Source organism: Schistocerca americana, chromosome X (genome assembly GCF_021461395.2).
Source record: "Schistocerca americana isolate TAMUIC-IGC-003095 chromosome X, iqSchAmer2.1, whole genome shotgun sequence".
Classification (NCBI taxonomy): domain Eukaryota; kingdom Metazoa; phylum Arthropoda; class Insecta; order Orthoptera; family Acrididae; genus Schistocerca; species Schistocerca americana.
Window position 1 is genome coordinate 678,023,968 of NC_060130.1, and position 144,179 is coordinate 678,168,146.

The window sequence follows — 144,179 nt, forward strand, 5'->3', positions numbered from 1 at the left end:
AAATATCAATGGATAAAACTCGGAGCACTGGCAATCCCTAATGGTAACCTCTTCTATCGGTATAGATTAAACGGAGTATTGTAACCATGAATCTGTGTGTTATGCCATCCAAAATTATTTGTAAACGGGCCTCCTTCATATTAAGTGTTGTAAAGTATATACTACCTGCTAATTCAGACATCAGTTCTTCTTGATTCAAACTGAATACGATCAGTGGTGGATTGCACATGACGGTCGCTCTAAAGTCTCCACAGATCCGTAATGTGCCATTAGGTTTCTCTACTATCACAGTTGGCATTTGCTGCTGGCTATTAAATATAGATTCTATAATAGCTTTCTTTACGAGAGAGTCAAGTTTTACCACAGTTTTTAATAGATTTGGGAAATTCTAGAGTTTCATACACCTGTAAGTATGGTTTGTATGCTGTGAAAAATTTATCGAAGAATCTCTCTTACTTACGAAGAAAAGTGTACCTATCGCAACAAATGCAGCCAATAGTAAGTGAAAAAATGCTGAAGCTTCACATGCAAAAAAAAATTATTTTGATATGTTTTTGAACTTCCACTGCTATGAGTTTGAATTCTGGATCCTTCCTGGTCATGCTGACAAAGTTTTATGAATTTATTTGTGAAAGTATAGACAGTGGAAATTAAAATGGCCCGTGGTGCCTCTCCTGCTCCAAGTCGACCCGTTTGACAACCTACCCCCCCTTCCCCCCCCGTTAATGAAAATGGACTGTTGCGTACTTCGCAAAACTTTGACACAGCATTCGGATTCAACGTGGTGTGTGCCTTGTAGACGTTAATACTACTTAGTGCTTCAGAAACGTATTATTATACTTTTGCAACAGTATTTACGATTTTCCTATGGGACGTCAGTGTAAATCTGAAGTCAAGACCCAGAAATTCGTTGCTGTCTGAGAACTGAGACATATATGCCTGTGCTGTTTGGTAAACTGCTTGTATGCAACGTCTGTATTTAATTTGACTGTTACCGGTTAGTCAATATAGCTGAACAGCGAACTACGAAATTAATTTAATTTTTGAAATGTTAATTTCTAGTACCCCAGTAGATTAATTACAGAAATAGATGAGCCTGTGTAGATTTGAAATTTTAGTCATTCACTGAAAACATCGCATTCATATTAGATTTTGATCGTGAAATCTTATTGATTTGTACACATTCGTTGTGAATATCATTTGAAATTTTATTCTGAATCACTTGTGTCTGCAATAGTGACTTATTTTGTTCCCTGATTTGTTTTGTGTTACATAGTTCCGATCTAAGAGTGTACTGACTTTTTACGGTAACTAAATTGTGCCTTTCGAAATAAACATTTTCTCTTGTCGTAGATTCGACAGAATGCACGAGACTTTAATTTAGCGTTGGAGAACCTCTTTACGGAATGTTCATTCTATCTTCATCTTTGAATGCCCTGTGCCTTCCTGGTTCGTTTGCGCCGAGTGTTAGAACGTGCCCGTTGCTGATGTGTTGAAAAAGACGTCAGCATAGTCACAGTGTATCGCATCTGCTGATACTTGCGTCCCTTCTTATTCCCAAACCAATGGCAGACAGGCGGATTAGTTAACCTTAACAGATGTTACTTTAATTTACTATCTGGCAAGAGCATGATCAGCCAATCTCGAGACGAACAGGATAAAACATTTTATAGTTGACGTTTACGCACAGAAATTTATAATCTCTAACTAAGCCTAGTCATTTTGCTATCCATTCTTTATAACTCTGATTAGATTTCTTAATTAATGGAAAAATTTATTTCTTGCGGCTACAACGTTTATCTCAGCCTTAAAATATTATTCAAATCTATGTTTAATTCCTGAATAGGACAGATTCACTGGGTTGACGTCTGGACATGAGCTTTTCTCTAAATTGAACACGTCAGCTCCAGTATTAGCAATAAGAAAATATTTGTACTCAGCATCACATAACACGAAGTGTGTGATGCAATACTGTTCCAGTCGGGGTATACGGGGTGGTCAGAAACAGTCTGAATAGCTTGTTATGGTGTTGCAAGATAGGTTGTGCTGATAAATAACTGTTAAGAAGAAAAATCTGATACATTGCGCCGTTTCCGAGTTAATTATCATTGAAATTAGCCAACTAGGCCGTTCATCACCCAAATTTAAGCGCCCCGCCACAAACGTAATCGCTAAATGTGTTCTTCGTTTGGTTCCCTATGACCGAAATAGAAAGCGATACATAACGTCGACATGGGACGGTAGTAAGGATCGAATCGAGCCAAAGGCTGAGCAGTCTCGTGCGGTAGCATCTAAACTATGAGAACAACTGGCACTAATTGTACATGGCGGGCCGATTGAATTTGCGAGCGCAACGGCCTGATTGCTACACCAGACCGTATAATTCGCCTTGGCTTCAAGTTTCCGGTCAAAGGCCGGATACAGTGGCACAAACTTCTGTGACTTTGCCATGTTTCTTCTCATGTTCTTTTCCCTAGAGTGGTCTCGTCACAGGGCAATATACCTAAAACAGAATAACTAGAGAAATACATCAGGAACAAGAATAAGCATTTATTAAAAGAATGTACGAAAAAAGTATGCTCAGCTTCGGCCTTGATGATAAGGCGTGGCACCGATGTAAAAGTTTTGAACTAATCTAACATAATGCAGTAGATGCTGAGTAACTAATCCAACGAAAGTTCAGTTTAGACTGCAGTTGAGTGAGTTCATAAATTCTCTCAGTAAACACTTTGACTACGCTGATGAGCCAAAACATTATGACCACCTCCTTAATAGCTTGTTTGATCATCTTTGGAACGAAATACATCAATGATTCGGCGTTTTAGGGATCCGATGGCTTGTTGGCAGATTTGTGGAGGTATGCGTTACTGGATGTCGAAGCACAGGCCATGTGATTCGTATAACTAATGGGCCACCGATTTGCGTACACGGTGATGACACCCGATAGCGACCCAGATGGGTTCCATAGGATTAATATCAGATGAATTTGGTCGCCGAGACATGAGTTCACTATAATGCTCCTCGAGCCACTGTAGCGCGGTTCTGGCTCAGAAACTCAGACAATAATACTGCTGAGAAATGACATCGCCGTCAGGGAGGACATCAATGATGAAGGAGTCCAGGTGGTCCGCAACTGTCAGCGTGTCTTCCGTTACTACCACAGTCACACGCAAGTCCAGGAGAGTGTCTGCTATTGCATAATACTGCTCCCACCAGCCTGCGTCCGTTGCGTGCTGCACGTTTCGAAACGACGTTCGTCTCGATGACGGCGTTTGTGGAGACGAGTGACAATACGTGTGAGTCATCCGAGAAGCTGACACCTTTCCATTGATGGACCGTCGAATCCCAATCGTCCTCTGCCTACTGAAATTATGATGACGATATCGTTGGGTTAACATGTGACCACGTAGGGGTGGTCTGCTGCGGAGCTCCATGGTTCAAATGGCTCTGAGCACTATGGGACTTAACATCTAAGGTCATCAGTCCCCTAGAACTTAGAACCACTTAAACCTAACTAACCTAAGGACATCACACACATCCATGCCCGAGGCAGGATTCGAACCTGCGACCGTAGCGGTCGCGCGGTTCCACACTGAAGCGCCTAGAACCGCTCGGCTACCCCGGCCGTCGCGGACCTCCATGTTGAACATTGTACGATGAACTGTGTGCTCCTAAACGCTTGTGCGTGTACCAGCATTCGTCAGAGATCACCACAGATCACCGTCTGTGCTACTTTATAGAGCAGACAAGCCTACGAACTCCACGTTCTGTGAAGAGTCGTGGACGTCCTACCATTTAGTGCCTAGTGGAAGTTTCACTGTCTCAATGGATTTCCCCATTTGCAGCTATAGCTTCGCTAGGTTGAGACCCTGTCCGTTTATGCTCCGCTTACATACTTTTGTTACCGCGTCACGTGCCCGCAACGCCAACTGGCGACATAAAATTTCACGGTAAGCGGTGGTAAGGCTTTCCCTTATCAGTGTAATCTCCGGCACTCGGCATTCACTGTTAGACGACTGGAACCAGTCGGCAACTGAGGACTACGGATGAGAACTGTTCGATCAGTGTAGGCAGCTGAAGGCGGTCGCGTAAATCGTACGCTCAGAATATGAATTTTCAGCTGCGATCTATTTGGTTGGTGCATCAAATAGTTAGATGTTTCATCTGTCTCTGTGATGGCATATGTAACTATTGGCAGCTGTTTGGACTATTTTAATGTCGTCTAACGGAAGCATAAAGTAGTTCCTGGTATTTGTGCCATGTAGGAAGCAAGTTGCCGTTGTATGTGTGGCGCTATAATGAGACTATCTGGTTTGTGGTGCCCTCTGAAGCCTCTCGCTGTGCACCCCACGTTGCGGAGACAGTAGTGCTGATAGATGTGCTTGAATGACGAGAAGATAGAAGGGAAGGTTACTGAGAAGAAAAGGATGCATGAGAAAACTGGTTAGCCTGTATGCTTTGGAGAAGGAGACTTAGTTCTAAAAAAAGTCGAGGAGACATGAAAATGAATAAATGGAGAAATAAAATATTTTGAAGAAATTTTCATTGGCCTTTCCAAGTGATTCATAATTAACACGAAAAAGGGGATAGGCCTTAAAATAACGACTTTGGGGGCGGAATACTTTCAGAACTCAAGGCTTGGCCAATGACGAAAGCACATGATCACTCTGTGACGTCACCAGTAACATGCATTGTGGGATGGATTAGCCCATAACAGCAGGTCTTGCGATACGGACCACAACCACCTGCACGGCATAAACAGGATTCTCCAGACAAGTGTGATTCTACTTATCACTTCCGAAACTTATCACATCACTAACGGCTGTCCGCAGAAGCTTCAATGGTATTTCTGTATCTGCTGAATTCATCATCGATGGAACGTTAAATCCGTACATTCCTAAATTAATATCTACATTCCGTGGCTTCGAAGAATGAGTATAACTGAAAAGAAAAGTTAAAGAAAGGGCTTAGGGATCCGAGGAGCACACAGGGTATCGCTTTCACACCCTCTGACTGCAGTTGTATATGTTAAGTTGTTCTGTGGCTTAGATCCAATAGAAGTATTTTTTACTAATGGAAACCTGAGGTACACGGTCATGAATAACCAACCGTTTCATCACGAGCAAGTGCTGCCAACTGTTGGGCATCACCATGAATACATAAGCAAGTCAGTATAGCAGTGTGCAGTAGCTCGTGAACACCAGAATATACAAATGTGGTTGGTATACTATACTCCACTGTGTAACTGAATCCTGTTACTGTTGCTTTGCATGGTAATTATTGAATGATCATTTTACTATTTATTACAATAACGAATATTTAGTAATTACTTATTTTAGTACATAAAATGAAGCAAAGTCGAAAAAAATATGTTTTGGAGACGGGTACATATTTTTGTATAAATCTTGCATCTAAAATCATTAACAAATCACCTAAGAACTTTAGCACATGAATAATTTTTTTCTTCTTCCAGAAAAAAGGTCAGATATGAAAGGACTATAGTTTGTAATCATGGATTTCTTGAGTCTACAATGGCAAGTTTTATACTCAACAAGCTATGAAAATAGCTACTTGTAGCAGTTTAAATATGTCACTGGTGTGTAGCACGAAATTTTGGTGCTCAATGGAACATTCAAGGACCTCAATTTTGGCATTTTTGTTCCTGCAACGAATATCTTTTGTGACTAAACCTTATTTCGATAGGGCTAGAGAAAAATACACCAAAAATACAGCAAAGTACAATCCCCGTGAGTTTATAAGGAAAACATGGTTAAATATCAGAAAAGAGTGAGAAGTATATGCATGGGTCTTATGGTCCATGATATGTGTGCTTGTGACGTCACACGACCCGGTTATTTTACTGTCCCAATCACAGTTCAGTATTTTATGGGCCATTAGAAACGATATACGACTGCCGTTCGATTTTTGCTCGAACTTAAGTGCAACGCACTATGGGCCATCAAATTAAGTGTCGCGATGTAATTTCTCCATGCCGGCCGATGTGGCCGAGCGGTTCTAGGCGCTTCAGTGTGGAGCCCAGCGACCGCTGCGGTCGCAGGTTCGAATCCTGCCTCGGGCATGGATGTGTGTGACGTCCTTAGGTTAGTTAGGTTTAAGTAGTTCTAAGTTCTAATGGACTGTTGACCTCAGATGTTAAGTCCCATAGTGCTCAGAGCCATTTTTGAATTTCTCCATCTAAATTGTCTGTACTGTTATTATTTAACAATACAAAGCACATGCGGCTCACTCTAATGAACTACTGGTGTACCTTAGACGTTAAGGTGCACTTTGTGAGGACAGTGGTTCGATGTACGAACATGTACCCTTACTGTACCCTAAACAGGCAAGCCAGGGAGCTTCTAAGCCAACACACGAATATTTAGATCTCTCAGTCGCAGCCCAGTATTTTACCGGTCAAATAAAAGCGAAGCAGCCAATCACTATGCATCACATATCCGGCCATCATTTTCTCTGTACCCACTTGACACCAAAACATGTCTATATGTAGATCTTTACACCCACTTTGATGTATGACAAAATGGGTCCTCAAATTAAATTTCACAATGTTATTTACAAGTGTAATACAATTACTCAAAATCTCCAAGACATTATGAGGAAAAACTTGCATTCACCACGTGAAAGGCTTATTGTACTATTAAGAGTCTCAGGAGTAGTAATGTGTTCTACAAAGAGGAAAATTCACTTTCTGAATGCAAATGGAAATTGAATCTTTGACTCAAAAGTAAAACAGAATTTTAAATAAACTGAAATGTGTGTTATTCATCAAAATACATTACAGTTTTTCATGCATCAGCGCAAAACTCCTTTGCCTCATTTTATTGACGCTACTGGTATAACTTACAGGTTAAGGTACACTAAACTCCTAAAACAGGACAGTGCATCCTCAAATATCATTTACACATAATCTTCAAGACTGGAGAGATTTTTAATGCAGTGTACCACTCAAGCCACATATTTCGTATCACACATGTATGGCTATGAAAACAGTAATGTTTCGCCAAAACAAGCACTATTTTAGAGGGCTAGAATTTAATGCATCATCTTCTGCACTAGAAAAACATATATGACGTGCTGACTGGCTAATACTGCTTTTTACTATTTCTTGTATCAGAACTACCATAGGTTATATTACTGTTGGTACAGTGATAGGAAGTCCTCAATTTTTACCGATCGGAACTATGGTCCTTACCATAATTAATCTGTAAGATGTGGGATTACATTGTCGAACTCAGTTTGAGAGCTCATTGTGCCTTGCACCAAAATGGATACGCAGATCAACTGCGAATTGGCCGTTTTTTTCAGTGGGCAGTAAAAGACTGGGATGTGACTGTGTTATTGGGGCGTTTAAGAGGGATGAAAAGCCACATGGCTATAACCAAACACTGAAAGGTGCCAAAAAAGATGAAATAAGGTACCGTCAACATTCGGGAACCGTTCACAAGAAATGGAAGAATAAAAGCCACTCTAACGAAGTTCGCAACTGGCATCTCCAGTGGAAAACTGATGGTCCCCATTGTTGTATACATACATAAAGTTAACAGCGATAAGTCAGGTTAATGATAAGAATCACTATAGGAATCGTCCGCCCCTGGTATCGTCTCGGTCCGGCACACAGTATTACGACGAACTCTAAACTTCACTCTATTCGATTGGCCGAGTCACCGCTGTGTACATTATGTAATATACAAGATACTGAAGAGCATAGATTGTTGTGTGATAAGGTAAAAGACATGTGGCTCTACATTAGACAAAAAATAGCGAGCGTCAGCAGAACCACGCCCAACGCCGATACACCTGCTGAATTTTTAAACCCTGACAGTATACCTTACCCTAAAGCACAACGAAACGCAATCAACTGGTTGAAAGGCCAAATGGTGCGTTACATCCTAAGAAAAGAAACAAGTAATGGGGAGAACTTCTGGATATACCTTACAACTGAGCACCACAAGTTGATGGGTACTAAAAAATACAAAGAAAATTACGCAAATTTTTTAACTAAAACAATACTGTAAACAAGAGAGTGAGTAATTTACATTATATACCCAAACATTTCGTATATCAGACGAATGTTTCAAATGGCTCTGAGCACTATGCGACTTAACTTCTGAGGTCATCAGTCGCCTAGAACTTAGAACTAATTAAACCTAACGAACCTTAGGACATCACACACATCCATGCTCGAGGCGAACGTAGCGGTCGCTCGGTTCCAGACTGCAGCGCCTAGAACCGCACGGCCACATCAGACGAATGATTTTTGGTTAAAGTTCGTACTTCACGTAGCAGGAGGAGGTTCTCCAACAGCAAATAATCAGAGAAGATCATCAGTATAGACCAGTTAAGCCTAAATGTATATATTACTTTGTTTTTTGAGGGAGGCATACAACACAGTGATGAAACTGGTAAATACCCTTTATTCAATTTCTTTCTTTCCTTTTCTTTTCACAAGAAGACATATTTATGTTAATTATGTGTAAAATCAAGCAGCGGAGGCTTTGTATTGTATGTAAACCGGGGACCTAGAAACGACGGAGAGACTCCGTCCCCGCCGCAGCCGCAGTAGTCCACAACCCCACGACGACTACCGCAGTCCACTTCACACCTCCGATGCCCCACACCGAACCCGGAGTTATTGTGCGGTTCGGACCTCTGGGGACCCCCCAGAGAACGTCTCACACCAGACGAGTGTAACCCCCATATTTGCGTCGTACAGTAATGGTGGTGTACGCGTACGTGGAAAACTTGTTTGCGCAGCAATCGCCGACATAGTGTAACTGAGACAGAATAAGGGGAATCAGCCCGCATCCACCGAGGCAGATGGAAAACCGCCTAAAAACCATCCACAGACTGGCCGGTTCACCGGACCTCGACACAAATCCGCCGGGCGGATTCGTGCCGGGACCAGGTGCTCCTACCCGCCAGGAAAGCCGTGCGTTAGACCGCACGGCCAACCAGGCGGGCCAGCAGAGGCTTCCTTTACTTCATTACCTTTCTGAAGAAGAAACTATTACATATCAGCAATCATGAGTTTGCTTCTTTCCGTTTTTCCACGCACGGATGAAGAAATTTATAGATTGCCTTGTCAATGGCAGTAGTGAATTAACAGTCTGATCTAAGAGAAAAAGGCCCAGAATTTGCGGATGTAAGCAGCGTGAGAATGGGCACGAACGATTCTTATTTGCTCCTAATGTGATAACTACAAACGCATTTTTAAATACACAGATCAAAAAAAGTTTTACATCACCCCGGTTCCCAGAACTCCTGAAGATAGACGTTGACTGTGAATAATGTATCACAGACACAGTCCCTCTGACGGTTCAGAGCTGTCACTAAACCCACCCATAAATGTAAAAACCATCCACGAGGAGACGGAGTGGGCCGACAGCCGATCAGTTCCAGTCATCCCACCACGAAGGAGGTACACGGCTCGTGTTGTCTGTAGTTCAACCACGCCTAGACGGTCAATACCGCGGTTCGATCGCGTCCACATTGTTACTTTGCGCCAGGAAGGGCTCTCAAAAAGGGAAGTGTCCGGCGTGTAGGAGTGAACCAAAGCGATGTTGTTCGAACGTGGAGGAGATATAGAGAGATAGGATCTGTCGATGACATGCCTCGCTCAGGCCATCCAAGGGCTACTACTGCAGTGGATGACCGCTACCTACGGATTGTGGCTCAGAGGAACCCTGACAGCAACGCCACCATGATGAATAAGGCTTTTCGTGCAGGCACTGGACGTCGTGTTACGACTCACACTGTGCGCAACAGGCTGCATAAAGCGCAACTTCACTCCCTACGTCCATGGCGAGGTCCATCTTTGCAACCACGACACCACGTAGTGCGGTAGAGATGAGCCCAACAACATGCAGAATCGACCACTCGGGATTGGCATCACGTTCTCTTCACCGATGAGTGTCGCATATGCCGTCAAACAGACAATCGTCGTAGACGTGTTTGATGGCAATCCGGTAAGGCTGGGCGTCTTAGATACACTGTCCAGCGAGTGCAGCAAGGTGGAGGTTCCCTGCTGTTTCGGGGCGGCATTATGTGGGGGCAGAAGTACGCCGCTGGTGGTCATGGAAGGCGCCGCAACGGCTGTACGATTCGTGAATGCCATCCTCCGACCGATAGTGCAACCATATACTCGGCAGCATAATGGCGAGGCATTCGTCTTCATGGACGACAATTCGCCTTCCCCCCCACCCCCACCCCCTGCCCCCATCGTGCACATCTTGTGAATGACTTCCTTCAGGATGACATCGTTCTACTAGAATAGCCAGCATGTTCTCCAGACATGAACTCTGTCGAACATGTCGGAGATAGTTTGAAAAGGCCTGTTTATGGGCAACGTGACCCACCAACGACTCACGCCGAATCGCCGTTGAGGTGTGGGACAATCTGGACCAACAGTGCCTTGATGAACTTGTGAATAGTATACCACGACGAATACAGACATGCGTCAATGCAAGAGGACGTGCTACTGGGTATTAGAGGTACCGGTGTGTACATCAATCTGGACCACCACCTCTGAACGTCTCGCAGTATTGTGGTACATCATGCAATGTCTGGTTTTTCTGAGCAATAAAAAGGGCCGAAATGATGTTTATGTTGATCTCTATTCCAATTTCCTGTACAGGTTCCGGAACTCTCTGAACCGAGGTGATGCAAAACCTTTTTTGATGTGTGTATAATGAAAGTGTGTAATCAAAGGTTAATTTTTTAACCTAGCCATAATCAAGTATTTGCTCAGTTGCGCTGTTTTTAGTCAAATACTGTTAACGAATGAATCTTGTTAAGATAAACTTGCTGTGTAAATTTCACGTTACTCATTACAGAATAAATTAAAGTGCGAGGGTTCTTTTTAATAATTTTAAACACATAAATCATGCTGAAAGTACAACAGAATGACCGAATAGTTAAAATGTTACTCTTTCACCTCAGAAATACTTTGGCATTTGGATTCAGTGGCAGTAATAGATTAAGGGAATTTTTTTTGGTAATGCGTAAAGTCATTGTATAGGTAACTATACTGTCTTCTCTTTATTTTCAGTGTATGTTAATATCGCTGCGTCACGAATAATTATAAGCATGGATTTGAGGAATTCTTGCAGTTTTGCACAGATATGGCCAGAAAGTAGAAGTTAACGGACGGATTGACACATCGGGTAGCGGGCGCTGGCAATGCTGATGTGAGACAAACGGTTGTGTGGGGCAAGTTTACGACACCACTCGCAGCCAAGGAAGCACGGCTTCGCGGCCACTACAAACAAATGCGGGGGCAGGTGTGGAGAAATCAGGCGCAACACAGGCACTGACGTGTTATGAAAAATCCGTACGTTGCAGTTACAACAGCACCTAGAAACTTGTATGTGGGGGCTTAAGTGGACTAGAAAAAAGCTGACGTTACAGTTATTGAGGAACACTCCTCCCCTTCAGAGGGATTACGTCAGAGGTGTACGAAAAGAAATATAAATCAGGGATCATACAGACTCAATGCAAGAAGTCATGTCGTCCACGTCTGAAACTGGAGAGAAAGACGATTGTATAAGTTGCAGGCCAACCACGACGACGTGATGAATTTCGGCTGCGAGCCAGACCGCTGAAGTAACCGCCAAGCTCTGTCGCAAGGACAAGCCGCAGCCGTGACAAGGTGGGTCCAAAATATTGGATGGGACGGCGGGGGGGGGGGGGGGGGGGGCGGGGGGGCAGCCTCTCCGTTCTCTGGGTGACGTCGTCCAAGGGACTGCAAGCTGGTCTCTGCAAGGGAGGAGCTGGGGCGCGATCTCGCGACCAGCCGGGTCCGAGGCTGTCCTCAATCACCGACCGAGCCGCCGCTGGTGGGCAGCCGGAGCTGCTGAAATTCTACTACAACGGCGGCTCTGGCTGTTTCCCTTCGGCGCTCTACGTGGTGACCACAAGTAGCACTTGAAGGAACGACCAGCCGACTCGGAATTTCCGACTCGGCCGACACACGCTGCGGGTAATGCCGTCAGAGCGACGACAGGAGACGTTACGTCTGCAATGACGGAGCTGTCGGGTGCCAAAGCAGTAGATACCAGCACTGGCGTTTGCGCTGACACACGTACACAGGCTGCGCCGCCATCGTCTGGATGAGCAGGAGCACTTTGTATTCTTCGGCGGAATAAAAGTCAATGCCAAACTTGTCTCTATATCTTTGCACGCCCCGGCTTGATTTACCCCTTTCTCCCAAACCAAATCTCGTAGCCAACCTGGTGCATTACGCCCCGTAAGGCCTGGAGGTCGTAACAAAATGGTGTTTTCAGTAATCCATTCCTCTCTACTGTTATCACCTAGTTTCTTTGAAATAGTAAGAAATACAGTTCTATGTTTTTTTCATTGATTTTCATCTTTGGTAGCACCCTTAGAAGGTATTCCAATAAAATTTAATCAAAAGAGTTGCCGCCGTTTTTCAGGTAGACACCAACCTCATCTGTTCAAATGACAATTGTCATAATATAATCTTTTATATTCTTCCTCCTCCAATCCAGAAAAGATACAAAATAACATCTAAGTGTCAGATACCACTATATACTACTGCACATATAGATTATTACACCTGGGCAGATGAGGTTGATTTTGATCCGATGACAGCATATGCCACCTGGGGGATAGTAGATGTACTGATGATGGCTTCAGTGTCGTCCGCCAATAAAGAGCGTAGTGGCATAGCTACCAGTGCGCTATCTACGTCTATCCTTTAATATTGAATGCTCGAAGCCAGAGCGCTCAATAAGGTGCAAACGTTTGAATCAAGCAGGCAACCATGCCATGATGATGCACTCATTCTTCCTACAGCTGACTGAACGAGTTCGAAAGAGGTCAAATTGAATCCTTCCGAGTCACGCCGGCCGTAGTGGCCGAGCGGTTCTTGGCGCTACAGTCTGGAACCGCGCGACCGCAACAGTCGCAGGTTCGATTCCTGCCTCGGGCATGGATGTGTGTGATTTCCTTATGTTAGTTAGGTTTAAGTAGTTCTAAGTTCTAGGGGACATCAGAAGTTAAGTCCCATATTGCACAGAGCCATTTGAACCATTTGAACCGAGTCACGGGATGGCGCTTTCGGAGAACTGCCACACAAGGTGGACAAGTTGTGTCAGTTTTACAATGACCCCGGTATAGTGGTTACGTGAACGTTCTCACACATGTATATTGAGTTCTAAACGTCCACACAGTACAGACGCCCGACAGGATCGTCGTATTGTAAAAGCGGCAGTACCGTTATCACAGCTCAGATAAAAGGGTTTATGAGTTCAGAAGAGTCAACATGAAGTGCTACGAACCGGTTATTAGCAGTGGGACTACAGAGACACACACCACTAGCCTGTCTTCCACTCACGCTACAGCATCGACAGGCACGGCTCTAATGGTGTCGTCAGAGGATCGCTTGGAAGGTGGAATGGTCCGCTGCGGTCTTCAGCGATGGAAGCAGATTCTACATGTACGCAAAACACGGTACTCTGCGCGTAGACCTTATGGTCTGGGTTCCGATAACCTACAACCCTCGTTCCCCTATGGTGCTTCTGGAGGGGGCGCCAAACAGCGCTCGGTACGTGCAGAATGTTGATAGACTGTTTCTTTTGCCACTCTTGCAAGATGGAGGTCATGTGTTGTTTCGACAGGATAATGCTCGCCCATACACTGTCCATGAAACTCAACAAGCTCTGCAGGACGTGCAGCAACTTCCCTGGCCAGCACGATCTTTGGACTTGTCTCCAACCGAACATATGTGGGATATGATGGAACGAGAAATGAATCGTGCGACCCGTCAACCAACAACTTTTACAAAACTGCTTGAACAGGCCAATCAGGCGTGGTATAACGTATCGCAGGACAGTATTGGCCATATGTACGATCGTTTGGATGCCAGAGTCAGAGCCTACATTGATGCCTGTGGAGGCTTCACTATGTACTAATTGGGTGTTTCAGTACGGGTCGATACCTGCTACATCAGAACCGCTTTTGCTATTGATGTACAAATGTAATTATTTCAGGTACTCCATTAGCACTGTTTGCATCAATAAATCTTGAATGAATATTTTTCCGACAGTTTATAATAGTCTTAGCTATGATGAGACTAAAATATGAGCAAGAGCAAAATCTTTCTGGTTTTTGAAGTGGCCCTACATTTCTCTGCTTTATTTTTAAATTTTGTGACATACAAGCATTTATTGGTAGATTTATATTGCAGGGTAATAAGCCTGAAAGTCATATACTCGATATATATTTTATAAGTAAGTGTACAATGTGCGTGCCGTTAAAAGTAAAAAAATGAGTGCCGATACGATCAAGGGTGTTTTATGGTGTGGTAGTCCTCTATCCTCCATCCATGAAGTTGCCGTTTTTACCTGAAGAGCGTGCTTCTGAAGATACAAGGGCTGGGAAATTTCGCCCTCCAAAAATTTCTAGAACATTCCAGAAGATTCGAGAGTATTCGAGAGCATACCATAACATTCCAGAATGTTCCGGAATGTTCCACAATGATCCAGGATATTATGGAATGTTCGGGAATAGTCTGGAATATTCGGGAAGATTCCAGAATGTTCGGGAACATCCCGGAACATTCCAAATCATTGTGGAAAATTTTAGAACACTCTCGAATGTTCTGCAACGTTGTGGACCATTCGAAACCTTATTTGTATGTTCTGGAATTCGTCGTTGGTGGGGCTACACATTGGTAGTGGTATGTAAAGCAAAGCTAGTCGTGGGTTCAAACGTGAGTTTCTGATCAGTGACGAAGACAGGAACCGGGAAAGTAATGCAATGAGTGAATAAAAACAAACAGTGAAGTGTGAATAGTCAAAGTGGTACAGTGACTGAATATAAATCGAAAAAATGAGTATAAAGTGTACTTAGTGTATTTGTTAATAAAAAGCTGATTTGATTTATATTTTAGACAATGTCCAAACGTAAAAGAGCAGGAAATCTTGCCAGTTCTGAAACAAAGAGGCGAAAAAAAAAATAACAGCGAGAAATGAAACAGACGAAGAGCGAGAAGCACATTTAAACTCGCAACGAACGAGAAGGAGCACCGGGAGAAGTAGAGAAACCGAAGAAAAACAAAACGTACCGATTGAAGAATCAAGAATTGCGACACAATCTTATTGTAAAAGACTGCGAACTCGAGCTAGCCATGAAAATATCACCCTAGGAAAAGTGCGGACGAGGAAAAGTAAACAGTACAAACTAACAAATGAAGCATTCCACTACGACCCGACGAAAGAATATAACAAACACAAACACGTCGTAATGGGAAAAATGGGTAACATCTGCCAATGTTGCAACGCGGAAAAATTCAGTAGAGAAATTCCTGGATTCTGTTGCATGAATGGAAAAATTCGATTAACACCACTGGAAGCACCTCCGTAGGAATTTTTGCATTTCATGACCGGGGAAACTCCAGAATCAAAACACTTTCTTTAAAAGCGTAAAACGCCTGTTTCCAAAGGACTTCTTTCAGTGTCACTTCGATCAACACTAACGGAGATATGATCGATTATGTTTTTCCGCGCAATGGAAAATCTATCATAACATGGGACCATTACTACCACTGTCCAACGAAGACCATAAATTTCTGCAAGTTCTGAAGAAACAGAAATTGGTCAACGATGCACAAATATCAGTGGATTGAGACAGGACGTACTCCGAGATGGTCGGAGGATCTTACACAAGTACAATCAACTGGGTCACAGATTCAGAACAGCACTAGACCGAATAATTTCTGATAACTATAAAGTTACAATTCGACCCGACGAAAGACCACATGGAGAAAACGAACGTCGATTTAATGCACCTCAGATAGACGAACTGTGGACGATGAAAATACAGGACGTGACATAACTGCACAACGAATACAAGGATGATTACAAGGCATTGCAGAGACACACCGTTCATATGGTGTCCTGTAATATCCAGTAATATTTCTTTATGGAGAGGACGGATATTATTTTAATATGAACCAAATCCAATCCTAAACAGGCGCAGAAAGAAACAAAAATGTCACTTCCAAAGAATCATATGCTTACCACTTGATGATCAGAGACAATGAAACATACAACCACACTCTCAAACCCTGCGCGTTTTTTCCAAAAATTCCTTATCGATATGTATGCAAAAATGTAAGTGGAACGGATGCCTTACATAAGACTGATGGTTCAAATGGCTCTGAGCACTATGGGACTCAACTGCTGAGGTCATTAGTCCCCTAGAACTTAGAACTAGTTAAACCTAATTAACCTAAGGCCATCACAAACATCCATGCCCGAGACAGGATTCGAACCTGCGACCGTAGCGGTCTTGCGGTTCCAGACTTCAGCGCCTTTAACCGCACGGCCACTTAGGCCGGCTTTCATAAGACTGAATCAGAATAAACTACCCACCGAAGAACACATTCACCTTCGAGATGCAACCATGAATGGTGGGAACGACATTGGAACGATGGTAATCTTACCCTAGTCAAACATAGGAAGTCCGAGACACATGCACGGATATACTCAAGATGCCGAGGCCTACATAAGAAAATATGTAGAACCTGGCCTCTTAATAAGATTCACATGCAACTCGTCGTGGCTATAAATCAAAGAACAACCAAGATACGGACCAGTTCCCATGCATCGACACGACATAATAGTCTGAGTTGGCCAACAAAAACAAATGAGATTTATTGCAGTCATCACAAAATACACCTTTGGAACCGTTAAATGCTGGATGTACACAGTCGAATGGCAGATACGAGGACTACCTCACTTACACAATGTCATATGGCTTCGCAACAGAATCCATTCCACGGATATCGACAAAAACATCCAAGGTGAATTTCCCAACCCACAAGGAGATCAGGAACTATAAGACACAGTAGTGAAAAACATGATTCACGGACCATGCGAGCCATTAAACCCAAATTCACCATGTGTGAGGCATGGAAAATCTACAAAAAAGTACCCAAAACCATACTTGGACGACACACAAACCGAAGTTGAAGGCTATCCCAAATACAGAAGAGGATCATGCAGAAACGGTTGCTCACAGCAAAATTACGAATACGAGGCAGCAACGAACTGGAAATAGATTATCAATGGGTAGTAGCACATAACACCCTACTTTCAAAAATGTTCCACGCACGTATAAACGTAGAAAACTGCAGTTCAGTGAAATCCATCAAATATGTCCGTAAGTATGTAAACAAAGGCAGCGACATGATTGTATTTCAAATAGGCAAAGCAACGAACAACAAAACAGAAACGACGAAATACTCATGTACCAAAAGGGAAGATACATTAACAGTAACGGAGCAGCGTAGAGGATTTTCTGTTTTCCCATACACGAACGCGAACCAGCTGTGCAACATCTAGCACTACATTTGGAGAATGGACAGATCGTTTACTTCACGAAACGCACAGTCAGAAAAACTGCAAGCGAACAACCTCAGAACACAACGTTAACAGCTTTTTACCAACTGTGCCAAACGGATCCATTAGCGAAAACATAACAATACATCGACGTGGAACACAACAAGAAACAACCTTTCCACGACGAAAGCAAGAAATTACAGTGAAAAATCATCCAGAAATCATGAAAATATGCGCACTAAGCCGAGTATACACCGCACATCCGAACAACACCGAATGTTTCAATCTTTGGATGATGCTACATGAAATACAGGGAACAAGAAGTTTCACAACTCTCAAGACAGTTGACGGTTACCTATTCCAGTCATACAGAGAAGCATTATATCGCTTAGTACTACTGGAAAACAACAACCACTGGGAATTAACACTACAAAAAGCCTCACTCACAGCCTCATCTGATCAAATGAGACTTACTCGCTACAATTCTAACACGTTGCGCATCGAATAAAAAACAGCTATGGGACTCTTTCAAAGAGAGTGTGAGTGATGACATACCGCATAAAATCCGACAAGCTCATCCTGAACTGACCACCGAATTTAACGACGTCTTCAATGAAACACTCATCCGCCTATAAGATAAATGTTTAGCAATAAACAACCAGAGAACTTGGGATCCAAGCACGACGAAAAGATGCTATCAGTGTGCTAAACTTCGAAATTACAAAGGAAAAACACTACAAGAAACCAATCAAATGCAAATTTACAACATTATCATGGACTGGATCGACACAATACTGGCGGAATTATTTACTTGGACGCACCAAGCAGCACTGGGAAAAAGTTCATAATAAATCTGTTGCTGGCGGAAAAACATGCTAAACAACACGTCGCACTTGCACTGACATCATGGTTCAAATGGCTCTGAGCACTATGAGACTTAACTGCTGAGGACATCAGTCCCCTAGAACTTAGAACTACGTAAACCTAACTAACCTAAGGACATCACACACATCCATGCCCGAGGCAGGATTCGAACCTGCGTCCGTAGCGGTCGCGCGGTTCCAGACTGTAGCGCCTAGAACCGCTCGGCCACTATGGCCGGCACTGACCTCATCCGGCATTGGAGCTACGGAAGGAGGACAAACTGCGCATTGTACCCTACAACTACCGTCGAAAATAGCCGAAGAACAATTCCCAGTGTGTAAAATCTCAAGAGCATCTGAACGGGATGAACTTCTAAAGCAAGCTAAAATTGTCTTCTGGGACGAGTGAACGTTGGCACATAAGAAATGACTCCAAGCTGTGGACAGCTGAAGTGATGCGAGGAGCTCTTCTTATACTCTCAGCAGATTTTCGACAAGCATTTCCAATTATCCCCAGGTCAACACCAGCGGACGAGATCAATGCATACATAAAAAATCACATCTTTGGCCACACATACAAGTACTGCGACCAACAAAAAATATGAGGGCTGAACTATCGAAAGACGAAACAGCATCTTATTTTGCTCAACAACTTTTAGAAATACGTGAAGGCATGTATCCTACTGACCAGAGGACCCGCATCATTAAACTCATCAGTGATTTCTGTAGCAGAGTCACTACTGAAAACGACATCATCGACTAAATTTTTCAAACATTGTTTACAACTACGCCAATTGAGACTGGCTATCTGAAAGGAAACTTTGTCAACTAAAAATATGTCGAAGAAATCAACTTTAATATTCAAAAGAAGATTCTCAGTGAAGAAGGAATATATAAATCGGTCGACACGTTGGTAAACTTTGAAGGAATTGTGAACTTCCCTGCAGAATTTCTAAACGCTTTGCAAGCACCATGTATTCCATTACTCTGCCTTCGACTTAACACTGGATCTCCGATCGTACTACACAGAAATTTCAACTCACCAAAACTATGAAATGGAACAAACATGATCATCAAACGGCTATCGAATAACTGGAAAAGTACAAAGGACACACATAATCTATCCCAACAATACCTCTGATCTCTACTGAACTGCCATTCCAATTTAAAAGACTGCAGCTTTCAGTCAAATTAGACTACAGTTTTAAAATTAACAAAGCGCAAGACGCCGCGCGTGGTAGACGCATAGCCACGGTTCGCGCTGCTCTCCCCGTTGGAGTTTCGAGTTCTCCTTCGGGAATAGGTGTGTGTATTGTCCTTAGTGTAAGTTAATTTAAGTTAGATTAAGTAGTGTGTAAGCATAGTGACCGATGACCTCAGCAGTTTGGTCCCATAGGTACTTGGAACTTACCACAAATGAAATGAAATGCAAAGCGCAAGGACAAACTTTAAAATATTGCGGTATCAGCCTCGAAGACTCCTGATTGTCGAGTAGGAAATTCGAAAAATTTGTGCATATCCACCCCGGATAACAAAATGAAAAGTGTTGTTTATAAACAAGTATTTTAAATAGCTGGAATATGCTTTCAATTAAGAAAATTTACCTCTTATACTTTAACAAGCATTGTAAGTAGTTACAGTATGTTTAAATATGTTTTTATGTCTTATCCTTCAAATTTTATAATTTTATTCCAACTACCACATAGCCTCGTTTCAGTTTCCTGAACGAAGCCGGGTACCCCAGCAATTATTCACTAAGAGAAGCACTCTTAATTGTAAACTCTCTACTGGAAATGATGTAAATATGTCATGTCTAGTGCAAGAAGACGACGAAAAATTTTATTTGAAGTAGATATCACAAAGATCATCCTGTATAATGACGATAACAATACTAAGCGTGTTAGACAGCATGGATTTGGCTGTATAGAGACAGAGCTACCAATCTCTTTCTCTATGAAGTGTTCCTAGTCAGCTTTCTTGTGTTCAGCGTTTTGAGAAGAAAGAACAAGTCAACTGCCGATTGTTTGAAATAAGTAGAGGGTAATTCAGAATTCGAAAAATTTTAATACTGTAAATAAAATAAATTCATTAAAATGGATCTGTAATGAAAATTTATATACGATCTATAAAATTTTAGTTGGTTAACTTCTTTTATAATTCTTACTAAGTGTTATAAGAACATCAGAGGAAGTGTATGCTGAATATAATTCCATCTCACTCCTTATTCTACACCCATTGAACTACTAACATTTTCAGCCATACGAAGTGCCATTGGAAACTTCATGATACACAACTCACTCAAGTTTATTTAAAAATGAGTCAAATAAAGTGAGATCCGTCATTCTTCTCAACTATGGAAGAAAAGTATACAGTATTTACATTACAATATATGAGGAACATCACACACTTATGAAAATAGATGTCTAGAAAATGGTTCAAATGGCTCTGAGCACTATGAGACTTAACTTCTGAGGTCATCAGTCCCCTAGAACTTAGAACTACTTAAACCTAACTAACCTAAGGACATCTCACACATCCATGCCCAACGCAGGATTTGAACCTGCAGCCGTAGCGGTCACGCGGTTCCAGACTGTAGCGCCTAGAACCACTCGGCCACACCGGCCAGCCAGATGTCTAGATATAGTTATTAGATAAATACACCTTCATCTCTGAATCTAGTGCATAAACTCCTGTAAAGCACCAGGGGAAGGCATGCGTGACGATCTCGTCGAAGGAGATCTACTATTTGATGGTAAAGAATCCGTAAAAGTTAATAACATTCTCTTGTGAAGAGGAGCCTTCTTTTTGTCATCGAGTTAACCGGCAGTTTTTGTGTGACCTCCCAGTCTTAGCAGAACGTGAACGAATGCGGTTTTGCACTGCCTGATGGAAAGACCTTGTAGAAGTTCATTGCGAGAACTCATAAGAGGAAGGTTCATCTGTCCTTTCGAGTAAAAGCTCTAAATCATGAATCATACGACAAAGAATCCTTAACCGTTCAATTTTTGTACTTTTGTTGATCTTTAGAAGGATCCGTCGGTTTGCTTTGGGTGAATAAGTCAAGACTGCTCCCACAAAAATCCTTTCCAGCTTACTATGGGCACGTTATGGGCCTGTATTTATCAAACTCCATCGACATCTCTCTTTGTAGTGTAAAAGCCACAATATTGTGTCTGGTGAAGAATACATTGCGTTCCAGAACCGCTTTCTTTCGTGAATGGTGTACGATGTAAGATAGTTCTTCTATCCTTTCATATGTACGTTCTTCTTTTCTGTTTCCGCCGTAGTTCTCAGCTGATGTGTACGAACAAGGTGATGGTATATCGCTTGATATCTCATTCAACGAGATGTTTTGAAGTCTTTCCATCATGCACGATGGTTGTTGTGAAACGTTCCCAACTAAATTATATTTACGATTATTATGATTTCTACCTAATTCTACAAACTTATAACGATCTCCGGAATTCTTCTTTAAGCCTTTTCCATATTGTTAGAAAATACCGCGAGGTATGGATACCAAACACATGGTTGCTACTCAACAGTTGGTGTGGCGAGCCTTTTGCCGAGTAAGTACTGTTGGGAATAAGCAACACCTAAATATTATTCCAACGAATCGCAGTCGAGCTTTTCCATTCTCCACAAACGTATTCACACGAGTGTTGTTGGATATATATCTACATGTGGTCCCAACGGTTTATCACCAGTGCTGTATTTAACTATTATCTGCTTTTCCTACGTATATTACATGCAATTTCTTTAAGTTAATGGCCTGTTGCTAATGTATCATCTTGCGATGCTACATCTGTGTCGTTCATGAAAATTTTCAGGAATCTACCCAGTTACAAAGTAGCATATTGATGCGTGTCGTGATTCCTTATCAGTGCTGTTATGTATTCTAGACGTGGTGTCTACTCATAACAATGACAAACTGTTTATGCTAGAATACTGCAGTGCTCTTAGATATCAAGTAACATATTCGTCATTCCCATCTTTAATTCATTAAGAGATACCTGTTAAGCAGGAAAAGCGTCTCACTGTCGTAGGTTCTTATGTTTGACAAACGTAGGTGAGTAGTTGTAAGTACGTGACTGTACTTCAGTAACATTCAAAAATGACTTTATGTATATCCCTTTATGAATCCTAGTCTCTAATAACTTTGTCGTCGACTTCATGCTAAACCGGAATGCTCCTGCCTTCGTGTAAAACATATGACTGACTAGGTTCCAAGGGACTATCGCTGATACAAAGGTACAGTTAGTATCAGTCGGAAAGTGTATGCCAACAACTACCAATTTAGTCAAATGCGGTAATGGGGTGGTGCGTCCCTGAGCCATGATATCCTACAGCCTCCGTCGGAGATTCTGAAAGCCAGATGTCACAGTAGAATTAATTAACCCCGTTTATGCGCCCCGTTGAAGATAAAAATGAAACAAAGCAATGTGACGCCTGTGAAGTTGCCGATGGTTGATGATTTATGAGTGAAAACAGGCGGTTGGTCGCAACGCCTGGCTGGCTCATTATCTCGCGGCCCGGCCACTAATTATCCACAAAGTTGAACGCCGCGTAACGAGCTCTCCTTGGCGCGTTACGTGTTGCCGCGCCCGCACAAAGTAACTCCTAATAACACTAACGAGAAAACACACGACAAATTAAGCCCGAGCCGGTTGTCGCCCCGTGACAATAGATCGCTCCACTTATAAATGTAGTTTGCATTCTTCTTAGGCTCTGTCGAGAATCCCTATTCAGTAGTTACACAGCTGAAGTCTTTTGCTTTTAATTTTCTCATTCTGAGAAACGAAAGACTGCAGGTCGAGGAATGTAATTAATTATACTTCCTCAGAATTACGAAGAATGCGAATTTAATTTTAGAGTGAGAAAATTATAGCGGCTGTTGGTCGCACTTGTACGTGGAGTGTTACGTGACAGAAAGCAATTCCTGCGTCATCACAGTGAGGAAGAAAGGAGGTTGTATCTGTTCTGTATGACAAGTAACAGATGGGCAAAACGTACGAACTTTTGATACCAGGCCGCTTCCTACTTAAGCAGTCTGTTATTACTACGTGTAGGAATTTCCGAGTAAATATACTTCCTACTGAGATGTATAAAAGGTCAAAAAATTATTCTTTCCAACCCATAAACTCAGTCGCAGGTTCGAAACCTGCCTCGGGCATGGATGTGTGTCATGTTCAAATGGTTCAAATGGCTCTGAGCACTATGGGACTTAACTTTTGAGGTCATCAGTCCCCTAGAACTTAGAACTACTTAAACCTAACTAACCTAAGGACATCACACACACATCCATGCCCGAGCCAGGATTCGAACCTGCGACCGTAGCGGTCGCGCGGTTCCAGACTGTAGCGCCTAGAACCGCTCGGCCGCCCCGGCCGGCTGTGTGTGATGTCCTTAGGTTAGTTACGTTTAAGTAGTTGTAAGTTCTAGGGGACTGATGACCTCAGAAGTTAAGTCCCATAGTGCTCAGAGCCATTTGAACCATAAACTCAGTAAATACGACAGCGACTGTACTATGGGCCTTTATTGTCCGACGACCTTCCTTACTGTGAGCTGTCCACACTTCCTCTGAGTCACTACATAAGATAGTTTTCTTACGTTCACTAACTGAATCCTTCCTATTGCTGCTCATTTCGACGGAGAGCGTCCTTAGTCTCTGCCAGCGTAACTGGAAACACAACCACGGAAGCTTAAATGTAAATAATATATTTCATAAAACGTGTTACAATCATACGTCGTTTTATATTGCTATACTCATAATAGCAATCAGCTAGTCTCATACATTAGAGCAGCAAAGTATACACATGTACGTGAAAAATATTAGTCTTTACGTAAACTATCTGTAACTCAAACTTTGTCGTAAATTTTGGTAGCCCTTATCGGTGAAGGTCTTAAAGAAATATCTCTCGTTTATATCTCCTATTGTAAATATTAAAATGGGATGTTATTTCCGTGTCATACCAAGTCCTCGCGTTAAGTATTCCAATGTATTAAAGTACTCCTGGAATTCTGAGCGGATACGTAAGTAGTAGATTCTACCTCAGTTGGTAGGAACACGGCTTTTGGCGGTTGTTACTCTGTACTGAAGGAGTGAAGGAATTACATATGTGAATGATCTGTTACACTGCACATTTCGGTCGCTGACCGCTGATGGAAAACTCTCGAAATAGGGTTCAAATGGCTCTGAGCACTATGGGACTCAACATCTGTGGTCATAAGTCCCCTAGAACTTAGAACTACTTAAACCTAACGACATCACACACATCCATGCCCGAGGCAGGATTCGAACCTGCGACCGTAGCGGTCACGCAGTTCCAGACTGAAGCGCCTTTAACCGCACGGCCACACCGGCCGGCTCGAAATAGGGCCGGCGCCTGTAATCGTACATCTTTCTCAACGCAGGCGGGGGGTGGGGGGTGGGGGGGGGGGCAAGGCGGTACGTTCGGAAGAGTAATGTGCGAACACTTGACATCAAGTGGAAAACGAAGTTCGCACCGGTTGTTTGCGTGGCTATCTGAGGCATAGTTAGATAGCCTAGTGGCTAAAGGGACGACAAGTAGGAAATCCGGATTCGAGTCCCGGTCTAGCATAAATAGTCAGTCATCACTAAATATTCACTTCCATTACACTCACACACGAGTCAGACAAGTCTCTAACCATTCACACAGCCGTTCTTGCGCATGCTCTATGTCGCCAGGTAGACCGACATGATATATTCCCACACACGTGAGCACTACGTATAAATATAGTGCTTCAGAGTGTCTTGCATGCAACTGCTTTTGTGGGCAACCTGCAGTTTTTCCATTATCGTGTCAATGAATGGTAACTTGCAGTTTGCTTTACCTTTACTGACACCTCCTGATTACTCCACTTCATGTCTCTGAGTACTGTTGTTGCAAAATATTATACACTCGAGAACAGTGAAAATTGTGCAGCAAAAGGGGAGCATTGGATCGAAATGGAATTTACACTACTGTCCATTAAAATTGCTACACCAAGAAGAAACGCAGATGATAAACGGATATTCATCGGGCAAATATATTATACTAGAACTGACATGTGATTACATTTTCACGCAATTTGGGTGCATAGATCCTGAGAAATCAGTACCCAGAACAACCACCTGTGGTCGTAATAACGGCCTTGATACGCCTGGGCATTGAGTCAAACAGAGCTTGGATGGCGTGCACAGGTACAGCTGCCCATGCAACTTCAACACGATACCACAGTTCATCAACAGTAGTGACTGGCGTATTGTGACGAGCCAGTTGCTCGGCCACCATTGACCAGACGTTTTCAATTGGTGAGAGATCTGGAGAATGTGCTGGCCAGGGCAGCAGTCGAACATTTTCTGTATCCAGAAAGACCCGTACAGGACCTGCAACATGCGGTCGTGCATTATCCTGCTGAAATGTAGGGTTTCGCAGGGATCGTATGAAGGGTAGAGCCACGGGTCGTAACTCATCTGAAATGTAACGTCCACAGTTCAAAGTGCCGTCAATGCGAACAAGAGGTGACCAAGACTTATAACCAATGGCACCCCATACCATCACGCCTGGTGATACGCCAGTATGGCGATGACGAATACACGCTTCCAATTTACGTTCACCGCGAGTTGCCAAACACGGATGCGACCATCATGATGCTGTAAACAGAACCTGGGTTCATCCGAAAAAATGACGTTTTGCCATTCGTGCACCCAGGTTCGTCGTTAAGTACACCATCGCAGGCGATCCTGTCTGTGATGCAGCGTCAAGGGTAACCGCAGGCATGGTTTCCGAGCTGATAGTCCATGCTACTGCAAATGTCGTCGAATTGTTCGTGCAAATGGTTGTTGGCTTGCAAACGTCCCCATCTGTTGTCGTAGGGATCGAGACATGGCTGCATGATCCGTTACAGCCATGCGGATAAGATGCCTGTCATCTCGACTGCTAGTGATACGAGGCCGTTGGGATCCAACACAGCGGTCCGTATTACCTTCCTGAACCCACCGACTCCATATTCTGCTAACAGCCATTGGATCTCGACCAAGGCGAGCAGCAATGTCGCGATACGATAAACCGCAAACGGCAATCCGGCATCGAGTTGATTATAGACGTCTGACGTTGTCCTGAGGCAGACTGGCCCAGAAATCTGGAACAGCCAACTCCAAATCATGTACAGAATGACGCGGCGGCGTCTGGCTTTTAATCTGGTCCAACACAAGCTCTGTAGCAGTAAGTTCGGAGAGCAGGTCGGCCATGGCAGAGTCGGAACATGATTTAGGAAGTCTTGTGCAGTTCGAGCTGTATTCGGAAGAGTATTATCTTCTCGGAAAAGTGTCCCTGGTGGACCATGTAGGAAAGGTGCTACGTGGGTTTGAAGGATGTCATCAGCATGACGCTGGCCCGTTAAGGTTCCACGTACCACAATTACAAGGGATCAGGTATCGTAGCTATGGCTTCCCAGACCAGAACGCCGGCTGTATGGGTGGTGAGGCGTGCGACATCGTGGGTGGAGTCGTAACGTTCACCAGGTTACCTCCGCACCCGTATGCGGTTATCATCCATCCCCAAAACGAATAGTTATTTATCACTAAATACTACGTTTTACCAGTCGCTGGCTGTCCATAAAGAAGAGAAAAAAAGATAGAAGCAGCAGAGTGAGCAGTAGAAGAAAGAGGTTCGTGTACCTTGTACACCATGTTATCTAAGGCTAAGGAGATAGTCAATGTATTTGATATTTTATTATGATTCTCACGATTTTTTTTGTATAGATTATTAAGGTAGTGTTAGGCTGGTATTACACTATCAAATTTCTTTGTCAAATATCTTTGTCCAATATCTTTGATGGTGTAATAGGGAACTTTGTCAAATGTCGTCCAATATTTGATCAAATCTAGGGCCTCGCTCTAGATTTGATCAAAGAAGTCGCTTGTCTTCTGTTCACTGCAATGTGACATGTTACCACATGGAGCGCTAGCATCGCTGCATTCAGTCGTCTGTAGTGTTTTTATAAACATTGCCGGTAAATACAATTGGTGTGTGCCGACAACTACAAAATTAATAGAGATATGTGAAGCTGATGAGGCGCTTTACAACGTGAGGCACGCTGTATACAAAAATAGATTACGAAGATTGGAGACCTGACCTAACCTAACCTAACCTAACCCTCTCCTGTAATGTGTTAACAGTGAGCCTGTCTTCTGCAGATGTAGCAGTTCTTAAGTGAATATTGTTCTTTGTGATATGAGGATACACTTCATTGAGCACATACAGAAATGTATGCTCATTCATTCTTAAGTAATTGATGTACGACTTGACGTGCGCCACTATAAGCTCACCGAAAAAGTTTTGTTGAATGCTTTTATCGTGTCGTTGTAAAACCCACGGCCTCACCCAGGTATGTTCCCTTTTTTCTCCCGCTTCTCTTCCGCATGTGCACACAGTGCAATTGTGGTACATCCAACTGCTGGGGTTAGTAACAAGTTGTTGTTGTTGTCAGCTATCTTGAACTTTGACGAAAAATATGATGAGAGTGTAATACCGCTTCTAGCGCTATGTCAAAGATCTTTGTCAAATATATTTGACAGAATATTTGATCACATCTTTGATCAAATCTTTGACAAAGAAATTTGATAGTGTAATACCGGCCTTAGGCATGATCACACGTAAATACTGTGAGACAAGAAGAAACAGAAAAAAAGACACAGCACGAAGGAGTTGTGCAAATTGGTCAAAACAGACATCTGTACAGGCATCGAAGTAAAATACAAAACTGTAAATTTTGGCGGCTGATGGATGAATGTGTGACGCTCCAGCGCAATTTCACCGTTCAGCTGGCAAGGATAGTAAACAGGGGACAAGCCTCCACCAGAGCATGAAATGATTGCATAATTTTATTGCGTGTATTCAGTTGGACAGTAACTATGCCTCGCAGACAGGCGCGCAAACAATATATACAATTTCAGGGTATCAGAGAGGATGTGTAGTTGGGTTCAAACAAGTTGGTCGCGGTAAGCGGCGAATCACTCGACTTTGGACAGGAGCGATTCCACTATTCGGCGATTTGGCAGGAATGGGTGAACCATGACCGAACACAGCGTCAAGAAGAAAACTGTCAGCCTAGAAATAAGATAGAACTTGAGGAGCGAGCAATCAACATCGAGGCACTCAGACCTCAGGAGTCATCATTATCATTGATCAGAAGTGCAACTGGTGCTTCAGTGACCACAAAGACCGTTAACAGATGGCTCACAGGAAGGGGGCTGAGCTCAAGGCGTCCCTTTTTCCGACTAAAACTGACTTCTGTACACCAACAAACCCGTTTGAATTCGGCCTGGAATCTCATTCAGTGGAGTAGAATTGTCTTCGGTGATCCCGTTTCGAACTGGGCCACAATGACCAGCGAAGACGCACCTGGAGACGTCCCAGACAGCGGGCGACAGCCACGAGTGATGGTGTGGGGTGACATTTCATTTAATAGAGGGGCATCTTTGTTTGTCAACCGCAGCACACTTACTGCACGGTGGTACGTCGACAATATTCTACGCCCCGTTTTGTTGCCATTCATGGTAAGCCATCCTGGGCTTTCATTTCAGCAAGATAGTGCCAGCCCGCACACGCAAATAGTTTCTGCTGTTTGTCTCCGTGCTTGCCAAATCCAATCTTGACCGCCAAGGTCGTTGGATCTCTTCGCAGTTGAAAACATTAAGAACATTACGGACAGGGTCCTCCAACCAGCTGGGTATTTTGACGATATAACGCGCCAGTTGGACAGAATTTGGCACGATATCCCTCAGAAGGACATCCAACAACCCCGTCAATCAGTGTCAAGCTGAATGACTGCTTGCATAAGGACCAAAAGTGGTCCAACGCGGTATAGGCTTGCTCAGTTAATGAAGCACTTTCTCTTGAATATATCATCCATTTTTACTGAGATTCCAATAATTTGTTTGTTTGTTCATATACGCCACATATACCGATTTCCATCCCGCTCGGATGATTCCTTCGTGGTGTGTGGTTTTATTGTCTTAGAACGTGTGGTAGGGTAAGCATTGACTTTTATTATTGCGTGAGAGGTGGCGACCGGAGGCAAAGGCTCCTAGTGGGGGTAGATAATAATGGTTCCTGTCCTCAGGTTGCTGTTCACTGAAGACGAGGAAGGACGTATACACAAGACAACAAGAGTTGGCAGAAGGGAACAGAGCGATTGTAGACTGTATTCCACATGAGTTGCGAGTTTTCAGCAGACGTATGTTTTCACAACTAACTAGGGAAGTAATAGATTATGACAGTGCATCAGCTAGCACTCTAAACCGGGACTTAGAGAGGCAGTTCAAGCACAAGTGAAAGTACAGAATGCGAGAATAACGCCAACAAGACATTTGCAATCACTAGGAGACAGTATTCGGGACTCAAGAATAGAGTTAACAAGCTAGCATGTAGCCATTTATCAGGCACTGCGTAGGTAATTGAGCCCAGTCCTATTGTCATCTGAACAGTATCTGAAGGGACTGACGAAGTGCAGCAGAGCCTAACAGTTAAAACCTACCTCTCTATTATCATGAGGCACCTGTGGAAGTGATAACAGTCAAAGAAAGTACCAGTGACAGTCAAACACGCACTGTTTAGGTGTTACACAACGTACGAGCATATTCTGCAAACGGGCTGGCCTGCCCTTTCTCTCTATTTAACTCTTTCGGTCACGAATTATTTTTTCCCTGAAAAAAAATCATGGTTTTGCTATCCAGTTCTTCGAATTAAATTATGATTTTTCAGATGTATATAGTATTCCGAGGTGCCCCTCAATGGGGATCCAACGCGTCTTCAAATTTGTCCATTGTGTTCAAGTGGGTGCAGTATAAGTCGAAAAGTCAAAGTATTTTATTTGATTTTATTTCACCAAATTACATAAATTACACAAAGATTACTTATTAATTACATACATAAACTATGGTTTTACACTTGTGAACAATGATAATCAAAGAAACATTTTTTTCTGTCCATTGTTGTTGTGGTCTTCAGTCCTGAGACTGGTTTGATGCAGCTCTCCATGCTACTTTATCTTGTGCAAGCTTCTTCATCTCCCAGTAACTACTGCAACCTACATACTTCTGAATCTGCTTAGTGTATTCATCTCTTGGTCTCCCTCTACGATTTTTACCCTCCAAGCTGCCCTCCTATACTAAATTGGTGATCCCTTGCTGCCTCAGAACATGTCCTACCAACCGATGCCTTCTTCTGGTCAAGTTGTGCCACAAACTTCTCTTCTCCCCAATCCTATTGAATACCTCCTCATTAGTTGTGTGATCTAGCCATCTAATCTTCAGCATTCTTCTGTAGCACCACATACCGAAAGCTTCTATTCTCTTCTTGTCCAAACTATTTATCGTCCATGTTTCACTTCCATACATGGCTACACTCCATACAAATACTTTCAGAAACGACTTCCTACACTTAAATCTATACTTTATGCTAACAAATTTCTCTTCTTCAGAGACGCTTTCCTTGCCATTGCCAGCCTACATTTTATATCCTCTCTACTTCGACCATCATCAGTTACTTTGCTTCCCAAAAAGCAAAACTCCTTTACTACTTTAAGTGTCTCATTTCCTAATCTAATTCCCTCAGCATCACCCGACTTAATTCGACTACATTCCATTATCCTCGTTTTGCTTTTGTTGTTGTATCCTCCTTTCAAGACACTATCCATTCCGTTCAACTGCTTTTCCAAGTCCTTTGCTGTATCTGACAGAATTACAGTGTCGTCGGCGAACCTCAAACTTTTTATTTCTTCTCCATGGATTTTAATATCTACTCCGAATTTTTCTTTTGTTTCCTTTACTGCTTGCTCAATATACAGATGGAATAACATCGGGGAGAGGCTACAACCCTGTCTCACTCCCTTCACAGCCACTGCTTCCCGTTCGTGTCCCTCAACTCTTATAACTGCCATCTGGTTTCCGTACAGATTGTAAATAGTCTTTCGATCCCTGTATTTTACCCCTGCCACATTCAGAATTTAAAAGAAAGTATTCGAGTCAACATTGTTAACAGCTTTCTCTAAGTCTACAAATGCTAGAAACGTAGGTTTGCCTTTCCTTAATCTAGCTTCCAAGATAAGTCGTAGGGTCAGTATTGCCTCACGTGTTCCAATATTTCTACGGAATCCAAACTGATCTTCCCCAGGTCGGATTCTACCAGTTTTTCCATTCGTCTGTAAAGAATTCGTGTTAGTATTTTGCAGCTGTGACTTATTAAACTGATAGTTCGGTAATTTTCGCATCTGTCAACACCGGCTTTCTTTGGGATTGGAATTATTATGTTCTTCCTGAAGTCTGAGGGTATTTCGCCTGTCTCATATATCTTGCTCACCAGATAGTAGAGTTTTGTCAGGACTGACTCTCCCAAGGCTGTCAGTAGTTCTAATGGAATGTTGTCTATTCCTGGCGCCTTGTTTAGACTCAGGTCTTTCAGTGCTGTGTCAGACTCTTCACGCAGTATCACAACTCCCATTTCATCTTCATCTACATCCTCTTCCATTTCCATAATATTGACCTCAAGAACATCGCCCTTCTATAGACCCTCTATATACTCCTTCCACCTTTCTGCTTTCCCTTCTTTGCTTAGAACTGGGTTTCCATCTGAGCTCTTGATATTTATACAAAAGTGGTTCTCTTTTCTCCGAAGGTCTCTTTAATTTTCTTGTAGGCAGTATCTATCTTGCCCCTGAAGAGATAAGCCTCTACATCATTACATTTGTCCTCTAGCCATCCCTGCTTACCCATTTTGCACTTCCTGTCGAACTCATTTTTGAGACATTTGTATTCCTATTTGCCTGCTTCATTTACTGCGTTTTTATATTTTCTCCTTTCATCAATTACGTTCAATATTTCTTCTGTTACCCAAGAGTTTCTAATAGCCCTCGTCTTTTTACCTACTTTATCCTCTGCTGCCTTCACTATTTCATCCATCAAAGCTACCCATTCTTCTTCTACTGTAGTTCTTTCCCCCATTCGTGTCAGTTGTTCCCTCATGCTCTCCCTGAAACTCTGTACAACCTCTGGTATAGTCAGTTTATTCACGTCCCACCTCCTTAAATTCCCAACTTTTTTCAGTTTCTTCAGTTTTAATGTACAGTTCATAACCAATAGATTGTGGCCAGAGTCCACATCTGCCCCTGGAAATGTCTTACAATTTAAAACCTCGTTCCCAAGTCTCTGTCTTACCAATATATAATCTATCTGAAACCTAGTATATCCAGGGTTCTTCCATGTATACAACCTTCTTTTATTATTCTTGAATCAGGTATTAGCTATGTGCTCTGTGCAAAATCCTACCAGGCGGCTTCCTCTTTCATTTCTTCCCCCCCCCAATCCATATTCATCTACTACGTTTGCTTCTCTCCCTTTATCTACTACCGAAATCCAGTTACCCATGACTATTAAATTTTCGTCTCCCTTCACTATCTGAATAATTTCTTGTATTTCATCATACATTTCTTCAACTTCTTCGTCACCTGCAGAGCTAATTGGCATATAAAATTGTACTACTGCAGTAAGAGGGGGCTTCGTGTCTATCTTGCCCACAATAATGCGTTCACTGGGCTGTTAGTAGTAGCTTACCCGCACTCCTGTTTTTTATTCATTATTAAACCTACTCATGCATTACCCCTATTTGATTTTGTATTTATAACCCTGTATTCGCCTGACCAAAAGTCTTGTTCCTCCTGCGATTGAACTTCACTAATTCCCTCTATATCTAACTTTAACCTATCCATTCCCCTTTTTAAATTTTCTAACCTACCTGCCCGATTAAGGGATCTGACATTACACGCTCCGATCCGTAGAACGCCAGTTTTCTTTCTCCTGATAACGACGTCCTCCTGAGTAGTCCCCGCCCGGAGATCCGAATGGGGGACTATTTTACCTCCGGAATATTTTACCCAAGAGGACGCCATCATCATTTGACCATACAGTAAAGCTTCATGCTCTCGGGAAAAATTACGGCTGTAGTTTCGCCTTGCTTTCAACCGTTCGCAGTACCAGCACAGCAAGGCCGTTTTGGTTAGTGTTACAAGGCCAGATTAGTCAATCATCCAGACTATTGCCCCTGCAACTACTGAAAAGGCTGCTGCCCCTCTTCAGAAACTACACGTTTGTCTGGCCTCTCAAGAGATACCCCTCCGTTGTGGTTGCACCTACAGTACGACTATCTGTATCGTTGAGGCACGCAAGCCTCACCACCAACGGCAAGGTCCATGGTTCATGGGGGGGGGGGGGGGGGGGGGGGGAGTTTCTATCCATACACAAGTGAATGTGGGGAGTTTCTATCCATACACAAGTGAATGTTACATTTTACGCAATAAAATTTGGTTTTGCCTTTGCAGCCCAGTTTATTGCACCTGTCAAATGATTTTTGTCACTGACCACTGGAAGATGCCCAACGTTGTCCAAACGAACATCAGCTTCTGTACGAACTTCCGCACTGGCTCGTTTTGAAGTACTTGTTAATGGCATTGAACTCTTACTAGTGGGACACCCCCTTTTCCTGTCAGCTGACTTATCTATTTTTCTCATTACTTTGACCACACTTGCCCTAAAGTGAAGCAAATCAAGGGTCTTATTTTTAGGAACACCTAATTCTGATGTGTTTTTTTGTACTCAATCCGTGCATTCACACATGCAATATCAACTGCATGAGCAAACATGCGAAGCATCCACTTTCACGATCCGATGAATGTGCGATAAATTGTGCTCAGAAAATCCATATTATAGACCCCTCCCATATGTTGAATGTAAACTTGAATAACTTCAGGCTGGTCGATTGTAACATATTTATTTTCAGTTTTGTACCATCTTTTCCCACGAAATTCGACGCCATAACCACTGACTTATTGTCATATCATTTTGTTAGCATAACTTCTCCTTCTTCACTTATCAGTTCCTCAACAGAGCCACTACCACATTTCTTCATGTCTTTGTCACTCGAAAATGGTAGGTTATTGAAGCGATTTTGGTGCACCGTACATAATGCGTACATATTCTTACGTCTCAATTATTGCAGGAGACTGTAACTTGGGAAATATCATCGAAAATGAGAAGCACATTTGTTACATTGAATCCTTCTGCTAATTTCACCATTACTGATGCACCGAGACCAAAAGTTTTTGACATTGCTAGATCAAGTTTTGTCGTCGGGCCTTGATATATTACAAAATCAAACATCTGACCGCTTGTTCCACAGAGTGCAAATATTTTTATTCCCATGGTTTCCGTTTGCCTTCACATACTGTTTTACATTGAATTATCCCTTGAAAGGCACCATTTGCTCATCAACACTAAGATATTCTTCTGTTGGCAAACTCAGGAACCGTTCTCTTATGGAACTGTATATTGGTCTGACTTTCCAAAATCGATCATTTTATCAGGATCATTTGTTATGTCAACACCATGGAAGTTCTGTTTAAATTTTAAGTCCGCTCTTTTGGAAATACGTAGCTGCGGCTCACTGTAATTTCTAATCCCGGGATATTTCAAATATCTCATCAGTATGTGAATTCCTATAAGTGAAAGTATTGCTTCCTCTGTCGTAGGAGAAAAAGTACCTACACTTCTGTAAACTGCATAAATATTTGTGCATTCCACACATTTCTGCACAATAACATCGGTGAAATAGTTTTTAAAAAATTGGTAAGGACTATCAAGGTTATCCTCTGGCTCAGAGTAACATTTGTAGCATTCGATAAAAGGAGATACATAAGATAGTCCTCTTTTCCTCCACCGTATATCTTTTTTAGGTGTTAATTGTCCAAAATTACGACGCCACTCTAGATAAACAACGTCCATCTCATCAGTTTCAGGCACAATATTTATTTCAGCATGGTCTTGTTCCTTACGTCATTGTTTTGGGCTCCGATGATAAGGGGATCTCCAGAACGTAGTCTGTGGCTCGTGGTCTAGTGGCTAGCGTTGCTACCTCTGGATCACGGGGTCCCGGGTTCGATACCCGGCCGGGTTGGGGATTGTCTCTGCCTGGGGACTGGGTGTTTGTGTTCCCCTCATCATTCCATCATCATTCATGCAAGTAGCTAGATTGGACTGTGTACAGATTGGGAATGTGTACGGGCGCTGATGACCGCACAGTTGAGCGCCCCACAAATCAAACATCATCATCATCATCATCCAGAACCTATAATAAAAAAAACTATTACAAAACAAAAACTCATAAAAAACGTACATCTGAGTACCCCAGATGTAAAAGCCGCCAAATTCATTTTATGTTGGTTTTGAGGTGGGCGCATAGCCGTATAGATTTTTTTCAGCGCCTACATGATGGAATATGTTTCAGGTTGCAAAACCGGCTATAAACCGTCAAAAAGGGCTGTCGAAAATCATGTTTGGTTTGAAAAGCAGCTAACTTCATGTTTTCTTCGGATGCAAAGCCCGCTAAATGCTCAATAGGCGTAGCTGTCGCCCTGCAATGTCCGGATCCAAAGTACGTGAACAGAGATCAGACTTACCAATCTTGACATCCAAAGCTACCTTCCAGTCTGTTACGATTGGAATGGATATTTTTCTTATTCAGCTTTAGGATGTCGGCGCTGTAACATATTCGTACGAGACAATAACATTCTCGCTGCCCGTGCATTGTCATTTGGATGGGGGAGTGTTTCGTGATTATCTCAGTGTCGCTCATCATCCAGTTAGCGGGCTTTGTGCCTAGGCTACTCAGCTTACAATATATCGAATGATATAATACGTCTAACATTACCTCCATCATTGTTCTCATGTTCAAAATTATCGCCAGGATCATCGGATAGATCGTCAATTCCATATTAATTAAGGAGCTCTATGACTTCTTCTTGCTGCGCGGAGTGGCGGAGTGGTTTGAGGCTCCATGCCACGGACTGCGCGGCCCTTCCCGCCGGATGTTAGAGTCCTCCCTCGAGCATGGGTGTGTGTGTGTTGTTCTCAACATAAGTTAGTTTAAGTAGTGTGTAAGTCTAAGAACCGATGACCTAAGCAGTTTGGTTCAAAATGGTTCTGAGCACTATGGGACGTAACTTCTGAGGTCATCAGTCCCCAAAACGTAGAACTACTTAAACCTGACTAACCTAAGGACAGCACACACATCCATGCCTGAGGCAGGATTCTAACCTGCGACCGTAGCGGTCGCGCGGTTCCAGACCGTAGCGCCTAGAACCGCTCGTCCACAGTGGCCGGCAAGCAGTTTGGTCCCTTAGTAATTGACACACCTTTGAACATTTAACTTCTTCTTCTGTAAGTGGCCTTCGTCTGTCTTGGACTCGAAGCATTGTGAAATCACCGTAAGATGACTAAAAAAATAACAAACTAATGTCCGAAAATTATCATTCACAATGTCCTTATTGGGAGACAGGTATAAACTTATAAGTATATTACTTACCTTTCATTCTGAAAGACATCTTTAGTTTTCACCTTCAAGAATGCACCTTTCTACGCACAAATAAGTTTTTTCACCTAAACTCAAAAGATGTTAACCGGATGATGGGAGGTACAAAGATTGCTAGGAAGCGTCTGTGTAACTGTGCACATTGAGTTTTGTTTTGTGGTACCACAGATTGACAGGAGATGCCGACACTGTCCTCAAATAAACTATCTGCTTGTGACAATATGAGGACAACAATCACAAATGGTATAATTTAACGACTTTTAATATACTATGCATTTATTTAGTATGTTCTTATTTGAGGACGTCATGACCAATAGGGTTAAATCACATCGAGGAGGCATAGGGTATCTTGTGGAGATGTATTGCTGCACGTCCACTTGCACCAGCGACCATTCAGCACTTGCCAACAGCGCTGATGGAGGGATGGAACGCCGCACCATTAGAACGGCTTACCAACATGAGAGCACATTGTAGAACATGCTTTGCTGTCTGTGGCAATCGGAAGCTACGAGGATATCTGCTGGAACGAAACTGTCTGGGTCTCCTAGAAGATACGGGTTAATTAAACGTAACGCACCCTATTAAGAATTATGTCCCTCTTTTGCAATGTCCAGGAGATCATCGTAAGTCGCGATGACTTCAGTATATTTATTGTCATTGCATACAAGTGTTATTTCTGTGTCATTTCTTTCAGATACCTAATCAATTGCACTGTACTCTACTGTACTATACTGCCGCAGTACTTCCTATGTATGATCAAAATGTTACTTGGGGCTGACACATCATGCGAAAGTTACTTTCATCCTGAAGTTTTGCACACCATTATAATAATATTCCTATAGCAACTAACAACTGAATTCAAGAACGTCAACTAACCTCAGGAACCTCTTAAGATCGTAGGTTTGCTGTTCATTAACAAGTAAAATGCGTACAGAGTCAGTAACATTTTAAGATGAGTTTATTTTTAATTGACGTTGGTGAAATCTGCCGTGAACCAATTAAATCTGGCTGCTTACCTCCGGGGCAGAGACCTAAGTACCGCGGCCACTGCGGGTTACAGGATGTGGCGGGAGGAAAACTTTTCTTGCTTGTTTTACAGTACTTGCAACTCACGGCCATGTGCGACTCGTACCTATCAACTGCTTTGGTATAAATTTCAGATGGGAGTAATCTAGATTCGTGACTGCACGTTACAGAAACAATCGTCTACAACAGCGGTATTCATTTGCAGCAAGGGAGTTGAGATGAAATTAAAGCTATTGTAATACAACGCAGTGAGTGGAAGAAAAATGACAATCGAAACATTTGTTGTCGTGTCTCGTATATCATAACGTATTTAAGTATAGTCTGATATTAATTGACTAATCATCTCTTAGACAGACAACACAGTAACATTTAGTCAGAAAATTGTAGTGTGAAAACTTTGAGAGGCACTGAGAGTGAAGTAATCTGAAACCGAGAACAGGCGACGCGAAGTGTTAAGACTCATGCCGATTGTAATTCGTCAGTACCTGGGGGTCGTAGACCAACTTATCGCGCCCTGGCTATAGCTAGTCTGTTGCGAATGAGAGGCCATAACATACCAGATTTATGTAGGTTACCAACTGAAGGTTGGAAATGGAAAATGTTCTGCGTAACCCTTTTTCAGAAAACACGTTTGCATCTCTCAGTGCGCTAATGTTCTCAGTACTTTTACTGCATGTCTCTAGACATGTTCTAAGTGTAAAAGCATGGAGAAAATGTTTCAGATACTCATAATATGGCGCATGGGTTTTCTGCCGAGTGGTACTTCCCAGTGGAGTTCCAAGTCACGGTCTTCCCCATTCACCATGATATAGCCTGAAGAGAGAACACACAAAGTTTTTCGTGAGCGTGCACGGCTGCTTAAGCTGTGGCAGAGATTTTCCAGTGACAGAGAATCGAACAAAAGTAAGCAAGATCTGCAAGGTTTATAGAAACTTGTTGAGTCAACCAAAGCTCTATTTTAACTCTAATGGACAAAAATGATTTCTTTGATCTTAAAGACGCTGCAGAGACATTGTTGTCAATGCACATCGCCAAATGTAGTATGACCAAAGCGTCTCATTCTCGCCCACCTCAGATAGATATAAAAACATTTTTAATCTGACACAGAAGAATGGAAGAAAATCAATGTGTTTCAAAGATGAAAGACCATGGGTGATGTTTACCGTCCCGCACTTCATCTGGAGGATCAGCCATGTTTATCAGCAGCAAAACAGAAAGAACTGTTGATTACGTTGCCATTTCATTCCCAAAAACACAGGGAGTTCTACAGGAAACTTTGCAATCCCGATAATGTAGTTGTCTAAGAAACAGAAGTCAGCACAGAGTTATTTTCTTTGAATTTAATTGTATTTTTCTCCTTTAATACATATAAAAGAAAAATTGGTTTTTGTTCACTACAGTTCTGTTATTTCAAATATTACTGCTATATTTGGTGTACTTGTATTATCAGAAATAAACCACAGTGCCCCATTATTAATGACACTTCTTTACTGGTACTTGGAACCAGTGAGCATTGTGGTACGGCACTACAACGTTCATAATTTTGTCATTTGTATAATTACTTTTACAATGACGAAGTGAGCAGCATAATTCTCAACTTTTTAGATAAAAATAAGTTGTGCACAAAGAAATGTAGATTGTTTTTCATTCTTCTGACAAATGTGAGATTTGACGCTTAGTAACTTTTCTATTTCCAGTCTTCAGTTAATAATACACACATCAAAAAAAGTACTGAATCACCCCAGTTCCCAGAAACCCTGAAGATGGACGTTTATTGCGGATATAGTATCACAGACACAGTCCCTTTGACTGTTCAGAGATTTCACTAAACCCGCCCAAAGATGTAAACAACCATGCATGGTTCAAATGGTTCCAATGGCTCTAAGCACTATGGGACTTAACTTCTGAGGTCATCAGTCCCCTAGAACTTTGAACTACTTAAACCTAACTAACCTAAGGACACATCCATGCCCGAGGCAGGATTCGAACCTGACACCGCAGCGTCGCGCTGTTCCGGGCTGTAGCGCCTGGAACCGCTAGGCCACTCCGGCCGGCAATCATGCATGAGCAGCGCCTATTAGACGGAGGGGGGTCCGACAGCCGATCAGTTCCAGTCATTCCACCAGAAAGGAGGTACACTGTGGCATCGATAGCTACGATGCCACAACGTAAGTGCGCTCTGCTAGGTTGGCACTACGACACCGACACTGACTACAGCGCCCTCTAACCGGCGCTGTGCAGCTCTACGAGTGCCGCTCCGGTTTCAGCCCACTTGATTCCGAGTAGACGACCAAGCAACATTGTTTCTATTTCATAGTGAGCGAGCCACTACAGATTTTGTCTTTGTAACTTGATGTACGGCTTTGCACCTACGTGCTCATCTTTACGCAAAGTTAAGTAAAAGAGTTATAGCCCGTATGCAATACCAAAGCATTTCACCTTTTCCTGCTCCTACTCACTTCCTACATTCGGCCTATCCTTCAGTTTACAGGAGCAGACCACGTGCCGCCTATCCAGGCGGGATACAAAAAGTGGCGACGAGCAGAGAGTCTTCTATCATTTCTCTCTCTCTCTCTCTCTCTCTCTCTCTCTCTCTCTCTCTCTTTTTCTTTTTTATTTTTTTTTATCTTTTTGCTGGCCTCAGCGTAAGACTCTTTCCCCCATTCGCTATAGGACTTCCTTTTTGTGTACAGGAACAGAATTTGCTGTCTGATCTTGTGCGTTTTCAAGCTCTTCAAATAACGCAGCTGCTTGCTGCCATAAATGGACTGGTCACACTACAAACTGCAGCTACTACGGCGCCTCCGATGCCACCGCCTGTGCCGACGCCGACGCCCCCAGCGCCGCCCCTTCGTGCCTTCAATCCTGACGTTGAACGCTGGCCTGAATACATCGCCCAGCTCGAGGCACACTTCACAGCATACAACACACCAGGTACAGAGCGGCTTGCCTTTTTTATTGCCAACGCGGGTGTTGTGTTATACTGTGTGCTCGTAATATGGTGGGCATCGACACATATGAACTTTTTGGCTTCGCAATTCAGGACAGTGTACTACATCCACGCTAGTGACCATGCAGACAGTGTTGCCGCACTTTGCGGTGATTTTGCTGAATTCTTTTCTGATGGTCTTGGTTGTGCCACGGACCTTGCAGCGCATGTTGTAGTTAAAGACAATGCCATGCCTGTCTTCCGTCGCGCACTCCCGGTACCGCACGCACTGCGCGACTCCGTTGCTGCTGAACTTACGCATTTGCAAGACAGTGGTGTCATTCAACCTGTTTCATGGGCTTCACCTATAGCATATGTGAAGAAACCAAATGGTCGTCTCCGTATTTGTGCTGACTTTAAGTCTACAGTAAATCGCCAGACAGTGGCAGCTACGTTTCCCTTATCGCGTCCTGAGGACATTTTAGATAAGCTTGGTGCGGGAAAATTCTTTTCCACGATTGACATGCGGGACGCATACTTTCAAATTCCGCTCGACGAACAGTCGCAGCGCTATTTTATGATCAACACGCACGTTGGATTTTTCAATTTTCGCCACTCTCCGTTCGGTTGTGCTTCGGCTCCTGCTATTTTTCAGTCTTATTTGCAGCAGTTGTGGGCCACTCTCCCTGTTTGTTCAAATTATCTGGACGATATAGTTGTATCAGGTCACACCCCTGACGAACATTTGCAGAATTTGCGTGCCTTATTTACTGTACTTTTGCAGGCAGGACTAAAGTGTAACTGAGACAAGTGCTAATTTTTTCAAACTGAGAATCAGTATTTAGGACATATGATTAACAGACATGGTATCCACCCCTTGCCGTCACATCTCAGTGTGATTAGAGACTTGCCAGCACCCAGGAACTTGAAAGAACTTCAGTCTGTGTTGGGCAAAATTACATATTATGTTCAGTTTATCCCACGTGCAGCGCAGATTGCAACGCCTCTGCATCGCCTTCGGCGTAAGAACGTTGTTCCTTTTGTCTGGTCTTCGGAATGTGACGCTGCTTTCCACAAGCTCAAATCTGCTTTGTTGAGTGATCGCTGACTGATTCATTTTGATCCTTCCAAACCAGTTGTTTTGGCTGTCGATGCGTCTTCTCACGGCATCGGAGCTGTTCTCTCGCACCGTGTTCTGTCGATCGCCCGATCGCTTTTGCGTCTAAGTTGCTCAATTCTGCCAAGCAAAACTATTCTCAAATCGAGAAAGAAGATTTAGCTATTATACAGGGTGGTCCATTGATCGTGACCGGGCCAAATATCTTACGAGATAAGCGTCAAACGAAAAAACTACAAAGAACGAAATTTGTCTGGTTTGAAGGGGGAAACCAGATGGCTCTATAGTTGGCCCGCTAGATGGTGCTGCCACAGGTCAAACGGATAACAACTGCGTTTTTTAAAATAGGAACCCCCATTTTTATTGCATATTCGTGTAGTACGTGAAGACATAGGCATGTTTAAGTTGGACCACTTTTTTCGCTTTGTGAAAGATGACGCTGTAATAGTCACAAACATATGGCTCACAATTTTAGACGAACAGTTGGTAACAGGTAGGTTTTTTAACCCCTTATTTTGGCAAATGGTGAAAATAAAAACAAAAATTTTTTCAGTGCTTATATTTATTTATTATGCTTAAAGAAATACAATTCAGTCAATTTTAGAAATTTTTGACAAAAATTATGAAAATTATGAAATGTTGCTTACAAGCAACATTGCCAGCAGAAGACCACATTTATACATATTATAGAAAAAAAGTGTTTGCCAATAATCTCGAGCAAAAGGTTTCCTGTACGTGAATAATTTAATCTGTAAACACATTTATGCATTCCTGCTGTGTAATAGAACTGTCTCATTTTCCCTTGTATTTCTTCTTGCAATGGAATTTTTGGAAACTCCAGACACACCAGCACGAACAAAAATCTTAAAACCCAATTTGTGTGGTTTATTTTGAATATATTGGCGCAAATTGCCTGCTCTTGTACCTTTATATGGAACCATCATCTCATCTATAGAAAATTCCGACTCTTGTTTCTGCTCATGGCAGTTCTTTACAATTGACTCAAGAACAGGTCTTATTTTGAAAAGTCTGTCAGAAGAGTTCACAGCATTCTCACTGTTCGTAAAATGCAGGTATCGGCGGAGTTTCTGAAAGCGCTTCAAACTGAAAATGCTGGTGATTTTTTCACAATTCATTGACTGAGACCAATAGTCAGTGTACGAAGGCATAGAAACAAGACCAATCTATTTCAGAACACCGAAAAATTGTTCCATTTCATTTATATTGGCGTTTACTGACGTGGTTGTTCGTTGCACAGAGTATAAGTTCGTTTCCTGCACAATTTTGTCAATTAGTTCTGAGTCAAAGAATCTTCTGAAATAACCCAGTGGTGTATTGCCTTCATCAGAAAACTCAGGAGAGAGACTTTCTGCCCTAGCAGTTATATCTTCCTATACCCACATGTAAGTGACTGCTTTTGTAATATTCTTTTTCACTTCACTGACACTTGCACTAGAAGGATTCACTGCAGAAGGTCCTTGCACATGTTCGGCTTCTGAGATTTCACTTCCTGAATCAGAATCAGTTTCTGGTATAACTAGATTATGGAAATGAGATTGACGCTCTGGAATATGGTCTGTATCATCATCACTACAGTCTGCCAAAACTTCGAGTTCAGAGTCTTCAGATTCGCTTAGATCAGACAAAGCCGGGTTTTGTGGTGGAACTACTATTCCTCTCGCTTTTTTAATTCCATAAAATATTCTGGAATCCATAGCTAAAATGCCCCCGAAAATAAAAATGTCTACTCTGTCACGCCGTAAGAATATGCAATATACTAATGCACTTGTCCCAACTATGGGCAATGTTGCTAACAGGCAACATAAAAGTTTTATACTATTTTCGTAATTCAAAACAATATTAGATTGAAATATTTCTGCTGTAAACTCACCTCTCGGTATTCCCTGAAGACAATCTGCTAAGATTACTGACAATTTATTGAAATCCACTCTTTCAGAACCAAAATAAGACACCCCTGTTGCACACACGAGGAGATCTCTGTAACACCACTGCACAAACTGCCATCTCGTGTGGAAAACCTTGAACTGTTACAACAACTGGCATTCGCAGTGTGTAAAGGAACGCTGCCTGGACGTAACAATGCCAGTAAAAGGCACTGGGAAGTGTTTGTTGTCCCATAAGGCCAACGTAAATTTGATGTTGCTTGAGAGCAACACTGCCAAATAAAGGGTTAAATTAAAATACAGAACGTGGGTACGTTTGAACATTTTATTTCGGTTGTTCCAATCTAATACATGTACCTTGGTGAACTTATCGTTTCTGAGAACGCATGCTGTTACAGCGTGATTACCTGTAAATACCACATTAATGCAATAAATGCTCAAAATGATGTCCGTCAACCACAATGCATTTGGCAATACGTGTAACAGCAAGTAGTTCGCCTCCCGTAATGTTCGCATATGCACTCACAATGCGGTGACGCATGTTGTCAGACGTTGTCGGGGGATCACGATAGCAAATATTCTTCAACTTTCCCCACAGAAAGAAATCCGGGGATGTCAGATCCGGTGAGTGTGCAGGCCATGATATGGTGCTTCGACGACCAATCCACCAGTCATTAAATATGCTATTCAATACCGCTTCAACCGCACGCGAGCTGTGCGCCGGACATCCATCATGTTGGAAGTACATCGCCATTCTGTCATGCAGTGAAACATCTTGTAGTAACATCGGTTCAACATTACGTAGGAAATCAGCATACATTGCACCATTTAGATTACCATCGATAAAATGGGGGCCAATTATCCTTCCTCCCATAATGCCGCACCATACATTAACCGCCAAGGTCGCTGATGTTCTACTTGTCACAACCATCGTGGATTTTCCGTTGCCCAATAGTGCATATTATGCCGGTTTACGTTACCGCTGTTGGTGAATGACGCCTCGTCGCTAAATAGAACGCGTGCATAAAATTTGTCATCGTCCCGTAATTTCCTTGTGCCCAGTGGCGGAACTGTACACGACGTTCAGAGTCGTCGCCGTGCAATTCCTGGTGCATACAAATATGGTATGGGTGGAATCGATGTTGATGTAGCACCGACGTTTTTGAGATTCCCGATTCTTGCACAATTTGTATGCTACTGATGTGCGGATTAGCCGCGACAGCAGCTAAAACACCTACTTGGGCATCATCATTTGTTGCAGGTCGTGGTTGACGTTTCACCAACACGATATCGACCTTTCCCGCAGTTGGTAAACGATGCATTTTAACACGGGTAATATATCACGAAGCAAATACCGTCCGCACTGGCGGAATGTTACGTGATACCACGTACTTACACGTTTGTGACTATTGCAGCGCCATCTATCACAAAGCGAAAAAAGTGGTCCAAGTAAAACATTCATATTTCTTTACGTACTACACGAATATGTAATACAAATGGGGGTTCCTATTTTAAAAAACGCAGTTGGTATCCGTTTGACGTATGGCAGCGCCATCTAGCGGGCCAACCATAGCTCCATCTGGTTTCCCCCTTCAAACTAGACGAGTTTCGTTCTTTGTAGTTTTTTCGTTTGATGATTATTTCGTGAGATATTTGGCCTGGTCACTATCAATGGACCACCTGTATATGGAGTGACAAAGTTTCATGCTTTTTTGTACGGTCAGAAGTTCTATTGGGTTACCGGCCATAAGCCTTTGACGTCGTTATTCCACCCGTCTAAGCCAGTTCTGGCCCGTACTGCAGAGAAGTTGCAACGTTGGTCTTTGTTTTTGTCTAACTACAATTACGAAATCTTGTTTTGCCCTGCGGCCCAGCATGGCAATGCTGTTGCTTTGTCTCGTCTGCCTATCGGTCCTGACAAAGTGTTTGATTCTTCCGAACTGTCCTGCATATTTATTGATTCACAAGATAAGGAATCAGCTGAAGGTTTTCCGGTGGATTTTCGTCGCATTGCTTCCACGACCGCCGCCGATGCTTCTTTGTAGATTCTTTTGCAGTATATTCGTACTCAATGACCTTCATCTGCTACGCAGATTCGTGATCCACTTGTTCGACGTTACTTCAAGCAATGTCACAACTTGTCTGTACACCACGGTGTTACCTTGTTACGAACTGACAATGATCAGTCTCGTATGGTTGTACCTCATTCGTTGTAGTCGGAAATCCTCCGATTGCTGCACACTGGTCATTGGGGGTACAGTGCAGACGAAGCAATTAGCGCATCGTCACTGCACTTGGGGCGGCATTGATAAACAAATTGAGAATTTGCTTGCTAACTGTCGCTCTTTGCGATGAGCATCAATCTGATTGCTGCCAGCACTTCTTTGCGTGGCAGCGCGATAATATTGATTTTGCCGGTCTGTTCCTGGACACCCGCTGGTTGCTAGTTATTGATGCGTACAGCAACATTTTGTTGTGCCTATGTCTTCTACTACATCTGCCAGTACTATTTGGGCTTTGACGTCTGTTTTTTGCATTGGGGGACTTCCTGAAGCTATTGTCTCTGACAATGGCCCTCAATTCGTGTCCTCAGAGTTCGAAGCGTTCTGTGCAGCTAATGGTATTCGCCATCTGACCTAAGCCCCGTTCCATCCCCAGTGGAACGGTGCAGCTGAACGCTTTGTGTGTACATTTAAATCGAAGATGAGCAAGTTGCGCGCCATGTACTCTCGTGAGCAGGCACTACGGACTTTCCTTGCTTCATATCGCTCCCAGCCGCGCGGCACCCGTTCACCAGCGGAATTGCTACATGGCCGCTCCCATTGGTCACTCCCGCAGCTATTGCACCCGTCGCCGCACTCTCCTGCTGCTTCGCCTCATTTTAGCTTGGCGCTGCATGATTTGGTGTTCTATAGCGTTTTGTCTGGCAGGCAGCGCTGGGAGCAGGGGCGCATTCTTCGCCAGCTTGGCCACGCCTTATTTATAATTTCTGGTCCCTCCGGCACTGTCAAGCGATACTGGGACCAGATGTGTTTGTGCCGTACTCGGTTTTCTGCCGCTGGTTGTTTTCCGGCAGAATAGGCTGCTTTGCGGCTTCCGCCACCTCAGCCCACGACCCCACCGTAGGCGTCTCCGCCGCAGGCGCTGCTGCCGACGCCGCTGCGGCCGTTCCGGTCACCTGCACCAGACGGACGCCTCTCGCCGCCGCCACGGCTCCACCTCCGGCCGCTGCACCGTCGCCGCCACCGCCGTGTTGCTACGCGATGCCGGAACCGACCGACGCTGAGGCTGCTGTCACGCTGCGGCCGCCGTCGCCGCCCTTGGAGGTCGTTGCTCCGCCTCCTCATCCGAGCATACCCAGTGGCGGTGTGCGGCAGGTTTTCCATGGGCCGTTTTCCTCGCCCCCTGGCAAGCAATTTGGGGTCGCAGGTGGACAGCGCGCCCCAACAGTTCTGCTGTCTGCCCCCTCAGTTGCACCGACCCTAGGTTTCTCCACCCGCCGTCGGAAGCCCTACTCAACGACGGTGCTTCGTTTCAGGGGGGAGGGATGTGGTATCAATAGCTACGATACCACAACGTAGGTGCGCTCTGGTAGTTTGGCACCTCGACACCGACACCGACGACAGCGCCCTTTGGCCAGTGCTGTGCAGCTCTACGAGCGCCTCTCCAGTTTCAGCCCATTTGATTTCGAGTAGACGACCAAGCAACACTGCTTCTATTTCATAGTGGGCGAGCCACTACAGATTTTACCTGTGTAACATGATGCACGGCATGGCACCTATGTGCTCATCTGTACGCGAAGTTAAGTAAAAGAGTTCTAGCCCGTCTGCAATACCAAAGCATTTCACCTTTTCCTGCTCCTACTCACTTCCTACATTCGGCTTACCCTTCAGTTTACAGGAGCAGACCCACTTGCCGCCAATCCAGGCAGGATACAAAATAAACGGCTCGTGTTGTCTGTAGTTTAACCATGCCTAGACGGTCAATACGGCGGTTCGATCGCGTCCACATTGTTACTTTGCGCCAGGAAGGGCTCTCCACAAGGAAAGTGTCCAGGTGTCTCGGAGTGAACGAAAGCGAGACAGGAACTGTCGATGACATGCCTCGCTCAGGCCACCCAAGGGCTGCTACTGCAGTGGATGACCGCTACCTATGGATTATGGCTCGGAGGAACCCTGACAGCAACGCCACCATGTTGAATAATGCTTTTCGTGCAGCCACAGGACGTCGTGTTATGACTCAAACTGTGCGCAACAGGCTGCATGGTGCGCAACTTCACTGCCGACGTCCATGGCGAGGTCCATCTTTGCAACCACGACACCATGCAGTGCGGTACAGATTGGCCAAAAACATGCCGAATGGACCGCCCAGGATTGGCATCACGTTCTCTTCACCGATAAGTGGCGCATATGCCTTCAATCAGACAATCGTTGCAGACGTGTTTGGAGACAACCTGGTCAGAGTGTAGGCCTTAGGCACACTGTCAAGCGAGTGCAGTAAGGCAGAGGTTCCCTGCGGTTTTTTTTTTTTTTTTGGGGGGGGGGCATAATGTGCGGCCGACGTACGCCGCTGGTGGTCATGGAAGGCGCCATAACGCCTGTACGATACGTTCATGCCATCCTCCGACCGATAGCGCAACCATATCGGCAGCATAATGTCGAGGCATTCCTCTTCATGGACGACAATTTGCGGTCGCATCGTGCACATCTTGTGAATGACTTCCTTCAGGATAACAACATCGCTCGACTAGAGTAGCCAGGATGTCATCCGGACATGAAGCCTATCGAACATGTCTGGGATAGATTGAAAAGGGCTGTTTTTGGACGACATGAACTACCAATCACTCTGAGGGATGTACGCCGATTCGCTGTTGAGGAGTGGGACAATGTGGACCAACAGTGCCTTGATGAACTTGTGTATAGTGTGCCAAGACCAATACAGGCATGCATCCATGCAAGAGTACGTACTACTGGGTATTAGAGGTACCGGTGTGAACAGCATTCTGGTACAATATGGTGGTACAATATGCAATGTGGTACAATATACAATGTGTGGTTTTCATGAGAAATAAAAAGGGTGGAAATAATGTTTATGTTGATATCTATTCCAATTTTCTATACAGGTTCCTGATCTCTAGGAACCGAAGTGATGCAAAACTTTTTGATGTGTGTAATATCGATACAGATGCGGCCCAAAACGACCGCTGTAACTGAACATCCAGATGTAGTGATCAAAAAGCCAAACGATTGTTTTCGGTGTAACGGAGTGTGGCTACGCAAGAAAAATCAATTAAATAAAAGGACCACTTCTATTAATATGCTAGCCTGTCATTACGTCATGGCACCTACTGGGGACAGATGACTACATGCTGAAACCAGAGACACTTCGGCATATGAGGTGTGTCCCATTTGCAATAACACCACCAGCTTTGACATGCATAAATACTGATCATGCAGCCAAACAGGTCATCGAATCGGTTAGTCGAGTCGGCGTTCATTACAGTTTCGGCGTCCGCCATGAGGTCATACTGCTCAATCGTTATCTTGGCAGGACTACCTATCAGATGCTTCAATCGCCATCTGATGGACTGAGAGTCGAACTGAGGGCCTCCCAGATATCGAGCCATTACGACGCTCGCCAACGTCAGTCTCCCCTAGTTAACTGCCTTGTAACCTGCAGGAGGTGTCAGCCTGCCGCATCAAGCCTGAAATAGCTCGTCCACTAGCCGTGTACGCTGACTATGCAAGATTGTGCCACACTTGGGACGCACTGAGAATAACAGCTAACGGTGACCCATTGCAGGGCTTCGACGCAGGGTCCTGTGGGTCGAGTCTCACCCTCGAGTGCACCAGATGTGGGGTTGGCTCTTTAAAGAGAGGTATTTGTCTAATAAAGGGATTGTACTACCTTCAAACGGCTTCTGGCTTACCCCGAACCACCATCCGCTTTCAGAGCACACAAGACCTTGTACATGAGAAACGTCTTTGTGGTTGGTGCTGGAGCAATAGTGAGAATGTAGTCTTGTATTCCTACGTTCCTCAGTTAATATGGTTTCTTTCAAATTTTAAGTAGGGCTTAGTGCAGTGGTTCTCAATATGAGGGTTAAATGAAATTTGCTTCAGGGTAAAAGCAAAAGGATTCAATTGTGTCTCGGTCAAGAGTATAAATAATTTTGAAAAGCTCACTACTTTGGAAAAGTGCAGTACTGATTGCATTAAAATCCCCCAATTGTTTATAAAATGCTGGGAACGTCTAAATATTGGTAACTGGATCTGCAGTGAGTTAATTTTTTGCCATATAACATACAAGTTTTCGTAGCTGCAAGCTTCCTATAGAATAAAACAGTGATTATCATTCCCTAACTTCCACTGAATGCCAAGCCGTCTGCAGTTACATAAAAATAAATGGAATTAGATACCATGTTCTAAAACAAAGGAACTCCACAACGGAAATTTAACTGTTGGACTTCAGAGCGACCAGTCTGGTAATGAACTTCACTGAATAATCCCTTGTATGTTTCTCTTACAGTGTACACGAGATTAATGACACCGGGGATTGAGTGAGGTGTTGGTAAACACATTGGGGAAACGTTTTACGAACCAAGTTGATTCCAAATTATTGTCATTACATTAATCATCATTATTCATCGGGGATTTGTTTAGTTAAATGACACACATGGAGGCTCTTGTGTTCATACACGAAGTTTAAAACATCGAAAGAATAAACAAAGGCAAAACTCACCATTTTCTAGTAGAGGTTGACTCGCCAAAACTGCTTTGGACAAAGAACAAAGTCAGCCCCTTCTGAAAATAGTCACGTAATAGCAAAGTTATCAATCCCAAGAACCCCATAATGCTTCTGACAAATCTGAAAAGTCACAAAGTCCCTAACGCAAAAATCTGAACTAACTCCCATCCAAAATCACCTTCCAAGAGCGCACAGACGCGGAACGACCTCTTCACCGGAACCCCGCCCCTCCACAGCGGCTGACGATCGCTGCCTGAAATCCAACCTCCCTCACCGCCGTGGACAGACACAAAACGAAACTTGGAGTGGGCGAACTGACTAATAGACAAGGAGAATTCGCCTCCAATCAGAAGACAGGAGAAACACCGCATCGCTCCTTTGCCCAAAAGTATCCATCGGATCAACCCTAATTTAAGAGTGACATTAAAAATTAAAATGACTTTTCCAAACTTTATCAGTGTGTGCTTCAGTATATTAATGTTAACATTGTGAAGTCTCAGAATGATGTAATGAATATGTTTTGCTAAATATATTACTTTAAGAAAAATTTTTACTAAGTAATGAAGCTAAAAGGTTCAAAATTGTTTACAATTTCCAAGTATGTGTCACAATCAAAAGTTTCAAGTCTTAACTTGATCAGAGCAATATTTTGGCCAAAACTGGCGTTTACACGAGAATTTGAAGGCGCTAAATATTAGATACAGAAACGCGAAATTTCGTATACCTTAGCTTCATATAAAATCAGTATGTGTCACTTTTTAAGCTACCTCTACTAGTTTTGGAACAAAAATCTCCCTATTCATAATAGATTAAGTATCATTCGTATCTGTTATATAAAGATTTAATTACAGTACTCGATTACATTGACTAAATAACACAGCTGTGTCAAGTTTCAAGACTTTATTAGAAATAACAATATTTACAAACAGTCTTAAAGATGCAGTTCAGAGGTAATTTTCTAATGTCCGTTCCGTTCTAAAAATCCTAGCCGGCGAAGTTTAAATGCATTCGAGCTAAAACTCTTTGAGTAACTATTGCCAACTCCATTCATATGAAAATTAAGAAGATTGTAAATTGCTAAACGGCAGAGTTATTAATTAATATGTCTAAGAAAGGGGCCATTTAGATGCTGCTACTGGTGCCCAGAGCAATTGATAGCAGATGTTCCGTGCAGCGGTCCGCTGTGACCATATGTAAATACAGCCAGAGAGGCAGTGAGGAGACACTTGGCACCGAGATATCAATCTGTCCACGTCAGTCAAACGACTGTGTTCGCTGTGCCTCTGATGACGTCACAGCGAGGCAGCTCCCAAACGCGTTTTCGGTAAATGTAGGAAATGAACTCGCGAGGACTGTACACCGTCCTGGACTGCTTAGTTTTCATAGAAATAACTGTTTGTGTGCAGCCCGTTATGTTGACAGAACTAGGTGGCAAATGGAGATATTATTTTTCCACTTTCAAGTCGAGAAATTAACTTTGTTGATTACAATTCAGGGCGATAGACCATGTTATCTGGAACTTCCTTTAGAAGTCGCATCCGAACTGCTAGTAGTGCTATTTCCGAAAAGGACATTTTTATTATCATCAAGAGTATTAATATGTTTGTGCCTGCAAATTTATAATGAATATATTAACCAGCTACAACTCAAAACTTTTATTTGTAGTTATAGTTCCTGATCCTGCTGAGTAAATAGCAAGTAGGATCAGTTTCTTTCAGTGAATACAATGAGTAATGTGGGCTTACAGACTCAAAATTGTGGTCAGTATGTCCTCCATCGCTTTCTGGCTGACCGCGAAGTAGTTGCCAGGTTCTTGTTAACGGTGAAGATAGACTTTTAGATTATTTTACCTTCCACCCTACTTATGGTTTTAATCGGCCAGGAAATTGAACTGTGAAAGTGATCGATACAAAACAGAGAACTCGGTAGGCGCTTATAGGCTACCGAAGTGAAACATGCCCAAACGAGTGCGAGAACAGTGTTAAAATTTGCTCGCGAACGTGGAAAGTAAATTCGTAATGTTAGGCACAGTAACCATGAAAGTGATGGAAGAAGGTCAGAGGACGACACTATATCACGGCTACCACCGACACTGAGATTAGAAGAAGACGGTGCATCATGATCGAGATGCGTGGACCTACAAGTTATCTACAAGCTACTGCGTGTGCTCACCGGTGCCCAGCCTCCACTGGAGCTACTGCAGTTGGCGATACTCGCCACTATCCTCACCGCCGTAGCTGCTACTGCTACCTGCATTACGTCACAACGCGTCGTATCACGTTTGCTGGTGCACCACGCTGGCGCCGCTCGTCGAGATGAAGCAGTTAAGTTAAGAATATTTAAAGTATTTGTAAATTTCTTCTTACGGGCTGTTAGAAACTGAATCTAATAACAGGGATAATGTGAAAGTTAATATGTAACCAGGCTCTGACATTTTCTATTCAGCCTCAGATGAAAAAAAAATGGCTCTGAGCACTATGGGACTTAACATCTTGGGTCATCAGTTCCCTAGAACTTAGAACTGCATAAACCTAACTAACCTAATGACATCACACACATCCATGCCCGAGTCAGGATTCGAACCTGTGACAGTAGGAGTCCCGCGGTTCCCAACTGCAGCGCCTAGAACCGCACGGCCACCGCGGCCGGCATGAAAATCTCCTTGGAATCTAAATGATTACTCAGCTTTTCGTTTGATATAACTTTCTACTATCAAAAGTACAAGGTACTTTAGAGGTTTTCTTCACTTCATATTAAATTCAGTGTTCGAAAACAGCACCATATTAAAATTTCAGCTTCCTATACTTGTGAAAATAGAGACTTCACTAAAATAGCGTGGTTTAATGAACCCTAGCGACGAGAAATGCGTGTTTTTCCTTCACAAACGAAGCTAAACTGACGTTAACTGCAATAAACTAATATACAGATTGTAAAAGAAAGCTACCAACGTGTTCGAGTACAAGTTATCCGTCACTTCATGAAAACATTGAGGAATACATCGACTGGGGTGTGTGAAACCCAATCTGACTGACGAAAGGTTAAATATGTTGCCACAAGAGTCGTAATTCAGCTTTGGACTAAGTTTCCAGATGTCATGCCATTTCACTCCTACACTTCGCTACATCTGTTATCCCTACAGCAGCAGAACTCTGTCTAGAAAACACCCTCTTGTTGCAATATGGAATTAGAGTGAGACGACATGTGTAACTTACTTTCAGAAGTCCATACGTAGTTTACATTACTGGTAAAAAGAGAGGAACGACTATTATCTAGTAAGGGAAAAGGAAAACTGTAGTTCGTATTTAAATGAGACTGCCAAAGAAACATCTATTATTCGATTCACAGAAGAAGAAAATTATAAAAACTAAAAGAAAAACCATAAAGTAAAATAGTGTACAAATAAATGAAAGCGATTGTTTTACAGAACATCCGCTTCCACCTTTAGTAACCCAAGAAGTATAAGGCGGATCCTCCCGAGTAGCTGTGCGTCTTAACGCGAGCGTTTTAGGGACGGGGAGGTATGTCAGTCCCGGATTAAATCCAGCCCGCGGATAAACGACGAGAGATTGGTACGCCGACCAACCTGGATGTGGGAATTCAGGTGTTTCTCCACATTCCAGTAGGTGAATACCAGGCTAGTTTCCAAGTTACGCTTCAAATACACGCTACGCAGACATTTAGAACACTCTCTGATGCTTGTACACAGAATTTATTCAATACGCAGATGGACTGGGAGCACTGATTCTGTCCTTGGGGAGGAAGGCTGAATAATAGACTTATTACCTTAGCTGATTCGTCTCATTAAAACTCTCACTCTCGTCCTTCATTATATCGCTAGTAAATCTTGCTATTATTACGCTGCACTTCTTTCCTTGGCCACAACTTGTTCCTAAGTTCTAGGGTTCTCTAAAAAATTGCTTTGCGTGTTGAAACGAAATTCTTATTCGTACCCCTTTGACATAATTTAAACACATAAGTTACATGTTTAGGTCTACGCTCTTCATTTGCCTATGCCGCAATAACAGGGTGTCAACATAACAGAGGTAACCGGATTTAACTGTATTTGCTTGTTGGTTCCCGTGTGTAGATATTAGCTGTGTGCGCAATTACGGATAACCGGACGCGCAATGCGGTTTAGTCTATGTGCTCAAATTTGCGTGGAGGTCTAGATGTAGCGCTGAAATTTCTATTAATAGTAAGCTTGAGACCATATGTTCTCGTAACATGTAGTTCAGCTCTTTGTGATGTTGCTGTAAATATGAGGGCATACTGAAAACTACTGCCTTCAAATTTTTCATGTGAAAACTCTTATAGCTTTTTAAATAAAACAAACGTTATTAACAGTCTACACCTTATTCTTAATTTCTATATATTTATCTCTCGATATATAGACCATGGCGACGAACACATTTCGCCTCAAAAAGACCAGTTTCTTTTCGCCGTCACTGTAGAATGTTTTACTTTGTTGACAGAGCCACAACCTCATCTCTGACTGCGACGCTACATCACTATAAAAATGGAGTCATCGAAGGTGCTCTTTAAGTTTTGGAAACAGATGAATATCGGATAGGGTCAAGTTAGGACTGTATGCAGAACGATCGTTGCTAGTAAACCCAACGTGTCAGATTATTGCAGAAGTCGCAGCATTCGTGTGCGATCTGGCATTTTCATGCTGAAGAAGAGGGTGCTCCATGTGTAGACTAACTCTTCAAATTCGAAACTCAATTCTAGCATGCAGTTTCTCATGTGCCAGCATAGTTACGTTGCACAATTCCATGTTAGTCGCTGCAATTCGAAACTCTCTAGTGGCAGAGTGCTGAAATTATGTAAACATGAACAATAAAGATGTATGATGCCTGTAATGTTCGTTTTATTTAAAAAAGCTATAAGAGTTTTCATGTAAGAAGGCCGAAGGAATTACTGTTCAGAACGCCATCGTACATCCGTAAAATTACCAGGAAAATCGAATTAAACTTTCTGTAAAGAGGTGGATTCTGTGACGATGCTACAGACTTTCTGGGTTGATGCAGAAGAGTAAATGTAACAATTTGAGGCAAGGGGCCCTGGCCCGGAAACGACCGATTCGAAAGTCGTAAGCGAGAATCGTGCCGCTATCTCTGATAGTGGACCTCTTTTATTGCAAGTTCTTTGCTCTCCATATTTTTGGGGGAGATAGTATGGACCAAAACCAGAAAAGATAGTCTAGTCAACATAGGCCTCTTTTATTGCAATTTCTTTGCTCTCCATATTTTTGGAGGAGATAGTATGGACCAAAACCAGAAAAGATAGTCCAGTCAACATAGGCTCTAAAGCGGATACCTTAAGAGGTGCGCTTATTCAGTAGAAGACATGGGTAGGAAAGTAACGAAAGTTTCAGGTGGAATGACGATCTCATCTCAAGGTCACTGATATGGACATCCGGTGTCAGGTTACGTACTTGATCGACATGAAATCAAGGTCCCCCCACTCTGTGCCCCGGGGAACCACCGGCAGATGTACGTGGTACATTTAAGGTCAGCCAGGGAACCTCTCCCCCTCCCATCCCACCCCTCTCCTCGCTCTTCTGGACTAATAAGAAGGGTGGACCAATACGAAACGAGATCTCCTCTCCCCCCTTTGTACTGTTATGAATGCAGCTGCCGGAACCCCTTCTTTCAAGTTCTAGTCATCATAGTGAGAGGATGAAGCGCCGGCATCTGGTACCTGCCGTCGCTCCTAGGCACAATAGGAATAAAACTATTGAATTTGAAAGCAAGTATATAATAATATTGTAAATATTATTGTTGTTATTAACAAATATGTACTCGATTCTTCTTATACTTCGTTTTTGGTCCAGTACAATGCGCCCCTGATCTGGAAGTAGCGGATTTGCTGGAGGAGGAGTGATTTCAGGTGTGCCGCAGGGGAATGTCGTGGGACCGTTGCTATTCACAATATACATAAATGAACTTGTGGATAACATCGAAAGTTCACTGAAGCTTTTTGCCGATGATGCTGTAGTATATCGAGAGGTTGTAACAATGGAAAATTGTACTGAAATGCAGGAGGATCTGCAACGAATTGACGCATGGTGCACGGAATGGCAATTGGATCTGAATGTGGACAAGTGTAATGTTCTGGGAATACACAGAAAGAAAGATCCTTTATCATTTAGCTACAATATAGCAGGTTATCAACTGGAAGCACTTAATTCCATAAATTATCTGGGAGTAGGCATTAGGAGTTGTTTAAAATGGAATGATCATATAATGATGATCGTCGGTAAAGCAGATGCCAGACTGAGATTCATTGGAAGAATCCTAAGGAAATGCAATCCGAAAAGAAAGGAAGTAGGTTACAGTACACTTGTTCGCCCAGTGCTTGAATATTCCTCACCAATGTGGGATCCGTACCAGATAGGGTTGATAGCAGAGATAGAGGAGATCCAACGGAGAGCAGCGCGCTTTGTTACAGGACCATTTAGTAATCGCGATAGCGTTATGGGGATTATAGATAACCTCCAGTGGAAGACTCTGCAGGAGAGACGCTCAGTAGTTCGGTACGGGCTTTTGTCGAAGTTTCGAGAACATACCTTCACCGAGGAGTCAAGCAGTATATTGCTCCCTCCTATGTATATCTCGCGAAGAGACCATGAGGATAAAATCAGAGAGATTAGAGCCCACACAGAGGCATACCGACAATCTTTCTTTCCACGAACAATACGAGACTGTAACAGAAGAGAGAACCGATAGAGGTACTTAACGTACCCTCCGCCACACACCGTCAGGTGGCTTGCGGATATGGGTGTAGATGTAGACATAGTACTGTCTGCACTGACACAGCTGCAGTAGCAGCCTGCAGATGGGCCTCCTGATTTATCGGGCCTAGTGTCACTCAGCTACACTGTACTGCCACTGCAGCCGTTGTTGTTCACCTGTACTGTGCGACTGCGACAGCCACAGCACCAGCCCACAGTGGTGGAAGCACCGCAGCTCACACAACTGCAGACAAGTCACCCATCACTAGTGCTACTGTTGGCCAGCGCATATAATGTTAGTCTATGTGGCTCTAAACAAGTAGATGTCGGCCTGGATCCAAATAATGCCTTTCGCATGGTGACTGGAGTTGACAATGTGCAACGCGTTGACTCCAAAGTTCAATAGTTGTGGTATGAGTGGAAATATATGTGCAATATGTTCGGTTATATAAAGAATAAAATGACAGACATGTATGATACATCCCGCACCCCAATAGAGGTTGAAATGATATGTTAAGTCACAATATTTGATTTGTATGGTAGGGCCAGAATATATACTTAAAACTTTCAAGTGTTGTGAAATTATTTGTTATGTACGGTGCAATAACGATCAGTACAGAAAGACTGTACCACTGGCAGCCATGTGAATATGTAGAATACTTGAGCAAAAGTAGCTTTACAATGATCCAAGTGGTGAAGTGTATCAATTCCTGGATACCACCCATACCAAAGTTGTAACTGTAAAACCTGTAAAGACTGTAGAGGATGAGTACACTGGGGAATTTCTATGTGGGTATGCCTCCTTTTAGACTGAATGCGATTCAGTCCGAGTTTAAGACCCACAACTATTTTCCAAATTTTGTGTTACCGCTACACAATGAAATTTTTATAACAAAATCAATAAAGCGGAGTTTGTTTTCTACAGAGTTGCTTATTTCACAAACGCCCACCAGATATAAGAAAGGTAAAAGACCGGACACGAAAAATTAAAGATCAATATCCCCAACTTCTGTTTGCTGCAGAAACCTTGAACACATTCTCAGGTCGGAAACAAATTTTCTTCAGACTAAGGAGCTTATGTTCACGAATGAGCATGGTTTCAGAAAGCATCGCTTGTGCAAAACTGAGATTCTCGTTTTCTTACATGATGTACTGAGAGCCGTAGTGAAGGTCAACGATCCGATTCCATACTTCAAGATTTCCGGAAAGCATTTGACACAGTGCTCCATTGCAGGCTGCTAACGAAGGTACGAGCATATGAAATAAGTTCACAGTGACTCGCAGACTTCTTAAATACTAGAACCCAGTATGTTGTCCGCGACGGCGAGTGTTCATCAGAGACAAGGATATCGTCGTAAGTGCCCCAGGAAGTTGTAGTAGGATCGATGTTGTTCTCTATATACATAAATGATCTGGCGACAGGGTGGGCAGCAATCTGCTGTTGTTCGCTGATGATGCAGCGGTGTACGGGAAGGTGTCGAAGCTGAGTGACTATAGGAAGATACAAGACGACTTAGAGAAAATTTCCAGTTCGTGTGATGAATGGCAGCTAGCCCTAAATGTGGAAAAATGTAAGTTATGTAGGAAGAACAAACCTGTAATGTCCTTCTTGACACAGTTAAGTCGTTTAAACATCTGAGCGTAACGCTGCATAGCGATATGAGGTGGAACGGGCATGTGAATACTGTGATAGGGTAGGCAAATGGTTGACTTCGGTTTACTGGGAGAACTTTAGGAAGGAGTGGTTTACCTGTAAAGGAGTCCACATATATGATGCTGGTACGACCTGTTCTTCAGTACTGCTCGAGTGTTTGGGATCCGTACCAGATCGGATTGAAGGACGAACCAATTCAGAGGCGAGCTGCTACATTTGTTACCGGTAGGTTCGAACAATACGTAAGTGTTACGGAGATGATTCGGGAACTCAAACTGGAGTCCCTGTAGGGAAGGCGACGTTCTTTTCGAGAAACACTATTGAGAAAATTTAGGGAACCGGCATTTGAAGTTGACTGCCGAACGATTCTCCTGTCATCGACATACATCGCACGTGAGGACCACAAATACAAGATACGAGAAATTAGGCCTCATATGGAGGAGTATAGACGGTCGTTTTTCCTTCGTTCTATTTGCGAGTGGAAAAGGAGAGGATATGACAAGTAGAGGTAGAGAGTACCATCCTCCACGCGCCGTACGATGTTTTGCGGAGTATGTAAATCTCCTATCCAACTACCAGAGTCAGAATGCTCAAATGCCACAGCCACAGCCCCAGTACCTCCGCCACCACTGCTACCGCTGCCACTGGCGGCACTGCTCTCATTACTGCCGCCACCAGCAGTTCCTCGCCTTGACATCATAGCTGGCACTGCCCCTGCCACCACCACCGGTGCTCAACAGATGTGTATGACTATTCAATATGGAGGGTGTACTAAGAAATGAAAATTTGCGACGTATCACTTGCCTGATGAGTGGCCATTGCTTCTCGCTCATGAAGGTCCATATCTCACTAACGGATGGAGCAAGGCTCAGGTGCCTCATTGAAATAATAATCAATGAAAATGATGTGGCCTAAACAGTAACACCTAGTGTATTTGAAATGCTACTGTGCATACATACATATTGTTATTTTAAAACAATATTGTGTAGGAAAAAAGCATTTATTGTGCCTCTGTAAACTTCCTTATTAATTGATGACAATCGTGTCGGGTCTGTAGCCGGAAAATGTCGTCATTTTGGCACAATATTTCGGCGGTCCACCTGGCAGCCATCTTCAGGTGAGTAAGCCGTGGCACTAACTCGCCGGAAGAGTTAGTGCGACGGCTTACTCACCCGAAGATGGCAGCCAGGTGGACCGCCAAAATATTGTGTCAAGACGATGGTATGTTCTGACTGGGGGCCCGACGTGAATATCATCAAAACCGTTTATTATTTTCCACTTTAGAAACAACGCAGTGTGGTGTATTGGGAGGAGGCATCATAGTGATTATAGCAGGGTCCATACATAGAAGTCCCTCATTTTTAAACACTTGAGGCGGCAAGGTGAATCTGTGTGAATTATCACATAGCAGAGACATAAGCTATTTACGAAACAGGTAATAGTGTACAACATACAAACTATTACGTTGTTCAGTAAGTTTCTTGCAAACGTCAAAATGCGCATTATAAATCTTTCGTGAAGTCAGGCAATTGTACATGTAATACGCAGCAGTAACTTGATTTTCATCATCTTGGAAGCCATAGCCCTCCAGCTGAATCGTCATAACGTATTCAGGAATATCCAGAACGTGTAGCTTAAGTCGTTTTCTTGAATACATCAAAGTTGTGTAGTCACCGTTCTCCCTAAATAGCGAGGTAATAGTTGCATCAATCGATCTGACTTGCACTACACATTCTCCACCATCACTTGAGTTAACACGCGAACACAAGCACTCCACAACTGATAATAAAATACACTCCTGGAAATTGAAATACGAACACCGTGAATTCATTGTCCCAGGAAGGGGAAACTTTATTGACACATTCCTGGGGTCAGATACATCACATTATCACACTGACAGAACCACAGGCACATAGACACAGGCAACAGAGCATGCACAATGTCGGCACTAGTACAGTGTATATCCACCTTTCGCAGCAATGCAGGCTGCTATTCTCCCATGGAGACGATCGTAGAGATGCTGGATGTAGTCCTGTGGAACTGCTTGCCATGCCATTTCCACCTGGCGCCTCAGTTGGACCAGCGTTCGTACTGGACGTGCAGACCGCGTGAGACGACGCTTCATCCAGTCCCAAACATGCTCAATGGGGGACAGATCCGGAGATCTTGCTGGCCAGGGTAGTTGACTTACACCTTCTAGAGCACGTTGGGTGGCACGGGATACATGCGGACGTGCATTGTCCTGTTGGAACAGCAAGTTCCCTTGCCGGTCTAGGAATGGTAGAACGATGGGTTCGATGACGGTTTGGATGTACCGTGCACTATTCAGTGTCCCCTCGACGATCACCAGTGGTGTACGGCCAGTGTAGGAGATCGCTCCCCACACCATGATGCCGGGTGTTGGCCCTGTGTGCCTCGGTCGTATGCAGTCCTGATTGTGGCGCTCACCTGCACGGCGCCAAACACGCATACGACCATCATTAGCACCAAGGCAGAAGCGACTCCCATCGCTGAAGACGACACGTCTCCATTCGTCCCTCCATTCACGCCTGTCGCGACACCACTGGAGGCGGGCTGCACGATGTTGGGACGTGAGCGGAAGACGGCCTAACGGTGTGCGGGACTGTAGCCCAGCTTCATGGAGACGGTTGCGAATGGTCCTCGCCGATACCCCAGGAGCAACAGTGTCCCTAATTTGCTGGGAAGTGGCGGTGCGGTCCCCTAGGGCACTGCGTAGGATCTTACGGTCTTGGCGTGCATCCGTGCGTCGCTGCGGTCCGGTCCCAGGTCGACGGGCACGTGCACCTTCCGCCGACCACTGGCGACAACATCGATGTACTGTAGAGACCTCACGCCCCACGTGTTGAGCAATTCGGCGGTACGTCCACCCGGCCTCCCGCATGCCCACTATACGCCCTCGCTCAAAGTTCGTCAACTGCACATACGGTTCACATCCACGCTGTCGCGGCATGCTACCAGTGTTAAAGACTGCGATGGAGCTCCGTATGCCACGGCAAACTGGCTGACACTGACGGCGGCGGTGCACAAATGCTGCGCAGCTAGCGCCATTCGACGGCCAACACCGCGGGTCCTGGTGTGTCCGCTGTGCCGTGCGTGTGATCATTGCTTTTACAGCCCTCTCGCAGTGTCCGGAGCAAGTATGGTGGGTGTGACACACCGGTGTCAATGTGTTCTTTTTTCCATTTCCAGGAGTGTAGTTCGTTCTGACGCTGAATATGCATTAGAAGCAATTATATCCGGTCTTTATAGCGTGACTTTTTTCAATGTTGCGTACACTCACTCAAATAATGTACAGTATGACCCAATAGTTAGTTATTTTAAAATTCAACGCTTCATCGAATAATGCAGATTGAGAGGTAAAAATTTTGTTTGAAATGGTATGTGGTTTCATTGACACAAAAGAGAAGTGCAAAAAATGACCAACAGGTGACGATTTATATTATACAAAAGCAATGCTTAGCGTAAGAACTGATTTTTAACAAATATTATGTTCTTGTAACAAATGATCATCATGTGGGAAGTCTTTCAACAACAATACTTGTAGTTGAGGGACAGTATTGCGAACAACACTGTACAGCCTATCAGAGATATGGTGAGAAATTACTTTCAGATGTTGTCTTTTAGCATCCCTATTGATTCCAGGCAATCGCAGTAGATTTGCGACTTCAGGTAACCCCACTACCAATAATCACACAGATTGAGATCAAGCATGACAGAAGTGGCGGCCCAGAACGCGATCCTCACCAAACAACGTGTGCATGAGATATTTCATACATGTAGCAGTATGGGATGGAGTGCCATCCTGCATAAAAGTCGTACCTTCCATCAGGTATTTATCAAGCAGTCTAGGGATCATGCGATTCTGTAACATATCAGCGTATCTTGCACCCGTCACGCTGACAATTGGAAAAGCAGCACCCCACATTTCTTTTAATTTTAATAATGAGCAGAATCAGTAGCACCGTTTACCGGGAATGTACCTAGGTTTCAGTCGGGATAACCCAACCTTCTTCAGAATAACAGTATCTACCGTTTGTCCATAGTGGACATCGTCAAGCTAAAACTACAAATCAATAAATTGTCGTCAGACTGTAAAACGTATCTGGCACTGCCTCGGCCCCACTTCGCGAGCGCGATGCGGCAGCCACGAGTGCTGTACTGGAACCGCGGTCGCGAAGTGGGGCTGAGGCAGTTTCAGATAAGTTTTACAGTCTGACGATAATTTATTGATTTGTAGTTTTAGCTTGACGATGTCCACTATGGACAAACGGTAGATACTGTTATTCTGAAGAAGGTGGGTTATCCCGACTGAAACCTAGGTAAATTCTAGGTAAACGGTGCGACTGAGGTTGTTCATTATTAAAATTATAAGTAATATTTATACAGTTGCTGACAGCGCCACGAAATGTTGAAGATATTTCACTCCACTTTTCCTTGAAGAAAAAGGATATAATCACAACTGACGTGGTAAATCTCCATCACACCATGACTTTCTCTCCACATAATGGCTTCCATGACAGTTCTAGGATTTCGGGAGACCACATTCTCCAGTTGTGGGTGTTGACAGATCCTGACAGTGTGTGCAGTTCAGCGACATCTGATGGCCAGTTTTCGTACTCGTTCTTGGTTTCTATAAAACCAATGTCATTTCAGGCATGAGTGCCAAGTTCTACCCCTCTACCTACATTATTCAATGAAGCAGTGTATTTTAAAATACTTACACATTTTCTGGGTCTCACTGTACATAAACAGCGATCGATGAAGAGTTCACCCAGTCACGAGAGAACCAGCAAACAGCTACTATGTCAAGGTGAATAGCCGCAGGTGAGGTGAAGAAGCAGCAGCCACGTGATGCGCTGATATTGTTGTTTAACGCTAACTGAGTTTAAATAACACAGGCTATGAATGCATTAGTGTTGGAATGATACCATTCTGGGAGTTCAATCTGGTGGTTGTTCATCGTTTTGTGATGATAATGTGTTATTATCCATAGATGAATGGTATCAGCTATGTAATGTGTCAGTGCATATTTCTACTTTGTTCCACAGTAACGTTGACTTCATGCCAGTAATGCAGGGAGACCATATGGCCACAGCATGAGACTTCCCTGGAACAAATAAAATACGCAAAACAGACAGTGCATCTTCTGTAACAATAGACGTTTAAGAATCTGATGTACACAAGTTATTCCATAACGTATGCTGTAAATTGTCGACTAAGGTGGCTACTGTATATTCAACAATTCTATGGAGTGCGCCGACGGTCCGACTGCGACCACCGACATTCCGATTGCGAGCGCCGACGCTTCGACTGCGGCCGCCGAAAAACCGTTTGCGGGCGCCGACCCAAGTCCGCGCCGTCCCCGGCGGTGGAAGAAGATGCAGAATCCCGTGAAGTGTCCCCGGTGGCCACCGTGGAAGGATCTTGTGTCCGCTTGAGGCGTGACTACTTGATAGAGCTAAGTAATGGTTTCCATGCCTTGCTGAGTTGAAAACCTCTGTCTCGGTTTATGAGATTACCCGTTACGCGAATTTCAATGGCTTCCTTGAAGATGCTGTCCCAGCAGAAACTGGTAGGGGCCAGAATCCTGGTCTTTTCGTATTTCGCGTTGTGTCCAGTTTCCAAGCAGTGTTCTACCAGTGCCGATTTGTTGGGCTGGCCTAGGCGCGTGTGGCGTTGGTGTTCTTTGCAGCGATCTTCGGCTGTTCGGATTGTTTGATCGATGTAGGATTTGCCGCAACCACATGGAATATTATATATGTCCGGTTTCTTGAGGACAAATCTGTCTTTCACTGTCCCCAGTAAGGCGCGTAGCTTGGACGGTGGTCGGAAGACCGCGTCAATTTTGTGTTGTTTTAGCAGTCTCCCAAATTTTGACGTCATACGGTGGAAAGGCAAGGCCTCGTTCCTCATCTTTAGACTGTTCTTCATCTGGGTTTCTGCTGTGTTTCCGTCGTCTGAGGGCTGTCTGGATCTGTCGATTGCTGTACCCGTTCTTGCGGAACACATTTTCTAGGTGTTTAAATTCTTTGTACAGATTGTGTTCGTCCGATATCGAGAATTCCCTGTAAACCAGTGTGTTGAGAATCCCACTGAGTTGTGCAGGATGGTGGGAACTCGAGGCATGGAAATATAAGTCCACATGTGTAGACTTGCGGTAAACGCTATGACCCAGTGTGCCATTTGATCTCCGCTCTACAAGTAGATCAAGAAAGGGTAATTTCCCTTCCTTCTCGATTTATATGGTGAACCGTATGTTGTTGTAGACGGAATTTAGATGTTCTAAAAACGTCAGTAGATAATCAGGTCCATGGGGCCAGATGACAAACGTGTCGTCCACGTATCGTAAAAACCACAGGTTTCCATTCTGTCACTTGTAGTGCCTCCTCTTCGAAGCGGAGACCTACTATATTTCATCTGCATTTCTCTTCTTCTTGAAACTGTCAGACCGAACATAGGCTAATAAATCTCAAGAAAACCTTAGCATTGTAAGTCTTCTCATTATCTTGATTAAGTACTTAGAACTGAAGGTGAAAAACTCACGAAATTTTTGAATTACAGACTTCTTAAATTCAGCATTTTTCTGTTCCAGTCAACAAAATGATTTTTTTTGAATATATATTTTGATTAAATACTGAGTAGCATTGAACAATTTGTTAAGTAGGTAGGCAGCTTAATTTAGTCTGCAGGAGGCTGAGGCCTTGTCGTGAAAGCGATAAACCATGGTTCCAGATGTTCACTTCATCTTGAACCCCCAGCGTATGGATGAAATGTAAATTACGTTTCTGAACGTAATATAATGTGTTACGTGAATATTTTACGCAAAAACACTGATAGAGAGATGTAGTTGAAATGCTGAACGGTAGATAAACGAAATCGTTTGATTTCACCCCTTAAGCAATGGCGTACGCGAAAGTCACCAAAATAATGAAAATTTTTTTGCTGGAACTTGTTTTAGTACATGCTACTGAAACTTCAGTTCCTGGATATTACGTGCCAGTTCCACTCCTAAGTGTGATAAAAATAATAATTAACAAAAATGTACAAGTGCCAAGTCAAATTGTTGCTCTGTATTTCGTCATGCTATTTATTTCTGCGATGTTTTGTTCCAGTTCTGTGCACTCACAATGTGGAGAATATTTCGGTGTTTAGCAGATCCAGAACTTCTACAAAACTGTGTGCTCGGAAGAACTCATGATCCTAATGAAAGTTACAACTCTCTGATAGAAGAAGTATCCCAAGACAACATTTGTTTCCACAACTGCTGATGATGTTCCTGCGTATGATGGTTGTTTACTTTGTAACTGTGCTAATCACGGCATATTACTGACTCTACAGAGGCTGGGTTTTGATCCAGGAGGTTTCACACTGTCGATATTAAAGGAAACTGAGACCAGGAGGCCGGCCGCGGTGGTCTAGTGGTTCTAGGCGCTCAGGCCGGAACCGCGCGACTGCTACGGTCGCAGGTTCGAATCCTGCCTCGGGCATGGATGTGTGTGATGTCCTTAGGTTAGTTAGGTTTAAGTAGTTCTAAGTTCCAGGGGACTGATGGCCACAGATGTTTAGTCCCATAGTGCTCAGAGGCATTTGAGACCAGAAGAATGATGCAGCGGACATTATTGATACTCAGTTTTGAAAATCATGTCAATCTAAGAGGACAAGCAAAGAGAAGAGAGCTTCAGGGTGCGGAGGTAAATGCAAGTGGTTTGCACTAGTTCACCCAGATAAGATAAGGCCTAATGCAAACACCATCAGCTCTTTGAATCATGTTTACCGTAACTTACATTTTGTCAAATTTATGTACCTTTTCTTCACAAACCACTGATATTATAGTGCCTAAATTTGGCTTGCAATTAGTCAATGCTACAGTGAAACTTTCTGTGGCAAGAATTTTCATTTACTACAGTAGTAAGTCATTTATGTAAGAGAAAAGCCCTAAGATTTGGTATTTTTCCACGTAAATTTGGAAAGCCGTAAAAATCTATTAAAAGACGATATCAATATTCTGTTCCACAGATATTTGTAGTAATGGTGCAACATACTTTGAACACAAATGCATTAATTTCGTTCTGGCAGATTTTTCAAAAAAGAAACATTTGTACTCACCTAGTTGAAAAACTGTCAGTTCCTTATAATTAGAAACGTATAACTTCAATAAGCGTGAAAACATGTGTGTCCATATAACGTTCCATAACAACTGTACCAAATTTAGTTACAGTACCTTGAAAACTATGGACTCCATAAACTTTTTTTTCTATGTATTGCAACTTCGCATACGTTCCCCCTTAAGTGTTTGCCATTGCTATACTATTCAAGACTCCTTGGGGCTATTGAACGCTATCATACCGCATTACGCATAATTCCTGAGAACATAAATCTGTTTACCCATGCTGCTGCTCATCAGCTCTTGCTTAACTGAAAAATCCTGGGTCACGTAAATACAACATAAGAAAATAACGAATAAATATCATAACTAACAACCCCACAGTTGGAATCGCCATGGAAGAACTTGACAGAGTCATGAATCAACGGTTTTACATGATGCGAGAATTGGACAGAATAACATTCAGGCACCAAAGGCAGTTCGTAGTATGTATTAGTTGACTTGTCGTTAAGTGACAAAGAGACAAGTAATACACGCCATAGATGTTTTCTTACTTTCGCAGCCAATGGTCGCGGTGACGAGCGTGAACAGTATCGGTTCAATAAGGTGCGCAGTCTTACTACACGAGACAGTTACACTATCACGAGAGAGAAATTTATCGACGTACCCAGATCAACTTCCAACACTTGACTTTTACCGAAATGGTCTAGTCAAGGGTTACCAGCCGCGCCTTGATACGCGAGAACAGGATGAAAATACTATCACTTACATTCTAGCATTCTAGTTTCAGCTGTGTAGTAACCTGATCACATTTCGTTACGTTCCAAACTCCTACCACTGAACCGGAAACGTACATGGGTACAGGTCTCCACTTAACTATGAACAGTTAACTCCCAGCCATAATACTGCAATGTCGTAAAAGAAGTAAGCGAAGGAAAATATATTCTCAGGTCAAATGTTCAAAGCAAGGAAGATCCAAGAGTCGCAAGAAACCAAGCTCATTAGATCTCACGGACACAGTTCCAAGAGCCTCAAATTGAAAATTATTTTCAGGGAGTGCTGCATTCGGTTAACAGCAGCAGCTTCTTCTACATACTCATTTCGCAGATTTCTACTCTGAACTACAAAATTGCTGAACAGCCTTTGCTAGCGGCAGCTACCATCATAATGTTACGCACCTCTGCACTTAATCACAATACGACTTCAGAAGCCGGATACTGCTGATGAACATAACTTATACGTCTTTAAGTCCATTCACACTCTGCATGTACAATGTCCGGTCTACACAGATCGCAAATAGCTGTTGGGCGAAACTGAAATTAGTCTGTGTCCTGCCACTCTCTGAGTGCCAACCCCCCTCCCCCTCCCCCCACCGCCGCCCACCCTCTCTCACTTTGTGTTTGTGTGTGTGTGTGTGTGTGTGTGTGTGTGTGTGTGTTTTTTTTTTTTTATGAGAGAGAGAGAGAGAAGGGAATGAGGGAGAGTGGGAGGGAGGCAGCAAGGAACAGGGAGGAGAGCGGAGGTGCAAAATAAAGACTGAAAAGCAAGAAAAGTAAATGTTATAGAGAAGTATCTCACAGTTACCCTTTATGTAGGGGAGAGAGAAAAGAGATAAGGCAAGGATGTTTTAAAAATGAAGAATGGGTATTGAATCGGGGGATTTAGTAGAAAACAGTTCATTTGGTTTTGAGAGGAGTGATAGAGGATGACAGTAAAAAATCATGAAACAGAGGGAGACATTGCAACAAAATGTATAATTTCGGCGAAAACTGCTTAATTTGTTTATTAATTTTGGGAGGGTAGAGTGACAGGAAAATGAGACGAGAGAGAGAGAGAGAGAGAGAGAGAGAGAGAAAGACAGATGGGAGCGGAAATTAGAGGTGAATAAACATGCCAAGAAATATTTTACACATTGTTGGGAGCGTGCAAGGGATAGCAATAGAGGGGAAAGGAGAGATTAATTTGAAATAACAAAAAATAGCATTAAAAATTCCGCGTTAATTTGTTACCTTCAAAGTACGTAAATGGAAGAGAAATGTAATATTAAGAAAAATTTAAAGAAACTTATTTCAACTAAACACGTAACTTAAAGGAAAACTAATTCATATTCTGTTATCCCGAGTTAGATACTTTTCTGTAACCAAATGATTATATATTGCTTTCAGTCCTCCACTATACTGTCCACAATCTCCCGTTATGTCTAACTTCAGTCAAGCGTCTTGGCATGGAATGTGTGAGGTGTTAAATGAAATGTCCAGAAGACGCAAGTTCGTCCCAGGCTTCAAGGTCACTGTCCCAAAAGGCGGAAGCTGTAGCTGGGTGATATTGTGGCCAGATATCTGACAGGGATTCTGCTGCCTCATCCCACATGCTCTCCACTGGTTTCATATCAGAAGCCTCTGGTGGCCAGACCATGACGTAAATGCACATGCTCCTGCTGAACAATGTGGGCTTATGCACAGAAGAATGATTTTCCTGTAAAATGAATTCTCCTTCACCGAATAGCATTCGCATTGAAAGCAGCATCACATGCTTCGCTGTACTGTACAGGCATACTACCTGCTGTCGAGAGTTCCCTCTACACTGCCAGAAATCCAGTACCAACAGGAAACCGATAATCGGGTACTTCTTGTTGCCGCTACGTATACTTCATGATGAATTGTCCCTCGTGGTCTGTAAACCACTCTTGGACCGTCGTTGCTTGAGGGAAAAACCTTCTGATTAGTGAAAATTACGTTTTCCCAAACCAAATTCGAGCGGAGCTCCACGAATACGAGCCGATATGAAACATTTTCCAAGTTTACTTCCTGTTGAGGAGAGGATTCTTGTGCGTGCAGTACGATTTCCAACAGCCATGAATATAGTACGTCACTCGTAGTGAGAAAGTTGGTCTCTCGTAGAAACTGCTTCGCACTTAGGAATGGAAGGGTCGGGTCTTACAAACTCCGGGTCCTCGTGGTGTGTGCACTGTATCTTCCTACCTGAGCCAAGGTCTCTATCGGTAGTACCTCATTCCACGTGATTCCTATATCATCTGTCTACCGTAGTAGGCTGCACGCCGTATCTCCCGCCAGCATCTGTAATTGAAAAAGTGTGTTCTTCGATCACATTGACGATTGTTTCTCTAATTGAATGCTCCCATTGCAACAGAGATGCTGAGACGTCATTTGGGTTTGCCGTTATCATACTGATACATTGGGGAGAAGTAAACATAGTCCAATCAAAAGGAGCTGCAGTGGTGACACCCTGAAGGAAGAACTATTCAAAAACACTGCCGCTTTAACCCAATATTACTAAACCCTTGCAAAACTTACGATTGCAGTAGGGTATAAAACAAAACATTTTGTACTTAATTTGCTATGTAAGATACCACTTCAGGTCTAATAATGATAATTAATGCGTAACCTATAAATTATGTCTTCCTTTGAATGAAATGCGAGGTAGCTAACTTTACGATGGTTTGTACCAATGTGACATTTTTCTCGTTTTCGTGTTCTAGTGTTCAATCTGCCCATAAGCGTATGTGACACCGGCTTACGGAAATCAAGTGGATCAATACAATATTATGCTTTTTCGGATGTCGTGGATTTGGATCCTATCCGGCACATGAGCGGTTCTGTTTTTCATACGTGTCCGTCTGCATGTGTCCCTGAATCAACACCTGAGAACTAGTCTTGAGAAAAATGTTTTAATTACAAATAAATAATTGGTAGCTGTACTGTAAAGTGGCTAAACTCCATTAGTTAGCGTCCTTATAAGGAATGTGTCCGAATCTAATTTCTTTAAAACGTATATTTCTGAATAAAGAGAAGTCTGTGAGGCTGATCCTCTGCTGCGGATGCAAATCGGACAGTATAATGAAGATCGTATGTTTGAATTTGGTACAAGGCACGATAATTTTCGGACAGTGTTTGAGTTGTATTTTTTCGTACTCATTGAATAATGATGGTGGCCATAAATTACAATGACCGGTAGTCTGGAGTAGTTGTCGAATGCCATTTCGAGAATATGAACCAATGTAACACACATATGTAGAAACGTCGAATTCTTAAAGAAATCGAAACAAAAATCATGTGCAATGGAAATACCTCTTGCAGACATACATACGATGTATGTCAGACTTGATTGATCTTGAATATGACGCATTTATTGAAATTAGAGCATGAGTCCAGTTACACTGCTGCTTAATCACTTTCGTGGGGTTGCAAGATACCTACAAACAAACAGATTTACCAGATATATTGATTTCATCAATCAATGACTCGCTCTCTCTGACGTTACGTCCTGATTCAGTTTTCCTGCTGTTGTTGCCAAATGGTCCAGTTTTCTGCCGTTTTGGCCAAACTTGCCTATCTTTTTTTGCTGTTGTGTGCACATGTATGTTCCTGTAATATCTGGTTGTATTGACATTTATTGCTAAACATAATGACTAAAATAAAGTAATAAAGGAAAAATATTTTGTAGGCTCTTAAACCTTTAAATGTTGTTGTTAATGTTGTTGTTGTGATGTACAGCTCAGAATGGTGCACCACGTTGGTTGATGGATTGTGCAACATAACTAGTGTTGGACACATGAATATATTATAGCATATTGCCCCAATCACTACATATTGTCTCTGAATGTCAGAAATTTTACTTGCAGTTTTGCCACTACACTTTTCATGTGAGGAACATGCACTTAGTAGCAGGAGATCGACTAATGATGCTGTCGGCATCTGTATTTGTGACAGTAATAATAAAAGTCGTTTGTGTAACACTAGTCAAATACACATTTATTGCATTTAATTTGTCAAAAGGTCAGTGAATAGTTTTGAGCTATTAAATTTTATTACTTAATTAAGAATAGTATGTCTGTTCATTGTACTGCAGGTGAATATTTCAGTTTCCTCTATGATATTCATCCTTCCCTTTTTTCAATTTTGAGGATTCCAAATGTACTATATTTCCAGAAAATAAATAATGCAACTAGTAGCAGTACCAATAAAAAAAATTTCAGTCATAGCAGGTATACTCAGCCACCATGGCCACAGTTAGTTATGACTTAAGGAACAACTTCGTCAAAACTGTAGATTGAACTTCCTTAAAACATTTCTAAGCAAGAGAGTCAATAAAATCTTTTTCTATTAAAATCTGGTATATAACTATGTGCAGCATAAAATAAGTAATGCCTGTAACTCAGCACAGTTTATTAAAGTTGGAGGTGAGACATTTTTTATAGGGTGTGAAGTGAAACAACGATATGAAAAATAAACATGTCAATAGACATTCTTACTGCTCCTGGAGTTATTGTAGTTAGTATATCCAGCTCAGATTCCACTGCTCCCTTGAATCCTCTGTAATGTAATACAAAATACGTAGGACAAATCAGAGAGATATCTTAAAGATAGCTTGATGTTTTGAGAGAGAAAATCTAACTGCCTCTGAATAATATCAACAATAACAATAGTAGCACTGGCCACAACGAACTTTATCAAAAGGTTACGAACACAACTGACATACAGTTCATACAGGACGAATTGGTATTGCTAGATGAAAAAATGCAGCACAGTTTCAACCCTAACCGGAATATCAATAGCTTAAAGAACACCATATAATAATTAAAACAATTTGAAGACTTGGAAAAACATAATACATCGATGAAACAGTCCTAGTCTAGCAAAATTATATAATAGCACAAAGCCGTCGATACGTCCATCTACAAGTAACACCAATACCATGAAGCATTAAAAATCAAAACGGATAAAATTTTCACAACAGTTATTATGTTTGAAGGTGAATACCGAAAAGAATTGTAGTTTTATTATCAACATGGACATGGAACCTTCCTTCACCCCACACCAAAATTCCTAGCTGAAACAAGAAAAATCCTCAACACAGTAACTTCCTTTTTACAAACAATGAATCGTGGAAAAGTCCTGTTCGATAACGCACAGTTATGAACTCATCAGAAGTATGAATGACCTAACTGTGAAACATCATGCCTAATTTACGTCGCTTGATGTAAACTCGAATAGTAGTACACTTGTAATTCATGTCGTTGAAATAATAAAAAGTACGGTAATCTAATGGAAAAAAGGTATTTAATAGGCCAGAAATAATATAATTTACAGACATGTTTATTTTAATTGTTTCATATCATTATTCACCTCTCAGTAAAAATATGTACGAACAGGGACTAGGACTAGTTAAAGAAAACCCACTTAATGTCCGCTAAGGTGAACCATTTATTAACCATTTAAAGAAAAAGTTCTGAAACTAAAATATGCCATCACAAATAATGTAATATTCTGCAAGAAGTGTGTCGATGACATGTCTTCTTTTCAGCTGAACAGTTAATGAAATTACAAATCTTGGTAATAAGTTCCATAGTCTTTATAAAATTTTTCAGCTCGAGGTCGAGGATGAAGAAAAATGGTTCAAATGGCTGTAAGCACTATGGGACTTAACATCAGATGTCATCAGTCCCCTAGGCTTAGAACTACTTAAACCTAACTAACCTAAGGACATCACACACATCCATGCCCGACGTAGGATTCGAACCTGGTTCCGGACTGAAGCGCCTAGAACCACTCGACCACAGCGGCCGACCGAGGATGAAGAGAGTAACACCATAGCTTCCTTTGACATGAACGGACATAGTAGCTCTTTTTCATTGTTCAAAGTACGGTGTAATTCCACTCGTACAAGTACCACTATCACAGACTCTTTTACACACCTCAGCACCCAAAAGGAAGGAACATATATGTCACTTCTATACATAGTCACAAATTTCCCTTAATCGTACATATCTCCAAAGAGAAATACAAATCATAAAAAGTATTGAAATTAACAATGGCTTTAACCATTCGCTGATTAACCACAGCAATACCAAGGAGTAGGGTACTTTATACCCGCCTTTTAAAAAAATTGTTATCTGGTCAGTTTATACTTTAAAATTTTCGAAAAAAATATTTATTTTTCTTAATGGATTGTTCTACAACAATCCGTATATGTTTTAATAATTTTTAACTTAATCCAAAAATATGTCTCAATAGCAAATCTCACTTGCCCCAGTGAATGACGTATGCAGTATTTCGAGGTTCTGGGCTTTACTTACGAATCAATATTTTTTAGAAAGTATGTCGAGAGTAATCAACAACACTGAACGAAATTTACATTTTTATTTTTTTATGGTGGTCATCAACTTGACCCTACTTGCACATCAGCTCATCTTTAAAAAGTTTGTAGTTCAACAACAATCAACGAATTTCGTTTTTTAATTTTTTGTGGTACAAAATACTCCCCTCCACCGTAATGAGCGTTAAGGAAAACTCCTTTGGTATTGTTAAGGTCAATAACAAGACAATAGATAAAAAACAAGCTTAATAAACAAAACGGAACAGTGTTCAAATCTCATAGTGCATCTGCAGTTAAATATGTAAAACTGTGACTTCGTGTGATATGTGCAAATAACATTCGCTATTCAGAAACACAGGTGACAGAATCGGCGTCAACACCTCTACCAATCAAAGCAGAAGGCTTGTCCATAGCATAGAATGCACATATTCAAATCTGGACTTATTAGGTGCCTACAAAATTACTTGTAGCCTTTGCCGCAAGTTCTGACTGGCCGACTGGTAAAATTTTCGGTACTCGATTTAAATATAATATTGATTGCTAGAGTCTGGAGAACTGTAACAAATGACCAGTATCAGTACATGTCAAACGCACAGTCCACTGTTTAAAAACCGAGGACATAATCGAAAAAACGTGAAAGGAAATGGAAATGCTAATTTTTGTATCTGGTGAAATGGACTCTGCCCGAAACCAAATAAAATAAACGAAAAAGAAATATTCATTTAGAACACAATGAACGGGATTATTATTCTTAATGGAATAACAAAATTTAAAAGCAAAAAACTCTTCGGTAAGTTTCAGCCATGTTAATACAGCATGCATACTGTGCTGGTGGTAAACAGATGTCTTCCTAGATATTACGGCCGCTAATGTCGATGGCAACAGAACCGATAGTAGATGTCCTCCCGCTAATTCCATGTGCGCCATATGGCACTGTGAATGTTTACGTACAGTTGCAAAATAAACAAACCGTATTCTGCAGTGAAATTTCCAAAAATGAGCAGCAAGCCACACAGTGCTTATTGTATTATGATGCAGAATGATTATTTAGTAGTTTCAGCAGAGAATATCTGACAAATGAAAGATTGGAACGCTGAAATAGTAAATGAAACATCCGACATGTTCATACAACATGAAATGATTACATGTTCAAATATCTTCATGCATCCGACATAGGACACAATGTGGATCTCCACAATCTAATAGGCGTACCATTCTCAGGTCTACATCGAAACTACAATATTACTGAACGTCACTTTCACGTGCATCACTTCTTCCATCCTCACCACCTTCCCACACCGAGGGAGTACATCAAGTTAACGGCGAATACTGTGGATAGCTACCATAGTCTCAGTTTTACAATATTTTACTAACGTTTTATTGTCATATGTGTACAATAAAAACGAGTGATGCTCGTATCATGTCGCAGTGTCTTAAATTAAAGCCAAACGAGTAATGTGACACTTAGCAATACGAAAGAAATAATCTGTTTCGTTTCCAAAGAAAACTAGATGTGTTTTATTTCAAATGAAGCCATTATCATGCATGAAGCGTCTACGGAAGGGCAGTTCTCGGATGAGGCAAAGACCTCTACTTTTCTCCAGGTGAAATTTAAAAGAACATAAAATCCTCAAGAATGGCGAAGTTTCACAGAAGCTCGAAATATAGCGCGATCTTCATTTGAGATGCTTTTAAGAGTTTCGACAATCAGACTCTGTCTTGAAATCTGGCAGAACACCTAAAGGGATTATGGTTATATGCAAAGTACACCACAGCAAAACGCAGTCAACACCTTCACAACGCAATAACAATGGTGGCGTTACTGATTACAGTGCCCCTAAAATTAGATTACTAAACACAGTTTCCCGAAATTCCATCACCGAAGATGACGAAGTGAATATTCCATAATTCGAATCAAGAAAAACTACCAACATGAGTAACTTGGTTGCAGATTTCTGAAGTTCTGCGAAAAATCTTAAATCACTTAATAATGTCACGGCCTCCTGCCCAGAATGTCTACCACTCAGTTTCTTTTCAGAGTATGTTCATACAACAGCTCCATACTTGGCTATCACATACAACCGCTCGCTAATCGAAGGACCGGCACCTGAAGACTGAAAAGTTGCGTACGTCACACCAGTACCCAAGAAAGGGAATAGGAGTAGTTCTCTCAACTACAGACCAATTTCAATAACGTCGGTTTTCAGTAGGAATTTCGAACGCATACCGTGTTTGAATACTAAGAGTCATCTCGAAGAAAACGGTTTACTGATAAACAGCCAACACGGATTCAGAAAATATTGTTCTTGTAAAAAACAACTAGCTGTTTATTCTCATTAAATAATGAGTGTTATCCACAGTGGATGTCAAATTGATTCTCCAGAAGGCTTTAGACACCGTTCTTCACAAACGACTATTAATCAAAATGCGTCGCCTTTGAGTATCGTCTCAGTTGTGCGGCTGGATTAGTAATTGCCTGTAAGAAAGGTCACAGTTCGTAGTAACTGATGTAGAGTCACCCAGTAAAACACAAATAATCTCTGGCGTTTCCCACTGGTTTACATAACGTAGAAGACAATCTGAGCAGCCGTCTTAGATTGTTTGCAGTTGATGCTGTCTTTTACCGTCTTGTTAAGCCTTCAGATGATCGAAACCAGTTGCAAGATGATTTGGCAAGATATCTGTATGTTGCGAAAAGTAGAAACACGCTCTAAATAATAAAAAATATGAAGTCATTACCATGAGTGCTAAGAGCAAACCGTTAAATTTTGGTTACACGATAAGTACTCGTCTAGCAATTACAGTTACGAATAACTTAAATCGGACTAATGACATTGATAATGTTGTGGGGAAAGTCAACTTAAAGGCAAAACACCTAAAAAATGTAACAGGTCTCCTGAAGAGACTGCTTACACTACGCTTATCCATACTTCTCTGGAGTACAGCAGTGCGGTGTCGGATCCGCAGCAGATACGACTGACGGAGGACATCGAAAAAGTTCAGAGAAGGATACATCGTCTTCTGTTACCGCGAAATAGAGCAGAAATCCCTAAAGATATAACATGCGTATTGGGGTAGCAATCATTAAAACAGAAGCGGTTTTTCCGTTGTAGCAGGATCTTGTAGTGAATTTCAATCACCAACTTTATGACGCCTAGATCCTGGGAAGTCAAATTATCGCTGTATCGTTTGTGAGATACAGAGACGAGCGAGTGTGCCGTACTAGGCAAGGTGCTAATGGAGGTGGTTTGCCGTTGCCTTCCTCCGACCGAAATGGGGATGAATGATGATGATGATGAAGATGACAAAACAACAGTCAGTCATCTCGGGGCAGGTGAAAATCCCTGACCCCAACGGGAATCGAACCCGCGACCCCGTGCTCGGGAAGCGATAACGCTACAGAGAGATCACGAGGTGCGAATAATTAAATCAATACCGTTTTAAGAAAAAAATAAGTGGCGCAAAATAATAAATCTAGAAAGCCAGAATTTGGCCATAATGTGTCTATGGAGATCATAAATAAGTGGTGCAAGTTTTAAATAACGGAATAAAATTTATGGTCGGAATCTAAGTTTTTAAGATAAACTGAAGGCACTAAATATTAGACTTAGAAAGGTAAAAATTTCTGTGATGCTTCAGGTCAACCTAAAAACAAGAACTAAGAGACCACGTTAAGCTACCTCTAATAGTTTGAGTAATTTAATGAAAACCAAATTTGTAACTAAAATATACCCATTTGCAGTAGATTAAGTAGCTGTAATTTTAATGATAGAAAACTTTGGTTACAGCTTATGATAAATCCTGCTAAATAATAGAGCTATAACAAACTTCAGAATTGTAGCATTAACAGCCAATACAAGTTCTATTAAAGTTATAGTTCAGAAGTAACGTCTACCGTTAGTCCCACGATAAGAATTCTATTAGGTCTACATCTTTGTTTCCGCCGTTTTGCAATAGACGGCAGTAGCGGCAAGTGGGGTTCAGGTGGTTGGTCATAGATGTCATACGATAAGCTTAGGCATCTGTAAACATAATGCCATAAAAATATTAGTCGATTTGTGATTGCATCATAAGATTATCCTCGATTAAGTACGTCAACTTAAGTGCCCATTTCTCACCATATGCGGAAAGTTTTAATTTTCTGCTTTAACATGAAGAAATCTGCGGCTGTGGCTCTTAAAATGCTGGGTAAGACCAATGGTGAGGGAACTATTAGTGTAAGAACGTGCAGAGAATGTTTTCAACGCCTTAAGGACGGTGATTCTGATGTCGAAGACCGGCATGTCGGTGGAAGACAGAACATTTTCGTAGCTACTGAAACAGACGAAGACAGTCACAGGGCATCGTTATCGAAAGTAATCTATGCGTCCGAGCCCAACACTGAAACATAAACGGCCACAATACAGCGATAGACACGAAAAGGCAATTTTGCAGCAGGTCAGTGCTCGACCCTATATCGCAAAACCCGTCAAAATATACACGGAAACGTTGAAATGAGAAGTCCTATCCCACCCGCCGTATTCTCCATACGTTGCTCTCTCTGACTACCACCTTTTTCGATCAGTGGCATACAGTCTGGCTGACCAGCACTTCCGATCAAGTGAATCAATTCATGGATCCCCACAAAAGACACCCAGTTCTTATGCCACGGGATTCGTATATCAGAAAGATGGGAGAATGCACTGGCCAGCGATGGGCAAGACTATTAATCAAAATTATTTGTAAGTTTTTCACAATAAAGCCCCGAACTTCGAGAAAAAACGGCGGAAGCAAAGTTGAAGACCTAGTAGAAGGCAAAGTTTTTATCCAAGGTATCTGAAACTTTTTCTGTGATTTCAAGCAACTTACCAGAATGCATGTAAAAATTAAGAAGATTCTAGATTAATTCATAACTTTTTTATTAAAGATTATGTGTCCGAGAAAGCGGCCGTTAAGGGGCTGCTGCCGTGTGTAGAAGGCAGATGACAGGGGATGTTCCCTTGGCCGTCCGCTGCGGAAAATATATAAATACATCCCGAGAGGCAGGAAGAAGGTTCAGTTCGCACTCAGCCACTGTAGGATCCGCGTCTGTTAGCCGTCGGGTTGTGGTCTGCCTCGGATGACGTCACAGACGGACTGTGAAAAAACGCATATTTTCTGTAATAACTGACAGCAATCTCCCTAGGACTGTACACCGTCCTGGATCGCTTAGAGTTTTCTAAAGTAGCTGTTAGTGTGCCGTCCGTCGTAATTACAAATCCGCGTGGCAAGTGGTGACTATCACTTACAATTTTGTGGCGAGCATTTATTTCGAACATTTATTTAAGTATTAGTAGTCAGGGCGAAAGACAATTTGGTAGGAAAGTACCGTAGAGGTCGCATCTTAACTGATAATAGTGCTGTTTAGGATAGAAAGATTCACTGTCTATTGAATATAGTGACTTTCAAAGTGTTGTGTGTGAGATACTTTACTAAGCATATGAATGAATTAGAACTTTGCACCTTCATTTATAATCATAGTCCTGATCCCGCTAAGTAGAAAGAGAATAGAAACATTTCTTACAGTGGGTTGAATCAGAATGTGGCCGTGGAAACTGAAAACTATGGTCAGTGTGTGGTGTCACCGCCAGACACCACACTTGCTAGGTGGTAGCCTTTAAATCGGCCGCGGTCCATTAGTATACGCCGGACCTGCGTGTCGCCACTGTGAGTAATTGCAGACCGAGCGCCACCACACGGCAGGTCTAGAGAGACGTCCTGGTACTCGCCCCAGTTGTACAGCCGACGTTCATAGCAATGGTTCACTGACAAATACTCTCTCATTTGCCGAGACGGTAGTTAGCATAGCCTTCAGCTACATTTGCTACGACCTAGCAAGGCGCCGTATTCAATTGATAATTAATATTATGAAGCATGTACCGTAACGAGAGATGTTCTACAATTGTGGATTAAAGTTAAGTATTACAGCAACTGCGTCCATTTTCTAAGTTCTCATTTACTTTTAACTGTTCCAGACCTCACGCCCATCTGCGTGAGCTTAACGCGTGCCTTTCAGCTTCCTCTCGTTGTGACTTGGCTGTCGTGCTAAGTCACAACATATTTGGCGACGACGATTTAACGGTTGTATTGCCCTAATTTACTTGTGTCATGGCTTCGCCACAATCTCCAGATGTACTGTCCGAATTTTATCGCTTGCAGAATCAGCAGACGCAGGCGTTATTGGATGCCCTTGGACAGCTCGTCCAGGGTCAACGTGCAATGCAACACGATGCGGCAGCCGCCGCTCCACCGCTACCGCAGCCACAACACGCAGTTGCACCACCTTTTCGTCAATTTGATGCGGCACTGGAAAGCTGGACGGAGTGGTCACGCCAATTTGGATTCCATCTCGCCGCCTACAGAATTCAAGGTAACGAGCTGCAGCCTTTTTTGTTGGCATGTGTAGGTGTGTCCACCTACCGTGTGATAGTGAAATTATTTCCCAGACGTGACGTAGCAACTCTGTCCTACGAAGAAATTTTGTCGGCATTAGATGCATATTTCAAGGAATCAGTCAATGTAGTTGCAAAAAGGTATACTTTCTTTCGTACAAAACATACGGCAGGTCAAACTAATCGGGAGTGGGTTGCAACTTTGCAAGGCCTTACTAGGGATTGTGCTTTTGAGTGTGAATGTGGCCTCCCTTATTCAGATACTATGGTACATGATGCAATTGCTCAGAACGTTTCTGATGTTCGTATAAGGGAACAAATTTTGAAACTAGTCAATCCCTCCCTTCAACAAGTGATGGACATATTGGATAGGCAAGACACACTTGACTTTGCTCAGGAATCGTTTGCAACTTCGCCAGCCGTGTGTCACATTAACCGGCCCGCCAGGCGAGCTGCACGGAACAGTAAACAGCCCTCGCGCTCGTCCACGCAGCTGCCGCCACGCTCTCAGCCACGTGTCCCGCGGCCGCAAGCAAATGCAGTGCTGAAATCATGCCCTCGGTGTGCAACCAGACATTCGCGTGAGAATTGCCCGTCACGCCAGGCTATTTGCTTTTTCTGTAATAAAAAAGGACATGTTCAGAGTGTTTGCCAGAAAAAGCTCCGATCGGACAGTCACAACCATTCCAGGCCCTTTGCTTCGCGCCGGAATCGAACCAAGAATACTCGGGCTCGTGAACCTTCGCCCATGGAAATTCATGTAGTTAATACCACTCCGCCCAGTGCCACTCTCTCTAACAGTGACTGTGTTCGTCCCACAAAAAGTGTGCGTCGACGACGCCGGAAATCCCGTCAATTAGCAAGTGTTTCTGTACCAGTGTCTGTTCACGTTGCACGAGACAGTCGCTCTTGTCGTCAGCAGGACAATAAACTTTTTGTAGATTTGGACATTCATGGCAACGTGATCCCATTCCAGCTCGATACCGGAGCTGCAGTTTCTCTGATCAATAAAGACACGTACAAACAACTGGGCACACCTCCGTTGCGTGCCGCAAATGTTAAGTTAAATAGTTATTCCGGTCAGAATATCCCTGTGTTAGGACAGTGCAGCTTTCTTGCAACATACAAGGGACTAACAAAACCTGTGTCATTTTACGTTCTTCGTTCTTCTTCTGCAGTGAACTTGTTTGGTTTAGATTTATTTCAGTTGTTTAACTTGTCTATAGTCAATCAGGTCCTATCAGTGAACCAGACTGTGCCTTCAGCCAGTGTTTCTCGTCTATGTGAAGAATTTGCAGACATTTTTGCACCAGGCCTTGGTTGCGCTAAGAACTATGAAGCACATTTGGAACTGAAAGTAAACGCGCAACCGAAATTTTTCAGAGCACGCAATGTTCCCCACGCATTGTGTGATGAGGTCGCAAGAACATTACACGAATTGGAATCACAAGGTGTGATTGAACGTGTGCAGGCTTCTCTCTGGGCATCACCCTTAGTAATTTTGCCAAAACCTTCCAGAAAATTGAGACTTTGTGTGGACTTCAAAGCTACAGTGAATCCACAACTAGTGATTGCAACTTTTCCTTTACCCCGCCCGGAAGATCTTTTTGACAAACTGTGCCCGGGTAAATATTTTTCGAAATTGGACCTAGCAGATGAGTACTTGCAAATACCAGTGGACGACGAATCCCAGCGCTTTTTGGTGGTTAACACGCATCTTGGTTTGTACAGATTCAAAAGACTAACATTCGGGTGTGCATCCGCCCCTGCATTGGTTCAGCAATATCTACAAACTGTTTGTGCGTCGGTCCCTGCTGCAGCAAACTATCTGGACGATATTGTGATCTCCGGAAAGACGGAAGAAGAACATTTAGCCAACCTCCAAACATTATTTCAGGTCTTGTGACAAAATGGTCTTCGCTTGCGGAAGGACAAATGTGTGTTTTTTGCTCGTGACTTACCATATCTGGGACATGTAATCAATGTCCAAGGCATACATCCCAGTCCCGAGCACCTCCATGCCGTACAGGACTTGCCTTCGCCGCAGAATTTGAAGCAGCTACAGAGTGTGTTGGGGAAAATGAATTATTACCATCGCTATGTTCCCCATGCCTCTTCCATTTCAGCTCCGCTTCATCGCTTACGCCGTAAAGGTGTTCCGTTCGTCTGGACGACGGAATGCGACCGCGCCTTTCGCCAGTTGAAATCGGCGTTGCTTTCTAATACTTGCCTTACGCCATTCGATCCCCAGAAACCCCTTTTGTTGATGGTAGATGCGTCGGATTTCGGGATCGGTGCTGTGCTTGCGCACAAAGATGGCTCGCATGATCGCCCTATTGCCTTTGCGTCCAAATTGCTCTCGTCTGCGCAAAGAAATTCTTCACAGATAGAGAAAGAAGCCTTGGCTCTCGTATTTGGTATTACTATGTTTCACGATTTCTTGTATGGTCATCACTTTACCATCATCACAGACCACAAACCTTTGACATCGCTTTTTCATCCGAACAAGCCTGTACCTCCACGTACAGCGCAGAAATTCATTCGCTGGTCTATTTTCCTCTCGCAGTACCGCTACGATATCTTGTATCGGTCCACTGCTCAGCATGGAAACGCCGATGCGTTGTCCCGGTTGCCTGTTGCTGAGGATAGAGCATTCGATTCCTCCGAACTTGCTTGCATGTTCATTGATGCGGAAACCGATGACGTGGTCGAATCGTTTCCGATTGATTTTCGTCGTGTAGCTACAGCCACAGCTGCTGACCCTGTCCTTGCTACCGTTTTGCGTTTTGTTGCTACACAATGGCCCTTGTCAAAGTCACGGATCGAGGATCCGTTGGTTCACCGATTTTTTGCTCACAAGGAGAGACTTTTTGTTCAACGTGGTGTTGTGCTGTTGCGTTCTGATAATGATCAGTCCCGGCTCGTGGTACCACATTCGTTACAGTCCGCTTTCTTACGGCTTCTCCACCAAGGACATTGGGGTATAGTGCGAACGAAACAGCTTGCTCGTCAGCACTGTACTTGGTTTGGCATCGATGCTGCGATTACGAATATGTGCTCTTCTTGCATGGCGTGTGCTGAACAACACTCCGCACCACCGCGGAAATTCTTTGCATGGCCGAAAGCCACTTCCCCTTGGCAACGCTTGCACATAGATTTTGCTGGTCCATTTTGGAATGCTCAATGGTTGGTTGTGGTCGATTCTTTCAGTAATTTTCCTTTTGTTGTCCGGATGTCTTCCACGGCGTCATCTGCCACCATCCAAGCGTTATCCGCTATCTTTTGTATTGAAGGTCTTCGACAGACTATTGTTTCCGACAATGGCCCACAATTCATGTCTGCAGAATTTCAGTCATTCTGCAAGGCCAATGGTATTCAACATCCGACATCCGCGCCGTTTTCGCCTCAGTCAAACGGTGCCGCTGAACGATTGGTCCGGACTTTCAAGTCACAGATGTTGAAGTTGAAAGAGTCGCATTCTCGGGAGGACGCGTTATTGCTCTTTTTGTCCTCGTATCGCTCTCAGCCGCGAGATGATCGCTCGCCGGCTGTGTTGCTCCACGGTTGTCCTCATCGAACCTTGATGTCTTTGCTGCATCCGCCGCATCAGGTTCCTGTGCTGCGGCAGACACCTGCTTTTGTTCCAGGCGACGTTGTATACTAGCGCAACTATCGAGGTTCACGGCGTTGGCTCGCAGGGCGCATTCTTCGCTGCCTCGGCCGCGCTATGTATTTGGTTTTGGGGGCCTCTGGTGAGGTGCGTCGGCATCTCAATCAGCTGCGCCTCTCTCGTCGCACGGGTTCTGCCGCTCCCCGTCTGCTTTCAGCGACGGTGCCGTCCGGTCAGCGCCCTGGGGACCCATCTACTGGCTCGCCTCATCCCCAGCTGTTACCGACGCTGCCTTCCATTTTGCCCCGTGGCGACGCGCCGCCGCCGCCGCCGCCGCCGCCGCCGCCGCCGCTGGTCCTCCCGCCGGCGCCGCCCGCAGTGGACGCGTCGCTGCAGGCGCCAGGCGCCTCCCTGGGTCACGCGCCGCCGATCGCTTCCCGTGACCAGCTGTCCTCCGACATGGAACTCTTGCCCGCTCGGGACCAGATGTCGTCTTCGCCCGTCGGGTGACCCGTTCTGATGGAGGTCGACCCTTCGGCCCCTCCTGTCTCTCTACGGGCGCATGCACCGCATGTTGACGTGCACCCTGGACTAGGTTTTCAGGCGTTTCCTAGCTCCCCTCGGACCGAATGGCTGGGTGCGGGTGGCACAGCCTCGCCTGTTGTTAGGCTCCCCACCTCGTCGCATACGTCAACATGGGGTCCTCCCCACGGCGGGCGGAAGCCTTATAACACAACCGTACGCCGATTTGCGGGGGAGGAATGTGGTGTCACCGCCAGACACCACACTTGCTAGGTGGTAGCCTTTAAATCGGCCGCGGTCCATTAGTATACGCCGGACCTGCGTGTCGCCACTGTGAGTAATTGCAGACCGAGCGCCACCACACGGCAGGTCTAGAGAGACGTCCTGGTACTCGCCCCAGTTGTACAGCCGACGTTCATAGCAATGGTTCACTGACAAATACTCTCTCATTTGCCGAGACGGTAGTTAGCATAGCCTTCAGCTACATTTGCTACGACCTAGCAAGGCGCCGTATTCAATTGATAATTAATATTATGAAGCATGTACCGTAACGAGAGATGTTCTACAATTGTGGATTAAAGTTAAGTATTACAGCAACTGCGTCCATTTTCTAAGTTCTCATTTACTTTTAACTGTTCCAGACCTCACGCCCATCTGCGTGAGCTTAACGCGTGCCTTTCAGCTTCCTCTCGTTGTGACTTGGCTGTCGTGCTAAGTCACAACACAGTGTGTTCTCCATCGCTTTCTGGCTGCCCACAAAAATACTTGCCAGGCTCGCGTGTGAAAGACGGCGTACAACAAAGACAATAAACATCCATCATCATAAATTTAACCCGCCGCCCCACACCTGGTGCATGAAATTGTGGAAGAGATCTCAGTTAATCTGGAAATTCAATATTTTCTGCTACTGTTCCCTCTTAGTAACAAGACTCAGCACTTTTATTCATGTTTTACGTCTTGAATTCTAGCCGATTTCAGACGAAGCATTTTGAAACTTCGGCGGCAAGGTAGGTACGATAGATCAGTCAAACTTCCCACATAGTGTATGTATTTGATGCTATTGCACCAAACACTAAAACTCTACTCGGCGAGAATTTTACCTGTTCTTTCCCAAAGTAAGTTGAACGTCCGAAATACGTGAAAAATCACGATTATTGAATGAGAAGGGAGAGACCACTTTCTGGTCGGAGTATAATATTGTTTGCTCTGATCATGAAGTGGACTACAAGCAGTAGTGCACATGCATGTTTTCAGAACCAACTATTACATATTTAGGTGAATTTGGTCCATGGCTGAAGTATTGAACTACGATTATCTGCTAAACTAAAATTTATTTCAGTACTGCAATTAGGCGAGCTATTTGTATTTGAGTAAGCATTATAAATAATTTATGTGTGGAAATACTCAATTTGAAGGTTCATCGTGCTTCAATATTTTGTTTTGTACTCGATATCTTACACATAATACAATTTCTTTGTTACGTATAAAACAGCCAACCAGTTGAAACTGAATTTTACTTTTACCCGGTTTCGAAACCGACTGTGGGTGTCTTCATCAGAAAATCCTCAAATACATGTAGTAACTGGTGAACATGGTTAAGAGCAATAATGCCCTCACAATGTAAAATACTTCATTAAGAAGTTAATATTGAAACCACATACGACTGAGGACACTGCAACTGATATAAAGGCGGTAAAAGCCAATAAAATTATAACATAATAGACAGTCACTGGAGGTGGCATGAGACATGTCACGAGAGCATTATTGGTTTTAAATTTGTTCGTCAAAAAAATGTTCAAATGTGTGTGAAATTTTATGGGACTTAACTGCTAAGGTCATCAGTCCCTAAGCTTACACACTACTTAACCTAACTTATCCTAAGGACAAACACACACACCCATGCCCGAGGGAGGACTCTTACCTCCGCCGGGACCAGCCGCACAGTTCATGACTGCAGCTGCCTAGACCGCTCGGCTAATCCCCTGCGGCTTTTGTTCGTCAGCTGCTACATATAACTACGGATTTTATATTGAAGACACCCACACTAGATGCTGAAACCTAGTAAAAGTAAGATTTTGTTGAAACCTGTTGGCTGCTTTTTGCCTACTACAATTTACTTTAGTTCAAACTTTCTATTTTCGAGAGCTGAAATTATACTTGCATGTTACGATAAAGAATCTAATTATGTATTTTGTACTCGATTAATGATAAATAATTTTATCAAAGAGTCTACTTCCATAATATCGACTCTGCCTTCCTTCCGGATATTGTGTTAGCTCAGGTTCCATGTCTAGAGAGCCTTGACATCATACAAAATATTTGATCAAGTGAACATCCGAAAATGAAGAACATATTTATAGAATAAAAAATCTCCTCACTTTCAAGTACTTTCTTAATTTATTCCACTACAGATTTCGAAGCATTAAGCTTCATCTTCAGGTGCCACCAACTGAAAACAAGAGCAGGAGCTACTAGCTTACAAGTACTGTGGGCCTGACTTATCGAAATGAACCCTACCGTTGTGAGAAGCAGTGTACTCACATAATTATGGTAACATAAAATGTGTGGTGGTCGGGGCAGCCAGTCATGTGGGAGAGGTGTGGAACTCAACCCACGTGAAATAAATAGATGGTACCGGAACAGAAACACTGGGGAAGGTTCCAGACAGAAATGAACTCAATAATAACGTAAAAAAATAAGCAAGTGAACTCGTGCATGGGACCAGGAATCACAGCTCCCGCCTGGACAGCACGACATAGAAATGACTGGTGCAGACGACTCAGAAGCCAGCTGATCATGGCGGTGGAGATTACTGATGTAGGAACCGATGAGGTGGGGAATCGAAGTAGACAGCAGCAAAAGAGCGTCAAATGGGGGCTCACTGGTCCCTCCGCTTATGTAAGTGTGGTTCTCAAGATCGGTACAAAACAGAACTGCAAATGTAAAATAAATATAATAACATACAAACATGAGGAATCGACAAAAATGCCTTAAGGCCAACCTGACAGAATACATCGAGATTAAAGAGACACATGATACAAATACAGCTAAAATGGTGGGTATAGAAGACATAAAAATATGTTTAAAGATTGATCAATAAGGTGAGGTGAGCTTGGTAGCAGAATGATGCTAACTGGTAGGATCGGTAATTATTCAAAGGTGCATCTGAAAGAGGAGAAACATCTTAGTATAAAAAGCTTAGTACCACGTCTGGTACGGTGTGGATGCAAAGTGCTGTCTTCAATGTGTACATTGTTATTCCTGATACGTTTGTAATTTTAATCCTAACTAAGATTGACCAACGGGAGGTCTTTTCATTCCACATTGACATAGAGCAACAACGCAAATTGAATAGGTTTCCCATTAGTGCCACTCACATCGCCATTGACATGCATGGCCTATTTGTTTTTCAGCATCTGCTGATCCAGAAGCCTGGGCCTGGGCTCCCCTCTCTCATCGTTTGTGTGTTGTCTCTGTAGTTCTCCTGCCGGATACGCAGGCGTTCCTTCTCCCAGCTGGTGGGCTCCATCACGACTACAGCAACTGTGCCACCGGGTCACCTTCTGAAACTCCGTCGAGGGCGCTTCAGGCTATTTCTGCCAATTTCAGGGAGGAGGGGAGGGATACGGTGTCATGGCCAGTTGGTAGGCGGCACTCCTAAAATTTGCGAGCCCAGCTGTCGCCGCCTCAGCGCTATGTGTGAGCCACGCCCCCTGCCCAGCATATCGGCGCTCTCGCCCGCGCTTTAAATCTATCAGTGCAGGGGCCCGGCCTTCAGTCGTGTTCCGACTGCGCTCTCATATTCTTCGTTCTACTCATCGTCATTTGGTTCCTGTTATTGCTCTCCGTCGACGCCCTCGACCAGTCATCCAGTATCTTATGATCCTGTCCAAATGCGGTTACTACGTAAGGGGTGGTCAGATGCTCTTTCTTTCGTCACCTTGTTACACACTGGGATGGGATGTCTGTACCCCAACTTTCTGAGTGTCGTGTTATTCATGTAAAATAGTGAAAAGTTTTTCTAAATGTTTGCAAGTCGTGTAACTGATGTCCGACTTGGGTAGAATCCTGGTATTCATCTAGTCGAATGTGGGAAACTACTCAATGCAGGCAGAGCGCCACACCGTTAATCTGGCAGGTGGATACCATCTGGGGTAAGCGCATCTCCACAACCCGGAATGGGCACCTTAACACGTAGGTGCATGAATGGATGGACTGTGATATGAGTTCCCTTAATTTGGATAGATACGGTTGAGAATTTGAAAAAGGAAGTAGATTGGTTAAAGTTAGATAATGTAGAATTACTGAAGTACAGTGGCAGGAAGACCAGAACTTTGGTCAGATGAGTAGAGGGTTATTAATGCAAAACCAGATTGGGGTAGTTCAGCAGTAGGCCTAAAAATAATTAAGGTAACACGAATCTAGGTAAGGTACTACCAAGAGCAAAGTGCAAGCATTATCGCACCCAAAATAGATAAGAAGCCAACATCCACTACATTAATACATTTACCTCTACATCTGCATGGATACTATGCAAATCACGCTTAAGTGCCTGGCAAGTGCAGCTTTCCAGTCTTTGGGTGCGAGTCTTTGACAGTGAGCGGTTGTGTGATTGTTAAGTGTGGAGCTATTGCATCAGCATATTCTGAAAGGACTCTAATTGGTATACGGTCTGGACTGGAAGCCTTGCTTTTATTAAGCGAGTTAAGTTGCTTCACTACTCCTAGGATATCTACTTCTAAGTTACCCATGTTGGGAGCTGTTTTTGATTCGAATATAGTATTTGCATTGCTATCATACAGAGAGAGTATTTATTGTGTCTTGCGACTAGCATACTTCACATACGACCACAATCTCTTTGGATTTTCCGCCAGGTTTCGAGATAAAGTATCACATTGAAGTCCACGCAAAATTTCGAGATTTTGTTAAAGATCGCCAGTCATGGAGATCTTGCGATCGCTTAAATTTGGCTTGCTTCTTTCGTTGATTCTGCAACAGTGTTCTGACTCTTTTTGTGTACTAAGGGGGTCAACATGTCGTTTGTTAATTTATTTGGAGTAGATCTCTCAATTGCTGTCGATACGATTTCTTTGAATTCAAGCCACATCCGGTCTACGCTTAACCGCACATTGTTAATTTGGAAGGAGTGGAGATTGCCTCTGAAGAAGGCATCATGCGAATTTCTGTCTGATTTATGATGTAGATATATTTTTCTTTCATTTTTGGTGGCTCTGGGAGTTACAATATTCAGTCTCGCTACGACAGCCCTGTGTTCCCTAATCCCTGTATCCGCTTTGATTTTGTTATTAGCTCAGGATCATGTTTAGCTAAGAGGTCAGGTGTGTTTTCACAATCGTTTACTAGGCCCAGGAACTAACTGTTTTGTATAATTTTCTGAAAATGAGTTTAACACTATTTCGAACGATGATTTATGTGTACCTGCAGATTTCAAAACGTAATTTCGCACACATATCGAGGATAAATTACAGTCACCATCAATAATAATTATTTGAGTCGGGTACGTGTTTGAAACTGGACCGAAGTTTACTTTGAACCTTTCAGCAATTTATATGACAACTAGTTCAACAAATGATGAAGAGATGGAGAAACTGACTGATGATATAAAGGAAACTTTTGAGACAACTGAAGTGAAAATTTTATTGTAATAGGTGACTGGAATTAGGTAGCAGGAAAAGGAACAGAAAGGAAAACAGTGGCAGAAAAAGGACTAGCGAAAAGGAATGAAAGCTAGTTAAGTTAATACCGATACTAATCACACTTGGTTGAATGTGGCTGGACTGAGAGATTAACTTTGAAGCAAAGAACACGGCGTCAAAGTATGGTCGAAAAGTTAGCTACGACAACAGTTCTGCTTTTGTTTCTGCCAAAGACTTAGAAGTAATGTACACTTTAAAATTTGAGTAGATTTGTAAAACTGGGCTAAAAAGTGTAAAAATTTCTAAATAAAAATTTATCAGTAAGTGTTTAATGATAAGTACACATTTTCACTGCAAAATGACATCAGAGACACTAACGAAAAGGAATTCACGAAACAGCATTATCATAAAAATGTCCGTATAGGAAGTATCAATGCTTTATCCTGATAATATTAAATTTAACATGTTTGATTCCGTTTCTACAGTAATTACCCAAGGTAGTAAAATGAAAATTTTCCAGGATATGGAGTAAAATCTTACACATTCCCTGATCTAATAGCTTTGTTAGGAATCAAGATATGAATTTTTTAATGAAGGCCATTATGTAATTTTTTAAATTTTTTGTGGTCAACCTTGAGTGTTATCTCTACCATTGTACATCCACATAAATATAATACCGATGTCAGTAAAAAGTAAAAATCTCAGAACTTTAACTTAATTAGTTTCTGAAATAATGTGAGGCATTCGCCAAAAGAAATTGTTTTTCAGATATCGCACTTGAAGGTTGAAGTAAAGGAAAGCTCACTATTGAGCGAGGGGACAGCTTAAAACTCTCCAGCTTTGCAATCTCTATCTTCTTGAGGATCAACCAGTCTTTTCCTCCGTCTGAAGAACCTTGTTGCTTCTGTTTTATTTTTGACCATAATTTCTGCCTTGGATGCTCGCTGTTATCAAGTTCTTGTAGGATTGCTTTTGTGATACTGCCAGACTGAAATGGCTCTGAGCACTATGGGACTCAACTGCTGAGGTCATTAGTCCCCTAGAACTTAGAACTAGTTAAACCTAACTAACCTAAGGACATCACAAACATCCATGCCCGAGGCAGGATTCGAACCTGCGACCGTAGCGGTCTCGCGGTTCCAGACTGCAGCGCCTTTAACCGCACGGCCACTTCACCAGACTGAATTCCAAATTGCTTCAGAAGCTTTATTCTGCATATATTTCCATTGCTGGAGGTGTTCACAGCATAATTGACCCCAGTCTTCAGTGTTTTCAAGCCCACAAATACATTTGTGGGCGTCCTGATCCATAGGAAATTGTTGAAAGATTCATTTGCATTTCGAGTTTTTCCAGCGAGACATTTATTCAGAAGATATGGGTATACTAGATCTCAGTATACTGGCGTCATTAGTGATCCAACAGCTTCAGAAATGTTGTTTCTATGGGTATATTAGGTTCCTGCTGCCACAGCTTTGCAGTGTTTTCACCAGTCAAACACAAGCAGTGTGGCGGTTTCCCAACACTTGACGTCTTGTGGAACATCGTTGCCCCTACTGCTTTTCTCATTCCTTCCACATTGTATGTATTCTTCCTTCACTTAGCTGACTGATTGTTTTGTCAGACAAACGTGGTCTAGTAATCATGTCATATTCAAGCTTTTTGCTACAAATTGCAGTCTACTTTGACGCAGTCGGATATCCATTCATTTCTGCACATGATAGACACGGTCTAACTTTTGCGCTGTCAGTCACTGATCTCAGTGATCTGTAATCACCATCACTAGTCAATTTAGCAAAGCGAACCCCACGTTTTTCTTCACAGCTGCGGAATTTTCCATTTCTCCACTGCATCCTTCATATTTTATATTTTCGTTATTGGTACCCACTTTTGTGTATCCATGTCAGTGTTCTGACAATAGTTCAACATCAAGCATCTTCGCTGTATCAGTACTTGTGTCAGCTACGTAAGAATTTTGAGACTCATGCCATGATCCGTCAAATGCTATGCAGATATCAGTATTGGTTAAAAACATCTGCTATGCAGATATCAGTATTGGTTAAAAACAGTCTTGGGTGCAATTTTAGCTTTTTATTTTTCAACTATACATGGAAGAAGCATTGAGATACTGACAGGTTTCAGATGGATTACATAATGGTAAGACAGAGATTTGGGAACCAGGTTTTAAATTGTAAGACATTTCCAGGGGCAGATGTGGACTCTGACCACAATCTATTGGTTATGAACTGAAGATTAAAACTGAAGAAATTGCAAAAAGGTGGGAATTTAAGGAGATGGGACCTGGATAAACTGAAAGAACCAGAGGTTGTACAGAGTTTCAGGGAGGGCATAAGGGAACAATTGACAGGAATGGGGGAAAGAAATACAGTAGAAGAAGAATGGGTAGCTTTGAGAGATGAAGTAGTGAAGGCAGCAGAGGATAAAGTAGGTAAAAAGACGAGGCCTAGTAGAAATCCTTGGGTGACAGAAGAAATACCGAATTTAATTGATGAAAGGAGAAAATATAAAAATGCAGTAAATGAAGCAGGCAAAAAGGAATACAAACGTCTCAAAAACGAGATCTACAGGAAGTGCAAAATGGCTAAGCAGGCATGGCTAGAGGACAAATGTAAGGATGTAGAGGGTGATCTCACTAGGGGTAAGATAGATACTGCCTACAGGAAAATTAAAGAGACCTTTGGAGAAAAGAGATCCACTTGTACGAATATCAAGAGCTCAGATGGAAACCCAGTTCTAAGCAAAGAAGGTAAAGCAGAAAGGTGGAGGGAGTAAATAGAGGGCCTATACAAGGGCAATGTACTTGAGGACAATATTATGGAAATGAAAGAGGATGTAGATGAAGATGAAATGGGAGATACGATACTGCGTGAAGAGTTTGACAGAGCACTGAAAGACCTGAGTCGAAACAAGGCCCCGGGAGTAGACAACATTCCATTAGAACTACTGACGGCCTTGGGAGAGCCAGTCCTGACAAAACTCTAGCATCTGGTGAGCAAGATGTATGAGACAGGCGAAATACCCTGAGACTTCAAGAACAATATAGTAATTCCGATCCCAAATAAAGTAGGTGCTGACAGATGTGAAAATTACCGAACTATCAGTTTAATAAATCACGGATGCAAAATACTAACGCGTATTCTCTACAGACGAATGGAAAAACTTGTAGAAGCTAACCTCGGGGAAGATCAGTTTGTATTCCCTAGAAAAATTGGAACACGTGAGGCAATACTGACCCTACGACTTATCTTAGAAGCTAGATTAAGGAAAGGCAAACCTACGTTTCTAGCATTTGTAGACTTAGATAAAGCTTTTGATAATGTTGACTGGAATACCCTCTTTCAAATTCTGAAGGTGGCAGGGGTAATATACAGGGAGCGAAAGGCTATTTACAATTTTTACAGAAACCAGATGGCAGTTACAAGAGTTGAGGGGCATGAAAGGGAAGCAGTGGTTGGGAAGGGAGTGAGACAGGGTAGTAGCCTATCCCCGATGTTATTCAATCTGTATATTGAGCAAGCAGTGAAGGAAACAAAAGAAAAATTCGGAGTAGGTATTAAAATTCATGGAGAAGAAATAAAAACTTTGAGGTTCGCTGATGACATTGTAATTCTGTCAGAGACAGCAAAGGACTTGGAAGAGCAGTTGAACGGAATGGACAGTGTCATGAAAGGAGGGTATAAGATGAACATCCACAAAAGCAAAACGAGGATAATGGAATGTAATCGAATTAAATCGGGTGATTCTGAGGGAATTAGATTAGGAAATGAGACACTTAAAGTAGTAAAGGAGTTTTGCTATTTGGGGAGCAAAATAACTGGTGATAGTCGAAGTAGAGAGGCTATAAAATGTAGACTGGCAATGACAAGGAAAGCGTTTCTGAAGAAGAGAAATTTGTTAACATCGAGTATTGATTTAAGTGTCAGGAAGTCGTTTCTGAAAATATTTGTATGGAGCGTAGCCATGTATGGAAGTGAAACATGGACGATAACTAGTTTGGACAAGAAGAGAATAGAAGCTTTCGAAATGTGGTGCTACGGAAGAATGCTGAAGATTAGATGGGTAGATCATATAACTAATGAGGAGGTATTGAATAGAATTGGGGAGAAGAGAAGTTTGTGGCACAACTTAACTAGAAGAACGGATCGGTTGGTAGGACATGTTCTGAGGCATCAAGGTATCACCAATTTAGTATTGGAGGGCAGCGTGGAGGATAAAAATTGTAGAGGGAGATCAAGAGATGAATACGCTAAACAGATTCAGAAGGATGTAGGTTGCAGTAAGTACTGGGAGATGAAGCTTGCACAGTATAGAGTAGCATGGAGAGCTGCATCAAACCAGTCTCAGGACTGAAGACCACTACAACAACAACATTTTTCAACTTCGTGTTTCGCCTTATTTAGGTATATTCAGGCTGATCTACATAGACAAACAGAGAACAAATACATCTATTTAAGAATGTTGTGCAGACTTGGATAACCCAAAGGCGTGTATAAACAGCTGAAATACTGAAAGAGCAAATACCTTAGCTTGGTATTTCTTAGCACGATCATTTAGACAGTGTAGGCCAATATCGCCTTGGTTAAACTCGGTACAAGCTAGAAAAAAAATGGTTCAAATGGCATCTGAGCACTATGGGACTCAACTGCTGAGGTCATTAGTCCCCTAGAACTTAGAACTAGTTAAACCTAACTAACCTAAGGACATCACAAACATCCATGCCCGAGGCAGGATTCGAACCTGCGACCGTAGCGGTCTTGCGGTTCCAGACTGCAGCGCCTTTAACCGCACGGCCACTTCGGCCGGCCAAGCTAGAAATATACATAGTAAAAACAGATAAGAAAATTCACCAGTGATCGGACACTGAGAAATGCAATCATATTGCCGAAGCCTTATGATAAGGCCTTACCTTTTCTACATGGACACGAGTGACTCCAAGAGCTGCATAACACGTTGCTGTTCACAGGAGCGAGTAACAGAATAAGATGGGGCTCAAGTTGGAAGCATAGTGCATCACAGCGTCGTGTGCTAGTACTGACGCCCGATACAGAATCACCTCAATAGGCGGCGCTGCCACGCAGATGGCGGTAAGAATAAGAGATCGTAAACTGGATATACATACCCACTAAAACATTATAAATGTAATGCACATGAAACATTAATAAGATGGAATTACTAGGAGCAACACCTGTGCAATAACTTATCCTAAAATTTTGACGAAGCAAAATACAAATGACGGCATAAATTTAAAATGAGAAAACAGGGTGTATAACACAACACAAAGATGCAGTACATAAACAGATTTCACGTATCATATACTACTAGAACGAAAACATTAAAAACACAGGACCGTAATTTCAGATGAAGAGGCCCCCCATATAACCCTCAATATGGATTGGAAGAATTTGTATGCAGATATCGTTTTTGCCATCATTTTCTTCATCTGCTTCCATTATTGCAGATTTCATTGATTTTTCTGCAATTACTTTTACTGCTTCCCCTAAGGCATCTCTGCATCTTCAAAAATTGGTACGGAGCATGACAGATTCATAAGAGCACACAAAGCTTCTCCAGCCCTAGGGCCTTTACTGATGCGTCTCATCCCATAGAAATATCCGACGTTCGTCTGGAAAAGGTCATTGTTTTTACATTTTTCAAGTGTCCGAAATTCATTCTCACTCTCACAACTCGAACAAGACGCTTCCAAGCTAAGGACTAAACCTTTTCTTTTCATGTCATTTTCAGAAATTTTTATCTCTCCACCACACAAATTACGGCATGCAGTTTGATTAGACAATGTTTTCAGTACACTTAAACCTAATATTAAACTGAAGTCACTGTCACTGGTTCCACTGTGCACTTCATTACTGTTCACAAGATTCTTCTTGCAAACAGTTGGTGGTGCAAACTTCTCTGGGTACAAACTTCCAACAGGACATGGTATGTAGAATCTGTTTCCCTCATTTCTTCTCTTCTGAAATGTCACATTTGGTGGAGTCATATTAGAGAGAGAGAGACTCAAGCCAATGAACAACACGTCCAAATACACACTACGAAAGGAGTAATACGCCTTACAAAAAGTGGACAATACCATGCATTATAGTACAAACAGGACGTGTTATCATAACAGTCAATGCAGCTAACCTAAGAAGCAGATTGTTTACTATAACTCGACATAAATCAGGACTTTCTAAAGCAAACAGTTCCCAAAATATCTTGTCGTAACTGAACAACTGATCATGGACCCTGTAGAAATTACTTGTACAGTAAATTACTTCAAAATAAGTTAAAAATACTTACAATCATCCAAAATCGACGAAACATACATCAAATTACAGACAAAATTTCAAACAACACATTTCAATAAAAAGTAAACACCCATGCCAATTTTTGTGTTATCCTTAAAATTCCATTTATTTCAGAAGCTTTTAAATGCCTGCCGTCTATTGCAATACACGTTTGCAATTGGTGCTGAACGGCTTCTGGGTCGACTAAAGAGACTCCTTCCACACAACTGTACATGCTGCAGCAATGCGATATTTTAAATGCCGAGATATGTGCATAGATTCATCGGTTAGTTCAATTCACATAAAAAATTTCCGTGTCGTGAAATCATACAACGTGCGCGTCAACTGACACCACCTTCATATCACGTCAAGCAACCAGTAATGAACAGAGTGAGCATTTTCTAGAGTAGAGTGTCGAGCACCGATAGTGCTGGAACCACATACATCTATGTATTTCAAATGGTAATTCCTGTAGGAGAGACACAGCTTCTCGATAACATGTAGTATGTATATCTTTTACCCATCAACTTTTCTTCAACGAAGTAAGGACCAATCACATAGTCTCCAATAATCCCTCATCAAACATTAACATTCCACTGCCACTGACGTTCAACTTGCCTCATCCAGTGTGAATTCGCAGTGGCCTAACGACACATTTTTCTGTCATTCAATTTTGCACGGTTTGTAAACGTAACTTCATCGATAAAGATAATTATCTGAAGAAAGAACTTCTTATCCTAAAATTACCTGTCCACTACAGTTCCACTCGTTAATCGGATTGCGAAGTAACACTGGGTATGCACAGAAGCTGTTTGCGCGCAAAATGCGAACAAAGTTGGGCTGATTTATTCCAGAGGCATTCGCATATTATCTGGAGCTCACACGTGCATTGTGAACAACAGGAGCCTCAACACCTATTTCATCTGCTCCGCAAGTTGCAGGATTGCTCATTACGCAGTTAATAGTATTCAAGTGCCCTTCCAATAACAACTTCTTGCGCAATGGTTGAACTATTATTCTTGTTGGAATCATCTCTTGGAATGCCATTGTGGCTACAATTCAACTGTCCTTCTCATATTCTTTCTTCATCCTCTGCAACGAAATATCATACCTACGCAGGGACTTCAGGAAATAAGTTACACACATCGACCAATGCTAAGATCATTGCGCAAGGCGACTGGCGCATTATCAGAAAAAGAGTACGAAAAATTTATACTGAACTGCATTGAAGACTTGGGAAATGTCAAACTCGTAACTAATGATTGAGATGAAATGTAGGAAAAATTGTTTATCCTCATCGCCAATGCAAGGGCTGGAGCACTGTGCACATAAAAAGAACAAGGTCCCAAGTAGACAAGTAACACCAAGTTCGCCAGAAAAAAAGTTATTCATCCCAGTGTACACGCACAAATGAATTGTTAAGCCTTTACAAATGGCTCAGTGATCAAGTCAGATGCTAAGCCTTATGTGCACTGCAACTCTGAGAGCATAAGGCAGTAGCGATCAGTGATACATTTATGTTTCAAGCAGACATTGTCCGTAAACATGGATAAATGTATGGACATGACAGAGTGGCAAAAAATGGGCAATGGTGTTTGGCCATGCCCATGGCCATACGGTGTATGAAGTTGTAAGACGGCAGAATAAATGAAAGTCAATGTCACACATCACATAAGAGTTTTATACAGCTTAACGGGAAGGTGAATATGACAACTAACTTACTTTGGCGGTAATGAGCAGATTTGCCTATAAGTATGTAATGCAAGAGGGATGACACTCAATCGATGGTATTAACACACCGCTCCCATATAATGCATTTGAATGAGCAGAAGGTGAAAGAAGCAGCGAGAGGAGACGTTTTGTGTGGAAGCAGGCACAGAGAGAAGCAGAGGCCACACCACGGGAGGCACCACGATAACCTCTTAGGGGGCGTCCCGCGGCGGAAGTCAGCGACCGGACAGGTGACGCATACTGGAGAGCAAGGAACGGGCCACCAGAAGTAGGACAGAAAGAAACTGCATTTCGGAATTCCAAATGGATACAAATGAAACCATTGACACAGTTGATCACGTGAACAGTGCGTGGTACAATTGTGATGTACGCATGTAACTGTTAGGCATCTGGAGTTGGCACAAAACGTCCGATTGGCGGAAACGAACTAGGAAGGAGTAAAGTGCCAAGATTACGAGGCAGTTTAATGGTAGGGCCCTTGCGATTGGCAGAGAGAGTTTCCACAAATGTAAGAGGAGCACTATGATTGGTCGAAAAAAGCCGTGACGTGGAGAACATAAGAACCCAGGTGGGGAGGCAGTTCGGCTACGAGAAATACAAGAGCTAAATTTTCGTAGACTCTTCTCTGAACTGGCGTCAAGTGCAGAATGGGGCACATAACACTCTGTACGATGCAGAGGAGAAATTTCTGTAAACACTGCCTTCACTGCGGCTGACATTCAGATAGATATTAGCTGTAGCGTCGTTGAGCTCCAACTGTGGAGAAACGAACCAGACAGTTAGTTAATTGTTCTTGTGAGGACTGAGAGGGCATTTTAATATGCACGCAGCCACAGACATGAGCGTGCTTATCGCTGTATTCCAAGCTAGGAATGAGTACATGTTTTCTTGCATGACAAAAAACATAGGGAGAGTTTTTGCTGGAAAAATCAGCAAAAACTTTATTATTTTTTATAGGAATTTCAGGGGACGAGAGCAGCCATGCAGATGATGGCTCATTACAGCTAAGGCAAATACTGCGAGCAGAGTCATAAACTTGTTGCTTCACCAGATTGCGTCCACTGTAAGCTCGAGCGACCTTGAGTAATCTTTTGCTCAACTTGTCACAAAACTAACCATCCTCCGTAGTCTTGATTGTCATCCTAAATAGTACCGAACGTTGAACCAGAATCGGATAATTTATCGTTGTACTGGCCTACATCATGACATAGTCGTAAGAAGAATGTAGTAAGGAAACTTCTAGTTAAAATTTAACATTGTTGTGTTTAGGATTATTTCACTTTCTGAGGAAGAGACGAGTTCGTTTGACAACTGTCGTAACATTGTCACATTGTAAACTGTGTAAATGCGTCTATTTCTGTGATAATATTGTAACATTAAACCAAAATTGCTTAAACCTTACACAGTTGTTCTGTCCTCAAAACCTTACAAATTGCTCGATTTGTTGATGTTTCACGGCCAGTTATTCAACGTGTCTACAAGCAGCGGTGGGCACGAAACATGATCTCAGAGTTATAGTTGGACAAAGATCCTGACTGAGAGGGACCTGAAACGTATTGCAGGGTTTGTGAAATAAACTCGCTTCCAAATGCCACAAGAATTGCTGCAGGCAGAGAATGAAGGTCCATCCCAATCTTTTAGCGAGACATCACTTCGACAGGAACTGCATGCAATGAATATTTGGAGTCGGTCACCTTGTAAGTGGTGATACCTCCATAGGCACATACTGACGACAACAGCAAAGTTTATGGAGCTGAAAGAATATGTGACTGGTTTTCTGAACACTCCTCCACCCTATTACAACTCGATTGGCCTGGACAACCAACTGACATGGGTCCCCCGAAAATCTGTACATGTTGGAACAGCGCATGAAGCGCTGACATCAGGATCTCCGCAATTTGATGGGACTGCATGATCAAATCCTCAACGAGTGGCTTAACCTAAGTGCGATTTACCTGCACAACCTTATTGCCTCATTTTCTAACCAGACGCAGGCAGTTATCAAGTTCAGGAGCAGGATAACGCGGTAGTGAATAATGAGTGCAATGATTTCTCTAGGGATGAATAATTTTTTGTCCCGTGAGCCTATATGCTTTATTAGGCACTGCGTAAATACAATGACTGTAACAGCCAACTGGGCTGTCACTGCATTTACCTTTAAAAAGCACAACAAGAACTTCTGAATGTAGTAAGCGTTACTATTGTCTCATAGTTATCTGATGACTCTTAATTAAGTGTGCATGATGGAAAAACAATAACTTTGGGTGGTACTCTGTGGACAAGTCACAATCTGGATTGCTGCCTGGTGTTCGGAATACAATGACGATGAGACATAGTTTAATGCATATTTGTGGTAAGGTCACACGGTGGACTGCTGTTTTGTACTGAAAACCGGTAAAGCCCACAGTAGCTCTATGCCATGTCTGAAGCTCGGATTCCGCAGACGTCTCGGTCGACGAGGTAAAGGCTCGGTTAGAGCGGCTGGTAGCTCAAGAGTAGGAGTCCAAGGCTGGAGTACTAAGAGACTACGGGTCGATGAGATGAAGAATCGTGGTTGGCTGACTCACTGCAATGGAGGAGGGCGTAGTCTAAGAGGGTCCTGGATCGGCAGTCGGAACTTGGTCTGGAGTCAGCAGCTGTGCGGCTGTGTTGGTTCTGGGTCGGTAGGTCGGACTGAATTACCTCGAATGTGGTTGTGCATCGGCATATATACTGTAGAGGAAAAGGAATACGGCACGGCTTACTTGAAGGCACGTGACCTGGCGGATGCTAGTTATGCCGGGATTTTCATGCCTCGCATTATCGATGAACGAGCTGCCTATCGGTGACGCTGGTGCTGCTGGTTACAGTGTCAGCTGCCATAGTTTCCTATGACATCCCACAACTGTTGTTGTTGTTGTTGACGTAGACTGCTGTATTCATTTCACGACGACACGATGCTGGATGGTCCAGATTGTTCCTAGTGACATAATGATAATCCAGTGCCGGCAGACCTTTGAAATGGAAACTCGCGGCAACGATGTGTACTGCTGGTGGACTGCCTATAGGATACAGCAAAAATTTTGCTGTGTGCAGAATCCTACCATCTTAGTCAACGCTTCCATTTCTTTCAGTTCATACTGTCCTACAATTTTTCCTTCACGTCCTGTTCTTACTACCGAATTCCACTCACCAATTATAATTAAAATTTTATTTAAACCATATGAATAATTTCCTTTACATAATCATACGTCCTCTCAATCTCTTCATCATCTGTGGAGCTAGTTTTCACATAAACTTGTAGTACTGTGATGGATTTTGGCTTCGTGTCTATCTTGGTTGTGATAATTTTTTTCACTTTGTTGTCCATAGTAACTTATCTGCATTTATATTACCTTACTTAATATTAGGCCCACTGCTACGCTATCCCTATCTGATGTATTAATAACCCTATTCTCACCTGACCAAGAGTTCTGTTCTTCCTGTCACTGCACTACACCAATTCCCACACTATCTAAGTTTGAAATATACTTTTCTCTTTTAAAATTCTCAAACATGCCTACAGAATTAAGGTATCTAATATTCCACACTGCCACATTGCCATGTATGTTGAAGTACTAATTCCTGGACGAGTAGATGTCCGGGCCTCAGATCGAATCCACCCATAGGACTAACAAGGATGGTCTGTGTGGAAGCGAGTCTCTATGCGATTTTTAGGTGGTTACCCAAATCCGACTAGGTGTATATCAGACTGGCACCCACGTTCCTCGTCAGTTACATGATATGCCGCGAGGGGTAGCCGAGCGGTCTAGGGCGTCTTGTCATGGTCCGCGCGGCGTGCCCCGTCGGATGTTCAAGTCCTCCCTCGAGCATGGGTGTGTTTGTCGTCCATAACGTAAGTTAGTTTAAGTAGTGGGTAAGCTTAGGGACCGATGACCTCAGCAATTTGGTCCCATAAGACCTTACCACAAATTTCCACATTTCCAGTTACATGATTTGCGATGATGTGGAACATATGTGCACAATTTCATGTGAATATTACACGCAGCTACTGGGGTACACACATTCCATCCGAGGGAGGCAACAGGAAGGACATGTGACCTCCTCTTAAATTATCCATGCCACATCCGTTAATAACCGTGCCGACCCTATACAGATGCTGGACAAAGATACAAAAATAGGAGATTAATATTCCGCACTTTAACATATAAAATGGGTCTTATGTTTTTCCTGACAGAGAAATACTTTTGGCGTAGAAATGAAAATATTTACGGCAGGTGGTAAACAACTTAAAAAGAATGCTTTCTAAATAAACTGACAGAAGTTTCACAAAAGAATTAAATTATGAATAGTATTGTCAATGGGCATTCTGAATAACTTTGAGCTACCACTTTTGGGTTGTTCACATGCTGGGAGCAATAATTTGTTCAAGATGGCAGATGACAGAAATTTTAAAAATTAAAGATGGCAGAAAATTAAAAAATGAAATATGACTGGGATTAATAATCTCTAAAAAAAACTGAAAAATTCAAGATTACAGTCTAATTTGTTTGAGCTTTGCTCTCCACACTCACTCTCGAATCATTCTCAACGTAATATTAAAATGAGGTAGCCCATTCATAATGTACTTTCAGTAAATAAATACAGAAAATAAATTTAACAAATTCACTTAGCCCACTTGTGCTTTGTAGCCCCTTACCTTCCCCTCTACTTCCATTAGCAAATTAATCTAGTTGGCCAGTTGTACTTCGCATCCCTTGTCTCCCTCTCGCCTCCAGCCAGAGCGTAGCATTAAAATGAGACAGACAAGTCAGGAAGCAGTTTCAATAAATAAGAAAATAAAGTAAAATAATAATGAAGTCAGCCCAGTTATGCTTTATATCCCTTCCCTTCCATCCCCAATTGCAGCGGAGCACTAGAATGAGACTATACAATCGTAACTTAGTTTCAGTAAATAAATAAACTAAATTAAAAGAGTACTCTTTGCATATGACATATCGAATGTGTATGTGGAAAGATTTATTTCCTTTTGCTCACTCACCTGTTTATCCAAAGTTAAGTGAAAGGTGTAGCTTACAGTGTTTCATAGTAGATTCAGTATGCTCAAATGTATCCAAACACTCTTTTGTGCACCATTTTTACGCAGAAAATTAAGTAAAGCAGCACTCTGAGAAAAGCGCTCTACGTTTCGTTGGGTCAAAACATGCTGTGAGATTGCAAAAGTATTGAACCGCTGACTAAGTCCTTTTGCTTGTTCCTACAAGCCTCAAGCAGTCATCGTAATATGACATTCACGCCACATAGCAAAGCACAGTTGTGCACTACTGCATAAATTGCACTTGTTGATGAAAGTAAATAATGTTATAACCACATCAAAAAATCCTCTGATAACAAAGTCAGGTAAACATTACATTGACTCCCTCAAATTAATTATTTTCCACACCTATGGTGCTTGTGAAGTACCTAAATGTTTTCTCTGCGTCTAAAATATCTGCAAAAATACGCCAACAACACAAAAAATTGCCATGTATATGTCAAACTGGTGTCTGAAACATGATTGCAAACCCTAAGATAAGTATCCCAATGCTATTTTCACTCGTAAACACATGTAGTCTGCTAAATAAGCAGGTAAACACCTTATGAAATACCAGAACGGGCATAAAAATATTCTCAATAAGCTGATTAACACCAACATTTGCTTATGCAATGTAATTAATTAATTATTAATATGTAAGTGTCGAAGGTGAGTTTCACTTGAAATACTCTTCACCAAAATTTCTGCGTTGATGTTTACACCTAGTCAGGTCCTGTATTCTGGAAAAATAGTTTGATTGCGAGGACGTCCGATGGAAATTCTCCTGCACCGGTTCTCCTGATAGATAACCCTATCTCGCAGGCAGGTATCCTCGACAGTACAGATTTCCATGGAAGGGAATCTGCTGTCTTTCGCATTGCCGCAGCTCGTCTGTTGACATTAATGTCTGATATTTGCTATTTGGTATAACCAACTAAATTGTCTTCATTATAATATCCACAAATTTTCCTAAAGTCACACACCTGACACAGTACAGCAGCATAACGTAATATTCCTATCTGGAGTCGGTATCTGCTACTGGTAAACGTCACACCATGCGTAGGCGAAAATAGCCGGATTTGACCACCACTCACACATCGGGACAGCATTGTGGTATATTTTTTTCCTCTGGAGGTACGATGAATTTCTGCCCATCTGGTAGTTTGTATCCTGCCTTTAGTAGCCCAGCGAAAACATATTTCGGCAGTAACAGGTTTGTGGCTACCGGTCCATGCATGGCGTAGTAATAGCTTCCTGCAACAACTACCTCTACCTGGGCATCCCACACGTTAGTGGTAAGAGCACTTAGAAGCCTTGCCGTGGTCAACTGGGTATCCAGCAGGTCCAGCCTGCTCTGAAATATGCTCAAAACGCAAGTCACTCAACTGGTTGTCAACCTTAAAAATTAGTCAGCTCTGTCATTAACCACCTGTCCCCTCCAACAGACTAGTGTTATTTAATCCCCCCGGTACCATGTTTGTCTGCTGGATGGAAGACCATTCCCCTGGGTATCTGGAAACTTCTGTTTCCCTCTGTATCTTATCAGCATATCGTGTGTGGAATCAAATTCATAAACTGATGTAACTGTTCCCAAAGATGATAGTAAGAAAGTCGCAGAATCAGGTACTCCCACTATCCTTCTACATCTACATCTACATTGATACTCCGCAAGCCACCCAACGGTGTGTGGCGGAGGGCACTTTACGTGCCACTGTCATTACCTCCCTTTCCTGTTCCAGTCGCGTATGGTTCGCGGGAAGAACGACTGTCTGAAAGCCTTCTCTTAATAACCCCTTCTATCTTCGTTGTGTAACCCTATCGATTCTTTGCCTAACCTCAACACTTCATTCGTTAACATCATTCATTCATTTTGTGTGAATTTCAACATCCATCGATCTGTCATGATGAACTCTTCTTGCCCGGTGAAAAGCACACCACTGTTTAGTGGTCGTACCTGCAAGGTGCCTAGCCCTCTGGGGCTGGAGAGCTGCATCAGCGCCTATAGCACAATGTTCTTTGTGGCCACTTGCATTGGGGTTGTTATATGAAGCAGAGAATTCATAATTCATAATCACTCTCACTTTCTGGGGCTTTACGTGTAAGACAAAGCATACATAGATTGTTCAGGTGCAGTACACTCTAACTGCCATGTTACCTTCCCCTTCATTCACCCTCCTACCTTACTTGGGACCGGTGCCAATAATTGTGGTAAAGAGTCCAGCGTGCCCCAAAAGGGACACATAATCCAAACATGGACGACTGTAGTACAGGTAGCTGCTCCCATGAACCATGGACTTTGCCGTTGGTGGGGAGGTTTGCGTGCCTCAGCGATACAGATAGTCATTCCGTAGGTGCAACCACAATGGAGGGATATCTGTTGAGAGGCCAGGCAAAAGTGTGGTTCCTGAAGACGGACAGCAGCCTTTTCAGTAGTTGCAGGGGCAACAGTCTGGATGACTGACTGACTGATATGGCCTTGTAACATTAACCAAAACGGCCTTGCTGTACTGGTACTGCGAACTGCTGAAAGCTAGGGAAAACAAGAGCCGTAATTTTTCCGAGGGCTTGCAGCTTTACTGTATGGTTAATAAATGATGGCGTCCTCTTGGGTAAAATGGTCCCCCATTCAGACCTCCGGGCTGAGACTACTCAGGAGGACGTCGTTATCAGGAGAGAAAACTGGTGTTCTACGGATTAGAGCCAGGAATGTCAGATTCCTTAATCGGGCAGGTGGGTTAGAAAATTTAAAAAGGGAAATAGATAGGTTAAAGCTAGATATAGTGGGAATTAGTGAAGTTCGGTGGCAGGAGGAACAAGACTTTGGGTCAGGTGAATACATGGTTATAAATACAAAATCTGATAGGGGTAATGCTGGAGTAGGTTCAATAATAAATAAAAAAATAAGAGCGCGGGTAAGCTACTGCGAACAGCGTAGTGAACGTATTATCGTAGCCAAGACAGACACGAAGCTCACGCCTACAACTAGTTTATATGCCAACTAGCTCTGCCGATGACGAAGAGACTGAAGAAATGTACGGTGAGATAAAAGATGGCCTTGGGCAAGTACAGAAAGGGCAAAAGCCTCAACGGGTGCGGGACAAAGTCAGGACATGCGGGGACCAAGCAGCTATCGGTATTGTAATTGTAAACTGTCGAAGCTGCGTTGGTAAAGTACTGGAACTTCAATCGCTGATAGAAAGCACCGAAGCTGAAATCGTTATAGGTACATAAAGCTGGATGAAGCCAGAGTTAAATTCTGCCGAAATTTTTACAAAGGTACAGACGGTGTTTAGAAATGATAGATTGCATGCAACCGGTGGTGGAGTGTTCGTCGCTGTTAGTAGTAGTTTATCCTGTAGTGAAGTAGAAGTGGATAGTTCCTGTGAATTATTATGGGTGGAGGTTACACTCAACAACCGAGCTAGGTTAATAATTGGCTCCTTTTACCGACCTCCCGACTCAGCAGCATTAGTGGCAGAACAACTGAGAGAAAATTTGGAATACAATTCACATAAATTTTCTCAGCATATTATAGTCTTAGGTGGAGATTTCAATTTACCAGATATAGACTGGGACACTCAGATGTTTAGGACGGGTGGTAGGAACAGAGCATCGAGTGACATTATACTGAGTGCACATCCGAAAATTACCTCGAGCAATTAAACAGAGAGCCGGCCGAAGTGGCCGTGCGGTTAAAGGCGCTGCAGTCTGGAACCGCAAGACCGCTACGGTCGCAGGTTCGAATCCTGCCTCGGGCATGGATGTTTGTGATGTCCTTAGGTTAGTTAGGTTTGACTAGTTCTAAGTTCTAGGGGACTAATGACCTCAGCAGTTGAGTCCCATAGTGCTCAGAGCCAATTAAACAGAGAACCGACTCGTGGAGATAACATTTTGGACCTACTGATAACAAACAGACCCGAACTTTTCGACTCTGTATGTGCAGAACAGGGAATCAGTGATCATAAGGCCGTTACAGCATCCCTGAATATGGAAGTTAATAGTAATATAAAAAAAGGGAGGAAGGTTTATCTGTTTAGCAAGAGTAATAGAAGGCAGATTTCAGACTACCTAACACATCAAAACGAAAATTTCTGTTCCGACACTGACAATGTTGAGTGTTTATGGAAAAAGATCAAGGCAATCGTAAAATGCGTTTTAGACAGGTACGTGCCGAGTAAAACTGTGAGGGACGGGAAAAACCCACCGTGGTACAACAACAAAGTTAGGAAACTACTGCGAAAGCAAAGAGAGCTTCACTCCAAGTTTAAACGCAGCCAAAACCTCTCAGACAAACAGAAGCTAAACGATGTCAAAGTTAGCGTAAGGGGGGCTATGCGTGAAGCGTTCAGTGAATTCGAAAGTAAAATTCTATGTACCGACTTGACAGAAAATCCTCGGAAATTCTGGTCGTACGTTAAATCAGTAAGTGGCTCGAAACAGCATATCCAGACACTCCGGGATGATGATGGCATTGAAACAGAGGATGACACGCGTAAAGCTGAAATACTAAACACCTTTTTACAAAGCTGTTTCGCAGAGGAAGACCGCACTGCAGTTCCTTCTCTAAATCCTCGCACAAACCAAAAAATGGCTGACATTGAAATAAGTGTCCAAGGAATAGAAAAGCAACTGGAATCACCCAACAGAGGAAAGTCCACTGGACCTGACGGGATACCAATTCGATTCTACACAGAGTACGCGAAAGAACTTGCCGCCCTTCTAACAGCCGTGTACCGCAAGTCTCTAGAGGAACGGAAGGTTCCAAATGATTGGAAAAGAGCACAGGTAGTCCCAGTCTTCAAGAAGGGTCGTCGAGCAGATGCGCAAAACTATAGACCTATATCTCTGACGTCGATCTGTTGTAGAATTTTAGAACATGTTTCTTGCTCGAGTATCATGTCGCTTTTAGAAACCCAGAATCTACTATGTAGGAATCAACATGGATTCCGGAAACAGCGATCGTGTGAGACCCAACTCGCTTTATTTCTTCATGAGACCCAGAAAATATTAAATACAGGCTCCCAGGTAGATGCTATTTTTCTTGACTTCCGGAAGGCGTTCAATACAGTTCCGCACTGTCGCCTGATAAACAAAGTAAGAGCCTACGGAATATCAGACCAGCTGTGTGGCTGGATTGAAGAGTTTTTAGCAAACAGAACACAGCATGTTGTTATCAATGGAGAGACGTCTACAGACGTTAAAGTAACCTCTGGCGTGCCACAGGGGAGTGTTATGGGACCATTGCTTTTCACAATATATATAAATGACCTAGTAGATAGTGTCGGAAGTTCCATGCGGCTTTTCGCGGATGATGCTGTAGTATACAGAGAAGTTGCAGCATTAGAAAATTGTAGCGAAATGCAGGAAGATCTGCAGCGGATAGGCACTTGGTGCAGGGAGTGGCAACTGACCGTTAACATAGACAAATGTAATGCATTGCGAATCCATAGAAAGAAGGATCCTTTATTGTATGATTATATGATAGCGGAACAAACACTGGTACCAGTTACTTCTGTAAAATATCTGGGAGTATGCTTGCGGAACGATTTGAAGTGGAATGATCATATAAAATTAATTGTTGGTAAGGCAGGTACCAGGTTGAGATTCACTGGGAGAGTCCTTAGAAAATGTAGTCCATCAACAAAGGAGGTGGCTTACAAAACACTCGTTCGACCTATACTTGAGTATTGCTCATCAGTGTGGGATCCGTACCAGATCGGGTTGACGGAAGAGATAGAGAAGATCTAAAGAAGAGCGGCGCGTTTCGTCACAGGGTTATTTGGTAACCGTGATAGCGCTACGGAGATGTTTAACAAACTCAAGTGGCAGACTCTGCAAGAGAGGCGCTCTGCATCGCTGTGTAGCTTGCTCGCCAGGTTTCGAGAGGGTGCGTTTCTGGATGAGGTATCGAATATATTGCTTCCCCCTACTTATACCTCCCGAGGAGATCGCGAATGTAAAATTAGAGAGATTAGAGCGCGCACGGAGGCTTTCAGACAGTCGTTCTTCCCGCGAACCATACACGACTGGAACAGGAAAGGGAGCTAATGACAGTGGCACGTAAAGTGCCCTCCGCCACACACCGTTGGGTGGCTTGCGGAGTATAAATGTAGATGTAGAAATTATTCAGATAGTGAAGGGAAACGAAAATTTAGTAGTCATGGGGGCTGGAATTTGATAGTAGGAAAAGGAAGAGAAGGAAAAGAAGTAAGTGATTATGGATGGGAGGCAAGGAATGAAATAGGAAGCCGCCTGATAGAATTTTGAACAGAGCATAACTTAATCATAGCTAACACTTGGGTTAATAATCATAAAAGAAGGCTGTATACGTGGAAGAGCCCTGGAGACAGTGGAAGGTTTCAGACAGGTTATATAATGGTAAGGCAGAATTTGGGAACCAGGTTTTAAATTATAAGACATTTGCAGGGGCAGACGTTGACTTTCACTACAATCTGTTGCTTATTAACTGTAAATTATAACAGGAAAAACTGCGAAAAGGTGAGAATTTAAGGAGATGGGACCTGGATAAACTGAAAGAACCAGAGGTTATAGAGGGTTTCAGAGACAGCACTAGGGAACGATTGACAGGATCGGGGGAAAGAAATACAGTAGAAGAAGAATGGGTAGATTTGGTAGATGAAATAGTGAAGGCAGCAGAGGATCAAGTAGGTAAAAATACGAGGGCTAGTAGAAATCCTTGGGAAAAAGAAGAGATATTGAATTTAACTGATGAAAGGAGAAAATACAAAAGTGCAGTGGATGAAGCAGGCAAAAAGTAATACAAACGTCTCAAAAATGAGATCGCCAAGAAGTCGAAATGGCTAAGCAGGGATGGGTAGAGGACAAATGAAAGGATGAAGAGGCATACATCTCTAGGGGTAAAATGGATACTGCTTACAGGAAGATTAAAGGGACCTTTGGAGAAAAGCGACCCACCTGTATGAGTATCAAGAGCTGAGATGGAAAACCAGCTCCAAGCAAAGAAGGTAAGGCAGAAAGGTGGAAGGAGCATACAGAGTGTCTATACAAGGGTGATGTACTTGAGGGCAGTACTGTGGAAATGGAAGAGGACGTAGATTAAGATGAAATGGGGATATGATCCTGCGTGAAGTGTTTGACAGAGCGCTGAAGGACATAAGTCGAAACAAGGCCCTGGGAGTAGACAACATTCCATTAGAACTACTGATAGCCTTGGGAGAGCCAGCCCTGGCTCAACTCTACCATCTGATGAGCAAGATGTATGAGACTGGCGAAATACCCTCAGACTTCAAGAAGAATATAATAATTCCAATTACAAAGAAAGCAAGTTTTGACTAGTGTGAAAATTACCGAACAATGTTTAATAAGTGACGGCTGCAAAATGCTAATTCTTTACACACGAATGGAAAAACTGGAGCCGGCCGGAGTGGCCGTGCGGTTCTAGGCGCTACAGACTGGAGCCGAGCGATCGCTACGGTCGCAGGTTCGAATCCTGCCTCGGGAATGGATGTGTGTGATGTCCTTAGGTTAGTTAGGTTTAATTAGTTTTAAGTTCTAGGCGACAGACGACCTCAGAAGTTAAGTCGCATAGTGCTCAGAGCCATTTGAACCATTTGAGCCAAAAAGTGGCAGAAGCCGACCTCGGGGAACATCAGTTTCCATCCCGTAGGAATATTGGAACACATGAGGCAATACTGACCTTACGAATTATCTTAGAAGATAGATTAAGGAAAGGCAAACATCCTTTTCCAGGATTCGTAGACTTAGAGAAACCATTTGACAATATTGACTGGAATACTGTCTTTCAAATTCTGAAGGTGGCAGAAAGGCAGAGAGCGAAAGGCTATTAACAATTTTTGGAGGAACCAGACAGCAGTTATAAAAGTCGACGGGCACGAAAGGGAAGCAGTGGTAAAGAAAGGAGTGGGACAGGCTTATAGCCTATCTCCTATGTTATTCAATCTGTACATCGAGCAAGCAATAAATGAAAAAAAATCAAGTGGGAACTAAAATCCATGGAGAAGAAATAAAAAAATTGCGGTTTGCCGACGACATTGTAATTCTATATGAATATAGTGTCCGAAAGAACAGACACCATTGGCGATCTAGTAGCTCTGGAAGAATAAAATTACAGTGAAACTCAGACCTTTGTAGCTGCTTACACCCCTTGATAGTTTTCTGCTGTCCCTGTTAATATTCATCAACGCCTGTAAGCAGCTACAAAGGTCTGGATTTCACTCTAATTACATTGTAATTCTGTCAGAGAGAGCGAAGGACCTGGTTGGTTCAAATGGCTCTGAGCACTATGGGACTTAACATCTATGGTCATCAGTCCCCTAGAACTTAGAACTACCTAAACCTAACTAACCTAAGGACATCACACAACACCCAGTCATCACGAGGCAGAGAAAATCCCTGACCCCGCCGGGAATCGAACCCGGGAACCCGGGCGTGGGAAGCGAGAACGCTACCGCACGACCACGAGCTGTGGACAGCGAAGGACCTGGAAGAGCAGTTGAAGGGAATGGACAGTGTCTTGAAATGAGGATATAAGATGAACATCAACGAAAGCAAAACGAGGATAACGGAATGCAGTCCAGTTAAATCAGGTGATGCTGAGGGAATTAGATTAGGAAATGAGACACTTAAAGAACTCGTAATAGATGAGTATTGCTATTTGGGGAGCAAAATAACTGATGATGGTCGAAGTAAAGAGGATGTAAAATGTAGACTGGCAATGGCAAGGAAAGCGTTTCGGAAGAAGAGAAATTTGTTGACATCGAGTATAGATTTAAGGGTCAGGAAGTATTTTTTGGAAGTATTTGTATGGAGTGTAGCCATGTATGCTAGTGAAACATGGACGATTAATAGTTTAGACAAAAAAAGAATAGAATCTTTCGACATGTGGTGCTAAAGAAGAATGCTGAAGATTAGATGATTAGATCACGTAACTAATGAGGAGGTACTGAATAGAATTGACGAGTAGAGGAATTTTGGTACAACTCGACTTAAAGAAGGAATCGGTTGGTAGGTCATGTTCTGAGGCGTCGAGGGATCATCAGTTTAGTATTGGAGGAAACCGCGGAGAGTAAAAATCGTAGAGGGTGACCAAGGCATGAATACACTAAACAGATTCAGGAGGATGTAAGTCGCAGTAGTTACTCGGAGATGAAGAAGCTTGCACAGGATACAGCAGCCTGGAGAACTGCATCACACCAGTCCCTGGACTGAATACCACAACAACAACAACAACAACAACAACAACAAGCACAGCAAATGGTAGCTCTACATTTCCTGGTAAAGTCATTTCGGTCACTTGATATTAACCTTGATAATGAGTGAAGAATTTCGTTGTCCTTCAGAGCGTAAAGGCTCAATGACATCATACATCATCCTATATGGCATACAGACAACTTCACATTCTATTGTCCCATTCATTCCTGACGTTTCAGGACCTTTATACTGGTTTTTTGTACTTGTCTCTATACCACCCATAAAGTTATCATGAAATTCTGTACTGGCTCTTCATTCTTCTATACTCTAGGCTTCACTACCTCGTATAGTGATGGCATTTTCTGGGCCTATGCTGTCTTGTACTCTTGTGAATCATATGCTGTGATAATGTATGGTAACAGGGTATCGTAGTCATTATGATGGCTGCTGATATCATTATATAAAATCTTCCCTATAGTCTGGAGTTGTCACTCTGTTCTCCCATCACCTGTGGGTGGAATGCATTCATCGTCAGCTTACAAATACGCAATAAAATACCATTTTTTTGATGCCTGTGGCCTGATTCATAATCATTGACTCGGGAACACTTCAATAACCATAGCCTGAACTACAGTGTTGACTTGCTAACTAGGAATAATTACCGCTCCCACGTATCTCGAGAAATGGTACATTATTGTTGGCACACAACGATTCCTTGCTAGCATTTAAGCATAAGGATCTAGGAAGTCCATACCAATCATTTCAAATTACTTACTAACCTCCAGCAACCTTTGCAGTGAAATATTTAGATGTCTTAATTCATCTCGCTTCACACATGATACACATTTCTTTATATATTGCTCTATCTCTTGCTACTTTGTACGCCTTCAGTATTGATCAGTCACATGCCGTTCTGAGGTTCTGCATATCTGAGGATGTGCATATCTCAATACTTCCTCTTGTATTATGCCTGCAACCAGAACATGACGTCCAAGATTTATTTATTTATTTATTTATTTTTTGGATAACTCTCTGTCATACACAATAAAATGTGCCTATGTAGCGAAGTTCTCACAGTCCTCATCAGCTGCTTGCACTTTTTGCCAGGTGGTGTGAACTATTCCCTGTAGCACATCAACCTTTCTGCAAAGACCTTCTACAATCCCATGAGTCTTGCGAGGTCATGGATTACCTCAAAACTGAACTTGATAAACTTCAGAGCCCCACATGTTAATCTGCTTGACACTCCTTACAACCACAGTAGACCTTTAAGGCTGTGCAATCTATTATTACCTTACATTTCCTGCCGTATAAACAACATTATAAGTAGTTTACACCATGTATAAGGCTCGACATTTCTTTTTTGGAATTGGAAATAACTGGAAATTTGTGGTAAGTTCCTATGGGGCCAAACTGCTGAGATCATCGGTCCCTAGGCTTAGACAATTCTTAATCTAACTTAAACTAACGACACTAAGGACAACACAAACACCCATGCCCGAGGGAGGACTCGAAGCTCCGACGGAGGGAGCCGTGCGAACCATACAAGGCGCCCTAGGCCGCTCGGTTACCTCGCTCGGCATTTATTTTTCTCTTCCAGAATAAGTTCTTTCTGTTTTGCTTAACTGATCTGAAACGTAGACTACTAGACACTACAATCTCTTTATTTCTCGAAAATACACAGCTAAGCACATGACTGCTTGCGTCACATGATGAAATCCTTCTCATAGTTTGTAAATATCAAAGTATGACCAGTTATGAGTAACTATTTTATTTTACCAAACACATCTGCACATGCGGATGTGCACTGGTGTTTCAGTCCGTTTTCAATAAGTGAATTAGTAGTCGTGTTATTTCTGCAAATTTTGGGTCAAACTTGCACTAATAACTTAGAGAACTCAACAAAGACTGTAACTCCATCTCAGTATGAGATACTGGAAAATCGCGTATGGCCATTACTAATATGGGATGTGTCTGAACACGATCATGACTAATCAGCTACTCCAAAAATCGTACCTCCTGCAGCTCTAAGTGACGTGTCTACACTGCCCATTATATCTACTATGTGTAACCTCTTAAGAACCTCCCTTAATTACAGCACATGTTCTTCCTCACACTTTTCAAAGACAATTATATTACACAAATATATCATTAACTACCTCAGTCTTAACCATTGCAAAACAAACGCTAAATCGTGGCTGGCATTTTTTTTAACCTCAAATGGCATGCGACGATATCGGTAGTGCCCTGAGCGAACCATAAATACAGTCTGTAGGACGTCCACTCCTGCTTCCAACTGATGATAGCCATTCTGCAAATCCATGATGGAAAAATATCTGCACTGTCCCAAAGCGTATAAGACTTCTGTTATATTTGTGATCTAACAAGTGTCTGTAATCATGCTTTTATTAAGATATCTTGAATCGAAGAAAAATGTTAAGCTTTGGTTTCATTCATACTCATTTTCGCAACAATCACCACTTGTGTTCCACATGCGCTTGAACTCTCTTTAATAATTGATTAATAAACTCCTCCATCACCAGTTGTAGGTGATGAGGCATGCAGTGTGTCTGTAATATACACAAGTGGCACAATCCCAGTTGTGATTCTGTTCTCTATCACCAGTCACCTCTGCCTCGTGATGACTGGGTGTTGTGTGCTGTCCTTAGGTTAGTTAGGTTTGAGTAGTTCTAAGTTCTAGGGGACTGATGACCATAGATGTTAAGTCCCATAGTGCTCAGAGCCATTTGAACCATTTTGAACCAGAGTCACTGGTAAAGACACACGAAGATTTAACATGTCTTCAAATTCTAACAATAGCGACTCCAGTGCTAATACTTCCGTCCCTTCAATGTGTTTTACTTTCTCCCGTAACGCAACTGAACAGGCAAACTAGAGTCCGAATTTTTTCCATCCAGATCATCTTCTTCCAAAATTTTCAAACTTGTAACCAAAAACTGTTTAGAGAAGTCCATTTATTCGGGTTCAAAAGTTATTTATTCTGCCTTTTACCACCGGCTGACCATCTACCTCTTGCACATGTACAAACAACCCTTCTTCGTACAAGTTACTCTGCCTTATCCAACTCATCATTCTCTTTCAGTGATTCAATGAAACGTTAAGTGTAGTCTTTCCAAGATTAATTTTAGAGTGATGTTCACACAGGAAACCGAAGCGTAAGATTTCTCAGTATACATCGCCTACAGAAGGCTAAACTTCCATATATCTATGGAAATGCTTTGCCCCTACCTGAAAAATCGGGTATCGTCAATGCCGGTGAATTCAGGTCACTACCATTTACTCCACATAGCTTATGCAGTGCAGTATTTAAACACCTCTTTGCCAAGAGGTCCAAACTTGCCACAGAGATGTGTGCACCTGAAGCAATAAAAACTTGTGTTCCATTCCATCCACTATCCCAGTTAAACAAAATTCCGTCTCTGCATATGTTTCAGTTACGATAAAATTTGGTGGGAGTGTTGCCCGGTGGCTCTGAATTTTCCATTGCCGTTTAATGGCAGGTTACCATTCCCATTCTATAATTTTCTAACGTGCTCCTATTCTGCTTACAATCCCATTCGCGATGCCCTACTATTAACATTTCCTTTTCTGCGCTACCAAGTGAATTGTTGCAGCGGACTCGTACACTGGACTCGCATTCAGTAGGACGACGGTTGTAATTCACTTCTGACAATCCAAATTTAAGTTTTCAGTGATTTCCTTAAATCGCTCTAGGCAAATGCCAGAATGATTTCATTGAAAGAGCATGGCCGAATTCCTTCCCCACCCTTGAAGGGATCCGAGCTTGTGCTCCATCTGTACTGAGCTTGACGTCGATGTGGCCTTAAACTCTAGTCTCCTTTCTTCGCTTTTACACTCCAACTGACGGCAGTGTCACCGAATGTGACCTGAATGACTACATTGGTAACACCTAATGCCAGCTGATATGGGTCACTGTATCAATCTCCTCCTTTTCTATTGTCGTTCCATTGGCTCCTGCTAAGTTTTTAGCAAGCTCTGTTCATGCCATTCTCATGACTCTCCTCACACCACACTTGAGCACTCTCGTCTGGAATGCTGCTGTGCGATGTGGGATCTGCGCCAGACTGGACTGACGGAGGAAAACCAAAAAGATCAGAGTAGGGCAGCCCGTTTTGTATTATCGTGAAATAGGGGAGACAGTGCTACGGAAGTGATACGTTAATTGGGATGGAAATCATTAAAACAATAGCGTTGATCGTTTCAGCAGGATCTTGCCGTGAAATTTGAGTCACTAACTTCCTCCTTCGATCGGGAAAATATTGTTTTGGCGCCCATCTACACAGGGAGAAATGATCATCATAAGAAAATTAAGAGAGATCAGAACTAGCACACAAAGATTTAAGCGTTCATTGTTCCTCCGTGGCTTTCTTCAATGTAACGGTAGAGAAATATAGGTGGCTTGAAGGTGGTTCGATGAACAGGCAGGTACTGGCATCTAGGATAGGTACTGCCATTCTGGAAGATGATCTTTCCTCTCTTAATGCACCTATCTCATTCTCAAAGTCCTTGTTACCTGCCCGCATTTGTGTAGCCTGTTACAGCAAAACTTGATCTACCTCCGTAGTGATAAGCCGCTATTGTTCTAGTTTGCTCGTTGTAAAGCCTATGTCAACAAATATAGGAAAAATACCACAGAGAAGAGGGGGTCAATGGGTAAATAGTGTTAACAGTGAATGATTTCGATACGTGGTGTAGTGAGAAAGGCGCAACTCTTCTCACTGACCTTGGCTGGGGCTGAAGAACGAGCGGCGGCTTCCGCCTTGAGCTTCTGGGAGTCGGCACCTCGCGCTGCCGAGACTGGCAGCCTCCGTAGGCCACAGCCGTTATTGTCAGGGGCACTTCGCGTTGTACTGTGACGGCGTTCCACTCAGGGAACGGACCCTCTGCTCCACAAGGGCCGCAGTTGGTGTGTTGAATGCTGTGAGTAAGGCACAACCCACTGCCCTCAAACAGAAGTCAACTGGCGGCTGGCACTGTGGCGCCAACTCCCACTATGACTCAGCGTCGGTGGCGGCAGGCACAGACGGCAGCGGAGTGAGACCAACTCCCAAGATCAACTAGCAGCAAGCGGCAGGCGCAGCCCGGTCTCGAACTCACGGCCACAACTGGCGGAGTCCAGTCGTCTTGTTGACTGACATCGTAGTGGTGCTGCTGGCTTCCGGTGATGACAAGTGACCCCAGCCTTAAGATTTAGACTTCTTTATATGCCTCCAGTGTCCACCTGTTTCACTGAACCACGGGGCCTAATAACGATGCCATAACAAGAGACTTGCACTTGTTGTGGTCACACCACCCTACTTTCTACCCTGTTATCACTGTGCGGCACCGCCGTTTATCGCTGAGCTCGGTTACACTCACTGCAAAATCGAGTGGTGTGTTTGTTACTGTGACATACAATACCACAGAGGCGGATACCGACCCGCGGCAGTTAACGAACCTTTCTCTATGGCGCTTCCATACTAGTTCTCCTTACTTTCGATAAAGACTACTAACTTTCTGTCCGAAGACTAACTCAGGTCATTACACTGCCCCCCAAACGGCCAAAGACCCGGTCCATTGGGTCTTAATCCGGCCGAGTTCTGTGTTGTAGTTACTCCTACCCTTAACCCGTAAAACAAGTACCCAAAATTAAATCAGGTACTCTTACACACCAAACAATTTACTGCATTATTTCCGTCTCCATAAATCTATCTCTCATCTCACGCTTGTACTGCTTAATCTTACAACATCTCTCAAGGGTCCCTAGCCCTGCTCCTTATGTACACAAAAATCTTCCAACACTCCAATTTATAAACAGAAGCTAAAATGACATATCAACTTCAGCAAAACATGGTTTGGCTTCATTCATCTCTTACATATCTGTCCGGCGGATTCTTAGCCCTTTGCTTTGGAGCCATTCTAGAAACTTTGTCATTGCGACAGCAGTTCTTCTAACACTTCCCAAGGCAATGTGGAATTAAAATTATTCTTACAAGGAAACTACACATAGTACTCTTATTCGAAACACTTCGACAGGTAGTTCCACTTCTCTCATGTATCACTTATTAACATACTAAATTCTCCTCAAAATTCTTAGTTTTCTGGTATTCTTGCCCACCCGAAATAACTTCCTGGTTCCTGGTGGCAATGTATCATGCGAATTACTCCGTAATGTACATGTACACAGTTTAACTACACTCCTGGAAATGGAAAAAAGAACACATTGACACCGGTGTGTCAGACCCACCATACTTGCTCCGGACACTGCGAGAGGGCTGTACAAGCAATGATCACACGCACGGCACAGCGGACACACCAGGAACCGCGGTGTTGGCCGTCGAATGGCGCTAGCTGCGCAGCATTTGTGCACCGCCGCCGTCAGTGTCAGCCAGTTTGCCGTGGCATACGGAGCTCCATCGCAGTCTTTAACACTGGTAGCATGCCGCGACAGCGTGGGCGTGAACCGTATGTGCAGTTGACGGACTTTGAGCGAGGGCGTATAGTGGGCATGCGGGAGGCCGGGTGGACGTACCGCCGAATTGCTCAACACGTGGGGCGTAAGGTCTCCACAGAACATCGATGTTGTCGCCAGTGGTCGGCGGAAGGTGCACGTGCCCGTCGACCTGGGACCGGACCGCAGCGACGCACGGATGCACGCCAAGACCGTAGGATCCTACGCAGTGCCGTAGGGGACCGCACCGCCACTTCCCAGCAAATTAAGGACACTGTTGCTCCTGGGGTATCGGCGAGGACCATTCGCAACCGTCTCCATGAAGCTGGGCTACGGTCCCGCACACCGTTAGGCCGTCTTCCGCTCACGCCCCAACATCGTGCAGCCCGCCTCCAGTGGTGTCGCGACAGGCGTGAATGGAGGGACGAATGGAGACGTGTCTTCTTCAGCGATGAGAGTCGCTTCTGCCTTGGTGCCAATGATGGTCGTATGCATGTTTGGCGCCGTGCAGGTGAGCGCCACAATCAGGACTGCATACGACCGAGGCACACAGGGCCAACACCCGGCATCATGGTGTGGGGAGCGATCTCCTACACTGGCCGTACACCACTGGTGATCGTCGAGGGGACACTGAATAGTGCACGGTACATCCTAACCGTCATCGAACCCATCGTTCTACCATTCCTAGACCGGCAAGGGAACTTGCTGTTCCAACAGGACAATGCACGTCCGCATGTATCCCGTGCCACCCAACGTGCTCTAGAAGGTGTAAGTCAACTACCCTGGCCAGCAAGATCTCCGGATCTGTCCCCCATTGAGCATGTTTGGGACTGGATGAAGCGCCGTCTCACGCGTTCTGCACGTCCAGCACGAACGCTGGTCCAACTGAGACGCCAGGTGGAAATGGCATGGCAAGCCGTTCCACAGGACTACATCCAGCATCTCTACGATCGTCTCCATGGGAGAATAGCAGCCTGCATTGCTGCGAAAGGTGGATATACACTGTACTAGTGCCGACATTGTGCATGCTCTGTTGCCTGTGTCTATGTGCCTGTGGTTCTGTCAGTGTGATCATGTGATGTATCTGACCCCAGGAATGTGTCAATAAAGTTTCCCCTTCCTGGGACAATGAATTCACGGTGTTCTTATTTCAATTTCCAGGAGTGTATTTTATCTTGTATACTAGACTCTCGTCGTGACAGCTTTACACTGGCTATCTGTCGCCGAAGATTAACTCTGACATGGTGTGCAGTAAAAACGTTTACTTTCAGGTTCGGGTTGCACACTTCACCTAGTTCATACTCGTTGCGTTCATCAGACTTCGGCTGTGCTGCAAACAGCTCGCTGCGCACGGCAGCTGCTTGCTCTGCAAGGCTGTGGCCCAGCACTGGCACTAGAGCCACAGTCTGAACCTGTGGCGTTCACTCTTCAAAAGATTCAGCCCTGTCTACTTGATATCCATTTCAGGAACTCGTCTCCTCTTATTTTTCCTCCAATGACCTTGCTTCTTAGAATGTATGTGTGCCTATGCCGTTTCTGCCACGACGTGAATTCAAAGAAAAGAAACGAAGGAAGACTGGGTTTAAGGTTCCGTCGACATCGAGGTCATTAGGACGGAGCACAAGCTTGGATTGGTTCAAGGATGGTGAAGGAAATCGGCCGCACCCTTTCAAAGGAACCTTCCCGGTATTTGTATGAAGCGGTTTAGGGTAATACGGAAAAAATAGATTTGGAGGCCGACGCGGGCTTGAACCGTCATCCTCCGGAATGTGAGTCCCGTGTGCTAACCTCTGCGCCTCCTCGCACGGTCTTTGAAGTTTTCCGATAATTTTTAATTCGTGAAAGTGGTTCTGTAGTACATTGTTCTTCTGACACGTGGGTGGCCAGGTTCAGATGGAAACATAAGTCCTACGAGCATTTCCCTGAAGCGTATCCCTGAAGTGTAAATTACATAAATATGAAAAAATTGGTAGCACTCGAGACTGATAATCGCTACATCACAGTTTCGAGTTTTGTTTTGGTCATAGTTTTTTTAAATTTTCTCCTGTGTAATTTAAATACCCACGTAATTTAAATACACAATCCATAAAATATATGATATTTTACACATTTATAATTAATTTTTTGTTGAAAAACTCGCGTTTTCTTTCTCTAATTACAATATAAATTTTTAACTACCGGTCTTTTATAAAAGCTTTTATAAAAGCTCGTCAGTCAAGATTATTTAAATTTTAAAAATGTTGTAAATAATGTATTTTTACGTTTACATATTGTATGCTCCACGTAAATCCAAATAGAACATGCAGCTTTGTTTACAAGTCTGCATCCGCTGGAAATCGAACCTGGGCCACCCAAATGACAGACAAGCATTCCATTACAGAGCCACGTACCCCAGCGAAAAATGGTCCTAGCTTTAGCGAATTGAAGGTACTCAGGAATCTTCAAAGTCGATTTTCTCGAGAATTTAGAGAACTGCAGCGAACTGTTCTAAGAAATTAATTTTTAGCCCTAATCTTCATGTACCACAAATATAAAAAATTGCAATAATCCGTTTGCCGAGCAGTCTCATTCTCAGATAAAATAGGGCCTAGCGTTCCTTCCATTTAACTCCAACCCAAAGAACTGATTCGATTTTTGAGCTCACGCTTAAAATTCGAAGCTGTGCTTGCGTCCATACACGGGGCGGTGAATGGAGGGTCGAGATGAACTGTAAAAGGAAGAAAGGGAAGAAGATTGAGGTGCAAGACCCTGTGTACAACGAAGCCATGAGATGCAGTTCACGTAGGCTAGCTGGAGAAGGATGGCGTGGAAATTGATAGTATTCTTTTCAGAGAAATCATACAAAAATTAGCCTGAGTCGGGAAAAAAAGGAAAACCTAAATCAGGTTTCTAGGACTGGGATTCGAAACCCTCTTCTTCCGAATGGAGTCCACTGTCTTAGCTGCTGTAGCAACTTGCTCATTCCAGCAAGGGAAACCATCGACTCATGAGCAAACCTAAAGCATCCTCGCCATCCAGGCGAAAAACATTGTGGATTATAACATGATCTATGATTTGGTAAATATAAAATTATGATATTGTCGATCATAGATCATCACTTTCATATGTCTCTTCCTCTTCTCGCATGTATGCTTCAACATCTTCCTTGTCGTAACTTTATGATTTGACACCACTCACAGCATCAAATCTAGTATTCGTGCGGACCGCTGTTCTCAGCCGTATTTTATACCATGCATTTAGCAACTAACAGTCGAATCCAAAATGTCATTTAACGTTAAGAGGTTCTTAAGGCTGTCTCTTCCCGCTCAGCAACAATAAAAGCTTAGACAGGAATATTTTAAAATGTGTTTAATTTTAGTTGACGTTAGTGAACTCGGCCTTGAGGTAAGTAAGGTAGCGACTTACCTTAGGGTTAAAAGGGAAAGTAATGCGGCCACTGCGGAGTTATAAGATGTAACAGGGGAAATTTTTTATTGTTTGTCTTCCAGTACTGACAACTCACGGCCGTATGCGACTCACACCGATCAGCTGCTATGGTATAAATTTAAACACGGAAAATAGATTCATGCATACGCACTATAGAGAAGGTCATCTCCAAATGCGATGCATATTTGTACCAAGGAACGCGAAATTGAATGAAGGCTGTTGTAGTAAAACGCAATGGGTAGAAGAAAAACGACATTCGGAACATTTAGTAAACATTTGTGATCTTGTCTCATATTCCATAATGCATTTAAATATAGATACAAATACTGTTTTCAATCAATTAATCAACCGGTCACAAAGACAGCACAGCAACACCCCTTGAGGTCATTGCGCTGGCACATCTTTGGGGCCGCCGTGGGTGGCAGCAATGTAAAACAGAGTACAGTCGACACGAAATCGTCCACATGGCGCCGACTTTTAACGGTCAGTACTTGAAAACTTGCGGCCAAATTACTGCTCCCTTTCTGTAGCCACTCTGTTGCGTGCTCACAACATACTAATTGATGTAGGTTACAAATTAATAATAAGGTCGATACAAATGTGGCCCTAGGTGTCACCCCACAATATCAGCATTGGCTCTTTAGCATTCACATTTGACGACCGCTGCTCTATCACCTAACGAAATAATATATGACCTAAGTCCCACTCAGAATTTTTAGTTTCATCAGCTGAGGACCAGTTTGTAACCAATGGGCTGCCCGTGAAAGTATGTGTAGAAGTGAGCTTTATTTATTATATATTTTATCATATATATATATATATATATATATATATATATATATATATATATATATATCATATAGAAAGGTGTGGTTCGATGGCTCATTGGTAAAGTGCCGGACTAAGGAGCCCTAAGCCACAGTTCCACCTCGTCGCTCTTAGTGGTAGATCACACGATTGTTTAATTATGTGCTATGCATTAAGGGTATTCGTGCCTTCTCGCGTAGCCTCCATTACACAGCTGCGTTACGAGCAAAGTGATAGTCTTTACACTTTCCTAAGTGCGTGAAAAGTGTAATCAACAATGGAAACCCACTCCGGTAAGAATACTATGAAACTGAAACTTGTGAAAGACTATGAGCTGCCGGCAGTCTCGAAACTCAGAACTGGTAACTAACTACATGTAATTAACACGTAATTAATCAAGTAGACGGTGTGCAACGTAGTACTAATGAGGCAACCTACTACTTCAAAGTTTGCTCTTACTTAATGTACGAACGTGTAATTCGCAAGTGAGCTTCTAACTTTCAGTTAACATTAGCAACAGGAACTGTATGGAAGCTTACGTTTAGTCCAGTCGAAGGAAATTTCACATATGTGTGGGTGTTTTCAATATCTCCATGGAAGGTACAAACGAACCAATAAAATTCAGATTGCAGACTTTTGGAAACGTTCTTGCACTTCGGAATGAGGTCTGAGCACTTATTAATCTGATCCCTGTCCAAATGCGAATAAGATCAATAAAAACGGAAGAAAATTTCGCCATTTACTAACCTATCTAAACGTAAAACTTTATTTTCTGACCTCTTATCAGGAATAAGTGGAAGAGCGATAGCAGACAGTGTCACATCAGTTCAAAGTTATTCAGTTGCTGTTAATAATATCAGTTTTATAAACATTAAACTTGAACAAAGTAGTGATGTTAGAACCGTTTCACACGAAAGCGCATTTTCCCCTTTGTACGTACCTGGAGACATACATGAAGATTCAGGAAAGGCGAACATTGCTCCATTATCTATCAGTCAAGCCCAAGCTTGTAGTGTACCCGAAACTGATAGCTCAGCTGATACTAGAAATGTCGAGGCAACGAACAGTAAAATTCGACACTGGAATAGCTGTCGGACGATTTACAACAAGCAGCTCAGCAACATCCGTGATATAGGTCGTTCAGAGCGGCGCGATTGATGGGTAGTGCTCCAGTGGCAAGTCTTGCAACGCGGTCGATAATACATCCAGCGGAAGAACTCCGATTCCACCTTCTGAAACGACAGAACAATCACAAATAAACACAACTGGACGACTAATACAGAAAAATTGACTCAAGTTTCGGCGGAAGGTTCTGAGCACAAAAATCCTGGCAGCACTAGCGAAGAGAGGCAAAATGATGTAAATAAAGGTCCCTCAACAACTGCCAATAGTTCTTGATCGTAAAAAAAGTGCGAAAGTTTTGTTTTCTGTGTACAGAATCAGCTACAAGACGTCCAGCGAACTTGCAGATGTCATGATGTACGCTGAGGAAAAATGGCAACAGAAAATAGTTTGCGAAATAAATAATAAAACAAATAACAAGGTGTTTTGCATCAAGGTGGACTCAGTTTCTGATATTGTTGCCAATAGTGGTAAAGCGGAAAGTGAGGTAGAAGATATAGCAATGTCTTACTCCGAACTGATGTCCAATGACGAACACCAGTTGTCTAGGGACAATCGTAAAGGAGGAATGAAATTACGGGAGTTGCCAATCGTAGTGTCAAGTAAAATGAAGCTAAAATATGTGGAACCTAATCTAAATCCAAAATATGCACCTATTACAAAACTAGGAACAAAAGGTATAGACAATGGAAACGAGAGGAATTTATTTATAACCAGAAAAGACGAAAACAGCCCATCAAAATTGTAAAATCTAGACTTTAAATATCAACAAAATATCACCTAAACTAAAACCGGTGTATCTCCAACATTTCTTAAACAACTTGGTAACCGGACTGTCGGACCAATACGAACCCTACGTGATAATATCATAAACGTCGAGTGTAGCGAAATTTAAGTGTTGACTAACAATATCATCCTATGAAAAAAAGGAATTTGTCGATACAGTTCTCTGAACGATGCAAGAGCATGGTATCTCTGTAGGGTCAGATGGTACAATTGCCATCATTTCGGACAAATGTTATTGTAACTGGAAATATATTGAGAAAAGAAGTAATTTTAACTATGGCACTTGTTCTTGGATGTTTAATGAATATGTAAGACAAATATTACACAGTTACAAATGTTGGTATAAACACATAAAACGTTACAGAATTGAGAAAAATCGATCGAAAATGTACGACACTAAGCACAATTTTGATCACTGGCCTCTTTCACATAAAAAGCACTTTTTCCCTCGGGCACCAACGCATGCTTAATGGCACCAATTGTTGCATATTTGGCAGCGAATCCAGTCACCCTTAGCTACTGATTCTACACTATAAACAAAAGCCACAATTATTCTCGTTGTTTGCTAGCGATTTGTAGCTTGGTACACTTCTTTCATCATTACTCACAGACGTACATTTCTGTTTATTGTTCTTGTTGCATTTGTTCATTGCTTTCCTTGTGCCCTGTTGAAAAAGTTCTCTCTTGCTGCGGAGGTTTTCCAAGTTTTCATCTGAAGTGTGTCTAGCTGATGTCTGTTTTTTCCTTTTCCGTGTCGATAATTTTCCTCTGGACTTGGCAAAATGTCCTTGACAGCATCGTGCTGAGAAATGGTACTGGATTTGCCATGTTCTTCAGTTACACCTTTTGAAGGTAAGTGTTCTTCTCCCATAATGCTGTTAGTAGCTTGACTGGTGGTGACTGAAGGAGCAGGAGCCTCGAATAACGTTGAAGGTGCAAATTTCTCCTCGGGAACAATGTTTTTGCGAAAGGGCATTATTCCTGTACATTGGAACCCTCTGACCGCGCACCCAACGGACGCAGTTTTGCTCCTGGCATCACAGAAAATAGTACAGAATCGTTGTTTTGTAATGCTTTCATTGGGCTTGCGATGAATCCAGTCAGTTGCAGTTCTGTGATACTGAGCCTTTAGGGAGCTGAAGAAAGTTCTATCTAATGGTGGCAGTACATATGTACTGTGCGGAGGCAGTCCGAAAAGTACTATTCCATTTTCCCGACAATATTCTGCAGCATGTAAGCTGGTATGGCTGCCATGGTTGTCAATAATAAGAAGTGTAATAGGGCTACCAATTGTTATGCATTTATTGAAGTGTCGAAGCAAGACCATGAACAATTCTTCATTAATGTACGCCAATTCACTCATCTCCGTAATGGAACCACGAGATAAGACATCTTGAAAATGGCTCAAATGGCTCTGAGCACTATGGGACTTAACATCTGAGGTCATCAGTCCCCTAGACGTAGAACTACTTAAACGTAACTAACCTAAGGACATCACACACATCCATGCCCGAGGCAGGATTCGAACCTGCGACCGTAGCAGTCGCGCGGTTCCGGACTGAAGCTCCTAGAACCGCTCGGCCACCGAGCCGGCTCATCTTGAAAATCAGGGCGTTTACTTACTCCTTTAAAAAATTACCATTGGTGGTAAATACGTACCACTCGCATTCATACATGCAGCAACAATCACATTTTGCTCTCTTTTGATGTTTGTTAGTGAAACAACTTCTCGCTTTCCTTAACAACTTACTATTTTTGTGAGTCTGTTGTTAAGAGGAAAGCCGAATTCATCCATATTACAAATACACACTGGTTTATCAAACAAATCATATTCCTTTAAGATTTCTTCTAAATTCTGAAAATATTTACTTACTTCTGCTTTATTTAAGCCTTCAGCTCTGGCTCGTGAAAGACCCTCGAGTTTTCTCAGGCTAAGGTGAGTGTGCCTCTTAACAAATGCTCTAATCCAAATGATTCCAGCAACCTTGCGTTCTAAGTTCCATGGATATTTCAAATTATTTTTCTAAGCTAACCGAAATGGAGCTTTTCTTAACTGGAGTGGCGACAGACCCAATCCTCGCTGTTCTAGAAATGAAGCTCTCTGGAACAAACCATCTTCCATTTCAGGCCTGAGTACCGTTGGAAGACCAATTCTGTTTTCTACAGGACTAGTTGGAGTTAATCCAGCTTGTATTTTGATTTTAATTCAACTTAATTTTATATCATGTAAAGTGCCGAAAGGAATTTCATAGTTCTGAAGCAGCTCGAAGGCTCAAATGTCTACTCATTACACACTTTATTGCCTCATCTAATGTAGCTGCACGCCATTTATTGTAGATTTTCTTTTCTGCTCCTTTTCGTGGCATCTAGAAAATAAGAGGTGGCTTTAAAAATCGCGTAGGAAAATGTTTAAAAATACAGTATTTATTTGCAGTAATTGTGTATAATATGTCTATGGTAACCAATCGTGACGGACTAAACTAAAAAACTGCATTGATCGAAATTGTACTAGAGTATCGACATTGTACCATTTTTCTGATCGAAAATTTCCTATTGGCGTGAGTGAAATCACGAGTAAATAGTGAATTGTGCTAAGAGATTGCAGCGCATGTTACAAAGGCTTTCTCTATAGGTGCCTCAGAACACGTCCGAACGAAAAACAAGTTTCTAACCTGACTAATATAGAATTTGCAAGCGCGTGAAACTAGAAAATTTATAAGAGCGCGTTAGACTAAGTAGCTTCACTTACCTCTTAACAGGAAAAAATTTATACCTCTGTAGCACAAAGCCGTGTATTCTTGGAAAAGACAGGAGGAGCTGTAGAAACCTGCTACACTACAACGCCACACAAAGGCAAGTGCTACCAACACTAGGAGACTGACAAATGGCGCGAAACCTTATTTTGATCGGAATTGTACCTACATCAAAATTGTACCACTTTTCTCTATGTGAGATATTAAGTCCAATATTAAGATCACTGTGCCTTTTACTTTTTAGTCTTTTCAAGATTAATACTTTTATCCATTACGTTACTTGTATTTTAAATGCAGCTAATTTACTCGAAGTGGGACAAGATTGCATAGGAGTTAGGGTATAAGAATTCTTTGCTTTTATAAAGAAACACAAATTTAGATTGTAGAACAGAGACATAAAGGACTTCAGAAAAAGGGAAAAGTTACTATAAGCTTTAAGAGTGAAGTTATGTATAGTCGTCAAAAGGGACATAATTATTTTACTAATTTTTTCAGTTGCACTAAATGTAAAATTTTCTTATTACTGTAATTTTGAGTTAAGAAGAATCTTAATTTACATAAATTACTAAAAATATAACAGTGGTTAAAGATAAGAATTTGCACGTTAAAAGAAAAAGTTACGTCAACTAATTTACTTTATTTTACAGAAAAATAGTTATATTTAAAAATAAGATGAAAGAAAGAAATCTTGTCACTTATGGGGAAAAACAACCTCAACAACAATAACAACTACAGGTGAGCGAGTGGAAGGGTTGTAGGGGAAGATAAAGGCCCCAAATAAAATGGTCTCAGGCTCGATCCCCAGCCAGTCCTAGGGTTTTTGTGTGTCACATAACACTTCTGTCACCTCTGGCGATGTTCACTGATGAGAGTTTCTCGTGGCTCCCAGGGAGGCAATGATATACCAATGACGTGAGCAGACCTATTAAAGCACTGTGCTATTCAAATCAGTCTTCGGAATGATGTCAGCTTTACCTTCAGTTATCATATGTAGATGCTAAAAAAATTTATTCCCGACTGAACTTCCCACGGCCCAAATGTGCGACAAATGAGCAGCTTACATAATCGTATAACACATCTGTGTTAATACACCGCTTGTTTGCGGAAATAAACTCTCAAAGCTGTTCTGATTATATGTGATATGCCTGTACGGAAATCGGTTGAGGGAATCTAATAATAAACATAATTACTCGTGACAGGTTCTTTTATCCCTAATGAAATGGCAATAATTCACTGCGGGCGTGAATTTTTTTTACCTGTCTACCGACAGACGAATGTAAAGAGGAAGAGAATCTTATCGCTTCTCTTACAGTAATAATAGTGCTTCGCAGTACTGGAAATTAAAAGCAATTTCCTGTACAGTCACTAAGTTACATCTCAAGCTTGCTGTTAGCGTACAACTCACCTTCTTCTGGAAAATTAGCCCTAAGCAAAATTTTAAGCTTCAGCACAGTTGGAGGGGATGAATAAGTATGTTTAATGTGAGCCGAATAGTAACAAATCACGCAACATTTAACTTCTCGGAGGGGGCTTTAAAAATGCGATACTCTTATTTACTTATTTGTTAGGCAAATTCCGACACAAAATACTTTTAATAACGTTCTCGCTACACATTTGATGTCGGAAATGAAAGAAGGGCTTTTTATGTAAATAGCGCTCTCCTGCTTCAGCAAATTATACGGTTGCCGCCAAGAGTACGCATTGCCCGAACGTTCCTCGCGATTCTGCAATAAACCGGTTCCATCGCTATGCAAATATTGCAGAATTTCGTGCTTTTCAGTCGTAACTGCGAGATCTGAATCTTGCGTATACGGCATGCGATACCTTTGAAAATTTTAATAGTCCAGCCAAGGATCTCGTCTGTTTGCCTGAATCTCAGTTTAATGAAATGCTTCAACGTCCGTAACGCGTATCTACTTGGAGTCGTGGCGATATAGTCGTATCTTCTTCCTGTATAATCGCGAGCAAAGGATTAAAATGACTTTACTCTTGCGAAAACAAACAAAAGGGATTAATAGTTTTCGTACTAGGCATCAATGGAATTATAAAGCAAATAGTAGCATTTAATAATCGAAATGATTAGTATTAATCATGAAGCACATCCACGACACTTGAATAATGTACGGGCTGATGTGGCCACATATCTATTTCTCAGAATGTTTACTTTATTGTTCACTCCGTTTTTTTAACGTAATTTCAATGTAGTGAGCGACTATTGCGAACCTACGATTGAGGAAAGTGACGAACGGTAATCAGTTGCAGCCGCAAAAATGTACATCATGATTTTACTGACCCTTGAGCCTATATCTGTAGATTCTCTTAGCGCTGAAGGATTCGTATGTTTCGAATGGTACCTTTGACCTTTACTCGTGGTCTCCAGTTGACTATTTGAAACTCAAGAGCTCCTTTCTGTGAAGAATCACTGCTGTTACGCTCTTCTTGGTTCATGAGTATAGACAGGAAACTATTTTGAGCAGAAGAATCTGCAAAGTAAGTGTTAATCTTTAAGTGTACGTTTGGAATAGCGACATATTATCACTCAAAATCGAAAATTTTCCGTTGTTATCCATCAGCTTTGAAGGATTAAAATGTCGACCAAGGTAATACCATCAACTGTCAGTGTTCGATAAGATCGTTCTGGGTGTAACGTCGCGAGTCAATACGCAATAGCATTTATTGCACTACTTTGCAGTAAGGCTCGTAGCTGTGGATCTGTTGGCGGTGATAGAAACAGCCACTTGTATCTTAGCGTGAGTCATTCGCACCTGTCGCTAGCCTAGCCGTGGGAAGTGGTACCTGTGCCAAATCGAGCGACAGAATATTCAAGCCCCTAAGTATCTAAATAAACTATATTAAATATTATTCAATTTAGTTACAAGTCAATATACTGCCCTTTGTTATTAAAAAGATTATTGTGTAAAAATTTCAGCTATCTAGCTGGCATACTTTCAGTGTTAGAGAAAATTACCTAAACACCCCAAACCGACACTTGTAAGAGTAAAGTCAGGATTCATAACAGTTTGTCTTTTAGTATCATTTGGAATCAATACTGAAGTTCACAGAATGTTAGGTCAATTTGTTTGAATATTCATAATTAAAAACGTTAACTATTTTTCATTTTCATAATATAAAATGCAGAAAAGATCAGTATTTATTTAATGTGTTCTTGTGTGAGTAAATGAGAATGAGTGTGTGTGTGGGGCTTACGAAAAAATTCAATATTATCACATGTTAAACATTACGTAACTATATCATGGGAAAGTGTTAAGCAAGTTGCAATGAAAAATGTAATTTCCCCACCTTGCTAATGACGTATGTTCAAGGGTACTTGCTTTTGTAAGAAGACAGCCAGAATAGCCATTTGTAGAGTAATAGTTTTCTAAAATTACTTCAAGATTCGTTTTCTTTTGGTTTGATTTTGTTAAACATTTTGCCGGCCGGGGTGGCCGAGCGGTTCTAGGCGCTACAGTCTGTAACCGCGCGACCTCTACGGTCGCAGGTTCGAATCGTGCCTCGAGCAAGGATGTGTGTGATGTCCTTAGGTTAGTTAGGTTAAAGTAGTTCCAAGTTCTAGGGGACTGATGACCTCAGACGTTAAGTCCCATAGTGCTCAGAGCCATTTGAACCATTTTTGTTGAACATTTTATTAATATTTGCATGATGAAGTGACGTAAATGCATCTGTGAATGTTGATTTGCGTAAGACAGTTTTAGCGTGAGAAAGAACTCGTAGGATTGTTTTGATTGGCTGGTCATTTTGAACAACCAATCTGAGTTGAGCATTTCCCGCGTATTGCAAGTAGTTATAGGCCCTGGAAGGAACGGCACTGAGAGAATCGTTGGCTAGCAATCAGACGTGCAGGTCATGTTGAACGCTTCCGTCTTTATTATCTGTAAAATGAAGAAATAATTGGCTTCTCGCGTCCAGATTGTGTGACCGTAATAGCAGGTGCTTTTATGAACAGTTTTGTGAAGTTTCGAAGTTTTTGGGTAGTTTTGTTGGAAAGAGAACCGCATGTGAACTTTTGGCCTTAGTAAAAATTCCGCGTGACATGTTTCATGTTCGTCTATGGAATATTTGGTGAGCTATTTCTTTATTAGAAATCCACTGAAATGGACCGAATGTGAAACTCATATGTTGTAGCAGAGTACAAAAATGGCTCTGAGCACTATGGGACTTAGCATCTATGGTCATCAGTCCTCTAGAACTTAGAACTACTTAAACCTAACTAACCTAAGGACATCACACAACACCCAGTCATCACGAGGCAGAGAAAATCCCTGACCCCGCCGGGAATCGAACCCGGGAAGCAGGGCGCGGGAAGCGAGAACGCTACCGCACGACCACGAGCTGCGGACGTAGCAGAGTAATGTCTGTAAATACCGTAATAATTCGGTTCGGACTTACGTACCTTACTGGCTGCCTTGTGTGTGTACTGGGTTGTACGAACTATGACCTGAGGACAGTGATATTATTAGTTAATTAAATACGGGCTGATGGCAAGTGTTTAATTTTGAACCTAAAGAAATAAAAGAACTTGTTGCAGAATTTTGCCGTTTTTCTAAAGAGATGAAGCAATCGCCCTCATCCCGAAATTTGTTATAATATATTACAGAATAGCTTGCTACCAGAGTTTACGCGGACTTTGCAAACGTAAGTATTGACGGTGTTTCTCTTCAACGCTTCTTTTAACGCCGTCTGGACAGTATCTACGTATGCAGAGAAACGGGCTGGTGATCAGACGCCGTACTATGGTAGGTGCAACTTTTGCAGTGAACAGTACGACGAAATGCGAGTTCCAATTTTAACCCGCCACGCCGCATGGGTGTCAATTACGAGGCCTGTTCAGAAAGTAAGCTCCGATTGATTGCCAAATTGAAACCACAGTGAACATCAGAAATGTTTTACTTGTAACAATTAGCTACACCTTTCAGCTACTTCTCTACGTAGTCGCCGTTCTGACTTAGACTTTTGTCATAGCGTTGTACCAACTTTTCAATAACCTCATCGTAGAAGGCAGCCGCCAGTGCTTTCCGCCAATTCTCCACGCTGGCCTACACCTCGTTGTCTGTGTCAAAATGTTGTCTTTAAAGACAGCTGTTCATGTGACCAGAGATGAAACTCAGGGGGAGACAATTGCGGACTGTATTGTGGGTAATCTAAATTTCCATTTGAAAACGATGCAGGAGCATCTTCATTGCCCCTGCAGAATGCGGCTGAGAATTGTCGTGAAGACGAAACAGCACGACAGTTATGTAATGTTAGCTGCATAGCTTCAGGCGAAATTTCTCACCAGGCCCTCGTACTTAGCGGCAGACACTATTTTCTAGACATCTTTACGCACTTACTGCGAGCTCAGAAATGAGAAGAGCGACGTGATGCTAACTGGGGTTATACTAGAGACACTACCCAACACATCTGTGCAAAGCTTTATCGGATTTTCATAGTCGTTTCCATTTCGCGACCGATCGGAGCTTACTTTCTGAACGCCCCTCGTATTTTCCGACGCCGAACGTCCATTTGGGAATAATTTGCTCACCGATCGCTTGCAGGCGAGACCTTTACTGTACTACGTTCTAAGTTCTTATTTCCGTGCGTAAATGTGTTCGTGCTCGATTTCTTGCTAAGTGCAGCGCTCTTGATCCACAGTATTATCTCCTAATGTTTACAAAATTCTCTCTCTCTCTCTCTCTCTCTCTCTCTCTCTCTCTCTCTCTCTCTCTCACACACACACACACACACACACACACACATTGTAGCAAGAGAGAGGGAAATAGAAACAGAAGCAGAGAGAGAGAGAGTGAGAGAGAGGGAGAGAGAGACAGAGAGAGAGAGTACTGGAGGTAAGGAGGGCGAGGAGAGGAAGATGGCTGACGGGCAAATTGTGGATAGAATAAAATACGTCACCTCCGTCAAGCAACTTTTTAAATTATTGCTTATGTTATATTAACTATTGCACATCATTACAGATTTATTTACACGGTTCCCAATTTATACTGAAGTGACTACAAATGGATATTTTATGGAGTATATACAAACCAATGCAAAACACAATAACTTTCGTGAAATTTTCTAATTACCAGAAAAATTTTTCTAAATAGATCTAAACTAAACTAGAAGGACGTGTGGATCCGTGTACCAGCAATGCACATGTAAGATGTCAGAACGATTACGGATATGAGCCCTTCCGATATATACACTCCTGGAATTTGAAATAAGAACACCGTGAATTCATTGTCCCAGGAAGGGGAAACTTTATTGACACATTCCTGGGGTCAGATACATCACATGATCACACTGACAGAACCACAGGTACGTAGACACAGGCAACAGAGCATGCACAATGTCGGCACTAGTACAGTGTATATCCACCTTTCGCAGCAATGCAGGCTGCTATTCTCCCATGGAGACGATCGTAGAGATGCTGGATGTAGTCCTGTGGAACGGCTTGCCATGCCATTTCCACCTGGCGCCTCAGTTGGACCAGCGTTCGTGCTGGACGTGCAGACTGCGTGAGACGACGCTTCATCCAGTCCCAAACATGCTCAATGGGGGACAGATCCGGAGATCTTGCTGGCCAGGGTAGTTGACTTACACCTTCTAGAGCACGTTGGGTGGCACAGGATACATGCGGACGTGCATTGTCCTGTTGGAACAGCACGTTCCCTTGCTGGTCTAGGAATGGTAGAACGATGGGTTCGATGACGGTTTGGATGTACCGTGCACTATTCAGTGTCCCCTCGACAATCACTAGTGGTGTACGGCCAGTGTAGGAGATCGCTCCCCACACCATGATGCCGGGTGTTGGCCCTGTGTGCCTCGGTCGTATGCAGTCCTGATTGTGGCGCTCACCTGCACGGCGCCAAACACGCATACGACCATCATTGGCACCAAGGCAGAAGCGACTCTCATCGCTGAAGACGACACGTCTCCATTCGTCCCTCCATTCACGCCTGTCGCGACACCACTGGAGGCGGGCTGCACGATGTTGGGGCGTGAGCGGAAGACGGCCTAACGGTGTGCGGGACCGTAGCCCAGCTTCATGGAGACGGTTGCGAATGGTCCTCGCCGATACCCCAGGAGCAACAGTGTCCCTAATTTGCTGGGAACTGGCGGTGCGGTCCCCTACGGCACTGCGTAGGATCCTACGGTCTTGGCGTGCATCCGTGCGTCGCTGCGGTCCGGTCCCAGGTCCACGGGCACGTGCACCTTCCGCCGACCACTGGCGACAACATCGATGTACTGTGGAGACCTCACGCCCCACGTGTTGAGCAATTCGGCGGTACGTCCACCCGGCCTCCCGCATGCCCACTATACGCCCTCGCTCAAAGTCCGTCAACTGCACATACGGTTCACGTCCACGCTGTCGCGGCATGCTACCAGTGTTAAAGACTGCGATGGAGCTCCGTATGCCACGGCAAACTGGCTGACACTGACGGCGGCGGTGCACAAATGCTGCGCAGCTAGCGCCATTCGACGGCCAACACCGCGGTTCCTGGTGTGTCCGCTGTGCCGTGCGTGTGATCATTGCTTGTACAGCCCTCTCGCAGTGTCCGGAGCAAGTATGGTGGGTCTGACACACCGGTGTCAATGTGTTCTTTTTTCCATTTCCAGGAGTGTATGTTTTGTACAGGAGTCACTACTACGCCAAGCCTAGTCGTTAAAGAGCCACCAAAAGAACGAGAAAGGTAAAAGCAAATGTCATTAGCCCTCTACGACGTCAAAGAATGCAACACTAAATGAGTAAGTTAGATCAGGACAGAACGATGAGACTCCGTGAAACATATTTTCATATCATGGCACTTCGGCTAGCACGTGACCTGTTGCTAAGTGGTTCAAATGGCTCTGAGCACTATGGGACTCAACTGCTGAGGTCATTAGTCCCCTATAACTTAGAACTAGTTAAACCTAACTAACCTAAGGACACCACAAACATCCATGCCCGAGGCAGGATTCGAACCTGCGACCGTAGCGGTCTTGCGGCTCCAGACTGCAGCGCCTTTAACCGCACGGCCACTTCGGCCGGCTGACCTGTTGCTAAGTAACTATAATATTATGGAACTAGTGGATAGTAGAGGCTCTTACGCTGCGGCAAGAGGGTACTGCTCTCGTGCAATTCGAGCTCAACAGGGAATAACCACTCACTTGTCAGGAAAGCAAATCGTACAGCACCGTACACAGCGTCGGATTAATTGTAGAGTGCTGTAACAGTTGTGAGAACCTGTCTCAGTCGCCACCTAGACAATGTGCATTAGTGACTTGAATTTCGCTGTGTCGATTTTCATTGCAAAGCAAACGAAAACGCCCCAGACAGCAGACAGCCGGGCTGAGAGACAGTAAAGTTCTTTTTCTGTTTGAGTACTACTACAGCCTTTCCTGCACTGCGGGTTGCATACAATTCCATGGGTACTACAGTGTGATAATTACAAAGAAGATAAATTCCAGTTGCGGTACAACGCGGCGCCCAGACTGCTGCAATTTGTTGACAATCTGAACAGCAACCTTTACGTTCCTGGTGCCTAAGAATGTGTAAACCTTGATCGAAGAATGACGGCTAGTATTCTCTCCCAAGCAGGCATGTTTGTCTGACATGCGACTCAAAGAACAGCTCTTGTAGCTAGTCAGTCGGTAATATAATATTTTGTTTCTCGTCGAGACAGATCACGGCTACTATTTCCTTTAGGGCGACAGCAGCGCTGTACAACATTTTTGTGTGCTGTCTGAGTGTACTAGTAGTCTCATCTCAAGACGAGATCGGCCAACGCAATTGGTGAATTGTTTCTGCAAGATAGGACTGGGCATAAGCAAGTAATCTTGGATACTCGTAGGAAGGAATTTCGTGCAGTGATCGTCCACGTTACGATCCACATTGCCTATTTACGCATAGATTAAGTATACAGGGTGAGTCACCTAACATTACCACTGGATATATTTCGTAAGCCACATCAAATACTGACGAATCGATTCCACAGACCGAACGTGACGAGAGGGGCTAGTGTAATTGGTTAATACAAACCATAAAATAACGCACGGAAGTGTGTTTTTTAACACAAACCTACGTTTTGTTTAAATGGAACCCCGTTAGTTTTGTTAGCACATCTGAACATATAAACAAATACGTAATCAGTGCCGTTTGTTGCATTGTAAAATGTTAATTACATCCGTAGATACTGTAACCTAAAGTTGACGCTTGAGCACCACTCCTCCGCTGTTCGATCGTGTGTATCGGAGAGCACCGAATTACGTAGGGATAGAATGGGAACGGTGATGGACCTTAGGTACAGAAGAGACTGGAACAGCACATTACGTCCACATGCTAACACCTTTTTATTGGTCTTTTTCACTAACGCACATGTACATTACCATGCTGGGTGAGGTACACGAACACACGTGGTTTCCGTTTCCAATTACGGAGTGGAATAGAGTGTGTCCCGACATGTCAGGCCAATACATGTTCAATGTGGTGGCCATCATTTGCTGCACACAATTGCAATCTCTGGCGTAATGAATGTCGTACACGCCGCAGTACATCTGGTGTAATGTCGCCGCAGGCTGCCACAATACGTTGTTTCATATCCTCTGGAGTTGTAGGCACATCACGGTACACATTCTCCTTTAACGTACCCCACAGAAAGAAGTCCAGAGGTGTAAGATCAGGAGAACGGGCTGGGCAATTTATGCGTCCTCCACGTCATGGTAATGTACGAATTTAGTCTTGTGATATTCAATAATGGGTCACTGACACAAACTTTTTTGGTCAGCTACAGTTGGGCTGGTTGCCTGCTAGGTTGTGTAATTCACATAAACTGAAAAATTGGCTGACACCGCATATCATTACTAGACAGGCAAATATTTGTATCCGATAAGTGGTTCAACAATTTTTTCATAGTGAACGAAACCGCTGAGCGCTTTGACTGTCAAGTGGTGTATGTTAAGCGTGCCCGGCAGTCAGGTCTGCTAACACAGCCTGATAACGAATAAGTCTGTGGTTTATTAAATGCAGTATTCATATTTTCTGACAGAGACAACGAAGAGTGTTTCACAAGGAGGAAAAAATGTTGCTGGAAGAAATGAACGAAATTGGCTGAAAACATTGTATATCGACTACCATAACGCCCATGGAGCTTCACTGAACGTCAAGATTAAATTCCAGAAGCCTGATATGGGAAAAGAGCATGCTTCTGAAAAAAAGCGCTGGGCGCCTGTCAATGAGCTTTGCTCAGCGTCAGTTTCATACAACCTCGTCTGATGGAAAATTCGCGCTAAATCAGAGAAAAAACAACGGTGGTCCTATTGAACTTTATTCCACGTTGCCATCATTTCTTTCTAGGTTTACAACGTTATCGTGGCAACGCTTCAAACGGTGACGAACAATTTGCTGAAACCATGAAAACATCAGAATAATGTCTCAGGCGTATCTGGGTCGTTACCAAAGCTTTTACACGCATATAAATGACCACGGCAGAAGGAAAAAGTAAACCAGGAATAGTCTGCTGGCGTAACGATTGTTTGAATATCATTCATGAAGTAAGTAAATAAATGTCGTGTGACTAGGGCCTCCGGTCGGGTAGACCGCTCGCCGGGAGCAAATCTTTCGATTTGACGCCACTTCGGCGATTTGCACGTCGATGGGGATGAAATGATGATAATTATGGCAACACAACACCGAGTCCCTGAGCGGAGATGAACTCCAACCCAGCCGGGAATCGAACCCGGGCCCTTAGGATTGACATTCTGTCGCGCTGACCACTCAGCTACAGGGGGCGGACAATGATGAAACGAACTACCGAAATATCTGCATGCTTGCTAATTATTTTAAAAATAAGTGTGGGAGTGCGTGAAGCAAGAACGTTCAGCGCTCTACCCCATTTTACATGACTTCAACGCGAAAATTGCAAAAACAAAAAAAAGGTTTGAGGAAAGTAAACCGATTGATAAACAATTATCATGGCCAATCACGCACTTGGATTGACTAATTCGTGAATTACATAACTCAACCCTTGCGAGACATCGACAGAGCCGCACCAGATCGAAGATGAGGACATATCCTACTGGATCCCTTTCGATTAACGGAGCTTCTAAAATTTGTCAAGAACACTCGTAATTCATAGCCTAGACTGAATCAAATACACTAAGTGGTACTTCAAACGAAGATAAGTATTTAAAATATTTTTAGGGTTTCGTGGCCACTTGCTGCCATATTTCCTACGAGCTTTTGTTTCGGGATTAACGGTTAACATTAAACAAACATAAGCCCAAGGCAAAAAAGCCAATAGCCAATACGTCTCCACAAGCATCGCCTTGCAAATGTTGCTTAGGTGTTGCATAAAATTTGGATAATTCAGGCATCTTTTCCAGGTTCAAAGACAGAAGTTGTACGCGGTCTAGTCGTATTAATGTGACCACTGCCTACGTTCGAAGCCAATGTGCTATAAGCACTCACAGACTGCAGGTGGCAGCACTAGCAGTGGAGGGTATATAAAGTGTCTTGCGGGGTCGCGCACAATAGAGCAGTAGTTAGAATGAGATTTTCACTCTGCAGCGGAGTGTGCGCTGATATGAAACTTCCTGGCAGATTAAAACTATGTGCCGGACCGACACTCGAACTCGGGACCCGAGTTCGAGTCTCGGTCCGGCACACGGTTTTTAACTGCCAGGTAGTTTCAGAGCAGTAGTTGTCATAATGCGGAAACGGAGCGACAAATCTGATATCCAAAAGAGCGTAGTCATTGTCTTTTGGAAGCATTTCCGAAACGACTAAGTTTATGAACTGTTCATACCACAGTACTTAAAGTATACTGGGCATGGCACAATGGCGCTATCCGAAACTGACGCCTAGGCAGTTGTGGTGCACCACAGGCCATAGATGACATGGGTGGACTATGCCTGCGGAGATGTGTACGGACCTACAGATGTGCATATGTTGAGCAACCGACCGCCCAGATACACCAAAGGGCTACCAACTGTGTCTCCTCAACAACCGTTCAGCGAATGTTGATGCGTATTGGCCTCCACATCAGGCGCCTGCTTCATGGCGTTCATTGGCGATGAAGGATGGAATTAGGACGACATTACCGCTATTGGACGTCTACTGAGTAGCGACTGGGACGTTTTGAAGTGAATCACGTTTTATGCTCTGTCGGACAGATGGCCGTTGGCGTGTACGGCGTGAATCGTCTGAAAGCAAACACAAAAGCCGGAGAAGGGAGCATTACGATTTTGGTAATGTTTCCGTGGTATTCCCTGCGTCATCTCGTCATTCTTGAAGGCACTATGGATCGACCCAAGTATGCATCTATCCTTGGGGAACATGTGTGCCCCTATATGCTGTTTGTTCTTCATTGGCAAGATGACATCTTCCAACAGCACAACGCAACCTGTCACACAGCTCGCAGTGTATGTGCATGGTTCGAAGAGCACCAAAATGATCCACCGAACTTCCCGGATTAAAACCCAATCTAGAATCTGGGGGACCACGTCAATCAGGCTGTTTTCGCCGTGGATCCTCAACCGAGAAATATGGTGCGCCTGGCCATGGCACTGGAGTTGGAATGGCTCTTCATCCCTACGGGCACCTTCCATAAACTCATTGACTCTCTTCCTGCACGTCTGGTGCTGCAAAAGGTGGTTCTTCAGGCTCTTGACGGGTGGTCACATTAATGTGACTGGACGCTGTAGTTCTGTTATCAGATAGTAATAGGAAAACAATTGTATCATTAAACAGGCCTATTTCTCGTTCTCCAGCGTAGGGAACCCACTATCAGAGATCGACACTAACGTTGCTCAGAGAACAGCAGCTACACTACTGGCCATTAAAATTGCTACACCAAGAAGAAATACAGATAATAAGCGGGTATTCATTGGACAAATATATTATACTAGAACTGACATGTGGTTACATTTTCACGCAATTTGGGTGCATAGATCCTGAAAAATCAGTACGCAGAACAACCACCTCTGGCCGTAATAACGGCCTTGATACGCCTGGGGAAGTCAAACAGAGCTTGGATGACGTGTACAGGTACAGCTGCCCATGCAGCTTCAACACGATACCACAGTTCATCAAGAGTAGTCACTGGCGTATTGTAACGAGCCAGTTGCTTGGCCACCATTGACCAGACGTTTCCAATTGGTGAGAGATCTGGAGAATGTACTGGCCAGGGCAGCAGTCAAAAATTTTCTGTATACAGAAAGGCCCATACAGGACCTGCAACATGCGGTCGCGCATTATCCTGCTGAAATGTAGGGTTTCGCAGGGATCGTATGAAGGGTACATCTGAAATGTAACGTTCACTGTTCAAAGTGCCGTCAATGGGAACAAGAGGTGACCGAGACGTGTTACCTATGGCACACCATACCATCACGCCAGGTGATACGCCAGTATGGCGATGACGAATACACGCTTCCAACGTGCGTTCACCGCGATGTCGCCAAACACGGATGCCACCGTCATGGTGCTGTAAACAGAGCCTGGATTCATCCGAAAAAATGACGTTTTGCCATACGTGCACCCAGGTTCGTCGTTGAGTACACCATCGCAAGTGCTCCTCTCTGTGATGCAGCGTCAAGGGTAACCGCAGCCATGGTCTCCGAGTTGATAGTCCATGCTGCTGCAAACGTCGAACTGTTCCTGCAGACGGTTGTTGTCTTGGAGACGTCCCCATCTGTTGACTCAGGGGTCGACACGTGGCTGCACGATCCGTTACAGCCATGCGGATAAGATGCCTGTCATCTCGACTGCTAGTGATACGAGGCCGTTGGGATCCAGCACGGCGTTGCGTATTACCCTCCTGAACCAATCGATTCCATATTCTGCTGATAGTCATTGGATCTCGACCAACGCGAGCAGCAGTGTCACGATACGATAAACCGCAATCGCGATAGGCTACAATCCGACCTTTATCAAAGTCGGAAACGTGATGGTACGCATTTCGCCTCCTTACACGAGGCATCACAACAACGTTTCACCAGGCAACGCCGGTCAACTGCTGTTTGTGTATGAGAAATCGGTTGGAAACTTTCCTCATGTCAACACGTTATAGGTGTCGCCACCGGCGCTAACCTCGTGTGAATGCTCTGAAAAGCTAATCATTTGCACATCACAGCACCTTCTTCCTGTCGGTTAAATTTCGCGTCTGTAGCACGTCATCTTCGTGGTGGAGCAATTTTAATGGCCAGTAGTGTACTTACCAAGAGACCAGTTCAAAATTAGAAGGGAAAAACTTTGCTGATAACATAACGGTTTTCGCAGATATAACTCAACGGTTTTGTGGTGCTTTCGAAAGTGACATCAGTCGTCTTTACAGTTATATAAAAACTAAGAACAACATTTACATTAAAATGTTATTCGAAAACTGGCCGATCACTGTATTTCGTACAGATTCATTTGTGGACTTTCATTCCATATGTATGAAAAGAGAGTTGCAGAAAATCAATACCTTGTTTCACTTACCGCTGGAAACGGTTCACTGTTGTCAGCAGTCTATATTTCCAACAAGTCCAATGTATTATTTCTGCCAATTAGGATTCTAGAATTGGTAGACTACTTATACTTCTAACACTTTAACAACGTGGCGGGAGACTCGAGATACAATTTGGATACTGCTATTTACAAGTAGGAGAAACTGTTGAATGAAAGTGTATAAGTCATGTCAACAGAAAATCAGCACCACTTCCGTTTTCAAGGCAGTAGGAGAAAGTTAAATTTAATTAAAAACGCAAACCCTTTTAATGGTTGAAATCTTGAAGCGTCTGGTATTCGCACGGATATCAGCATGAGAGTCGTCCTCGGGATCCGTTTCGGTCCGGTGCCCCTGTGTGTGCGCTGGAGTTCCGTTTTCGGTCCGGTGCGGTTCTAGCTGTTCCCTCTACAGTCACCGAGCGAGGTGGCGCAGTGGTTAGTACACTCGCATTCGGGAGGACGACGGTTCAATCCCGTCTTCGGCCATCCTGATTTAGGTTTTCCGTGACTTCCCTAAATCGTTTCAGGCGAATGCCGAGATGGTTCCTTTGTAAGGGCGCGGCCGATTTCCTTCCCAATCCTTCCCTAACCGGAGCTTGCGCTCCGTCTCTAATGACCTCGTTGTCGACGGGACGTTAAACACTAACCACCACCACCACCACCCTCTACAGTCCGCTCCGCTAGAAACATTTTTAGTGGTTCCCTCTTTGGTCCGGTGGGCCACTCGGAGCGACGGTGTTTCGTCTTCGGTCCACTGCACCCGTCTGCGCACTAGCATTCCGTTTTCGGTGCGGTGCCATTCTAGGATTACCTTCGCGGCCGATCACGTTAGGAGCATCCTGCAACGCTCCAGCTTCGTTCTGGCGCGTTCATTCGCCACGTCCACACGCTCAAACGCTCACTTCTTCTTTTTGTGGAGTTCTCCTGCCCATTAGGTTTTAATGACTCTACTGCAGGAACCAAAGCTCTACTGAGATGGTACCCAGAGTCACGATTCATTGGGTGTTCCGTTACCTTTATCTATACAGACTCTCATGTAACACTGTCCCAGTACATGGGGATCTGTGCCAGAACATTATTTACACCATAGTTCACGGAATGACTGAGTTTAAATTTATTGGTTGTTACTTTCGATATAAGAACAAACAGAACTATCTGGTGAGATCAGGCATTGAACGTCATACGCTGTCTCACTATGATTGGGTGGGGAGACCATGTCACTGCACTGTTAATTCTCTACAGATCAGTAATTAGATCGTTGCTGTTTTACGTTTGCGCTTTATACGGTGATACCAACAGCATATAATGTGACACGATTGATATAACATTACGCCATAGCATCAGGATTTGCGTTGGGACAATGAATCCTATGCTCCTTGTGAGTGAATTTCTTGAGGCGCCAATTCGTATCTGGGGAAATATGCGAAATGCACGTGGTGTCAGTAGAAACTTGGAATGAGCAAACCATACAATTGTCTGTTCCGTGAATTCTTACACCAGTTACAACAGACGTATGCGATTTTTGAGAGTACTAGTTATTGTTTCAAAATATGAAAACATTCGCCTGCTGTATAGCACTGTTTTGCAAGCAGGTACTTAAGCATACATTAGAGTAACAATTTAGTCGTGACGACCAATATACCATTGCATTTTGTTCGTTTTAAATAGTGAAAAAATTAAGAAATATGTTTTAAAGACTGTTTGGAGTTAGAGCTGGCAAATTCAGTACATATCTACTCAGATGGATCCTAAGTAAAGCCTGTTCATGATCCGGGATACACATACCTCTGCCCACAGTTACAGACAAATCGGTTATTCCATTTTCTAGCATAAGCCTTATTTTTCCTTGCGTAAA